The sequence below is a fragment of the Aquarana catesbeiana genome, linkage group LG09 (genome assembly GCF_042186555.1).
Source record: "Aquarana catesbeiana isolate 2022-GZ linkage group LG09, ASM4218655v1, whole genome shotgun sequence".
NCBI lineage: Eukaryota > Metazoa > Chordata > Amphibia > Anura > Ranidae > Aquarana > Aquarana catesbeiana.
This window is the reverse complement of record NC_133332.1, coordinates 248,759,939-248,876,965: the sequence shown is the minus strand read 5'-3', so window position 1 is coordinate 248,876,965 and position 117,027 is coordinate 248,759,939. Positions and strand designations below refer to the sequence as shown.

At 44.0% G+C, this 117,027-nt stretch overlaps 1 long non-coding RNA gene across 4 annotated transcripts; it reads left to right on the top strand.

The window, feature by feature from the left end:
- The first annotated feature begins 38,091 nt into the window (after window positions 1-38,091).
- LOC141108493 (uncharacterized) lies at window positions 38,092-105,726 on the top strand. 4 transcript variants are annotated; one of them, XR_012236079.1, is made up of 5 exons: window positions 38,092-38,242; window positions 61,176-61,322; window positions 85,001-85,060; window positions 89,043-89,102; window positions 102,532-105,726. It is a non-coding gene; the product is annotated as an uncharacterized lncRNA (long non-coding RNA). The 4 variants fall into 4 exon arrangements; XR_012236078.1 differs by having other exon boundaries at window positions 38,098-38,242; window positions 61,176-61,250; window positions 102,532-105,725; XR_012236077.1 differs by lacking the exon at window positions 38,092-38,242 and adding an exon at window positions 50,487-50,742.
- The last annotated feature ends 11,301 nt before the right edge of the window (window positions 105,727-117,027 follow it).

Sequence of the window (117,027 nt, the reverse complement as noted above, 5' to 3'; positions counted from 1 at the left end):
TTTTATAGTGTCAGGGCACCCGCCGTTTATTACCGAATAAAGGTTTAGCCCCCTGATCGCCCGGCGGTGATATGCGTCGCCCCAGGCAGCGTCAGATTAGCGCCAGTACCGCGAACACCCACGCACGCAGCATACGCCTCCCTTAGTGGTATAGTATCTGAACTGATCAATATCTGATCCGATCAGATCTATACTGGCGTCCCCAGCAGTTTAGGGTTCCCAAAAACGCTGTGTTAGCGGGATGAGCCCAGATACCCGCTAGCACCTGCGTTTTGCCCCTCCGCCCGGCCCAGCCCAGCCCACCCAAGTGCAGTATCGATCGATCACTGTCACTTACAAAACGCTAAACACATAACTGCAGCGTTCGCAGAGTCAGGCCTGATCCCTGCGATCGCTAACAGTTTTTTTGGTAGCGTTTTGGTGAACTGGCAAGCACCATCCCCAGGCAGCGTCAGGTTAGCGCCAGTCGCGCTAACACCCACACACGCACCGTACACCTTCCTTAGTGGTATAGTATCTGAACGCATCAATATCTGATCCGATCAGATCTATACTAGCGTCCCCAGCAGTTTAGGGTTCCCAAAAACGCAGTGTTAGCGGGATCAGCCCAGATACCTGCTAGCACCTGCGTTTTGCCCCTCCGCCCGGCCCAGCCCAGCCCACCCAAGTGCAGTATCGATCGATCACTGTCACTTACAAAACACTAAACACATAACTGCAGCGTTCGCAGAGTCAGGCCTGATCCCTGCGATCGCTAACAGTTTTTTTGGTAGCATTTTGGTGAACTGGCAAGCGCCAGCGGCCTAGTACATCCCGGTCATAGTCAAACCAGCACTGCAGTAACACTTGGTGACGTGGCGAGTCCCATAAGTGCAGTTCAAGCTGGTGAGGTGGCAAGCACAAGTAGTGTCCCGCTGCCACCAAAAAGACAAACACAGGCCCGTCGTGCCCATAGTGCCCTTCCTGCTGCATTCGCCAATCCTAATTGGGAACCCACCACTTCTGCAGCGCCCGTACTTCCCCCATTCACATCCCCAACCAAATGCAGTCGGCTGCATGAGAGGCATTTTCTTTATGTCCTCCCGAGTACCCCTACCCAACGAACCCCCCCAAAAAGATGTCGTGTCTGCAGCAAGCGCGGATATAGGCATGACACCCGCTATTATTGTCCCTCCTGTCCTGACAATCCTGGTCTTTGCATTGGTGAATGTTTTGAACGCTACCATTCACTAGTTGAGTATTAGCGTAGGGTACAGCATTGCACAGACTAGGCACACTTTCACAGGGTCTCCCAAGATGCCATCACATTTTGAGAGACCCGAACCTGGAACCGGTTACAGTTATAAAAGTTAGTTACAAAAAAAAGTGTAAAAAAAAAAAAAAAACAAAAAAAAAAAAACACATACAAAAATATAAAATAAAAAAAAATAGTTGTCGTTTTATTGTTCTCTCTCTCTCTATTCTCTCTCTATTGTTCTGCTCTTTTTTACTGTATTCTATTCTGCAATGTTTTATTGTTATTATGTTTTATCATGTTTGTTTTTCAGGTCTGCAATTTTTTATACTTTACCGTTTACTGTGCTTTATTGTTAACCATTTTTTTGTCTTCAGGTACGCCATTCACGACTTTGAGTGGTTATACCAGAATGATGCCTGCAGGTTTAGGTATCATCTTGGTATCATTCTTTTCAGCCAGCGGTCGGCTTTCATGTAAAAGCAATCCTAGCGGCTAATTAGCCTCTAGACTGCTTTTACAAGCAGTGGGAGGGAATGCCCCCCCCCCGTCTTCCGTGTTTTTCTCTGGCTCTCCTGTCTCAACAGGGAACCTGAAAATGCAGCCGGTGATTCAGCCAGCTGACCATAGAGCTGATCAGAGACCAGAGTGGCTCCAAACATCTCTATGGCCTAAGAAATCGGAAGCTACGAGCATTTTATGACTTAGATTTTGCCGGATGTAAACAGCGCCATTGGGAAATTGGGAAAGCATTTTATCACACCGATCTTGGTGTGGTCAGATGCTTTGAGGGCAGAGGAGAAATCTAGGGTCTAATAGACCCCAATTTTTTCAAAAAAGAGTACCTGTCACCACCTATTGCTATGATAGGGGATATTTACATTCCCTGAGATAACAATAAAAATGATTTAAAAAAAAAAATATGAAAGGAACAGTTTAAAAATAAGATAAAAAAGCAAAAAAATAATAAAGAAAAAAAAAAAAAAAAAAAGCACCCCTGTCCCCCCTGCTCTCGCGCTAAGGCGAACGCAAGCGTCGGTCTGGCGTCAAATGTAAACAGCAATTGCACCATGCATGTGAGGTATCACCGCGAAGGTCAGATCGAGGGCAGTAATTTTAGCAGTAGACCTCCTCTGTAAATCTAAAGTGGTAACCTGAAAGGCTTTTAAAGGCTTTTAAAAATGTATTTAGTTTGTCGCCACCGCACATTTGTGCGCAATTTTAAAGCATGTCATGTTTGGTATCCATGTACTCGGCCTAAGATCATCTTTTTTATTTCATCAAACATTTGGGCAATATAGTGTGTTTTAGTGCATTAAAATTTAAAAAAGTGTGTTTTTTCCCCAAAAAAATGCGTTTGAAAAATCGCTGCGCAAATACTGTGTGAAAAAAAAAAATGAAACACCCACCATTTTAATCTGTAGGGCATTTGCTTTAAAAAAATATATAATGTGTGGGGGTTCAAAGTAATTTTCTTGCAAAAAAAAATAATTTTTTCATGTAATCAAAAAGTGTCAGAAAGGGCTTTGTATTCAAGTGGTTATAAGAGTGGGTGATGTGTGACATAAGCTTCTAAATGTTGTGCATAAAATGCCAGGACAGTTCAAAACCCCCCCAAATGACCCCATTTTGGAAAGTAGACACCCCAAGCTATTTGCTGAGAGGCATGTCGAGTCCATGGAATATTTTATATTGTGACACAAGTTGCGGGAAAGAGACATTTTTTTTTTTTTGCACAAAGTTGTCACTAAATGATATATTGCTCAAATATGCCATGGGAATATGTGAAATTACACCCCAAAATACATTCTGCTGCTTCTCCTGAGTACGGGGATACCACATGTGTGGGACTTTTTGGGAGCCTAGCCGCGTACGGGACCTCGAAAACCAAGCACCGCCTTCAGGCTTTCTAAGGGCGTAAATTTTTGATTTCACTCTTCACTGCCTATCACAGTTTCGGAGGCCATGGAATGCCCAGGTGGCACAAAACCCCCCCAAATGACCCCATTTTGGAAAGTAGACATCCGAAGCTATTTTCTTAGAGGTATAGTGAGTATTTTGCAGACCTCACTTTTTGTCACAAAGTTTTGAAAATTGAAAAAAGAAAAAAAAAATTTTTTTTTCTTGCCTTTCTTTATTTTCAAAAACAAATGAGAGCTGCAAAATACTCACCATGCCTCTCAGCAAATAGCTTGGGATGTCTACTTTCCAAAATGGGGTCATTTGGGGGGGTTTTGTGCCACCTGGGCATTCCATGGCCTCCGAAACTGTGATAGGCAGTGAAGAGTGAAATCAAAAATGTACGCCCTTAGAAATCCTGAAGGCGGTGATTGGTTTTCGGGGCCCCGTACGCGGCTAGGCTCCTAAAAAGTCCCACACATGTGGTATCCCCATACTCAGGAGAAGCAGCTAAATGTATTTTGGGGTGCAATTCCACATATGCCCATGGCCTGTGTGAGCAATATATCATTTAGTGACAACTTTGTGCAAAAAAAAAAAAAAAAAAAAATTTGTCACTTTCCCGCAACTTGTGTCAAAATATAAAACATTCCATGGACTCAACATGCCTCAAAGCAAATAGCTTGGGGTGTCTACTTTCCAAAATGGGGTCATTTGGGGGGGGTTTATGCCATCTGGGCATTTTATGGCATTCAAAACTGTGATAGGTAGTGAGGAGTAAAATCAAAAATGTACGCCCTTAGAAATCCTGAAGGCAGTGATTGGTTTTCGGGGCCCCGTACGCGGCTAGGCTCCCAAAAAGTCCCACACATGTGGTATCCCCATACTCAGGAGAAGCAGCTAAATGTATTTTGGGGTGCAATTCCACATATGCCCATGGTCTGTGTGAGCAATATATCATTTAGTGACAACTTTTTGTAATTTTTTTTTTTTTTTTGTCATTATTCAATCACTTGGGACAAAAAAAATTAAAATTCAATGGGCTCAACATGCCTCTCAGCAATTTTCTTGGGGTGTCTACTTTCCAAAATGGGGTAATTTGTGGGGGTTTTGTACTGCCCTGCCATTTTAGCACCTCAAGAAACGACATAGGCAGTCATAAATTAAAGGCTGTGTAAATTCCAGAAAATGTACCCTAGTTTGTAGGCGCTATAACTTTTGCGCAAACCAATAAATATACACTTATTGACATTTTTTTTACCAAAGACATGTGGCCGAATACATTTTGGCCTAAATGTATGACTAAAATTGAGTTTATTGGATTTTTTTTAGAACAAAAAGTAGAAAATATCAATTTTTTTAAAAATTTTCGGTCTTTTTCCGTGTATAGCGCAAAAAATAAAAATGGCAGAGGTGATCAAATACCATCAAAAGAAAGCTCTATTTGTGGGAAGAAAAGGACGCAAATTTTGTTTGGGTACAGCATTGCATGACCGTGCAATTAGCAGTTAAAGCGACGCAGTGCCAAATTGTAAAAAGTGCTCTGGTCAGGAAGGGGGTAAATCCTTCCGGGGCTGAAGTGGTTAAAAACAGGGGTTTTTTTTGCTAGAAAATTACTTAGAAACCCCAAACATTATACATTTGTTTTTTTTCTAATACCCTAGAGAATAAAATGGCAGTCGCAATACTTTCTGTCACACCCGTATTTGCGCAGCGGCCTTACAAGCGCACTTTTTTTTTGAAAAAATACACTTTTTTGAATTAAAAAATAAGACAGTAAAGTTAGCCCATTTTTTTTTTTTATATTGTGAAAGATAATGTTACACCAAGTAAATTGATACCCAACATGTCACACTTCAAAATTGCGCCCGCTCGTGGAATGGCGACAAATTTTTACCCTTAAAAATCTCCATAGGCGACGTTTAAAAAAATTCTACAGGTTGCATGTTTTGAGTTACAGAGGAGATCTAGGGTTAGAATTATTGCTCTCGCTCTACCAATCACGGCGATACCTCACATGTGTGGTTTGAACACCGTTTTGATATGCGGGCGCTACTCACGTGTGCGTTCGCTTCTGCACGCGAGCTCATCGGGATGGGGCGCGTTTAAAAAAAAAATTTTTATTGTTATTTATTTTATCTTTTATTTTACACTGTTTAAAAAAAAATAAAAAATTGTGTCACTTTTATTCCTATTACAAGGAATGTAAACGTCAAAAAGACCTCAGATCTCATATCTACATCAAAATGCAATAAAAAAAATAAATAAATAAACATTTGTAATTTGAAAAAATTATTTAAAAAAATGGCCCTTTTAGAGCTGTGGGCGGAAGTGACATTTTGATGTCGCTTCCGCCCAGCAATTGTATGGAGACGAGTGAGGGCCATCTTCCCCTCACTCGTTTCCATACCCAGCTACCGACAGGACGCAATCACCTCCTCCGCTGCGGAGGGCACCGGATCGTGGCGGGAGGGGGGGGCCCTCTCCCGCCACCGTTAAAAGTGATCTTGCGGCGAATCCGCCGCAGAGAACACTTTTATCTTGTAGCGGACCGCCTGCTGAAGAAGTGGATACCGGGGTTATGGCAGCTAGCTGCTGCCATAACAATGATATCCTCCTTCAAACAGCCACTGTATAACGACGACGAGCGGTCCGTAAGTGGTTAATGTACATGGGCCTTTTTACAACCTCTATTAAACGATTTAACTTGACAGATAGTAACCCACGTTTTAAACGTCAGTTTTGCTGCGTTTACATGCCGTGCTTGCGTTTAGAAAACGTCGGAAACTTCGGCGTCTGAACTCATTTTTTTTGCCTTCAAAGAAAAGCCTTTAAACGCAACTGCCTAAAAACAACATTAAATGAACCTGTGTACATGTACACATAAAGATAACATTGGATGAGTTCAGGGGCAGCTGAAAAAAGAGAGCATCCAACTGCCCTCTGAACGTCCGTTTACCAGCAGAGGCCTTAACCGCTTGCCGGCCTATATACGACGGCAGAAGGACACGTACAGGCATATTAACGTACCTGTACGTTGCCCTTTAAGGAGCGGCTTGCGGGAGCGCCGACGCGAGCTCCGAGAGTGTGATCGCGGGTCCCGCAGACTCGACGTCCGCAGGGATACCCTCAATCATCTCACGGAGAGGAAGAACGGGGAAATGCTGATGTAAACAAGCATTTCCCCGTTCTGCCTAGTGACAGGGCACTGATCACCGCTCCCTGTAATCAGGAGCGGTGATCAGTGACGTGTCACACTTAGCCCCTCCCCCCCACAGTTAGAATCACTCCCTAGGACACACTTAACTCCTACAGCACCCCCTCCTGGTTAACCCCTTCACTGCCAGTCACATTTATACAGTAATCAATGCATTTTTAATCGCACTGATCGCTGTATAAATGTGAATGGTCCCAAAATAGCACCAAAAGTATCCGATGTGTCCGCCTTAATGTTGCAGTCACGATAAAAATCGCTGATCGCCGCCATTACTAGTAAAAAAAAAAAAAAAATTAATAAAAATGCTATAAAACTATCCCCAATTTTGTATAACTTTTGCACAAACCAATCAATAAACGCTTATTGCGATTTTTTTTTTACCAAAAATATGTAGAAGAATACGTATCGGCCTAAACTGAGGGAAAAAATGTTTTTTTATATGTTTTTGGGGGATATTTATTATAGCAAAAAGTAAAAAATAATGCGTTTTTTTTCAAGAATGTCGCTTTTTTTTGTTTATAGCGCAAAAAATAAAAAGTGCAGAGGTGATCAAATCCCACCAAAAGAAAGCTCTATTTGTGGGGAAAAAAGGACGTCAATTTTGTTTGGGAGCCACATCGCACCACCGCGCAATTGTCAGTTAAAGCGACGCAAAAAGTGCTCTGGTCTTTGGCTAGCCAAATGGTCCGGGGCTTAAGTGGTTAAAGTATTTGTAACCCTTTACAACCACTTTTTGCTACAGGCAAGCCTATAATTAGGCTTACCTGTAGCTACACTGGATATTTCCTAAACCTGCACAGTTTAGGAGATATCCCCTGGATTGCATGTGCCAACGTCATCGGCACTTGATGCAACGGTACATAGTTAGACTGCGCCGTTACCGGCGGCTTCCACGCGCATGCACGGGAGTGACGTCATCGCAGCTCCGGCCAATCACATCGCCAGAGCCCGCAATACCAGGAAGTAACTCCGGGAGCAATATCAGCCGCCAGAGCGGGGTACGAGGACTGCTATGGGGGCTTCGATCTCAGATAAGTAATTCATAATGAGCTAGTATGCTATGCATACTAGCTCATTTTGCCTTTGTCTTGCAGGGGTTTTTTTGGGGTTTTTTTAGGGTTTACAACCACTTGCTGACCACTGCATATACCGATATACGCCGGCACAATGGCAGCGGTGGGCAAATGGGCGTGCCTGTATGTCCCCTTTAAGACTTGGGGATAGCTGGCGCGCGCAAGCCGCTGGAGGCCGTGCCCGCGGGACCGGCGGACTCGATGTTCGCTGGTCTCCCGGCGATCGTGTCACAGAGCTGCAGAACGGGGAAGTGCCTATGTAAACAAGGCATTTCCCCGTTCTGGCTTGTCTCATGACAGAGATCACTGCTCCCTGTCATCGAGAGCAGTGATCGCTGACATGTGACTTGAAGTCCATCCCCCCCACAGTTAGAATCACTCCCTAGGACACACTTAACCCCTTGATCGCCCCCTAGTGGTTAACCCCTTCACTGCCAGTGTCATTTACACAGTAATTAATGCATTTTTATAGCACTGATCGCTGTATAAATGACAATAGTCCCAAAATAGTGTCAAAGTTGTCCGATGTATCCGCCATAATGTCGCAGTCCCGATAAAAATCTCAGATCGCCACCATTACTAATAAAAAATAAAAATGCCATAAAACCATCCCCTATTTTGTAGACGCTATAACTTTTCCACAAACCAAACAATATACGCTTATTGCGATTTTTTTTTACCAAAAATATGTAGAAGAATACATATCGGCCTAAACTGAGGGAAAAAAAAATGTAATATATTTTTGGGGGATATTTATTATAGTAAAAAGTAAAAAATAATGTGTTTTTTCAAAACTGACGCTCTTTTTTTATTTATAGTGCAAACAATAAAAACCGTGATCAGTGATCAAATACCACCAAAAGAAAGCTCTATTTATGGGAAAAAAAGAAAGTAAAATTTGTTTGAGTACAATGTCGCACGACCGCACAATTGTCAAAAAGTGCTCTGGTCAGGAAGGGGGTAAAATCTTCTGGGGCTGAAGTGGTTAATCACCTTTCGCTCCCTTACATTTTCTGTACACGTGGTTACAAAAATAAAAAAAATCATTTTAGGCTTTAAGATGACTTAAAACCCCCAAAATATTATATATTTTCTGAAAGCAGACACCCTAGAGAATAAAATAGTGGTAGGTAAAAATTTTATGTCACACGATATTACTGCAAAGGTTTAGGAAACACAGCATTTCAGTAAAAAATACGCTAGTGAATTTTTAGGGCAAACAAACGCAAGAAATTACCCAATTTTTGGTAAAATATAAAAGACGTGGTTGCACCAAGTAAATAGATACCCAATATGTTAAACCTTAAATTTGTGTGCGCCCGTGAAATGGTAACAAACTTCAGTACCCTATATTTTCTATAGGCTTCAAAAGCCCCCTATAAGTCATCAGTTGAGCGTTACGGAGGAGGTCTGGTGCTAGAATTATCGCTCTCACTCTGGCGTGCGCGGCGATATGTTACATGTGTATTGCAATAAAAAACATTTCTTTCTGTTATAAAACACATCAAATAAAAGAAAAACAAATGTCTTCATCAATTTAGGCCAATATGTAATCTGCTACATATTTGTGGTAGAAAAAAAATCCCAATAAGCGTATATTGATTGGTTTGTGCAAAAGTTATAGCGTCTACAAACTATGGGATATATACTGGAATTTTGTATTTATTTTATATTTTTTACTAGTAATGGCTGTATTCAGCGACTTATAGCGGGTCTGCGATATTGCGGCAGACAAATCTGACATTACCTGACACTTTCTGAGAACCAGTGACACCAATACAGTGATCAGTGCTAAAAATATACACTGTCACTGTACTAATGACGCTGGCAGGGAAAGGGTTAACATCAGGGGCGATCAAAGGGTTAACTGTGTGCCTAACGTTGTGGCGCTACCCCACTAAATAGACAATAACCAATAATCCAAAGGAAAGTGATAAATACATAAAGGAAAAATAATCAACAATACTAGCACAATGATGAACTGTAAACACTGACAGTGCTAACGTGCAACAAGGCAATGAAGTGAATCTAAAAGTGCAATGTGCATAGAAATGAATACCATATGAACATAGCAAGAAAAATAATAAAAATGTGTGAACTAATAAATAATGAAGTATCCAAAATAGTAGATAAAGTATAAAAAAGTCAAAAATACAATCCAAAAACGCATAAGATGCGACTAATTATCGACATCCAAAATCTTCTAAAGAAAGAAGTGCAAGTGCAATATAAAGCATGAATAACAGTGTGCAACAATAACACAGTAATGAGAAATATACACTAACAATGCTAGCGTGCAACAAAGCAGTGAGGTAAAACAGGTCCTAAAGTGCAATGTGCAAAAAAGTGATATCAAGCGATGTAGCTAAACTCTGTGAACTACTAAATAGTGAAATGACCAAAAAATATATAACAAATGAAAATCAAGAATGCAATCCCAAATCGCATAAGGTGCCACTAAATAGCGGCATCTAAAAACTACTATAATTGAAAGTGCAAGTGCAATGATAAGCATAGAAGGTGGTGTGCAGCAAAAGCTACATAAACTAAAAAAAGGAGTCCAAAATAGAAACAGTTCAAGATCGCATAATATGTTCATATGGTATTCATTTCTATGCACATTGCACTTTTAGATTCACTTCATTGCCTTGTTGCCAGTAAGCACTGTCAGTGTTTACAGTTCATCATTGTGCTAGTATTGTTGATTATTTTTCCTTTATTTATTTATCACTTTCCTTTGGATTATTGGTTATTGTCTATTTAGTGGGGTAGCACCACATATATTTTTATTTATCATCTTTTGAGTCATGTGGGTACACTTTTTTATGTAGGCGGCTTCCCCTTGTTATATTGGTGAGTTTGGTTTCTTGCGCATTAGTTATATTTTCTGTTTAAAAAAAAACATTGCTGCTGTCAGAAGAGATGTGTTTGTTTACACAAGGCTCTCTTCGTTAATGTCTGGAGCTGATGGTTGAGTGCCAACGACCAATCAGCGGCCGGCACCCGCTGATTGGTTGGTGCTACAGCCAATCACAGCACAGCCAGGGTGGCAGGCGTGCGGGTGCGCTCCCTACCCCGGCACGCAGATCACTGACCCACAACCCCACCAACTACCCCCAACCCCCCCCCCCAAACCGATCCCCCACCCCCATGGACAGAGCATCCCAACCCACCATATACCTAGGGTTGCCACCTTTTCTTCGAGTCAAACCTGAACACTTTAGTGGCGCACGCCAATTTCTTTTTATAGTATAAACTATAGATATAGTTTGCTATTAAAATAAATCTCTAATCATATGAAGTTAATGTTCCCCTTTTACATTGGAACTCGCAGAGTTCCCTTTTACTGTAAGGGGGCACTCTGCAGACTCTGATGTAAGGGAGAACTCTGGGGCCTCTAACATAAAGGATGCTCTGGAAACCCTGATTTAAGGGGGAACACTGAGAACTCTAATGTACGGAGAAGACTCTAAAGTAAAGGGAAACACTGTGGCCTCTGGTGTAAAGGGGAACTCTGATGTAAGGGGTGCTTTGAGAACCCTGATTTGCCTTGATGTACTTACTCAGAGGCAGGAGAGAAAAGGGGGAGACTTCAGTCACAGACAGGGATGGATGGTAAGCTTACCCCTTGGCTGTCAGTGCCTCATCAAGATGTATCTGAAGCTGCTGGACTTCAAATTTCCGGCTCCAACTTTCCTTTCCTGAGGCACAGCGCCAGGAATTGGAGTGTGGGCAGAGGTGCCGCTGCTGTTCCCTATCTCGGGTTTACATTAGCATCTGCCTACGGCTTGTTTACCGGCGGTCCTAGGACCGGCCATAGACCCATACGCTGTTTGAACTTGTTTTATCTACATTTTAATACATTGATGAATATAATTTTTACTACACTATGGGAACCAATCTCTTTCTTCCATGAGGAATATACCAATGGTCACGTCTTTCCCAATTGGAGTCAAAGGGTTACCTGTGGGATTTGTATAGCAGACATCTTGGTGAAACCGGTGAAACAGAGTACAACTACAGGCGCATTACCCCTGCAGGGGTGATAGGATTTGGTGAGTGGGGACCCTTGAGGGGGAGCACATAAGTCACCTGGAGATACTGCAAGCACTCAAGTCACCTGTGATGATCTATGTTACATCTATGTGCACTGGTCTGACATATATCTATATGTGAACTGTTATTTACTTCTACTCACACATATAGACGTTATACATCTTTTCTGATGTTTTTGATGTTGGAACTTTGCTACACCTTTATTTATTTTTTATGTAAATATATTTTTTTGGGACTGCAATATTTTTATATATATTTTTTCAATCCATTCTCTTGGATGTTTTCACAGTGTAATCTATATTATCATTTTCTTCTTTGTAGGCGGGATGCAACACTTATGTACATTTATTCATAGATTTGTTTAATTACAGTGGGGACGGAAAGTATTCAGACCCCCTTAAATGTTTTACTCTTTGTTATATTGCAGCCATTTGCTAAAATCATTTAAGTTATTTTTTTTCCTCATTAATGTACACACAGCATCCCATATTGACAGAAAAACACAGAATTGTTGACATTTTTGCAGATTTATTAAAAAAGAAAAACTGAAATATCACACGGTCCTAAGTATTTGACCCTTTGCTGTGACACTCATATATTTAACTCAGGTGCTGTCCATTTCTTCTGATCATCCTTGAGATGGTTATACACTTTAATTTGAGTCCAGCTGTGTTTGATTATATTGATTGGACTTGATTAGGAAAGCCACACACCTGTCTATATAAGACCTTACAGCTCACAGTGCATGTCAGAGCAAATGAGAATCATGAGGTCAAAGGAACTGCCTGAAGAACTCAGAGACAGAATTGTGGCAAGGCACAGATCTGGCCAAGGTTACAAAAACATTTCTGCTGCACTTAAGGTTCCTAAGAGCACAGTGGCCTCCATAATCCTTAAATGGAAGACGTTTGGACTGACCAGAACCCTTCCTAGAGCTGGCCGTCCGGCCAAACTGAGCTATCAGGAGAGAAGAACCTTGGTGAGAGAGGTAAAGAAGAACCCAAAGATCACTGTGGCTGAGCTTCAGAGATGCAGTCGGGAGATGGGAGAAAGTTGTAGAAAGTCAACCATCACTGCAGCCCTCCACCAGTCGGGGCTTTATGGCAGAGTGGCCCGACGGAAGCCTCTCCTCAGTGAAAGACACATGAAAGCCCGCATGGAGTTTGCTAAAAAAACACCTGAAGGACTCCAAGATGGTGAGAAATAAGATTCTCTGGTCTGATGAGTCCAAGATAGAACTTTTTGGCCTTAATTCTAAGTGGTATGTATGGAGAAAACCAGGCACTGCTCATCACTAGGGATGAGCTTCGAGTTCGAGTCAAACTCATGTTCGACTCGAACATTGGCTGTTCGCAAGTTCGCCGAACAGCGAACAATTTGGGGTGTTCGCGGCAAATTCGAATGCCGCGGAACACCCTTTAAAAGTCTATGGGAGAAATCAAAAGTGATCATTTTAAAGGCTTATATGCAAGTTATTGTCATAAAAAGTGTTTGGGGACCTGGGTCCTGCCCCAGGGAACATGGATCAATGCAAAAAAAAGTTTTAAAAATGGCCATTTTTTCAGGAGCAGTGATTTTAATAATGCTTAAAGTCAAACAATAAAAGTGTAATATCCCTTTAAATTTTGTAGCTGGGGGGTGTCTATAGTATGCCTGTAAAGGGGCGCATGTTTCCTGTGTTTAGAACAGTCTGACAGCAAAATGACATTTCGAAGGAAAAAACCCATTTAAAACTACTCGCGGCTATTGCATTGCCGCCCGACAATACACATAGAAGTTTATTGATAAAAACGGCATGGGAATTCCCCACAGGGGAACCCCGAACCAAAATTATAAAAAAAAAATGGCGTGGGGGTCCCCCTAAATTCCATACCAGGCCCTTCAGGTCTGGTATGGATTTTAAGGGGAACCCCGCGCCAAAAAAAAAAAAAAAACGGCGTGGGGTCCCCCCAAAAATCCATACCAGACCCTTATCCGAGCACGCAACCTGGCAGGCCGCAGGAAAAGAGGGGGGGCGAGAGTGCGGCCCCCCCCTCCTGAACCGTACCAGGCCACATGCCCTCAACATTGGGAGGGTGCTTTGGGGTAGCCCCCCAAAACACCTTGTCCCCATGTTGATGAGGACAAGGGCCTCATCCCCACAACCCTGGCCGGTGGTTGTGGGGGTCTGCGGGCGGGGGGCTTATCGGAATCTGGAAGCCCCCTTTAACAAGGGGACCCCCAGATCCCGGCCCCCCGTGTGAAATGGTAAGGGGGTACTTACCCCTACCATTTCACTAAAAAACTGTCAAAAATGTTAAAAATGTCAAGAGACAGTTTTTGACAATTCCTTTATTTAAATACTTCTTCTTTCTTCTTTCTTCCTTCATCTTCTTCTGGTTCTTCTGGTTCTTCCTCTGGCTTTCTCGTCCAGCATCTCCTCCGCGGCGTCTTCTATCTTCTTCTCCTCGGGCCGCTCCGCACCCATGGCATGGGGGGAGGCTCCCGCTCTTCTCTTCATCTTCTTCATCTTCTTCTCTTCTTCTCTTCTTCATTTTCTTCTCCGGGCCGCTCCGCATCCATGCTGGCATGGAGGGAGGCTCCCGCTGTGTGATGGCGTCTCCTCGTCTGGCGGTTCTTAAATAACGGGGGGTGGGGCCACCCGGTAAACCCTCTGACGCACGGGACATGACGGGACTTCCCTGTGGCATTCCCCGTGACGTCACAGGGAAGTCCCGTCAAGTCACCGTGCGTCAGAGGGGGACGGGGGTCACCGGGTGGCCCCGCCCCCCATTATTTAAGAACCGTCAGACGAGGAGACGCCGTCACACAGCGGGAGCCTCCCTCCATGCCAGCATGGATGCGGAGCGGCCCAGAGAAGAAAATGAAGAAGAGGAGAAGAGGAGAAGAAAAGAAGAAAAGAAGAAGAGAAGAAGATGAAGAAGAAGATGAAGAGAAGAACGGGAGCCTCCCCCCATGCCATGGGTGCGGAGCGGCCCGAGGAGAAGAAGATAGAAGACGCCGCGGAGGAGATGCTGGACGAGAACGCCGGAGGAAGAACCAGAAGAACCAGAAGAAGAAGAAGATGAAGGAAGATAGAAGAAAGAAGAAGCATTTAAATAAAGGAATTGTCAAAAACTGTCTCTTGTCATTTTTAACATTTTTGACAGTTTTTTAGTGAAATTGTAGGGGTAAGTTCCCCCTTACCATTTCACACAGGGGGGAGGGCCGGGATCTGGGGATCCCCTTGTTAAAGGGGGCTTCCAGATTCCGATAAGCCCCCCGCCCGCAGACCCCCACAACCACCGGCCAGGGTTGTGGGGATGAGGCCCTTGTCCTCATCAACATGGGGACAAGGTGTTTTGGGGGGCTACCCCAAAGCACCCTCCCAATGTTGAGGGCATGTGGCCTGGTACGGTTCAGGAGGGGGGGGGCCGCACTCTCGTCCCCCCACTTTTCCTGCGGCCTGCCAGGTTGCGTACTCGGATAAGGGTCTGGTATGGATATTTGGGGGGACCCCACGCGTTTTTTTTTTTTTTTTTGCGCGGGGTTTCCCTTAAAATCCATACCAGACCTGAAGGGTCTGGTATGGAATTTAGGGGGACCCCCACGTCATTTTTTTAAAATAATTTTGGCCGGGGTTCCCCTTAATATCCATACCAGACCTGAAGGGCCTGGTATGGAATTTAGGGGGATCCCCACGTCATTTTTTTTTTATAATTTTGGTTTGGGGTTCCCCTGTGGGGAATTCCCATGCCGTTTTTATCAATGAACTTCTATGTGTATTGTCGGGCGGCAATGCAATAGCCGCGAGTAGTTTTAATTGGGTTTTTTCCTTCGAAATGTCATTTTGCTGTCAGACTGTTCTAAACACAGGAAACATGCGCCCCTTTACAGGCATACTATAGACACCCCCCAGCTACGAAATTTAAAGGGATATTACACTTTTATTGTTTGACTTCAAGCATTAATAAAATCACTGCTCCTGAAAAAATGGCCGTTTTTAAAACTTTTTTTTGCATTGATCCATGTCCCCTGGGGCAGGACCCAGGTCCCCAAACACTTTTTATGACAATAACTTGCATATAAGCCTTTAAAATTAGCACTTTTGATTATTCATGTTCGTGTCCCATAGACTTTAACGGTGTTCACATGTTCGAGCGAACTTTTTTTCTGTTCGCATGTTCTGGTGCGAACCGAACAGGGGGGTGTTCGGCTCATCCCTACGCATCACCTGTCCAATACAGTCCCAGCAGTGAAGCATGGTGTAGGCAGTATCATGCTGTGGGGGTGTTTTTTAGCTGCAGGGACAGGACGACTGGTTGCAATCGAGGGAAAGATGACTGCGGCCAAGTGCAGGGATATCCTGGATGAAAACCTTCTCCAGAGTGCTCAGGACCTCAGACTGGGCCGAAGGTTTACCTTCCAACAAGACAATGACTCTAAGCACACAGCTAAAATAATGAAGGAGTGGCGTCACAACAACTCCGTGACTGTTCTTGAATGGCCCAGCCAGAGCCCTGACTTAAAACTAATTTAGTATCTCTGGAGAGACCTAAAAATGGCTGTCCAGGGGGGGCGTGTCCAAGATGGCGACCGGAGTGGACGTGCAGTTGATAGCTCCACTTTCCTCCCGGCCTAAAATCCTGTTTCCCTGCAGACGGTTGCCTCCGAACGCTCCCAAAAAGCTGCAATTCACAGCGGAGGAAGGTAGGACACAAGGGGTGAGGCTAATTTGCACCCCACGGACCCCACAGCGAACACCTGGGCCCCGCTGTAGCCGCGCCTGTTGGTAGGCCTGAAATCCTACTCCCGGCCTAAAGCCCTGTTTCCCTGCAGACCGCTGGCTCAGAAAGTTCCTAAAAAGCAGCAATCCACAGCGGAGGAAGGTAGGACATAGAGGGAGAGACTAATCTACACCCCACGAACCCCACAGCGGTCACCTGGGTCCCGCTGCAACTTCACCTCTCTGTAGGCCTAAAACCCTGCTACACTAAATCCCTATACGTGGCCCCCACAAGCTGAAAGCAGGAGAGAAGGAAGGTATGACCAGAGGGAAGGCAGCTATATCAGCCCGCAACTCCCAAAAAAGTGCCCCGAATACCCCCGCACGGACCCCACGCCCCGCCAAAGGCTCCAAGATGGCGACGCAGTCTGAGGACATGGAGCAGGCCCCTCTGGAAAGGGAACGGGAGCAATCTAACTTTGAGGCCCTTATGCAGGCTATTACCAACTGCCAGTCAACCCTCACAGGGAAAATTGAGCAAATGCAGCTAGATATTAGCCTCATACGGCGAGACATGGACACCTCAGAACCCGCCTTACTGAGGCTGAACGCCGCGTGGGAGATGCGGAAGATGTGTTGCAAGACCATACAGTCTCGCTCCGCACGCTGCAGACAAAAATTAAATCCCTTGAAACCCGTGCAGAAGATGCCGAAAATAGAAATAGGAGGAACAACCTCCGTATAGTGGGTCTCCCGGAGGGGGCTGAGGGTACTGATCCCACGTCATTCACGGAAAACCTCCTGCGTGAATTGCTGCCCCAAGCGGCATTTTCGGGTGTCTTTGTGGTGGAGAGGGCACATAGAATGCCTGCTGCCCGGGGGCCTCCGGGAGCTCCTCCACGCACATTCATCCTGAAATTATTGAACTTTAGAGATCGGGACCTTGTTCTCCGTGAATCAAGGAAGGTTGAGCAGCTGAGATATGAGGGGGCTAAGTTAATGATCTTCCCGGATTTTTCAGCTGATACTCAAAAGCAACGACGTTCATTTGATCAAGTCAAACTGAACCTACGCAACAAGAAAATAAAGTATAGTATGCTGTTCCCGGCGAGGCTCAGGGTCCAGGATGGAGAGAGGGTGCGTTTCTTTACTTCCCCTAAAGAAGCGTCGCAATGGCTGGAAACCATTCAGAGACACTGATGAGTTGCTTCAGGCACAAGATTAAAAAAGTGCGGATACAGAAGATATGAGATAGAACATCTCTAATGCTCGTTTTCAACAAGCAACCCCTCTGATTGTACCAATCTAGAGGTTTAAAGAAGAAAACAGGTTCAAGTTACGTGCCCCCGGAGGACTGTGTTTATTTCTCCGGGTGAAGTTAATTCTTTTATTCTGCAGGGAACGGTTATCCTTCATCAGCAAGGGGAGGCTTACTGTGTGTACTGTAACGCTCGGACCCCTTCTTGTTCATTTCCCCAATTGGCAATTGCCATGAAGGTTTCTGGGAATGAGGCACGCCGAAGTTTGGGGGGTGGTGCGGGGTGGGGGAGGGGGGGATGGATGGGGAGCACAAGTTTTTGCTCCGAGTTGGGACTTTTGATATTTTTTTCTTTTTTTTTCCTTTTTTGCTGCTACATATTCTTAACATGCTGTGTTACTGTATATAGTATTGTAGGACAGGGCTGTTTGAATCTCTGTCCACCAGGTGGCGTGAGTGGTCAAATATCTAATTTTCAGGGTAACAAATGTATGCTATTTTTGCTCTTATTTTTCCTCCTTAGATTTAAAGTGACCCCGACGGGGGTTGGCTACCAACCTGGCTTCCTATTTTTAACATTGAATCAATGCCACCACTGACAGTGCTGTCGTGGAATGTTAGAGGGCTGAATACCAAAATCAAGAGATCTCTGGTTTTTAATTTCTTGAAAAAATACAACTCGCATATATGTGTGTTACAGGAGACTCACCTAGTGGGGGGCAGGACGCTGGCACTACGGAAACCTTGGGTCGGTGCATATTATCACTCGACTTACTCCTCGTACTCCCGGGGTGTCAGTGTCCTGGTCCACAAGTCGGTGGGGTTTACACTACTAGATCTCCATCTGGATCCAGATGGAAGATATGTGGCTATACATGCAATGTGTGATAGAATAGAATTACTCATAATAGGTATATATATCCCCCCCCCAGCCACGGTGGAGATCCTTAAGAAAATTACCCCAATAATAGCTCAGTACCCTTCAGCTGGGGTACTTATGGCTGGAGATTTTAACATGACCCCAAGCCCAGACCTGGATAGGATGGGTGCGGGACCATCAGGGGTGACCCCCTTGACACAGTGGGCTGACAATTACGGATTTACAGATATCTGGAGGATGAGGCATCCGGGTGAGAGGCAGTACACATGCCACTCTGCGGCGCATGCATCATTCTCTAGAATTGATCTGATGTACTCCTCTGACTCTCTCCTCCCCAGAATACTTGAGGTGGATATCCTGCCGCGGGGTATTTCAGACCACGCTCCCCTCCTATTAAAATTACAGACAGACTCCCCTATGGGCAACGCCCTTTGGCGACTCTCGGGGCTCTGGATTACAGATGAGAGGGTGGTCCCCCTGGTGGAGGGCGAGTTGGGGGTTTATTGGACGATCAATGAGGGCACGGTCCCTCCCCCTACGATTTGGGATGCCTTTAAGGCCTATACTAGGGGCCAATATAAAACGGCAATTGGGAGGGTCAGGAAGGATACCCGGTTGGCATTAGAGGAAGCTGAGAGAAAGGTACTCCTTTTAGAAAATGAATATGTGCACATTAGAGACGTATTAATATATGATGCTATGCAGTCTTTGCATAGAGAAATATCTCTTTTGCGAATTGAGACCACTAAGAAACAGTTGCTGGCTCAGTCGCAAAGGATCTTCGAGCAGGGAGAGAAGACAGGTAGAATGCTAGCTTGGTTGGCCAAGGAACGTTCCTCTTCCCTACACATAGCCCATGTCAAGGATGACAAGGGCGTGATCCACTCGGACCCCAGGGATATAAATGGGCAATTTACACAATACTATCAACAGCTGTACACCTCTAGGGCCACCTCTACTGAGGAAGATATGTGTGAATTCTTAGATCAGATTGATTTCCCTCAACTAACTACAGAGGCCAGAAACACATTAGAGGAACCAATTACTCTTAAAGAGGTCCAAATAGCAGTGGCATCTCTGCAGTCAGCAAAAACTCCAGGCCCTGACGGCCTGCCTGCTGAATTCTATAAGGCAAACAAGGAACTCCTCATCCCTATATTCCACAGACTGCTCCTCACAATGCTAAAAGAAGGCTCCCTCCCTCAATGTCAGAGGCTGTGATTGTAGTTATACCTAAACCCAACAAAGACCCCACATCGTGCTCATCGTATCGTCCCATCTCACTTTTAAATGTGGATGCCAAAATAACTACCAAAATCCTAGCAAATAGACTCAACTCGGTTATTCTATCTATTATAAATGGCGACCAGACAGGCTTTATGCCAGGTAAAGGCACGGACATAAACTTACGTAGATTGTACACTAATATTTCACACGCAGAGAGGTCCCAGTCCTCGGGAGTGGTGGCCTCTCTAGATGCCGAGAAGGCCTTCGACTCGGTAGAATGGAGGTTCTTGTGGAAGGTGTTACAGCGATTCAATTTTGGCCCCCGGTTCATCTCATGGATAAAACTGCTTTATACGAACCCCACAGCAAGAGTCCGAACGAATGGATTACTCTCTCCCCCGTTCTCTTTGGAGAGAGGGACCAGACAGGGGTGCCCATTGTCCCCGGGTCTGTTTGCTCTAGCCATTGAACCTTTGGCTATTTTGCTTAGAATGTCCCCGGAGGTAGGGGGAATAAAAGTTGGTCCGCTGAATGAGAAGCTTTCATTATATGCTGATGATGCGTTGCTGTACCTTCCAGATGCATCGGCATCGCTGTCAGCAGCCCTTGAAATCATTAACCATTATGGATCCTTCTCAGGTATTCGGATTAACTGGACTAAATCCATCATATTCTCATTGTCTCCGACATTGCCGGATGTTGACCCTGCAAACCCTCTGGTTTTGGTCTCTAGGTTTAAATACTTGGGGATTGAGATTCAGAGAGAGCCACACATGTACTTAATAGACAATGTATACCCAATCTTACACCAACTTACTGCTCGCTGTCAGGCCTGGAGGTCCCTCCCCTTGTCACCAGTAGGTAGGGTTAATCTTTTAAAAATGACGTTCCTCCCCAAATTTTTATACGTATTCCGCAACACCCCAGTCCCTATCCCCAAATCCTTCTTTGATAAGCTGGACCAGGTTGTTAGCTCATTTGTATGGGGGGGATCTGCCCCTAGAGTAGCACGAACCACCCTTCAACTCACGTTAGCGCTGGGAGGCCTGGCGCTCCCTTGTTTTAGAAAATACTATTGGGCTGCAGTAGTAGTTACTGTTCGTTGGTGGTTCTCCCAACCGAAATCTAACCCCTCACTTAACCTTGAGGCAGCAATAATGGGGTCATACTCAGCTCTAAGCAATCTGGTCTTTAGAGGGGTCAAAACACATAAGGATATGACAACCCCGATGCGAATGACAGTCGCAGTATGGGAACAGATGTCAAAAAAGATTGCAGGACCTAATACTATCTCTCCATACACACCGCTGTGGGGCAACCCTAAATTAAAACATCTCCAGACAGTCCCAGATCCAGCCCTATGGGCGGGATATGGAATTAAAACAATGCAGCAAGTATGGTCTGGGGATGGAGTTATCCCGTATGACACTCTTAAAAATAACTTCCAGCTCCCCTCCAAAATGTTCTTTCGCTATCTACAACTGCGACATGCAGTGCGGGCCCAATATCCAGGCGGCGTTGCTTTGCGGTCGCATGGGGTGGAGAAGCTTCTCATTTCTAAACACTTAGATCGAACTTTATCCTCCTTATACAATCAAATTCTCACTGAGGAGCAGACTGGAGAAATGGGACTGTACGAAAAATGGAAGAGGGACGTTCCAGACCTGGCGCCAGATGATTGGGAGGAAGGTCTGCAGCAATATATTCCCCTTATGATCTCGGCAAGGGATAGATTCATCCAGCTCAAATTTATTCATAGAGTATATTACACGCCACAAAGAATGGCTAGAATATACCCGACACAAACGGACCGATGCCCGAAATGTACAAGGGAGATGGGTACGTTTATCCATGTAGTCTGGGAATGCCCGCTTATACAAAAATTCTGGACAGAGGTGGTTGAAGTGATTAACACAGTAGGTAATCTAAATATACAAAGAAGTCCGATTATTCTACTCCTCGGGGTTTGTGACAATGTTATACCTAGTGTGCACAAAAGACTGTTTATATTCTATGTCTCATTCTATGCCAGGAAAGCTATTCTCCTCAGGTGGAAACAACCCGACCCCCCCACGGTAACCCAATGGAAGGATATGATAAATTCCATTTTACCGCTTTATAAAATCACGTACATCAACCGTAAATGCCCCAAAAAGTTCTCCAAGATCTGGGGAGCCTGGACCAAACAGTAGCAAGGCTCAGTAGTGATCCGCCAAACATAGGCTGGTCGCCTTTTTGGTGCCCTCCCCCCCCCCCTCCCTCCTTTGGCCTTTTCCCCCCCCGCCCCCCCCCTCCCCCCTAACCCCTTCCTTTCCCGTTCCCCTTCCCTTTTTCTCCTCTCCCCGCCCTTCCTCCCCCCCCCCCTTATCGGAAGACCTATTAGTATTTAATGAGGGAATAATATGACAAGTAGCTAACATAAAGATTGCCTGCAGATGTTTAAACTATTGTAGAGGTAAATATGGATAAATCTGTATAATTGACGATACACAAATCCTTCCCTCCAGTTAGGAGGACGCACAAAGCAATAATAACAACGTAAGCTGTATAGTATGATTTCAGATTGTATGAGTAGGAAATATGCAATTATTTATATATGTATATTTGGAAATATGTAGCAACATTATGTTCTGTGTAAATATGTTTGTATGATGAATCATCTCCGGCTGGAGACAAATAAAAACTTTTCTGTTAAAAAAAAAAAAAAAAAAATGGCTGTCCACCAACGTTTACCATCCAGCCTGACAGAACTGGAGAGGATCTGCAAGGAGGAATAGCAGAGGATCCCCAAATCCAGGTGTGAAAAACTTGTTGCATCTTTCCCAAAAAGACTCATGGCTGTATTAGATCAAAAGGGGCTTCTACTAAATACTGAGCAAAGGGTCTGAATACTTAGGACCATGTGATATTTAACCACTTCAGCCCCGGAAGGATTTACCCCCTTCCTGACCAGAGCACTTTTTACAAATTGGCACTGCGTCGCTTTAACTGCTAATTGCGCGGTCATGCAATGCTGTAACCAAACGAAATTTGCGTCCTTTTCTTCCCACAAATAGAGCTTTCTTTTGATGGTATTTGATCACCTCTGCCGTTTTTATTTTTTGCGCTATACACGGAAAAAGACCGAAAATTTTGAAAAAAATGATATTTTCTACTTTTTGTTCTAAAAAAAATCCAATAAACTCAATTTTAGTCATACATTTAGGCCAAAATGTATTTGGCCACATGTCTTTGGTAAAAAAAATGTCAATAAGTGTATATTTATTGGTTTGCGCAAAAGTTATAGCGCCTACAATCTAGGGTACATTTTCTGGAATTTACACAGCCTTTAATTTATGACTGCCTATGTCGTTTCTTGAGGTGCTAAAATGGCAGGGCAGTACAAAACCCCCACAAATGACCCCATTTTGGAAAGTAGACACCCCAAGGAAATTGCTGATAGGCATGTTGAGCCCATTGAATATTCATTTTTTTTGTCCCAAGTGATTGAATAATGACAAAAAAAAAAAAAAAAAATTACAAAAAGTTGTCACTAAATGATATATTGCTCACACAGGCCATGGGCATATGTGGAATTGCACCCCAAAATACATTTAGCTGCTTCTCCTGAGTATGGGGATACCACATGTGTGGGACTTTTTGGGAGCCTAGCCGCATACGGGGCCCCGAAAACCAATCACCGCCTTCAGGATTTCTAAGGGCGTACATTTTTGATTTTACTCCTCACTACCTATCACAGTTTTGAAGGCCATAAAATGCCCAGATGGCACAAACCCCCCCCAAATGACCCCATTTTGGAAAGTAGACACCCCAAGCTATTTGCTGAGAGGCATGTTGAGTCCATGGAATATTTTATATTTTGACACAAGTTGCGGGAAAGTGACAATTTATTTATTTATTTTTTTTTTTTTGCACAAAGTTGTCACTAAATGATATATTGCTCACACAGGCCATGGGCATATGTGGAATTGCACCCCAAAATACATTTAGCTGCTTCTCCTGAGTATGGGGATACCACATGTGTGGGACTTTTTGGGAGCCTAGCCGCGTACGGGACCCCGAAAACCAATCACCGCCTTCAGGATTTCTAAGGGTGTACATTTTTGATTTCACTCTTCACTGCCTATCACAGTTTCGGAGGTCATGGAATGCCCAGGTGGCACAACCCCCCCCCCAAATGACCCCATTTTGGAAAGTAGACACCCCAAGCTATTTGCTGAGAGGCATGGTGAGTATTTTGCAGCTCTCATTTGTTTTTGAAAATGAAGAAAGGCAAAAAAAAAATTTTTTTTTTTCTTTTTTTAATTTTCAAAACTTTGTGACAAAAAGTGAGGTCTGCAAAATACTCACTATACCGCTCAGCAAATAGCTTTGGGTGTCTACTTTCCAAAATGGGGTCATTTGGGGGGGGTTTGTGCCACCTGGGCATTCCATGGCCTCCGAGACTGTGATAGGCAGTGAAGAGTGAAATCAAAAATTTACGCCCTTAGAAAGCCTGAAGGCGGTGCTTGGTTTTCGGGGTCCCATACGCGGCTAGGCTCCCAAAAAGTCTCACACATGTGGTATCCCCGTACTCAGGAGAAGCAACAGAATGTATTTTGGAGTGTAATTTCACATATTCCCATGGCATGTTTGAGCAATATATAATTTAGTGACAACTTTGTGCAAAAAAAAAAAAAATTTGTCTCTTTCCCGCAACTTGTGTCACAATATAAAATATTCCATGGACTCAACATGCCTCTCAGCAAATAGCTTGGGGTGTCTACTTTCCAAAATGGGGTCATTTGGGGGGGGTTTGAACTGTCCTGGCATTTTATGCACAACATTTAGAAGCTTATGTCACACATCACCCACTCTTCTAACCACTTGAAGACAATGCCCTTTCTGACACTTTTTGATTACATGAAAAAATTATTTTTTTTTGCAAGAAAATTACTTTGAACCCCCACACATTATATATTTTTTTAAAGCAAATGCCCTACAGATTAAAATGGTGGGTGTTTAATTTTTTTTTTTCACACAGTATTTGCGCAGCGATTTTTCAAACGCATTTTTTGGGGAAAAAACACACTTTTTTACATTTTAATGCACTAAAACACACTATATTGCCCAAATGTTTGATGAAATAAAAAAGATGATCTTAGGCCGAGTACATGGATACCAAACATGACATGCTTTACAATTGCGCACAAACGTGCAGTGGCAACAAAATAAATACATTTTTAAAAGCCTTTAAAAGCCTTTACAGGTTACCACTTTAGATTTACAGAGGAGGTCTACTGCTAAAATTACTGCCCTCGATCTAACCGTCGCGGTGATACCTCACATGCATGGTGCAATTGCTGTTTACATTTGACGCCAGACCGACGCTTGCGTTCGCCTTAGCGCGAGAGCAGGGGGGACAGGGGTGCTTTTTTTTTTTTTTTTCTTTTTTCTTTATTATTTTTTTGCTTTTTTATCTTATTTTAAAACTGTTCCTTTCATTTTTTTTTTTTTAATCATTTTTACTGTTATCTCAGGGAATGTAAATATCCCCTATGATAGCAATAGGTAGTGACAGGTACTCTTTTTTGAAAAAATTGGGGTCTATTAGACCCTAGATTTCTCCTCTGCCCTCAAAGCATCTGACCACACCAAGATCGGTGTGATAAAATGCTTCCCCAATTTCCCAATGGCGCTATTTACATCCGGCGAAATCTAAGTCATAAAATGCTCGTAGCTTCCGGTTTCTTAGGCCATAGAGATGTTTGGAGCCACTCTGGTCTCTGATCAGCTCTATGGTCAGCTGGCTGAATCACCGGCTGCATTCTCAGGTTCCCTGTTGAGACAGGAGAGCCAGAGAAAAACACGGAAGACGATGGGGGGGGGGGCATTCTCTCCCACTGCTTGTAAAAGCAGTCTAGAGGCTAATTAGCCGCTAGGATTGCTTTTACATGAAAGCCGACCGCTGGCTGAAAAGAATGATACCAAGATGATACCTAAACCTGCAAGCATCATTTTGGTATAACCACTCAAAGTCGTGAATGCTGTACCTGAAGACAAAAATATGGCTAACAATAAAGCACAGTAAATGGTAAAGTATAAAAAATTGCATACCTGAAAAGCAAACATGATAAAACATAATAACAATAAAACATTGCAGAATAGAATACAGTAAAAAAGAGCAGAACAATAGAGAGAATAGAGAGAGAGAGAATAGAGAGAGAACAATAAAACGACAACTATTATTTTTTATTTTATATTTTTGTTTGTGTTTTTTTTTTTTTTTTTACACTTTTTTTGTAACTGTAACTTTTATAACTGTAACCGGTTCCAGGTTCGGGTCTCTCAAAATGCGATGGCATCTTGGGAGACCCTGTGAAAGTGTGTCCTAGTCTGTGCAATGCTGTACCCTACGCTAATACTCAGCTAGTGAATGGTAGCATTCAAAACATTCACCAATGCAAAGACCAGGATTGTCAGGACAGGAGGGACAATAATAGCGGGTGTCACGCCTATATCCGCGCTTACTGCAGACACGACATCTTTTTTGGGGGAGTTCGTTGGGTAGGGGTACTAGGGGGAGGACATAAAGAAAATGCCTCTCATGCAGCCGACTGCATTTGGTTGGGGATGTGAATGGGGGAAGTACGGGCGCTGCAGAAGCGGTGGGTTCCCAATTAGGATTGGCGAATGCAGCAGGAAGGGCATTATGGGCACGACGGGCCTGTGTTTGTCTTCTTTGTGGCAGCGGGACACTACTTGTGCTTGCCACCTCACCAGCTTGAACTGCACTTATGGGACTCGCCACGTCACCAAGTGTTACTGCAGTGCTGGTTTGACTATGACCGGGATGTACTAGGCCGCTGGCGCTTGCCAGTTCACCAAAACGCTACCAAAAAAACTGTTAACGATCGCAGGGATCAGGCCTGACTCTGCGAACGCTGCAGTTATGCGTTTAGTGTTTTGTAAGTGACAGTGATCGATCGATACTGCACTTGGGTGGGCTGGGCCGGGCGGAGGGGCAAAACGCAGGTGCTAGCAGGTATCTGGGCTGATCCCACTAACACTGCGTTTTTGGGAACCCTAAACTGCTGGGGATGCCAGTATAGATCTGATCGGATCAGATCAGATATTGATCAGTTCAGATACTATACCACTAAGGGAGGTGTACGGTGCGTGTGTGGGTGTTAGCGCTACTGGCACTAACCTGACGCTGCCTGGGGCTGGTGCTTGCCAGTTCACCAAAACGCTACCAAAAAAACTGTTAGCGATCGCAGGGATCAGGCCTGACTCTGCGAACGCTGCAGTTATGCGTTTAGTGTTTTGTAAGTGACAGTGATCGATCGATACTGCACTTGGGTGGGCTGGGCTGGGCCGGGCGGAGGGGCAAAACGCAGGTGCTAGCAGGTATCTGGGCTGATCCCGCTAACACTGCGTTTTTGGGAATCCTAAACTGTTGGGGACGCTAGTATAGATCTGATCGGATCAGATATTGATGCGTTCAGATACTATACCACTAAGGGAGGTGTACGGTGCGTGCGTGGGTGTTAGCGCTACTGGCACTAACCTGACGCTGCCTGGGGCTGGTGCTTGCCATTTCACCAAAACGCTACCAAAAAAACTGTTAGCGATCGCAGGGATCAGGCCTGACTCTGCGAACGCTGCAGTTATGCGTTTAGTGTTTTGTAAGTGACCGTGATCGATCGATACTGCACTTGGGTGGGCTGGGCCGAGCCGGGCGGAGGGGCAAAACGCAGGTGCTAGCAGGTATCTGGGCTGATCCCGCTAACACTGTGTTTTTGGGAACCCTAAACTGCTGGGGACACTAGTATAGATCTGATCAGATCAGATATTGATCCGTACAGATACTATACCACTAAGGGAGGCGTATGCTGCGTGCGTGGGTGTTAGCGTTACTGGCGCTAATCTGACGCTGCCTGGGGCGACGCATATCACCGCCGGGCGATCAGGGGGCTAAATCTTTATTCGGCGGGTGCCCTGACACTATAAAAAATAAACAAACTAACCAGCGTCACCCGTAACGGTTATACAGTGATCAGTGGTGAAAGGGTTAACTAGGGGGCAATCAAGGGGTTAAAACATTTATTAGGTAGTATATGGAGGTCCCTGTCGCTATAAAACGCTGACGGCGAACCTAAATATTTACCTCACTAACTAGCGTCACCAGCGACACTAATACAGCGATCAGAAAAATGATCGCTTAGCGACACTGGTGACAGGGGGTGATCAAGGGGTTAAAACTTTATTAGGGGGGGTTAGGGGGGTATCCTAGACCTACAGGGGGGTAATACTAACTGTCCTAACACTGTAAATGTCACAAACTGACACCAATACAGTAATCAGAAAAAAAAAAAAAAAAAAAAAAAAAAAACCTGCTGGTGTCAGTTTGTGACAGGGGGGGGGGTGATTGGGGGGGGATCGGGGGGCGATCGGGGGGGGGATCGGGGTGTTTTGTGTGCCTGGCATGTTCTACTGTGTGTGTGTGTGTTGTGCACTCACATTACAGTCTTCTCTCCTCGGCCCGGAACGGAAAATACCGAGCCGAGGAGAGATGACATCATTTCCTCTGCCTCTGTGTACAATACAGAGGCAGGGAAATGATCCCATTGGCTGGGAGCGATCGCGAGGGGGGGGCCACGAATGGATGGCCTCCCCCTCACCTCCGATCGCCGGGGGAGATTTGCCGACCGCCGCTGGCACCGGGGGGGGGTCCGATCGGACCCCCCACCCGCGGGCAGGCAAGGACGTACATGTAAGTCCTTTTGCCTGCCCGTGCCATTCTGCCGACGTATATAGTCGTGCGGCGGTCGGCAAGTGGTTAAATTTTTCTTTTTTAATAAATCTGCAAAAATGTCAACAATTCTGTGTTTTTCTGTCAATATGGGGTGTTGTGTGTACACTAATGAGGAATAAAAAATGAACTTAAATGATTTTAGCAAATGGCTGCAATATAACAAAGAGTGAAAAATTTAAGAGAGTCTGAATACTTTCCGTCCCCACTGTATATACACACATTTATATGTACACCTGTATAGCTTACTACAGTTATTGTAGAATACACGAGTTACACATTTTTCTTTTTCTTCTATATGTTGGCATTTACGGTTCTATACACATATACACAGTATATACCTCTAGAATAGACCCTGTGGTTACCCTCTGTTAGGGAGTGTTCTCCATGGCAGTCCATCTATGCGGCTCTGTATACCTAGGGTACCGTTTATTGCACACCTAGGGTATAGCCTTTGACCCTTTCCATACTTTTTGTGCCACCTTTGCACCAGGTAGCGCCATTTACCCCACCTTTAGTTTACTTTGGCTTGTTAGTATATAGAGCTCCATCAGGGGAGCCCTAGTAGGGGAGGCAGCAACCTTTTATCCTGGGAGGTTTGTCCTAAGCGCGGCTTCTTTCTATTATTATTATCTAGAGTAGGGATGAGCCGATCACCCCCCGGTTCGGTTCGCATCAGATCATGCGAACAGGCAAAAAATTTGTTCAAACACGCGAACATCGTTAAAGTCTATGGGACACGAACATGAATAATCAAAAGTGCTCATTTTAAAGGCTTATATGCAAGTTATTATCATAAAAAGTTTTTGGGGACCCGGGTCCTGCCCCAGGGGACATGCATCAATGCAAAAAGAAGTTTTAAAAACGGCCGTTTTTTTGGGAGCAGTGATTTTAATAATGCTTAAAGTGAAACAATAAAAGTGTAATATTCCTTTAAATTTCGTACCTGGGGGGTGTCTATAGTATGCCTGTAAAGGGGCGTGTGTTTTCTGTCTTTAGAACAGTCTGACAGCAAAATGACAATTCAAAAGAAAAAAAAGTCATTTAAAACTACTCGCGGCTATAATGAATTGTCAGTCCGACAATACACATAAAAGTTCATTGATAAGAATGGCATGGGATTTCCCCACAGTGGAACCCCGAACCAAAAAAAAAAAAATGCGTGGGGGGGTCCCCCTAAATTCCATACCAGGCCCTTCAGGACCCTTTCATGACTAAGCCTATTTTTGAAATTTGGTATTTACAAGTTAAAATCCGTATTTTTTGCTAGAAAATTACTTAGAGCCCCCAAAAATTATATATTTTTTTTTAGCAGAGAATCTAGAGAATAAAATGGCGATTATTGCAATATTTTATGTCACACAGTATTTGTGCAGTGGTGTTTTAAACTCAACTTTTTGGGAAAAGGGACACTTTCATGAATTAAAAAAAAAACAAACAGTAAAGTTAGCCCAATTTTATTGTATAATGTGAAAGATGATGTTACTCCGAGTAAAGAGATACCAAACATGTCACGCTTTATAATTGCACGCACTCGTGGAATGGCGACAAACTACCGTAACTAAAAATCTCCATAGGCGACGCTCTTAATTTTTTTACGGTTACCAGGTTAGAGTTACAGAGGAGGTCTAGTGCTAGAATTATTGCTCTCGTTCTGATGATCGCGGCGATACCTCACATGTGTGATTTGAACACCGTTTACATATGCGGGTGCAACTTCCATATGCGTTTTCTTTGCTGCGCGAACTCGCGGGGACGGGGCGCTTTAAACATTTTTTTTTCCTTACTTATTTTTATATTTATTAATTGTGTTTTAAAAAAATAATTTTTTTGATCACTTTTATTGCTGTCACAAGGAATGTAAACATCCCTTGTGACAGTAATAGGTGGTGACAGGTACTCTTTATGGAGGGATCGGGGGTGTAAAAGACCCCTGATCCCTCCTTTGCACTTCAAAGTATTCAGGTCGCCGAAAACGGCGATTCTGAATATTGTGTATCTGCCATTGGCAGCCGAGTAAACGGGAAGTGACGTCATGACGTCCCTTCCGTGTTTACTATTAGGAGGCTGGAACAAAGCCAATCACTGCATCGTTCCAGTCCGTACCTAGCAGCCGGAGGTGGCCAATTGATCATCGGGCCTTCCGATGGAATGGGAGGCCCGGTAAGAGCGGCGGAAAGTGGCGGGAGGGGGGGATCTGGGGGTTCCCTTGTTAAAGAGGGCTTCCAGATTCTGATAAGCCCCCCGCCCGCAGATCCCCACAACCACTGGGCAAGGGTTGTGGGGATGAGGCCCTTCTCCCCATCAACATGGGGACAAGGTGCTTTGGGGGGCTACCTCAAAGCACCCTCCCAATGTTGAGGGCATGTGGCCTGGTACGATTCAGGAGGGGGGGCGCTCTCTCGTCCCCCCTCTTTTCCTGCGGCCTGCCAGGTTGCGTGCTCGGAAAAGGGTCTGGTATGGATTTTTGGGGGGACCCCACACCATTTTTTTAAAAATTTTGGCGCGGGGTTCCCCTTAAAATCCATACCAGACCTGAAGGGTCTGGTATGGATTTTTGGGGGACCCCCACGCATTTTTTTTTTATTTTGGTGCGGGGTTCCCCTGTGGGGATATCCCATGCCGTTTTTATCAATGAACTTTTATGTGTATTGTCGGACCGACAATTCATTATAGCCGCAAGTAGTTTTAAATTACTTTTTTCCTTTGAAATGTCATTTTGCTGTCAGACTGTTCTAAACACGGGAAACATGCGCCCCTTTACAGGCATACTATAGACACCTCCCAGGTACGAAATTTAAAGGAATATTACACTTTTATTGTTTCACTTTAAGCATTATTAAAATCACTGCTCCCGAAAAAACTGCAGTTTTTAAAACTTTTTTTTGCATTGATCCATGTCCCCTGGGGCAGGACCCAGGTCCCCAAACATTTTTATGACAATACCATGCATATAAGCCTTTAAAATTAGCACTTTTGATTTCTCCCATAGACTTTTAAAGGGTGTTCCGCAGCTTTCGAATTTGCCGCGAACACCCCAAATTGTTCGCTGTTCGGCGAAGTGGCGAACAGCCGATGTTTGAGTCGAACTCGAAGCTCATCCCTAATCTAGAGGTGCAGATTGAGCCCTCTTTCCTTCCTCTCCTGTCTTTGTGTGTGTTGGGGGGGTGGTTTGATAGTGCTGGCTTTGGGCAGTGTGAAAGAGTGTAACAGACACTCTCAGCTTAGACAACTGCAGCCAGCAACCCTGCTGGGAAGCCATAATCCAGTCTAAATAATGTGTCCGGGTTTCAGTCTGAAACCCGGACACATGATTACAAACCCAAACTGTCCAGGTGAATCCTGGACAGGTGGCAACCCTACATATACCACTCCCCCCCCCCACTGACAGACCCCCCCAAATACCACCCCTTTTCTCCACTGACAGACCCCTCCCCCCATTGAAAGACTCCCAACCCCCCCAAATATCACCCCTCCCCCACTGACAGACCCCCAACTCCCCCCCGATAACACCCTCTTCCTCTCCTCCACTGACAGACTCCCAAATACTACCCCCTCCCTCTACTGACAGACCCCCAACCCCCTGAAATACCACCCCATCCCCTACTGGCAGACCCCTACCCCCCCCCCAAAATACCACCCTCTCCCCCCACTGAAATTTGGGTAAACATTTGTGGTAATGTCGTGTGACATAAAAAATTGGAACTACTGCTATTTTATTCTCTAGGTATCTGCTTTTCAGAAAATATATATTATTATTTGGGGGGGTTTATGTAATCTTTAGGCCTAAAGTTATTTTTTTAATGTGTTAAAAAAAAACCTGCAAAACTGTCTCTGGCAGTGAAAGGGTTAAAGAAAAAGTTCACCTTCGGGAACATATTACATGTTCCACCCATTTGTTGGTTAAAAAAAAAAAAAAGCTGGCTCCTAACTTTTTTAGCTCTTGGAATTTGTCAAGCCCTGTGCTATGTGATGAGAAAAAAAAAAAGAAGTTAAGCAAAAAAAAAAAATAATTTACACCCAAGCTCATTAACCACTTGCCGCCTGCCATATAGCAAAATGATGGCGGCAAAGTGGTTTCGATATCCTGACCAGACGTCATATGCCCGGGGGCGCCCATCGCGGCGATAGTTATCGCAACACCGATCTAAGTAAAGAGTCTCTGACAGAGACTCTTTACCACGTGATCAGCTGTGTCCAATCACACCTGATCACAGTGTAAACAGGAAGAGTTAAGGCTTTTCCTCACTTGCGTCTGTCAGACGCGAGTAGAGGAGAGGCGATCGGCTGCTCCTCTGACAGGGGGGGGTCTGTGCTGATTAATTATCAGCGCAGCCATGCCACCCTAGACCACCAGGAATGCCATTCAGTGCCCACAATGGGCATCACTGATTGGCAGGCATTATTGTTTGGCACTGATTGGCATCCATCAGTACCATCTATTAGTTTACATCAGTGCCACCTATCAGTGCCCACCCATGCCACCTATCAGTGCCCATCTGTGCCGCCTATCAGTGCCCATCCGTGCCACCAATGTGTACCCATCAGTGCTGCATATCAATGCCACCTATCATTGCCCATCAGTACCACCTCATTGGTGCCACCTCATTGGTGCCGCCTTATCAGTGCCCGTCAGTGCAGCCCCATCAGTTCCCATCAGTGAAGGAGAAAACTTACTTATTTACAAAGTTTTGTAACAGAAACAAAAAAAACATTTTTTTTTCAAAGTTTTCGGTCTTTTTTTTTATTTGTTTAGCAGAAAATAAAAATGCCAGAGGTGATCAAATACCACCAAAAGAAAGCTCTATTTTTGGGAACAAAATGATAAAAATTTAGTTTGGGTACAGTGTAGCATAACCGCGCAATTGTCATTCAAAGTGCGACAGCGCTGAAAGCTGAAAATTGGTCTGGGCCGTCCAAAAAAATTTTTTTTTGAGGCACCCCCCCACATATACACATTTACAAAAGTAAACGCACACATAGGGGGCGTCATTTCACAGGCGCACCCAAATTTAAGGTTGGACACGTTGGGTATCTATTTACTTCTTTTATATTTTACCAAAAATGTAGTCATTTATTGCGGTTGTTTGCCCTAAAATTCACTTTAGTGTATTTTTTACTAAAATGTTGCGTTTCCTAGACCTTTGCAGTAATATCGTGTGACATAAAATGTTTTAACTACCACTATTTTATTCTCTAGAGGCTCTGTTCTCAGAAAATATGTAAAGTTTGGTGGTTTAATGTAATCTTCAGGCCTAAAATTATTTTTTAAACATGTGCAGAAAATGCAAAAACGACTCGGGCAGCGAAAGGGTTAAAGCTGATTAAAAGAAAAATCTGTGGAGGCCAGTCTGCAGCCAGATACCGACATCGGGAAATGCAGATGTGACAGGAAACATGTCACCTCCACTTCCATGTGTTGTTTCTAATGTCTAGTGAATGTTTGTTACATTAAAGTTCATCAAACAAAAAAAAAAGTGGAGTGGAGGCCACATGCTTCCTGTTAAATGTGGAGCTCCACTCTGCAGCCAGATCACCTTGTCGGGATGAGAGTTCTTCTTCCTGCTCTAATGCGCGCTCTCAGTTTCGTTTCTGGTTGTATTTCTTTCTAAGAGATTATGTCATAGGGGGTTATTTACAAAAGGCAAATCCACTTTGCACTACAAGTGCAAAGTGCACTTGAAATTGCACTGAAAGTGCACTTGGAAGTGCAGTCGCTGTAGATCTGAGGGGGACATGCAAGGAAGATAAAAAACTGCATTAGCTTGCACATGATCGGATGATAAAATCAGCAGAGCTTCCACTCATTTCAGATCTTCCCCTCAGATTTACAGCGACAGCACTTCACAGTGCACTTTCAGTGCAATTTAAAGTGCACTTTGTACTTGTAGTTTACACTTGTAATGCAAAGTGGATTAGCCTTTCGTAAATAACCCCCATTGCCCCACATTTCTAGATCCAATCCAACCTGTCATTAATTATGGTTATATGACTCTGGGAACTTTGCTACATCCAAATATTATTATTATAATTATTGTTATTATTATTAGCAGTAGTAATAATAATAGTAATATTAATAATAGTAGTAATAATAATAACAGTAGTAATAAACAATAATATTAGTAATACTAATACTGCTAGTGATAATGGTTGCAGTAGTAATAGTAGTACAGTATATAATAATAATAATAGTAGAAGTGATACTAATAATAATAGTGGTAGTAGATATAATAATACTAGTGATAATAGCAGTAATGATAATGAGTAGTAACGGGTATACTATTATTATTATTAGTATTACTGCCAGCAAATATGGGCTCCTCTCAAGGACAGGATGACATTTCACTCATAGAAACATTTCTAAAGGTGACAATATAAAAGCACAGTGTATCAGTGTGGGGATGTAATACACAACACAGTGTGCAGTGTGTATCAGTGTGAGGATGTAATATAAAGCACAGTGTACAGAGTGTGGCAGTGTGGGGATGTAATACATAGCACAGTGTGAGGATGTAATATAAAGCACAGTGTACAGAGTGTGGCGGTGTGGGGATGTAATACATAGCACAGTCTGAGGATGTAATATAAAGCACAGTGTACAGAGTGTGGCGGTGTGGGGATGTAATACATAGCACAGTCTGAGGATGTAATATAAAGCACAGTGTACAGAGTGTGGCAGTGTGGGGATGTAATACATAGCACAGTGTGGGGATGTAATACATAGCACAGTGTGGCAGTGTGTGGGGATGTAATACATAGCACAGTGTACGGAGTATGGGGATGTAATACATAGCACAGTGTACAGAGTGTGGGGATATAATACATAGCACAGTGTACAGAGTGTGAGGATGTAATGCCTAGCACAGTGTACAGAGTGTATCAGTGTGGGGATGTAATACATATCACAGTGTACAGAGTGTAGCAGTGTGGGGATGTAATACATAGCACAGTGTACAGAGTGTGGCAGTGTGGGGATGTAATGCCTAGCACAGTGTACAGAGTGTAGCAATGTGGGCATGTAATACATATCACAGTGTACGGTGTGTAGCAGTGTGGGGATGTAATACATAGCACAGTGGACAGAGTGTGGATATATAATACATAGCACAGTGTACATAGTGTAGCAGTGTGGGGATGTAATACATAGCACAGTGTACAGAGTGTAGCAGTGTGGAGATGTAATACATAGCATAGTGTAGCAGTGTGGGGATGTAATACATAGCACAGTGTACATAGTGTGGCAGTGTAGGGATGTAATGCCTAGCACATAGTACAGAGTGTAGCTAGGTGGGGATGTAATACATATCACAGTGTACAGAGTGTAGCAGTGTGGGGATGTAATACATAGCACAGTGGACAGAGTGTGGAGATATAATACATAGCACAGTGGACATAGTGTAGCAGTGTGGGGATGTAATGAATAGTACAGTGTACAGAGTGTGGCAGTGTGGGGATGTAATACATAGCACAGTGGACAGAATGTGGAGATATAATACATAGTACAGTGGACATAGTGTAGCAGTGTAGGGATGTAATGCATAGCACAGTGTACAGAGTGTGGCAGTGTGGGGATGTAATACATAGCACAGTGGACAGAGTGTGCAGATATAATACATAGCACAGTGGACATAGTGTAGCAGTGTGGGGATGTAATGCATAGTACAGTGTACAGTGTGTAGCAGTGTGGGGGATGTAATACATAGCACAGTGGACAGAGTGTGGAGATATAATACATAGCACAGTGGACATAGTGTAGCAGTGTGGGGATGTAATGCATAGCACAGTGTACAGAGTGTGGCAGTGTGGGGATGTAATGCATAGCACAGTGTACAGAGTGTGGGGATGTAATGCATAGTGTACAGAGTGGTCTATATCAGACTTTCTTAATCAGGGTTCCCCAGAGGTTTCTGGCACGTCCATGAGCAGTGGCAGTATGATCTCAGCTGTACATCTCTGTAAGGGGGGGGGGGGGGGGATATAAACTGACCCAATGTAAGACGGCACTCTTCCACTGGCCAGTAATGGCGAACTTTTTCCATGACCACCACTGCAATATGGCACTTCTTACTGACCACCACTGTAAAGAGGCCCTTCTTCCCTGACCAACAATGTAATAAGCACTCCTCCACTGACCACCAACATAAGGGGGCACTCTACTACTGACCCCTAATATAAAGGAGTACTTATTTATATTCTTATGTAACTATGCAACATAAGGGGGTACTCTTCAGCTGAATGCCAATATGCTGGGGCACTCCTTCACTGACCGCCAATGTACAGCAGCACTTCTTTCCTGACCACCAATGCAAGATGACACTTTTCCACTGACCACCAGAGTAAGAGGGCACTCCTTCACTGACCACCAATGTAAAGGAGAGGCATTTCTTTCTTTTTCTATATAACTTAAAGGGGTACTCTGACCGCCAATGTTAGATGACACCCTTCCACTATCCATTTATGTAAAGGAAGAGTACAGTTTACACCAGCCCTCAAAATTTCCACTCACCTGCTTGCATTTAGCAAGTGGAAAAAGCTTGAGGGTGAGTGTAGGGCTGCCTCGGAGGAAGGGGGAGGAAGGGGGAGGAAGGGGGAGGAAGGGGGAGGCCTGCGCTGCCCGCAGGCAGGGTTGAACGGGAGCTGTTCTTCCAGCAATCCACCAAGGGAAGAGAGAGGAGAGCCGGCCAGATCATCACACAGAGCGGGGATTGCCCGCTGTGAGAGCTTTGATTTGAATTGCCTAGAGGCCGCAGTCGGTCCTTCTGGACCGACTTCTGTGATAGACAGCACACTGGTCCAATGCCAGGACATGTGACGTCTATCATAGGAGCTGATCCAGGAGGCCAGACTTTGTGTAACTGTGGGCTGTCACAGTGGGCGATCCCCGCTCTGTGTGATGATCCGGCCGGCTCTCCTCTTCCTCTCCTCTCTCTGATCCCTGTGCACTGGTTAGGCTGCATTGATGGGCACCGATGAAGCTGCGCTAAAGGGCACTGGTTAGGCTGCATTTATGGGCATTGGTGAGGCTGTGCTGATAGGCACTGATCAGGCTGCATTGATGGGCACGGGTGAGGCTGTGCTGATGGGAACTGGTGAGGCTGCATTCATGGGCACGGGTGAGGCTGTGCTGATGGGAACTGGTGAGGCTGCATTCATGGGCACTGGTGATCCTGCATTGATGGGCACTGGTGATACTGCATTAATGGGCACTGATCAGGCTGCATTGATGGGCACTGGTGAGGCTGCATTGATGGGCACTGTTGAGGCTGCATTGATGGGTACTAATCAGGCTGCATTGATGGGCACTGGTGAGGCTGCATTGATGAGCACTGGGGAGGCTGCATTGATGGGCACTGATGAGGCTGCGTTGATAGGTACTGCTGAGGCTGCATTGATGGGCACTGGTGAGGCTGCATTGCTGAGCACTGGAGAGGCTGCATTGATGGGCACTGATGAGGCTGCATTTGTAGGCACTGGTGAGGCTGCATTGATGGGCACTGGTGAGGCTGCATTGATGGGCACTGATGAGCACTGATAGGCTGCACTGATGGGCACTGATAAAGCTGTTGTTTATATAAATTTTTGTTTCTTAACTAAAGGCAGCATGCTCATTATAATAAATATAACAAACGAGTTTATGATTTTCCTACCATTTAGATGCAATTGTGGTTTCACATCCCACTCATTCCTCCTGCTTGATAATGCTATTGATGGTGGGAGGAGTTCAGCAAAGCTAGCATGTCATTTCATTTCACTGAGCTATCTTCTGCGTGTCCCACAGGGAACTACATTTCCCATGAGTCCTTATGCCTCGTATCATGCCCATTTCACGACACATTCAGCGACCCATCACAGATTGCTACAAAAGTGACGTTCCGCGAAGAACTACGCACTGCACATGCGTAAGTACTCCATCTGCGTTTCAAAAGTTTTGCCACAATACCGACCAGTGAAACCGTCAGATAATGTCACGCAAGTGACGTTACACACAATACAAACACCACGGCGGGAGCGCGCACAGCTACAGCAATTTGAATGATAATTAATACGTTCACATTACACACAATACAAACACTGCAGTGGGAGCGCGCACACGGTGGGAGCACGCACAGCTACAGCATACAGCAGAATGAATGCTAATTTATACATTCACATAACACACTATACAAACACTGCAGAATCAATGCAATGTTATACGTTAACGTTACACACAATACAAACACTGCGGCGCCTACAGCAGAATGAATGCTAATTTATACGTTCATGTTGAGGGGGGTGCAATTTAATCCTGCTAAACACACACAATCTATTACAAATAAACATCTGACAGTGGCTGTCTCGCTGCGCAGTGGCTGTCTCGCTGCAGTGGCTGTCTCGCTGCAGTGGCTGTCTCGCTGCAGTGCCTGTCTCGCTGCAGTGGCTGTCTCGCTGCGCAGTGGCTGTCTCGCTGCATTGGCTGTCTCGCTGCAGTGCCTGTCTCGCTGCGCGGTGCCTGTCTCGCTGCAGTGGCTGTCTCGCTGCAGTGCCTGTCTCGCTGCGCAGTGCCTGTCTCGCTGCAGTGGCTGTCTCGGTGCAGTGCCTGTCTCGCTGCAGTGCCTGTCTCGCTGCGCCGTGCCTGTCTCGCTGCGCAGTGCCTGTCTTGCTGCACAGTGGCTGTCTCGCTGCATTGGCTGTCTCGCCGCAGTGCCTGTCTCACTGCAGCGGCTGTCTCGCTGCGCAGTGGAGAGCGCACGCACAGCTACAGCATACAGCAGAATGAATGCTAATTTATACATTCACATTACACACAATACAAACACTGCAGAATGAACGCTAATTTATACGTTAACATTACACACAATACAAACACTGCAGCTCCTACAGCAGAATGAATGCTAATTTATACGTTCATGTTGAGGGGGGGTGCAATTTAATCCTGCTAAACACACACAATCTATTACAAATAAACATCTGATTGATGTCTCAATGCGCAGTGACTGTCTTGCTGCGCAGTGGGCAGTGGCTGTCTCGCTGCAGTGGCTGTCTCGCTGCATTGGCTGTCTCACTGCAGTGCCTGTTTCTCTGCAGTGCCTGTCTCGCTGCGCAGTGGCTGTCTCGCTGCAGTGGCCATCTCGCTGCAGTGCCTGTCTTGCTGCAGTGCCTGTCTTACTGCTCAGTGGCTGTCTCGCTGCGCAGTGGCTGTCTCGCTGAGCAGTGGCTGTCTCGCTGCAGTGGCTGTCTCGCTGCAGTGCCTGTCTCGCTGCAGTGCCTGTTTCGCTGTGCAGTGGCTGTCTCACTGCATATATACTACAAACACCTAGTGTTAGCATTTCATTCATCACCTGAGCGTCTCACTTGCCACTGTCTCCTGCCACCAGATGCCATCAGGTGGTCCTTTTTATGTCAGGTGTTTACAGTCGATTTCCTCATTACATCAGGTGTTCGCCCCCACCCCTTCATCACCGGTAGCAACGCCACTGGTGATTTTGTCTCTGCACCATTTACAGAAGACCAGCTCATGGAGGCCGAAGTGAAGAACCAAGAGCCCGAGCGTGGGTTCCGCATCTTGTTTCTTCCTCACGATAGCTGGTTTTCTATAAGATAGTGGCGGGAGGAGACTGTTAACCAATGTTGGCTGTGCACCTCTAGCGGAGGTGGAGAAAAATAATTAAAACTCCAAATTCACAGACCCGGTTAGACCAAGAAAAAAATCTAAATACCAGTAATGTGGGACAGTTGGCAACTATGCTAGAGCTTTTTTTTTTTTTCACTTATGACTTACAGCTCTGGGATTCTTGGTGTGAATCATGATTAGCATGCTATCTGCATGCAGTTTGCATATTATCACTGAACTTGAATTGCTTTTCTCTGAGTACACCACTTTACAAAGACATGCTAGTAAGATAGTTGCAGTTTGCCCAATTCTACCCTGTGTTTGGGGGTCCACAAATGAAAATGACCATAGCATCCATATCCCTTTGTCTATCCCCTGTCTCTAGCATGTACATCCTATGATTGGGGGAGAGCTGTCAATGTGTTTGGAGTGCCATGCGCACGCACTTAGGTTGCTGTGTACGCATATTTGTGGCAGCTGCATGTTGTGTGGTTGAACATGCTAGAGACAGGGGATAGACAAAGGGATATGGATGCTATGGCCATTTTCATTTGTGGACCCCCAGACACAGGGTCAATTTGGGCAAACCCTGTGTCCTTTAAGCCACAGCCAGTATTCAGCACAATGAAAATCACACCCAACCTTTCCTGTGGTGCAGAGCGCCGCACTTTTTCTCAGCTGGGGGGGGGGGGGCCCAACTTATCATCCTGCACACAGGCCCACTACTTTCAGAAAATGCCCCTGAACTGAGCTCATCATTGCGCATCCATTCCATATGCTTGTATGTGACATCGCATACATCACATACATGAACGTGGGCTGGATGCGAGAGTTGGATCAGCAGGATGAGTGTGCCAGGACAGGTAGATGTGTCTCATCTCTGGTTCTTTTCACCACTCTGCATATCATAGATGAGAAGAGGGTACAGCAGTGGAGCAGATGAGCAGGAGGGTACAGCGGTGGAAAAATTAGTAGAATGGGTTCAGCGGTGGGGTAGATGTGCAGGGAGGGTTCAGTGTTGGGCCAGATGAGCAGAGAAGGTTCAGTGTTGGGCCAGATGAGAAGGGGGTTCAGTGGTGGGACAGAAAAGTGGGGGGGGAATAGAGCAGTGGGGCAGATATGAAAGGAAGTGTATTGGGGCAGATGAGCAGGGGGTTACAGTGGTGGGGCAGATGAGTGGGGGGGTTTAGTGTTGGGCCAGATGAGAAGGGGGTTACAGTGGTGGGAAAGATGAGCAGGGGGGTTCAGTGTTGGGGCAGAGGAGAAAGGAGGTACATTTATGGGACAGATGAGCAGGGGGTTACAGCGGTGGGGCAAAGGATCAGGGGGGTACAGAGGTGGGGCAGATGTGCAGAGGAGAAAGGAGGTGGAACACATGAGCAAGTGGTTTCAGTGGTGGGGCAGAAGAGCAGGGCGTACAGCGGTGGGAAAGATGTGCAGGAGGTACAGTAGTGGGGCAGATGAGTAAGGGGGTTACAGTGGTGGGGCAGATGAGCAGATAAGTTTAGTGTCAGGACAGATGAGAAGATGGTTCAGCGGTGAGACAGAAGAGCATGGGGGTACGGTGGTGGCGCCAATGTGCAGGGGGGTACAGTGGTGGGGCAGATGAGAAAGGGGGAACATTGTTGGGGCAGATGAGCAGAGGGTTACAGCGGTGGGACAGAAGAGCAGGGTGGTACAGTGGTGGTACAGTGGTGGGACAGAAGAGCAGGGGGGTACAGAGATGGGGCAGAGGTGCAGGGGGTTATAGTGGTGGGGCAGATGAGAAAGGGGGTAGATTAGTGGGGAAGATGAGAAAGGGGGTACATTGGTGGGGCAGATAAGAAAGGGGGAACATTAGTGGGGCAGATGAGCAGGGGGTTACATTGGTGGGACAGAAGAGCAGGGTGGTACAGTGGTGGGACAGAAGAGCAGGGTGGTACAGTGGTGGGACAGATGAGCAGGGGCGTACAGAGATCGGGCACATGTGCAGGGGGTTATAGTGGTGGGGCAGATGAGAAAGGGGTACATTGGTGGGGCAGATGAGAAAGGGGGTACATTGGTGGAGCAGATGAGAAAGGGGGTACATTGGTGGGGCAGATGATCAGGGTGGTACAGTGGTGGGGCAGATGTACGGGGGTTACAGTGGTGGGCAGATGAGCAGAGTGGTACAGTGGTGGGACAGATGAGCAGGGGGGTACAGTGGTGGGGCAGATGAGTAGGGGGGTACAGTGGTGGGGCAGATGAGCAGGGGGGTACAGTGGTGGGACAGATGAGCAGGGGGTATAGTGGTGGGGCAGATGAGCAGGGTGGTACAGTGGTGAGACAGATGAGCAGGGGGGTATAGTGGTGAGACAGATGAGCAGGGGGGTATAGTGGTGGGGCAGATGAGTAGGGGGGTACAGTGGTGAAACAGATTTGCAGGGGGGACAGTGATCTGAGGTGTGAAGGTGCAGGAATTGGGGCTGATCTGAGGCGGAGAGTGCAAGATGTTAATTTCTCACTACTACTAAAGTAGTTTACAGCATTTACTTTATAAAAAATCCTTTTCGTAATTGAGAGTTTGAAGTTGACATTTTTTTTATATAAAATTGTCACGCTCAATTTCTTTGAAAACATTTTTTGGCACACTGTGCTCAAAAGGTTGTCTGTCCCTGTTGTAGTCTATACAGAGCAGCATCACACATAAGGGGACAACAGAAGCATTCAGAGAAAGAGGAAGCGGAGTTGTCTCCTGATTACAGGAAATGAACATGAGAGTTTTTAGCTACAGGGTAAAAGGTAAATATGTGAACATCCTTACTGTTATTTGAAAAACAACCAGTGACATAGTTAACAAATTAAAGGATTACATCACATACTGATTTTTTCATTTTGACCATAGTTCTTCTTTAACCACTTCCCGCCCGCCTTATAGCAAAATGACGGCCGGGCGGTGGTTCAGTTATCCTGACTGGGCATCATATGACGCCCTGCAGGATAACAGCTGCCGCGCGCCCGTGGGGGCGTGCATCACGGCGATCGGTGGTGAGGTGTGTCAGTCTGACACACCGCTACACCGATCTCGGTAAAGAGCCTCCGCTGTTTATCAGTGCAGCCCCCACTCGGATGCCTACACTGGACCACCAGGGAAGCCGCCAGGACCACCAGGGAAGCCCCCAACATGTGGATGGTCAGGTACATCCCCCATGGCCATCCACATGTGCCCAATGTGCCCAATCTGTGCCAATCAGTGCCCACAAATAGGCACTGACTGGCACAATAGAGTAATAGATGAATTGAGTAATGCCCAGCAATGCCACCCATCAGTGCCACCCATCAGTGCCCATCCGTGCCCACCTATCAGTGCCAAACCGTGCCACCTATCAGTGCCACCCATAAGTACCCACCACTGCCACCCATAAGTGCCACCTATGAGTGCCCATCAGGGCCACCTATGAGTGCCCATCAGTGCCACATACCAGTGCCACCTATCAGCGCATATCAGTGCCCGTCATCAGTGCCACCTCATCAGTGCCACCTCATTGGTGCCACCTCATCGGTGCCCATCAGTGCCGCCTTATCAGTGCCCGTCAGTGCAGCCATACCAGTGCCCGTCATTGCAGAAGAAAACATACTTATTTACAAAAAAATGTAACAGAAACAAAGAAAAACTTTTTTCAAAATTTTCAGTCTTTTTTTATTTGTTGCGCAAAAAATAAAAATCACAGAGGTGATCAAATACCACCAAAAGAAAGCTCTATTTGTGGGAACAAAATGATAAAAAATTAGTTTGGGTACAGTGTAGCATGACCGCTCAATTGTCATTCAAATTGCGACAGCACTAAAAGCTAAAAATTGGCTTGGGCGGGAAGGTGTCTAAGTGCCTGGTATTAAAGTGGTTAATTCTGCATAAAATATTTAACAATGTAATTTCATGGGATAATTTATGAGGGCGTGTTTAGGGGCGGAATTAGGGGCATGACAGGGTAGGGGTTGGGTGGGGCAACTGGTGGCAAGTAACCCTTAAGGCCTGGCTAGTGTTGCACATATGCTGAAAGTATGGTCAGTAATTCCAATGTGCGAAGAGAGCGGGTCGGGTGAAACCAGAAGTGTTTTTATTGAAAAGTTTCTTGAATGACAAAAACATGTGACCTTCAGTCTGATAGGCCAGATAGCAACTGCTATTCTGTTCGTACATAATAATACACATCTATATCTATAATAATAACATTCTCATATACATGTAGTACCCTGGGGTTTAGTCAGGGAGCTCCTCACCAAATTCCTTGTCAGGAGTATCTACTGCAGTTAATCGATAGAGATCTATTGATTTCTCCCTAAGTTTGGCCTTGTTGCACTTTTCACTTCTACCACTAGGTGGCTGGGAACTTGGTGGTACTAGATATGAGAAGGGCAACCCAAGGTCAGGTTATGGGTGTATGGGGTATCTCAGCCAATGAGCAGGGGTTTTCTTGAATCCCTTGGCCTCCTGGAAGAACCTATATATTCGGGTGAGGTCAGGTGATCTATGTTTTGTGCCACCCGCTGTCTGGGTGGATGTGAGTCGTATGCCCCAGGCTGCTAGGCCATAGATTCTGGGGGGCATCTGGCTCCCAGGCTGTGTAAGGGCCTATCCAGAAGTAAGAGGGCAGTGCAGGGTTGGGACTGCGGCTTGCAGTCCAACCAAAAGTGACGGTTCTGCCAGTCGGAGAACCTGTCGAGGTTGGAGTTAGAAGGAAAGCTGTCGCCACTAAGGGACCAAACGCCTTTACCAGGGACCACAGTGAGTAACTGAAGCAAGTACCAGAGCAGTATTCTCACCGAACGGGCACGGGAGAGAATTGGGAAAGTTCAGGCAGTGATCACGTCAGGGACCCAACCAGCAGAGGTGATGCTTGCAGAGCAGCTTTTTGTGTCAAGCTAGGGACCGAGCTGGTCAGCAGGGTGAAGCTTGAGGAGTATCTGGAGTGCCAGACTAGGGACCCAGCAGGAAAGCGTGGGTGACGTTTGAGGGAGATACCACCACAAAAGCCTTGAGGAGCTCACAGTATTCAGAGTTTGTAAATCAGAGGGTCCAGTGAGAGACTAGGAGCTCAAGGGGCTGAAGAACAACAAGTAGAAGTTGTAGTGAAGCTGAGTGAACTGTTGAACTTTGTGTTAAGAACTGTTAAGTACTATTGCCATAGGGGACAGCACACAGCAATCCTGCACGTGCAGAAGTGGCGCTGTCAGGAAAGGGTCCGTCCGCTGGTAAGATCTATCATTTGGCGTGCAGTACTGAGGTCCACCAGCAGGTGTCTCCTGGCAGTTTGGAACTGTCAGGGGAGTCTTTCCCTGCTGGTGTTATGTCATCGTTGGGCCGCAGTACTGACGTCCACCAGAGGATGGATCCTGGCAGTATGTAGCAGACAACACTTCCTGCGCTCAGGTGTTACGTGAGGACAATTACTGACAGTCTCATAAATACCCGGCAAGCCCTCGTATGCTTGCCTTGGTATGTCTCTCCCTGCCTCTGACCTTGACCCGGCATCTGATCTGATCCCTATCACGAGCCCATCCTGAACCTGTCCCTCCTGTTACCTGATTACCTTGGATCCCTGCCCTGTAGCCTACCCATCCATCCTCTTCCTGTCCTGTTGGTTTCCCGTCCTTACTATCTGCTGACCTCCCTGTGTATGACCTCGGCCTGGCTTTTGTTACGATTCTGGTATCTCCCATTTATTTATATATACTATTTGTTGGTTGTGCACTGTTTATATTCACTTACTTGTCACCTATTTAAATAAACACCATTATCGTTCACTTACATGCGTTTCTGGTTTCCTCTGTGCAGACCACACAGTCTGGTCTACTAAATTCCCTGATAGGCACCTTGCTGGGGCCTTTCCCTGTTCGACTGTCCTCCTATTGAAGTCTCGGAGTCTGCTAATTTAAAGTGCAACTACTTAAGTGTGTCCTGGCCCTAACCCTCTTTCCCTTCAAAATATAAATGGACTGTTAAAAGAAATAAAACCTCTTTTGCATCCAAGAAGTGACTGGCTCCCAATGACTTTCACCATCTTTGCACCCACAATGCCTCACAACCCACTACATATGGAAGGATGTCAGCTGTCTTTGGCCTTGAAGGTCCTCATTAGGCTGAAAGAGGTTAAAGACTTTGCTACATACAGGAATAATGTCCTAATAGTAAATAATAAACAATTGCACATGTGCTGGTATGCTATTTATTCACACAGCAGCCTTTACTGATCACAGGGATGTAAATTAAATCAATTTTGCCCTGTTTATAGTCCTAAATATGCTCCCTCTTATCTGCAGTGACAAAAACACATGACCTTCAGCCTGATAGACCGGATAGCAACTGCTATTCCGTTCCCACCAGAAACAAAGGTCTGTCCTTTTGGTTCCCCCTGCTATTTTAGCAGTGGTTCCATTAGAATGTGCTCTCTGTCATTCAGGCTTTTAACTCTATGCTGCCATCTACTGGTGATTTAATAGAAATGCCATGAGTTTTACTTTCTCCATGACAGAACTATAATCCTTTTTTATGGGGTACCTGATTTTGACATCTCTTACACTAGTAGCTCAGGACTTGAAATTTTGAGCCCTGGTTTACACTGTCTGTGTTTCTTTTTGTCCTATAGAGAGGGGAAGAGAGTATTACATTCCCTCTCTATGTGTCATATATGCTGTGTACATCACATTCATTATCCTTTTATTTATCATATCAACAATTTACCTATCATCTTAATGTGTTGTGATATAATCATTTTGTAACAGGGGTTCCCTGAGACCTGAAATTATTTCAAGGGGTTCTTTTATTGTAAGAGGTTGAGAGAGTAAAAAAACAGCTGTTAATGCCTGGGAGCATGATGTCACCCATAAGCTGGCCATAGATGGATCAAAATTCAGCAGGTTCAGCAAGGAAATTTCAATCCAACACCTGTAGATCACTGCTGTAGGGGTATCTTGGGACTTTGGATTTCAACCAAAAACAGCAGTCACCAACAAATGGAACACTCTTCATACATGTTTTTCTCTTTTCTTTTTTTTAACTTTTACTAAACTTCAACTTCCAGGTAGGTTCAGACAATGTGTAATGACCTGTACACACGATCAGACATTCCGACAACAAAATCCATCTGATTTTTTCCGACGGATGTTGGCTCAAACTTGTCTTGAATACACATGGTCACACAAAGTTGGTCGGAAATTAAGAACATCAAGAACGCGGTGATGTATAACACGTATGACGAGCCAAGAAAAATGAAGTTCAATAGCCAGTGTGGCTCTTCTGCTTGATTCTGAGCATATGTGGCACTTTGTGTGTCGGAACTGTCTACATGCCATCGGAATTTACACGAACGGAGTTTGTTGTCGGAAAATTTTAGATCCAGCTCTCAAACTTTGTGTGTCAGAAATTCCGATGGAAAAAGTCTGATGGTGCCTACACACAGTCAGAATTTCCGACAACAAGCTCCGATCGCACATTTTCCATCGGAAAGTCTGATTGTGTGTACAGGGCATAAGGCTCAATTCACGCTTGTACGACTCCAAAGTTGCGCAGATTGGTACAGCTTGGATACCACTTTGGCTTTAACCAGTAACAATAGACATCTGTTGCATTGTATAACATTCAGGTACGACTTTAATGCAACGTTTGAGGGTTAACATTGAAGTGTATGGCCCTAAAATTGCATGAAAGTCGCACATACAGGTGCATCTCATAAAATTAGAATATCATCAAAGGTTAATTTATTTCAGTAATTCGATTCAAGAAGTGAAACTCATATATTTTATATAGATGTGTTACACACAGAGTGATATATTTCAAGCATTTCTTTATTTTAATTTTGATGATTATGGCTTACAGCTGGTGAAAACCCAAATTTCAGTATCTAAAAAAAATAGAATATTACAAAAGACCAATAAAAAAAGGATTTTTAATACAGGAATGTTGGCTTGCTGAAAAGTATGCCCATGTACAGTATAGAATGCACTATATTAATACTTGGTTAGGGCTCCTTTTGCATGAATTACTGCACCAATGCAGCGTGGCATGGAGGCGATCATGTTTAGTAGGAAGTGGATGGAAGGCGCGTGATCAGGCGCTTACATCAAGAAATGTATGGTTTATTTATGTAAAAGAATACAGACATATAGTCATATAACTATAAAATCATACAAATACTACATAATATTATAAAAAAAAGGAAAAACAGGTAACAAAATAAGTACTAGGAAGTTAAAATTGGGGTGTGCCCATATTGAGGCAGCTATTTAAGAAAGGGTGACGCGTTTCGAGGAAAACCTCTTCATCAGAGCCAGGAGAACTGGAGCACAGTCTGTATGGGCCGGTAGGCCGACATGTGTACATGGGGAGAGGTGGTGTGGCTAGTAGGAGGATGTGTCCTGTGATGGACAATTGATTATTCCAAGTTCCATTCCCAGGTGTTCTAGATGGGGTATAAATAAGAACAATATATACCGTACACTACAGACTGAAGACGTAAGATAAGTTTACATTGAAAAATGCATTCATAAAATGATAAAAAGTATATAATATAAATATATTAGAAATAAAAATTACCATATCAGTACAAAGAATTAATGATAGGTAGTGGGATTTTGAAGCACAGAACATGATTCTAGTCTAAATACATACAAATGAAAAAATCTACGCATACATAAGTGTACACACACATACTCGTGTACACATATATGCATATACATGCATACACATACACGTGCATAATACACACGCATGTAAATGCATTAAAAAAAAGCAAAAAAAAAACAAACATATATGCATATGAAAGGGGGGGGGGGATGATGGTGAAGTAAAAAGTGCACTGAGACACATTGAGAGATATTGTCTCTCCGCATGGTAAAACCGGTTGTGCTTCTGTCCAAAGGACATGCGCATGCGTGTAAAAACTCTGCCAGCACGTGAACCGCTGTGCTGGAACAGATATGTGGAGGTATGCCCCTGTTCACGGAAAGCACAAATGGGGGCACAAAGATGGCCATGTGGTTTGTGCAAAAACAGAAATGTGCTCATTCAAATGGAAATCCACACAAATATATACAAAAATGCATATATCAAATGTACATAAAAATCTAAAAACGCATATGCATATATATAAAGAAACAATAAGCACAAAATAAATATATGTATATATTCACATAAATCTGTACACACACATATATATATATATATATATATATATATATATATATATATATATATTATTTATTTATTTATTTCAGGTACTTATATAGCGCCGTCAATTTACGCAGCGCTTTACATATACATTGTACATTCACATCAGTCCCTACCCTCAAGGGGCTTACAATCTAAGGTCCCTAACTCACATTCATACATACTAGGGACAATTTAGACAGGATCCAATTAACCTACCAGCATGTCTTTGGAGTGTGGGAGGAAACCGGAGTACCCGGAGGAAACCCACGCAGGCACAGGGAGAACATGCAAACTCCAAGCAGGTAGTGTCGTGGTTGGGATTCGAACCAGTGACCCTTCTTACTGCTAGGCAAGAGTGCTACCACTACACCACTGTGTTATACACATATACACCCACACATGCACACATATATATATATACATACACATACACACATATACATGTCCACATGCATACACACACATGCCTATGTAGAACCAGTGTCATGGCGGTAGGGTGGGAATGTGTAGTTTGTGCAACGCAGGAGTATTTTTCACGATATCTTGTTCATACTTTTGCATGAAGGCGATCGGCCTGTGGCACTGCTGAGGTGTTATGGAAGCCCAGGTTGCTTTGATAGCGGCCTTCAGCTCATCTGCGTTGTTGGGACTGGTGTCTCTCATCTTCCACTTGACAATACACCACAGATTCTCTATGGGGTTGAGGTCAGGGGCATTTGCTGGCCAATCAAGCACAGTGATACCATGATCATTAAACCCGGTATTGGTACTTTTGGCAGTGTGGGCAGGTACCAAGTCCTGCTGCAAAATGAAATCAGCATCTCCATAAAGCTGGTCAGCAGATGGAAGTATGAAGTGCTCTAGAATTTCCTGGTAGAGGACTGCGCTGACTTTAGACTTGACAAAACACAGTGGACCAACACCAGCAGATGGCATTTCATTTGGAAATCAATGTCCCAGAGTCTGGAGGAAGAGTGGTGAGGCACATAATACAAGTTGCATGAGGTCCAGTGTGAAGTTTCCACAGTCTGTGATGATTTGGGAAGCCATGTCATCTGCTGATGATGGTCTACTGTGTTTTATCAAGTCCAAAGTGAGCGCAGCCCTCTACCAGGAAATTCTAGAGCACATAGAATATAATCACTAGCTATAGGCCATAAGCATTGAAATTAAAAGAAAGAAATGCTTAAAATATATCACTCTGTGTGTAATGAATATATATAATATACGAGTTTCACTTTTTGAATTTAATTACTGAAATAAACTAACTTTTTGATGATATTCTATGCATTTTCACAAGTGTGGCAGGTGGGTTGGAAATGGGGCAAAGGAGTTTCAGGTTTCCATTGTTTGTAAATGAGGAAATGACTGTTTTCTAAATAGTTTGCATAGTTAGCAGTCATTTCCTTATAGCTCATGTTGTTGCGAGGGAAATCTGAAGCTACAATTCAAATATCAATGGATCCTCTCCTCATCTTGGCTTTCTTGGTGTTTATTTGTCTTGTGATTAAGATTATCAGCTGCATCACTGCTATTACACATTGGTTTTGTCGATTTCTGTGGTGGCTTTATCTTGTTTTCTTCATTGCTGTGGTGATTACATTGTGGAACATCGGAACCTGGATCAGCCTCTTACCGCAAAGGTAACACTTAAGGGGTTTGTGGGAATATCTCTGGCTTGCTTGGAAATCAGTTCTATAAGGAGAACATACAGTGATTTATTTTTGTTGAACTTATATTGTATTTTTATCTTCAAAACATATTTTTTTAAAATTTCGAATAGCTTGGGGAAGGTTTAGAACCCCTGTCAGATTTTATTGCTGTCTATGACCTTCCACCAGGGAGATTAACCCTCGCAATCTGTGTTGGTCACCACTGTCTCCAGGATAGAAAGTGATTAGCAATCCTAAATCCTAAACTTAACCCTTAAATGTAACCAGGGACTAAGGATGGGCTCCGACGTGTTCGCACATTCCACGTGCAGAGCCCGCCAGGAAGTCGGCACGGTGCTGCGCTAATCACAGGCAGTGATTACATTGCAGTGAGACATTTTCCGATCTCTGCAGCCGCACACTTCTGACTTCCGACTTCCTGGCGGGCTCTGCACGTTGAGTGTGCGAACACGCCCGAGCCCATCCTTATCAGGGACTAGAGTTGCCACCTCATCCCTTTAAACCCGAACACATATGAATTACACAGGTTCTGAGGCTAATTTAATGCAGATGCGGCACCAAGTAAATTTAATTACCACCTTAATCAGCCACAGAACCTGTGTTATTAATAAGTGTTCAGTTTTAAAGGGATGAGGTGGTAACTCTACCAGGGACATTGCTAGGTCTACAAAAGATCTGGGGCTAGAGCCCATAGCAGCGAAGTAAAAAGAGCCATACGCTTGGGCGGGCATATATATGTCCCCAGAGAGCCCCTCCCTTACATCAGGGTCTCCAGAGCTCCCCTCATTACATCAGGGTCCCCAGAGAGGCTCCCCCTTACATCAGGGTCCCCAGAGAGCCTCCCCCTTACATCAGGGTCCTCAAAGAGCCCCCCCACTTACATTAGGGTCCCCAGAGCCCTCCTCATTACATCAGGGCCCCCAGAGAGCCCCCCTTACATCAGGGTCCCCAGAGAGACCCCCCTCATTACATCAGGATCCCCAGAGAGCCTTCCCCTTACATCGGGGTCCACAGAGAGCCTCACCTTTACATCAGAGTCCCCAGAGAGCTCCCCACTTACATCATGGTTCCCAAAACCTCCCCTCATTACATCAGGGTCACCAGAGAGCCCCCCTCTTACTTCAGGGTCCCCAGAGCCCCCTCATTACATCAGGGTCCCCAGAGAGCCTCCCCCTTACATTAGGGTCCAAAGAGGACCCCCCTTACATCAGAGTCCCTAGAGAGCTCCCCTTACATCAGGGTCCCCAGAGAGCATCCTCCTTACATTAGAGTCCCCAGAGAGCCCCCCTTACATCAGGTTCCCCAGAGCCCCCCTAATTACATCAGGGTCCCCAGTGAGCCTCCTCTTACATCAGGGTCCCACAGAGCTCCACCCTAGCCAGAGAGCCCCCCCTTACACCAGGGGTCCCAAAGAGCCTCCCTCTTACATCAGGGTCCCCAAAGAGCCCCCCTTACATCAGGGTCCCCAGAGAGCGCCCCCCACTTACATAAGGATCCCCAGAGAGCCTCCCCCTTACATCAGGGTCCCCAAAGAGCCCCCCTTACATCAGGGTCCCCAGAGGGCCCCCCATTACATCAGAGTCCCTAAAGAGCCTCCCCCTTACATCAGGGTCCCCAGAGAGCCTCCTCTTACATCAGGGTCCCCCTTGCATGAGGGTCCCCAGAGTCCCCCTCATTACATCAGGGTTCCCAGAGAGCCTCCCCTTACATCAGGGTCCCCAGAGAGCCCCCCTCCCCACTTACATCAAGGTCCCCAGAGACTCCCTCACTTACTCCCCATTACATCAGGGTCCCTAGAGAGCCCCCCTTACATCAGGGTCCCCAGAGCCCCCCTCATTACATCAGGGTTCCCAGAGAGCCTCTCCTTACATCAGGGTCACCAGAGAGCCCCCCCTTACATCAGGGTCCCTAGAGAGCCCCCCCTTACATCAGGATCCCCAGAGAGCCTCCCCTTACATCAGGGTCCCCAGAGAGCCCCCTCTTACATCAGGATTTACCCCCTTAATGACCAGGCCATTTTTTGCGATACGGCACTGCGTTGCTTTAACTGACAAACAAAATTGATGTCCTTTTTTTCCCACAAATAGAGCTTTCTTTTGGTGGTATTTGATCACCTCTGCGGTTTTTATTTCTTTGCGCTATAAACAAAAAAAGACTGACAATTTTGAAAAAAAAAACAATATTTTTTACTTTCTGCTATAATAAATATCCCCCAAAAAATATAAAAAAACTAATTAATTCATCAGTTTAGGCCAATATGTATTCTTCTACATGTTTTTAATAAATAAAAATCGCAATACGTGTATATTGATTGGGTTGCGCAAAAGTTATAGCGTCTATAAACTATGGGATAGATTTATAGACTTTAATTTTTTTTATTGTTTTTACTGGTAATGGCGGCGATCTGCGATTTTTAGCGGGACTGCAACATTGCGGTGGACAAATCTGACCCCAAGTGACACTTTTTGAGGACCAGTAACATTATTACAGTGATCAGTGCTAAAAAAATGCACTGATCAATGTATAAATGACACTGGGAGGGAAGGGGTTAACACTAGGAGGCGATTAAGGGGTTAACTGTGTTCCCTGAGTGTGTTCTAACTGTGTGGGGAATGGGCTTACTGGGACAACACAGAGATCGCTGTTCCTTATCACTAGGAACAGTAGATCTCAGTATTGTCCCCTGTCAGAACGTTGATCCGTCTTGTTTACATATGCAGATCCCTGTTCTGCCTCTCTTTACTGTGATCGTGGGTGGCCGGTGGACATCGAGTCCGCTGAGGTCGCGCACGTGCCCACACTACCACATGCGCAGACTGATGTACAGGTACGTCGGTTTGCGCAGCCGAGATGCCTTGCCACAGTATATGTGCGGAAGAAGGTGGGCAAGTGGTTAAAAAATACCCATTAGCATTTCTGGTTGAGGCCATCTTGAGTAAGGGCAGCTGATTAATGTAGCATTTACTTCCTGGAATCCATCTGCCCTTAGCTCAGGCAAGTAGGGGGGGAGTTTGCTTATCTGAGAAAATCCCTCTTCCCCTCCTGAAGACTCCTGGCATGTGTGACATCATGCCTAGGACTGGAAACCAAAAAGTAACTGAGGAAATGTTAAAAAAGTTTACAACAAGTAAATATGATATACTTTACTATCTATTTACTAATGCTAAAGGAGCAGTCCAGCCTGAACTTTTTAGGCTAGGCTTCTCCTAAGGGTCACAGAAGTGCAATTCGTTTTGCACTCCTGTGACCCATTTTCAGCGGAGAGCAGTCTGAAGTCCGCTCTCAGCTGACGTCACTGCAATCAGTCGACGCAGTGCGTCATCCCGACTTCCAAGTCTGGATCCGCCAGCTGCCTTGATTGATGGCAGTCTCAGCGAGCCACCGAGACGTTGAGACGGCCACTCCCTGACCCTCCACAGCTCAGCGCTCCAATGAGCGCTGAGAAGCAGAGAGGAGAGGCGCTGACTGACAGTCAGCAGCTATCCTCTCAGGGATCCATGAAAACCGAGCCGTCGGCAGTGTTCGGTGGCTCAGTTCTCAGTGTAGGGGCACTGGGGGACAGATGCAGCATCGGTCTAATGTTACATCCACATAGGTAAGCATGAATAGGAAATACAAAAAAATCCCATACTTCTCTTTTAAGGATTAAAAACAGTCATTGTTGATTGAGAGTGTAAAGTTCAGATTTAACACATCCTAGACGCTAGCTTTAACCTCGTGATCTTAAACTGAAACTTAAAGCGAACTCCACCCAAAAGGGGAAGTTCCGCTTGTTTGAACCTTCCCCCCCTCCACTGCCACATTGGGAACTTTTTGAGGTGGAAGGGGGATCGGATACCTGGTTTTGCCAGGTGATGAGAGCTGGAAGTAAGCCCCTTTCCTTCCCCCGTAGTCTTCTGGGACACATCACAGGTCCCAGAAAATGGCAGAACCATTCACAAGGCACAGTGCAGCTCGCTCATTAGGAGCCGCAAGGCTTCACTTCCTGTTCCCTTTACTTGCTATGCTGGCATCTGCACTCAAAGCCAATTGAAGTATCCGGTTGGGTGAGGACATCACTGGATCCCTGGACAGGTAATTGTCCTTATGTAAAAGTCAGCAGCTACAGTATTTGTAGCTGCTGGATTTTAATTTTTTTGGGGGGAGCCTGTAGCTCCCCTTTAGGGGAAGTAAAAAAAAATTGTGAGCAAAAAAAAGTTGTGAGCAGGCAGGCTATTTATTGAAGAAGAAACATGCTATGAGAAATTCAGTGGGCATTCTCCACAAACCTCGGTGCTAGACTGATTGGACTCCTGTGCACGTGCAAATGCGAGAGGGGGTACAATTTTTGGCGTGGCCATGAAACAAAGAATTGTGGCCACACCATGAGTGCAACCCCATACAGCTTAAGAGAGGTGGTAATAACGTGGCTTAACTGCCTATTTTTACCACCACCTGACCACAAGTGTAAACAAGACCTTAATTTTGTTCATGCTTGACAAAAGCCAGGATGGTCACATGGTAACGCATTACCTGCACTGATGCATTTTGGCAGAATAGCGGACTCTGTGGGGGTTATTTACTAAAACTGATGAGTGCAAAATCTGGTGCAGCTCTGTATAGAAACCAGTCAGCTTCCAGGTTTTTTTGTCAATGCTTTATTGAACAAGCTGAAGTTAGAAGCTGATTACTAGGATTGCACCGATACCGATACTATAATTGGTATCGGTGCTGATACTGAGCATTTGCACAAGTATCTGTACTCATGCAAATGTTCCGATGCTTGATCCGATACCTGTTATATCGGGCCAGGCATCCTCAGCATAGCAGGGGGGACCGGGCAGCCTCACAGGTGAACAGTGTGGCGGTGGGGGGTAAAAAGCACAAATCTTCCTTTGTAGCTTTCGATAAAGCAGCTGACAGCCGCTTCTCCTCCTCTCCCTCCTGCGGCTGTCAGCTGCTTTATTGAAAGCTACACAGGAAGATCGGTGCTTTTACCCCCCCCCCCCACTGCCACACCGATCGTCCCCTGCATTCTCCTCTGGCTCCCTGGGTCCTCCTCCGGTCCCATCCGGCTCCCCCTGTGTGCTCCTTGCTCTCCCCGGGTCCTCCTCCGGCCCCCCCCGGTCCCCGGGTCCTTCAGGATGGAGTTTACCGGCTCCTTCCTTTTCTGAATGCACCCCTGATATATCCAACAGATAAAATAAATAAAGAAAAATAAAGAACTGTAATAAATAAATAAATACAGTATTTAAAGGTTAAATTGTAAAAATAATAAAAAATAAAATTAACAAAAACATTGACCCTCCCAAAAAAAAGAAAGCATTGTAAAAAAAAAAAAAAAAAAAAATATATATATATATATATATATATATATATATATACACATATACACATATACACATATACACATATACAGATAGATAGATAGATAGATAGATAGATAGATAGATAGATAGATAGATAGATAGATAGATAGATATTGCTGGGGTAGCACATTGCAGGGGCTTCTATCGTTAAGGCTTCTATCTCTAAGTGATTCTTTCTACAAGTGATATGCACTTCATTCTCTGCACTGGGTTCTGCCTCACCTGATCATTCCTTCTGTCTCTTTACAGGTATGTGTCAGCTCATCCACATCTTCCACCGTTAACTGCAATTGGGATCTGCTTGCTGTCTCTGTGTGTGTGTGTCTCTCTGGTATGTGTCAGCTCATCCACATCTTCCACCGTTAACTGCAATTGGGATCTGCTTGCTGTCTCTGTGTGTGTGTGTCTCTCTGGTATGTGTCAGCTCATCCACATCTTCCACCGTTAACTGCAATTGGGATCTGCTTGCTGTCTCTGTGTGTGTGTGTCTCTCTGGTATGTGGCCTTCTCTATCTGTTGCCCTGTGCGAACAACCATGACATTATTTGTTTTTCTGGACTGTCTTACCTAAGTTTTATGTGTTGATCTTGTTTTGGCCTCTTGCTATTCTGACTTTTGAAGCAAAAAGTTCACTTTGATTGCTAGGCACTCTTATAGTCACTCATGATTAATTAACGAACTTCAACCCCACCCTTATAACAGTATATATTTGAGCATCCTTAAGGGGGTAGCACATTGCTGGGGCTTCTATCGTTAAGGCTTCTATCTCTAAGTGATTCTTTCTACAAGTGATACGCACTTCATTCTCTGCACTTCAGTGATTGCACGAAGCAAACAAATACAGCAATCTGCACTGGAAAGCAGCTAACAGACTGCAGGTGACCCTGTCTCTCTATTAAGCTCTCCTTCCACTCTGTAACATGCACTCTCTACCACTGCTTCTGACACTCCTGTCCTCTCTCCTCAAACTTTCTTACCTTCACCCCCCCTCTCCACCCGCCTGCTTATACATATCACCCTGCCTTCTGTCTTCCCCCTACTACTGCTCTTACCAACTCTCGCTCATTCTACATCCATACACTGATAAAACCTCCAGTACTCTGAGACATGCCCCTTCACATAAATCACAGTCCCACATTACCTCCCTCACCCTCCTGCTTCTCCTAATCTCTGGTGACATATCCCCAAACCCTGGGCCACCATCATCTGTCTTTGCCCAACGCTCCCATCCCCCTACACCCTCTGGCAGGAGCCGCAACCCACAGAACTTGGTCCATATTCCTCTTTCCAAAACCAGCCCCCCCTTTTCCTGTGCCCTGTGGAATGCACGTTCTGTCTGCAACAAACTCACCGCCCTCCACGACCTCTTCATCACAAATTCCTTTAACCTACTTGCCATTACTGAAACCTGGCTTCATGAATCGGATACTATTTCTCCTGCTTCCCTCTCCCATGGGGGCCTTCTTTGGACTCACTCCCCCAGACCAAGTGGACGGAAGGGAGGTGGAGTGGGAATCCTTCTAGCCCCATGCAGCACCTATCAGGTTCTTCACCCACCTCCCTCTCTGACACTCTCCTCTTTTGAGGCACATTGCATTCGTCTTTTCTCTCCCATTTCTCTAAGAATTGCTGTCATCTACCGGCCCCCTGGACCGGTATCAGCCTTTCTTGATGACTTCTCTGCCTGGCTACCCTACTTTCTCTCTTCTGAAATCCCCACAATTATTCTTGGGGACTTCAACATCCCTGTCAACACTAACACTACTATTACTTCTAAACTTCTCAGTCTAACCTCATCGCTTGACCTGAAGCAATGGATACAGGCTCCTACCCACTCCAACGGCAACACCCTTGACCTTGCCTTCTCCTATCTGTGCACTCCGTGCAACCTTTCCAACAATCCATTCCCACTCTCTGATCACCACCTCATTAGTTTTGCTCTCTCCTTGTCTTCCACCTCTTCTCCCTCCAACCGCCCAACAGTTACACGCAGAAACCTTCGCCACCTCAACCCTTCTCTTCTCTACTCTGCTACTGATCACCTCTATGACAAAATCTCCCCCCTGTCCTGCCCCAACCTAGCTACTTTCATTTACAACAGCTCACTGTCCTCCTCCCTAGACAAGCTGGCCCCCCTCACTACACGCAGAATTAGGCCCCGACTGCTACAACCCTGGCAAACAGATGACACCAGAAGTCTCAGAAAACGTAGCCGCGCTCTTGAGCGCCTGTGGCATAAGACTAAGACCCAGGAAGACTTCACACAATATAAATCTGCCCTCCTAAAATACTACTCCTGCCTTCACACTGCCAAACAGACCTACTTTATCACACTCATCAACACCTTCTCATCCAGTCCACGTCAACTCTTCTCTACCTTCAACACTCTACTCTGTCCTCCACTGCCTCCACCCACCAACTCAATCACCGCCCAGGAGATTGCCAATCACTTCAAAACTAAGATTGATACAATTCATGAGGAGATCGCCAATGCGCAAAAACCTCCCCCATGCAACACCCCATGTCCACAGATACAGTCATTACTTCCCTCATTCAACCCTGCTACTACTACTGAGGTTGCTAAACTTTTATCTAGCACTCATCTAACCACTTGCCCCCTGGATCCTGTTCCCTCGCAAATGCTACGCTCACCCTCTGACTCGATTCTACGCTCTCTAACTCACATTTTCAACCTCTCCCTCTCTTGTGGCATCTTCCCAAACTCTCTAAAACATGCACTAGTCACCCCCATACTAAAAAAGCCCTCACTGGATCCCACCAATCTCAACAACTTACGTCCCATCTCCTTACTCTCCTTCTCCTCCAAACTTCTTGAAAGACTGGTCTACAACCGATTAAGTGACCATCTGACCACGAATAAACTTCTTGATCCCCTTCAGTCCGGTTTTCGCCCTCAACACTCCACGGAAACTGCTCTCCTTAAACTCTCAAATGACCTACTAATGGCTAAAGCCAATGGACACTATTCTGTACTACTTCTCCTGGATCTCTCTGCTGCCTTTGACACAGTGGACCACCCACTCCTCCTCGAAAAACTCCACTCCTTTGGTCTCCGTGACTGCACTCTTCGCTGGTTCTCATCCTACCTATCCCACCGCTCCTTCAGTGTCACTTACAACTCTACTTCCTCCTCTCCCCTTCCTTTTTCCGTTGGGGTCCCCCAAGGTTCTGTTCTCGGACCTCTCCTTTTCTCAATCTACACCACCTCCTTGGGTCAGTTGATTGCCTCCCACGGCTTTAAATATCATCTCTACGCTGATGACACCCAAATCTATCTCTCCACCCCCCAGCTCTCTCCATCTGTCTCCTCACGCATTACCAACTTATTAGCAGACATATCAGCCTGGATGTCACATCACTTTCTCAAACTCAACCTATCCAAAACCGAGCTCATGATATTTCCTCCCTCAGGTGCCACTTCCCCTGATCTCCCTGTCAAGATCAACGGCTCAACTATCAACCCATCTCCCCACGCCAAGGTCCTAGGTGTAATCCTGGACTCTGAACTAACCTTTCGACCCCACATTCTATCACTATCCATAGCTTGCCGCCTCTGTCTTCGCAACATCTCCAAGATACGCCCCTTCCTAACCATTGACACCACAAAGCTTCTAATCCACTCCCTGGTCATCTCCCGCCTTGACTACTGCAACTCCCTCCTCATTGGTTTACCTCTAAATAGGCTATCCCCACTTCAGTCCATCATGAACGCTGCGGCCAGGCTCATCCACCACACAAACCGCTCAGCGTCTGCTACACCCCTCTGCCAATCCCTCCATTGGCTGCCACTCAGTCACCGAATTAAATTCAAGATACTAACTATAACTTACAAAGCCATCCACAACTTGGCCCCTAGCTACATCTCTAACCTAGTCACAAAATACCAACCTAATCGTTCTCTTCGCTCCTCCCAAGACCTCCTGCTCTCAAACTCCCTTGTCACCTCATCCCATGCTCGCCTTCAGGACTTCTCCAGAGCCTCCCCCATCCTCTGGAATGCTCTACCCCAATCCGTCCGTTTTTCTCCTACTTTATCCACTTTCAGACGATCCCTGAAAACTCATCTCTTCAGAGAAGCCTATCTGGCCCCCACCTAACAACTGTACATTTATCTTCTCAATCAGCACATCACCCACAGTTATTACCTCTTGTATCTCTTGACCTCCCCTCTTAGATTGTAAGCTCTAAGGAGCAGGGCCCTCTGATTCCTACTGTATCAAATTGTATTGTACTTGTACTGTCTACCCTCAAGTTGTAAAGCGCTACGTAAACTGTTGGCGCTATATAAATACTGTATAATAATAATAATAATAATAATAATAATAGATAGATAGATAGATAGATAGATAGTAAAAAAATTATAAGAAAATAAAATTGTAAAAAAAAAAATAAACTACTGACACAGTCCACGCATCATCAGTGCCCATCAGTGCTGCATATTAGTGTCTCCTCATCAGTGACCCCCCTTTAGTGCCGCCTTATCGGTAATCGGTACCTGCGAGTACTTGAAAAAAAGTATTGGTACTTGTACTCAATCTTAAAAAGTGGTATCGGTGCAAGCCTACTGATTACTGGTTACCATGCACAGCTTCATCAGATTTTGGACTCTCCAGTTTTAGTAAATCAACCCCTGTATGTCTCTCAACAGTGTCACTCTAAAAAACAAATGAATTGTGCTTATGTTCTACTTCTCGAATACTAAATGGTAAGAGCTTCCTGGTATAATCATGATTGGTGAAATTACCTGTATTGTAAAAGGAATAAAACTACTGAGAAAAATGATGAGCTAATCACATATCTGGAGGGGGATCCATATACAAGCAATGCACAGAACATCCGTACTATTGCTCTAGTTACAATAAATTCAGTTCAGAAAATCATCACCCTCTATAGATTCACATTAAAAGGTGCTTTTTATAAAAATTACAAAATGACTGTGCAGTAATTATAAATGTTACATTAATTATTTTTAAACAAAAGTTGCATATGTCTTCACTAATGGCTTACCATATTTTACATTTTAATGTCTTCTAGCTCAACAAGAAAACTCACCTAAAACATAGATGTGATCTGCCAAGCCTTAACTGGATTTGTGAACAATAGGAAATGGTAAGGCTCCACCATTACCCTTGCATGGCTGGTTGGCAGTTTTCAAGATACTTATCAGGAAAAAATGCAGAGGTAGGCAATTCTCATATGATACCCCACTGCTATGGGTATGTCACTCAGAAGTAATGAAAATAGATACAGACAGACATTTAGAAAATATTCCACATTTCAGTCATGACAGATGTTCTTTAACCACCTCAAGATTGGACACTTTACCCCCTTTCTGCCTAGGCCATTTTTCAGCTTTGGTGGTAATCATCGCTGGGTTTTTTATGTTTTGCTATATAAACAAAAAAAGACTGAACATTGTGGGGGAAAATTTTTTTTTCTTAGTTTGTGTTATCAAATTTTGCAAATAAATAATCTTTCTTCACAAATTCAGGCCAAAATGTATTCTGCTACATTTCTTTAGTAAATGTAACCCAAATTAGTGTATATTATTTAATCTGTGTGAAGGTTATATGAAGGAGTCAACAAACTATTGTATATGTATTTGAAATTGATCAGTCCTAATGTACTGACTACCTACCTCATTTCTTGAGGCCCTAAAAAACATATTTTATTTTCGTGCAAATGAAGAAATTAAATAAAACATGTTTTTTTTCATAAATTATACCACAAAGCACATTCTGCTATGCCTCCTGAGTATGGGGGTACCACATGTGTGAGACTTTTTTTTACAGCCCAGATGCATAGAGGGGTCCAAAATCCAAGGAGCACCTTTGGGCGTTCCAGAGGTATAAATGAGACATCTAATTTCCTGACTACCGATCACAATTTTGGAGGCCCTGGAGCACCAGGACAGTGGAAACACCCACAAAATGTCCATATTTTGGAAAGCAAGCACTCTAAGGTATTTTCTGAAAGGCATACTGAGTCTTTTGAAAATGTAATTTTTTTTGCCACAAGTTTTTGGAAAATGCAGGAAAAAAAATTAAAATATATCTGTTTATGCAAAGTTACCAACGAATAAGATATATATATATATATATAAAGTAACTTTATTAAGCACAGGAATAAAGTTACAACAGTAGGAGCGAACCTCACTCACATTATGTCCAAATACAGTGAAAATAAAAAGAGAAGAGAAAATGAAACTATAACAGAAAAGTGTCCATACAATTAACAGGCAAAAAGGATACATGTATAAAACACTGTTACAGCCAAAATCAGTACATGTAATAGCTTCAAAAACAATCTGTAAAAAAAAAGCAAACAGGCGATATCGGAAAAGCTGTGGGGTAGATTCCCATAAATCCTGAGAATAAGATATTTCTAACACGCAGCATAGGTATACTTAGAATTACACTCCTAAACACATTCTTCTACTCCTCCCAAGTATCGGTATACCACATGTCTGAGACTTTTTCACAGCCTAACCACATAGAGGGGCCCAAAATCCAAGGAGCATCTTTAGGCGTTCCATGGGCATAAATTACGCATCTAATTTCCTGACTACCTATCATATTTTTTGAAGCCCTGGAGAACTTAGACAATACCTTGGGGTGTTTACTCTCCAAAATGTAATTTTGTGGATGTTTCCACTGTCTAAGTGGTAGAATTGTCTCCGTCCCCGACTCCCTTGTCACTGGATTTGATTGACAGCAGTGGGAGCCAATGGCTCCTGCTGCTATCAATCTATCCAATGAGGACCCGAGACAGCAGCTGGAGCTGCTAGGCTTGTTCTTGTCGCTGGAGCGATCGGGTTCAGGTAAGGAAAAAGGGGGCTCTGGGGGCAGCTGCAGCACAGAAGGTTTCCCCCAGTTAAATTGTCTGTAATATAAAATGAATAGAATATCCAGCAGAAAGTATGGAAACCCATGATGATGGTCATAGCAAGTGTGCAAACCTGGAACCTCAGCCCAGAGATCTCATCAATAGAGTCCCCGAAAGAAGGAAAGAAACTTTCAGGTGATTTAACTTTCAGTCATCTGAAATAAATCAGTTTTGAGTGAACTGGCCCAACAGACTTAATGACATGGTCATTTATTGTAAAGTTTTGTTCCTAGGTACGTATATTCCCATGGGTGCAGACAAACAATTCTCCAAGTCAAGACAACATGGGGTAAAAGTCAACGAAGATATGGCATCAAAGCACACCAAAAAGACAATCTTTTGCATGAAAGAATTCCAAATTCCTTTCTGTGAGCATCTGAAAAACACGGATTTATAACGTGACAACAAACATAAACTGTACATAAACTGAAAATGAAACATGGAAATACACGCATTAAAGCAGAGTTCCAGGCAAAAATTAAACTCAGTCTCAAACAAAAAAACACCTACAGGGGGTCCCCGGGTTACGAACAGGATAGGGACTGTAGGTTTGTTCTTAAGTCGAATTTGTTTGTAAGTCGGAACAGTACCTTTTTTAAGTGCAAATCTAGTCTCAGAGACAGGATGTAAACCCAAATCAACAGAGAAAGGCAACCGGATGGCTGGGGTGGCATGGTTAGTTCAAATATGTTTTGTTTCTTTTATTTTTTTACTTTTTAATCACTTTTTTTTATTTGTATTTATTTGTAGCTTGTCGTTTACTTTTTTTTATTTTTGTATAATTTTCTTATTTTTAATATTATTTTTCTTATTCTTTACATTTTTTAATTTTTTTTTTTATTTTATTAATTTAATTATTACTGTATTTCTTATTTTTATTTTTTTTATCAATTTTTTTTTCACTTAACTTTATTGCTATCACACAGGAGGAAACAATTCCCTGTGTGATAGCAATTGGAGGTGACAGGTTCTCTTTATTGACCCTGTCACTTCCAAAACAGGAGTCCAGGATCGCAGCTGAGCACAGCTCTCCCCTCTCACTATTTTCATGGCAGCAGCAACAGGAGACTGCAGAGAGGTACACTGTATGGCACAGCAGGGAGATGGATGGTGAAAGCAGCCATCAGAGGCCAGGCAGGCCGGCCGGCCGCGGTGCACCATCGCGGGGCAGCGGCGTAGGAAAGACCGGGGATCGTGGAGGCTTCGTAGGCCGCACAAGGCCTCGGCCACGCAAGCCACCGGACCATACCAGGCCTGTGGATGGGCAGGCAGGAGGACGAAGGGGACCCGCAGCCAAGACAGGAACGGAGGAAAGGCTCAGGAGAGGAAGATTCGGCCAGCAGTGACGTCATTCGGGCCCCGTTCGTAAGTAGGGGTCGTTCGTAAGTCGGATGTTCGTAAGTCGGGGACCCCCTGTATTACCCTTTTGCCATGTTTTCTTTGGGACTTCCATCCCATGTTGCCGCAATGAGGTACATCACTTCTGCGGTTTATTCGTACCCTCCTCCTTCCCCCCGTTGCCTTTTGGGACCTGTGTGTGTCCCAGAAGACAACGGGACCATTCAGAAAGTGCCGCGTGACTCACGCGTGCGCAGTAAGAAACTGGCCGTGAAGCCTTAAGGTTTCACTGCCAGTTTCCCTTACTTGCATTGCTGGCGTCTGCACCCAAAGCCGATGGATGGATCGGCTTGGGGTGCCAACATTGCGGGCTCCCTGGACAGGTAAATGTCCTTATATTAAAAGTCATCAGCTACAGTATTTGTAGCTGCTGACTTCTAATTTTTTTCCCCAGGCTTGAACGCTTGAAAGTGATTGTAAAGTCTTGTTTTTTTTCCTATAAAAATAACAAACATGTTGATTTGCACAGAGCAGCCTGGATCCTCCTCTTTTCGGGTCCTTCTTCTGTGATCCTGGTCCTTCCCTCCTGTTGAGTGCCTCCACAGCAAGCAGCTTGGTATGGGGGCACCTGAGCCAAGCCACAGCTGCCTGTGTCCATTCAGACACGGAGCCCCGATTCAACCCCGCCCCCTCTCTCCTGATTGGCTGACACACAGCAGCTGTCAATCAGCTAGCCAATCAGGGCGGAGAATCTCCGACGGCTGAGACACTCCTGCAATATCGCTGGACAGAGAGGGACCTCAGGTAAGTATTAGGGGAGCTGCTGCACACAGAAGGCTTTTTATCTTAATGCATAAAATGCATTAAGATAAAAAACCTTCTGCCTTTACAATCACTTTAATCAGGATTCAATGCAGATCATACCAATACAATCACATGGACACTTATCAGCTGACTTGTGCTTCACATTTTAGGGGTCTATTTGTTAAAAATTGAGAATGTTTGCTTTCCCAGATTTAAACCTATTCATACCCACTTGTGCTAACAACACTCCTAGTAATCTTAACCTGAAAGCCAGCAACTGGTGATCTTAGCAAATGTGCAGCCCTTAAAAGGTTTTTCAATGGGTTTGGAGTGATTATCTCGTGACCGTTGGAAATGTAAGGTTTATCAGGTCAGATTTTAAAAAATGCTCATCATCAAATATTTTGGAAGAGGTTTGGTATATAAATGGCTACCACAAAGCAGCAGATAAACAGTGACACCCCATTTACACTTGTACTACTTGTCATATGACTTTGGACATCAAAGTCACATCACAAGTCGTACCACGTTTTCCTATTCATACAGTATATGTGTGACTTAAATTTGCAGCAACTTCAAAGTAGTTCATGTACTACTTTGGTCCGACTTTCATGCAACTTGAGGGCCATAGACTTCAACATTAAATCAAAGCTCCACCCATAAAGGGAAGTTCTGCTTGTTTGCACTCTCCCCTCCTCCACTGCCACATATGGGGGGGGGAGCGGGTACCATGCGTTTGACAGTTTGGCCCTTTCTCCTTCCCCTACAGTCTTCTGGGACACATCACTGGTCCCAGAAGACTATGGGACCATTAACAAGGCGCAGTGCGGCTCACGCATGCGCAGTAGAAAACCGGCTGTCAAGCCGAAAGGCTTAAATTCCTGTATCCCGTATTTGTAGCTGCTGACTTTAACAAATTTTTGTAGGGGGGGGGGGAACCTGGAGCTCCCCTTTAAAGTGTAAGCTCATATTTACAGAAAAATCTGTAAGGTGAACTTACACAGTTCCCCCTCCTCGCCCCCCCCCCCGGTCCCACTGACCTGGACAGCGGAAATCTCCGGTTCTAAGCCCCAGCATGTCCAGCATGTCTGAGCCCCAGCATGGCCCTTTCTCCTTCCCCTACAGTCTTCTGGGACACATCACTGGTCCCAGAAGACTATGGGACCATTAACAAGGCGCAGTGCGGCTCACGCATGCGCAGTAGAAAACCGGCTGTCAAGCCGAAAGGCTTAAATTCCTGTATCCCGTATTTGTAGCTGCTGACTTTAAAAAAATTTTGTAGCGGGGGGGGGACCTGGAGCTCCCCTTTAAAGTGTAAGTTCATATTTACAGAAAAATCTGTAAGGTGAACTTACACAGTTCCCCCTCCTCACCCCCCCCGGTCCCGCTGACCTGGACAGCGGAACTCTCCGGTTCTAAGCCCCAGCATGTCCACGCCAGGAATCCGGGGCTTAGAAATCATCTCTGCATCCACGAGGAATCTTCATAGCTGACAGAATGGGCTACAGGGCTGTTAATCGGTTGGCGCCGCCCATGTGGCGCCGCTGACCAATTAGTATGCTCCAAAAACATCCCTCCTGACGACGGATGTTTTGGACATTCAGCTGAGGGGATTTCTAAGCCCCGCACTCCTGGCGCAGATATACTGGGGCTTAGAACCAGAGATTGCTGCGGTCCAGGTCAGCGGGAAAAAGGGGGCGGGCGGTTGGGGGGGTGAGGAGGGGGACCTGTGTAAGTTCACCTTACACATACAGATTTTTCTGTAAAGGTGAACTTACCCTTTAACCCTCAAAAGTTGCATGAAAGTTGTACCTGAATGTTTTACATGCAACAGTGGGTCCAGCTTTGCACAGGGACAACAATTCACATCCAAGTTGCACCCATTGCACCCAGTTGCATCAAAGTTGCACTCCAGAGTTGCCCAACTTGTGAATGGAGCGGGCTGGAATGTATTTTAAGCAAAAAGCTTTCATTTTATTTTTTAGTTTTGAATAGTGTGGGAAAGGCTTAGAACTACTGTCAGTTTTTTTTTACTGCTATGCAATGTTCTGTTATGCCGCGTACACACGGTCGGACTTTTCGTCTACAAAAGTCCAACGGACGCTGACGGACTAAAGCTGGCTGGTAATCCGATCGTGTGTGGGCTTCTCCGGACTTTCAACGGACTTTTTTAGCCTCAAATCCGACGGACTTTAGATTTGAAGCATGCTTCAAATCTTTACGTCGTAACTACGACGGACCCCGAAGTCCGCTCGTCTGTATGCTAGTCCGACGGACAAAAAAACGACGCATGCTCATAAGCAAAAACTAAACGGAAGCACTCGGTCTAGTAAAACTAGTGTTCGTATTGTAGGTAGCACATTCATCACGCTGCAAAATCTGTGATCGTTGAATGCAGCGCATTTTATTTCTTCTTTACGAATGCTCTAAAGAACGAAGGTGTTTTGCTGTTCATAATCAGAGTTCTCCCAAACTGATTTCTGGATTCTTTTTCTCTTTGATCTCATGAATGATATAGTATGCTTTTTAAAAACAATGTTTCCATACTAATAATACTTTTTACTTTATTGTTTTTTTTTTTTTTTTTTTTTAGGTTTGTAAAGTTACCACAAAGAACCCATTATTCTAGTTTTGTTTTTCTAGTGATTTTTTTTTAGTTTTTAGATAAAGTTAACCCAAAGCACCGTTTTTGGTTATGTAGATTTTTTTATTTTCAAGACTTACCACTTGAACATTATTAACATTAGTAATGTATTTTTGGTGTGTTTTTTCAAACTCAATGAGATTGTTGTCCCTTGTTAATTTAACATTGTGTGTAAAATCAATGATTTAAAAGAAAACACATAAAGTCTTTTGCTAAACTCAAAAAAGATCCATTTATTCATGGTCAAAATAAAATAAAGAGGAAGTCAACACTGGAAAAAGTCGGTGTACAAGAAAATTGGGATCTTGAGGAGTCCATATAAGAGGTAGCACAATCTGGTCCAAGAATCCCAGAGATCAACAGCACCAGCAGATGATCTAGATGTCCCCAGACTGTGGTCCTACAACAGCCTGCGTCTTCTGTCAGACCAGACTGAACCCAGGTCATCACTTTCTTCTCTTCCCTGCAGCCTTCCCTGTAGCCTTCTTTGGAGGCTGTGGCTGTGGTGTTTCAGTTGTGGCAGGAGGAGGAGGAGGAGGAGGAGGAGGAGGGGGGGGGGCTGCCTCATGTAATTGTGTGTTTCGGGTTAGCGTGCCCTGCAGCCCCTTCTGGATAGTTTCCCCAAATAGGCGCTCGCAAATGAGACGCTGCTCCCAATCCATTTGAAGAAGCCTGCTGGCTAAGTAGCAGCCATAGGACTCTTCTGCTTCGGGGGGGCTTCTCAAAAAACGGCTGGCCTCTTGCATGAGGCGCAGGGATGCCTCCTGTGTGACCGTCCCCTTCCTGGCCCTTTTTTTGGGAAGGTGGAATGGAAGCACTTGTGATTGGGTCATGCTCCTACTGGGCCCAGCCACCTCACTTGGCCCAGCCACCTCACTTGGCCCAGCCACCTCACTGGGACCAGCCACCTCACTGGGACCAGCCACCTCCTGCCTGACACTGGGCCCAGCCTCCTCCAGGATGATGGAGAATCCAGCCTCCTCCAGGCTGTCCATGGGCCCGGTCTCCTCCTGCCTGCCACTTTCCACACATTCCTCCTGGATGGACTCATCCTGTGTATAAAAAAAGGACATAGTTTTATTTCTTTATTTGGGGTTCATCAATGACACACAATTTGCTTCTCATGACTAGCAAATTCAATGTGAATACATCTCTTTAATAAAAGAGTCTAATTTTTTATAGCAGGTGCCAAACATATTTAGCCACTCCTGTCAATTGATATGTATACACAATTTTGAGGGCAAAATTATTTTAGACAATTATAACATCCAGTTAACATCATTAATATTAGTACAGTCAATATTTGTTAATATAATTTACCTGACTCCAGATGGTCATATCCGGTTCATCCAGGATGGAAGACCCAGCTTGCTCCTCATCAGCCTCTGCTGGGGTGGAGGGAAGGGTGGAGGGAAGGGTGGAGGGAAGGGTTGAAAGTGATGCCCTGGCTTCATTCTGGTCATCAAGAAAACGGAGTTGATTGTAGTACCACAGCCTGGGTACATAAACATCATCTGCTGATGCTCCTGATCTCCTTGATTCCTGGATCTTCTTATGCTCCCTCTTATACATGTTCCTCAAGACCCCAATTTTCTTGAGCAATGTCTCCATTGTTGCTTCCGGGATGGTCGCCTGGACAAAGGCCAGAAGTCTCTCCAGCGTTGACTTCCTCACATGCTTTGCATAATACTGAGGGTGTTTCACCTCCCACAAATTCCTCATCTCTCGATATTTCGAAATAAAAGCTGTAAGGAACTCTGGATCCTTAAATAGGGGATTCATTATATCTGGAAAAGATAAAGTCACAAGACAAAAAACACTTATTATAGGTTCCTGCTAACCCCTCATCATCTTCTCCCTATGTAGGCCTCATCAATCTATCAAGGCATATAGGCCGCTTGCTACAAAGTCATGACCATAAAACCAAACAAAAGAAAAAAAAAATTATTTTAAATGACCTTCGTATTTGTAACGTCCTGGTCCACTACTCACCTACACACAGAACGTACGTACGACAACGTGCGCAAGGCCCCTCTTTATACACTACGCATGTGTGAAACTCCGCCTGCGTCGCCCGCGCCCTGACGTTCGAAATTAACTCATGTTCTCCACCCCCTAATTCGACGCACAGAACGTACGTACGACACGGTGCGCAAGGCCCCTCTTTATACACTACGCATGTGTGAAACTCCGCCTGCGTCGCCCGCCCCCTGACGTTCGAAATTAACTCATGTTCTCCGCCCCCTAATTCGACGCACAGAACGTACGTACGACACGTGCACAAGGGCCCCTCTTTATACACTACGCATGTGTGAAACTCCGCCTGCGTCGCCGCCCCTGACGTTCGATTTTTAACTCATGTTCTCCGCCATTTTTAGTTACGGCGCGTAGTGGGGTAAATAATGGCGGAGACACCTGACATGTTGACTACCTCAGGTAGCGAAAAAAAGCCCGGAGGCTGGAACGTCACACCAGATCTGTGAGGCCTAGATTTAAGGCCTCAAATATGAGTTTTAAAGAGATGTGGAGATGGTGGCCATTCTTCAAAAAAACGACTATGATGGGAAGTATGGGCCGTACGCACGGCCAAGTTTGCGCAAGGCCAAAATAATGGCGAAGGTGGTGGACACTTTGCAGGCTTCTTTTGGGGTACAGCGCTCCAGGGATCAACTTAGAAAAAGATGGTCTGACATGAAACTCAGGGAGCCGGATCAATACAGACGGATCCGGAAAGTGCTGAAAAAAAGTAAGTACTTGTCGTGTTTTTCTCTTGTGTTTATTACCTTGTATACTGCTCCATGTGCTTTTCCTTCCTATACGATTTTTTTCTCATCGTTTCAAACGATCTTTTAAAAAACCTCGTTACATATCTAGAGATAGCTCTATCTATCTATATATCTATATATCTATATCGATATATATATCTCTATATCTATATCTATATCGATATATATATCTATCTATATCTATATAGATAGATAGATATATATAGATAGATATATATAGATAGATAGATAGATAGATAGATAGATAGATAGATAGATAGATAGATAGATAGATAGATAGATAGATAGATAGATAGATAGATAGATAGATAGATAGATAGATAGATAGATAGAGATATATATATATATATATAGATATCTATATAGATAGATATCTATATATATATCTATCTATCTATATATAGATATAGATATATATCTCTATATATATATCTCTATATATATATATATATATATATAGATAGATAGATAGATAGATATATAGATATATATAGATATATATAGATATATATAGAGAGAGAGAGAGAGAGAGAGAGAAATGTAAAACATTCTTTTGGAATATTTTAAGTTATTTTTTTTTTTTTGTCTTTACATTTAGTTAGATATTTAGATTTTGTTACAGATATAGAGAGAGAGAGATCAAAAGATTATTAACTATATTTTGAGATATTGATATCTATCTATCTGATATGTCTTTAGAATTTTAAAGATTGAGGTAAAATAGGAACTCTACACAAACCACTTCACTACAAATGTTGGCAAATTACTATGTCCTAAAATATCTGTGTGCTAAGTAGATTAAAATAATTTTTTGTTTCACATAGGGGAAAAATCACTCAGCCAACAAGAAGACAGTCCACCCCAAGCCAAACATGATTGGGAAATCAGCCCAAGTCCCACTGAGGATGTGGAGGAAGGAGAGGTGGACGACATGGGCACCCCACCAGGTGAGTGTCTGACACACCAGCTTACGGTAATCTATGCATGGCTGCCTTTTGTTTAATGTAATTTTTCTACTCTATTTTAGGGGATCTGGTTGTGCTTGATTCAAGCAACAGCACCACCCCCGAGGATGTGGAGGAATTAGGCTACATGGGCACCCCACCAGGTCAGTGTCTGAGACAACAGCTTTATTATGGTAAGGTAAACTATGTATGTGTGCATATTTCTAAATACATTTTTTGGTTTCATTCCACTTTAGGTACAAGAAGTGACTATTTCACCTCAGAAAGTGCCCAACGGCTAACTGGTCAAATAATGGCCTGGAACAGGGACATCGATGAAATGCGTAATCGGCTGGATCGTATGCAGCAGGAAATGAAGGACATGATTGATGTTTTGGGTCGAATCTAAATGGCCTTTTTGAAACCCCAAAACATCGATCATGTCCTTCATTTCCTGTTTTGCTGACCCCATTCTGGGCCTTCTCTTTATTTTTTTGGCTGTTTAACATAATTTAAAAAAGGAGGGCTGTTTCTATAAAATACATAAAAAATCCACAAAAAAATAAAACTTGCTTTTCCAAAAAAACCCAAAAAAATAAAACTTGATTTAAAAAAAAAAAACAAAAAAATAAAAAAATTTGATTTTCCAAAAAACGAAAAAAAAAATAAAACTTGATTAAAAAAAAACAAAAAAAAATACAAAACTTGATTTTAAAAAAAACAAAAAAAATAAAAAACTTGATTTTAAAAAAAACAAAAAAAATAAAAAACTTGATTTAAAAAAAAACAAAAAAAATAAAAAACTTGATTTAAAAAAAAAACAAAAAAAAAAAAACTTGATTTTAAAAAAAACAAAAAAAATAAAAAACTTGATTTAAAAAAAAAAACAAAAAAAATATAAAAATTGATTTTCCAAAAAACGAAAAAAAAAAAAAAACTTGATTTGAAAAAAAAAAAATAAATAAAAAACTTGATTTAAAAAAAAAACAAAAAAAATAAAAAACTTGATTTAAAAAAAAACAAAAAAAATAAAAAACTTGATTTTAAAAAAAAAACAAAAAAAATATAAAAATTAATTTTCCAAAAAACGAAAAAAAAACAAAAACTTGATGTTAAAAAAAACAAAAAAAACAACAAAACAAAAAGGCTGTTTGCGAAAAGCCAAAAATATTTTTTTGTGGATTATGTATAAATATTTAAATATAATTATATTTTTCAAAATTATTAAGATATCATTATATTTTTGTCTATGAACATTTTATACTAAATGCATAACTGAATGCATAACAACGATTAATAAAAACATCTCCTTATAGGAATTAAATAAATGTGTGGTTTGTTATTTCAATGCTCAGTATCAGTTTGGTTATAATTGTCAAAAAGTTGTTTACAGTGGCAATGGAGCTTATTTAGACATTGAAAATGAAAATACAGTTGGCACTACAACTGCTCGACCATAACCTAGGAGAAAGCCCAAAAGAAAGGCAAGCAATAAATATAATTCAAGATTTCATCAATATTTTTTTTATTGTAAAAAATTAAATATCCTGGCCCATTGCAATGGCCCCCCTACCCATAAAATAATTAACATATTGCTGTCTAACTTGACGGGCACTTTGGGGGGCCAAGCCAGTACGGACAGTATCCAGGCCCGTAAGGTTGTCATCTATAAGTCCGGCCTCAGGCCCAACTGTTCCTATATAATTCAGAGAATGTTTGTTTAAAAAGTTGTGCAGAATGCAGCACGATAAAATGATAAAATTAAGTTTGTATTCCGCCAAATTAATGGCTGTTTGGAATTCTGGCCAGCCGGTTCCGCCTGTTTCAAACGCATTCTCAACCACTCTTCTAGCTCTGGCCAGCCGGAAATTAAAAACCCTCCTCTCTGGGGTGAGGGTTCTTTGGGGGAATGGCCTCATGAGGTGCTTGCTGAGAGCGAAGGCTTCATCGGCAATGAAGACAAAGGGGAGTCCTTCCACATTATCCGCATCAGGTGGCAATCCCAGGCCACCACTCTGGAGACGCTGGCAGAACTCCGTCTGGGCAAATACTCCTCCATCCGACATCCGGCCATTCTTCCCCACGTCCACATATAAAAATTCATAGTGTGCCGACACCACTGCCATTAAAACAATACTGTGGAACCCTTTATAATTAAAATAGTATGACCCCGAATGGGGTGGTGGCACGATGTGGACATGTTTCCCATCTATAGCCCCTCCACAATTGGGAAAGTCCCAACGGCTGGCAAAATGGGATGCCACAGTCTGCCATTCCTGTGGCGTTGAAGGAAACTGGGGAATCAAACAAGAAAACCAAAATCAATTAATTTGGAAGCTAACATTGCAAGAAAATTATACAATTAAAAACATTATTCCCCAGCATCAGTATAACATTAAATAATGTAATTCTTCTGGAATAACTAATATGGAAAGGCACACTTATCAGATTGCTCACCCCCTCTGATGGAACATTGATTACATTTTAGGGGGGTGGGAAATCCCTAAAAAAGATTACTTTTAGGACACGCAGGAATTTAGGGACTAAAAAGGCTACAAGACTGCAGTTGTCGCACTCTGCAGGTGCAGTTGCTAACCAGATTACAGTAAATGAGGTAATGTAAAAAGGCATTCATGTTGCAAGGAGTACACAATCACATGCAAGGGCAATTAATGAAAACACTTTGAGGCTTGCATATGATTTGATGATGGAAATCAGCAGAGCTTTTGCTCATTTACTAAAGCACTGGAACAAATGCACTTGTAGAGTGCACATGCATTTTGCAAAGTGCAACATAGATTTGCTTTAGACAAATCAACACCACAGAACATTCAAGCAAATTTTTACGAGGGTGGGGGGGGTTTGGGAAATCTAGCTAATTGCTAATTATCAGCACACTAAATACACTCAAACAAAATACATTCAAAATGAGTAGACTAGGTGGATATGTTCCCATCATTGCATGCTGGGGAGGTTATTGAAAGAAAATATACATGCATGACAAAAAAAAACAGGAAAAAAATCAAGCATGTGTGAGGATAAAAAGGGGACATTCACACTATATTGCAATGATGGTAAGTAGTGTTTGAAGCAAGAAATACATTACATTATCAAAGATTACATAAAAGAACATGTGATGCTAATAAAAGAAAAATATCTTACCTTAATATAGTCCTTCTGCAGGACCTGGATGATGGCAGAACAGGTCTCTGGGATAATGATCCCCAGAGCCTGGGGGGAGATGCCTGTCGAGAACTTAAGGTCCTGCAGGCTTCTCCCTGTGGCCAAATACCGCAAGGTAGCGACCAGCCTCTGCTCCGGAGTGATGGCTTGCCTCATGCAGGTATCCTGCCTGCTGATATAGGGGGTCAGCAAAGCCAACAAACGGTCAAAAACGGGGTCCGTCATCCGGAGAAAGTTCCTGAAATCCTCAGGATTATTCTCACGGATCTCACGGAGCAAAGGCATGTGACAGAACTGGTCACGCTGGAGCAACCAATTCTTGGTCCATGAACTCCTCCTCGCCCTGTTCATGGACTGGTCTTGGTCTGAAGAATAAACTACAGCACCAAACACATACAATGCACGAGCTCGACGACGAGTACGTACAGGTAACATGGTTTCAAAACGGTCGGCTGGTCAGAACGCACTAAACAGAACGCACTGAAGAACAGCAAGGCCTGTGAAGAGCGACCTGAAAATCAGGAACGAGCGGACAATAAAACAAAGATTTCTCAATGCCAACTGACCAAACGCACTGAAAAGCAGATACAAACCTCACAAGCACAGACTGAACAACAGTTAAAACGAACTGAAAAATACGAGTCTCACAAGCGCGAATCGTCTCTCACCAAACTTCTACTAACACGAGATAAACACGAGATTAGCAGAAGGAGCCCAAAGGGTGTCGTACGGGCTATTGAACTTCCGTTTTATAGTCTCGTCGGACTTGGTGTACGTCACCGCGTACTAGGCTGTCGTACTTTTGTGTGGTCGTGTGTAGGCAAGTCCGTTCGTTAGAAAGTCTGCCGCAAGTCCGCCGAAGGTACGCCGGAAGTATGTCGGACAGGCTGTCGGACTTTTGTGGCTGAAAAGTCCGACCGTGTGTACGCGGCATTAGAGAGATTTCCCTGACTACCTTCCACTGTTGGTGGCATCCACAAGGAGTGTAAATAAATTAAGAAACTTTTAGATGTGTATCTTATGACAGTGCACATGGATATGGTAATTAGTAGTGACATAAACACACACATACAGGTAGAACTTGATGGACCGGTGTCTTTACTCAACCTTACAAACTATGTAACATGCTGCTTTCATTTCTCATCCCCCAAAGCTGACAACCTTACAGGGCTTGGGGTTGTAGTAGTCAGTGGTATATCAAAATTAACAAACTTAACAAACTTAAAGCACATTATGAAATACCTTAGAACAAAGCCCCCACAGCGGCACCTGATCACCACTGAGGGGGCTGACATGTTGCCCTGGCGTTTCTTCCGGGTTTGCGGGCTGTGAGTGGCCGGAGCCACGATGACTTCACTCCCGCGCATACACGAGAGAGCCCTCAGTTCCGGCAAGAAGCTCTGAAGTTCCGGCATGATATGCCGGACCTTCAGAGCGCATGCGCCGCTGACATCAGCGGCTGCACGCAGGGTGAATATTTCTTGAACACGTTTAGGAGATATTCATTTTACCTACAGGTAAGCCTTATTATAGGCTTAATTATAGATAAAAATAACAAAGCAGGGTACACAACCGCTTTAACAACCCCACATGCAGCCGATTACTAATGCGTAGAATTTTACCCTGTGGTGAAAGTGCATTGATATCTGCAGGCTATATTGGAGGCCTCGCTTAGTGAATGTGGTGCAGCGTTGCTTTGTAAAGAATACTCAATCATGTGCAAGGAAAATGTTAAAAAAAAAGCATTTTTGTTTGCACATGATTGGATGATGGAAATTAGCAGAGCTTCTCCACTCTCCGCATTCACAAAGCTCACAGGGAAAATGAGGGCAATTGCACTGTCTATTTGCCTTTAGTACATCAACCCTATAATTCAATTTTTTTATGTAGCTAATTGAATATGAATTAAAGTACATCTGTAAAGAGAGATGTATGGACACCACCATTCTTGACATCCAAACAAAGCCAACAATAGCATTTTTAGAATGATAGTTGTACATTATGCACAGATAAAAATCTTGTATATACAGGCATAAGAGATGCAATCTCAAGGAGCGAAAGATTGATTAGACATATCTGTTAACCTTATCCGATCAGTATTCTCAAAGCTACATATAAGTAAATGGAGTGGCGGGGGGTGCTCAATACTTTGGGTGGGGTGGCAAACTAACACACACCCCCACCCTTGCAGGAGATGGACAGCGGCAATGGGGGGGGGGATACACACATCATGCACCGTGCTCAGTAGGGATGAACCAAACACACACACACACACACCCCCCCCCCCCCCCGGTTCGATTCACAGCAGCAGAACATGCGAACATGCAAAAAGTTCATGCGAAAACCGTTAAAGTCTATGGGACACAAATGTGAAAAATCAAAAGTGCTAATTTTAAAGGCTTATATGCAAGTTATTGCCATAAATAGTGTTTGGGGACCCGGGTCCTGCCCCAGGGCATATGTATATTTTTTCGGGAGCAGTGATTTTAAGAATGCTTAAAGTGAAACAATAAAAATGAAATATTCCTTTAAATATCGTTCCTGGGGGGGTGTCTATAGTATGCCTGTAAAGTGCCGCAGTTTTCCCGTGTTTAGAACAATACCACAGCAAAATGACATTTCAAAAGGAATATACTGTAAGTAATTTAACACTGCTTGCGGCTGTAATGTATTGTTGGATCCCACCAATATAGATGAAAATCATTGAGAAAAATGGCATGGGTTCTCCCCTCTCCAGCCCATTACCAGGCTCTTTGGGTCTGGTATGGATATTAAGGGGAACGCCGCACCCCCCACGCCATTTTTTTTTTAGCCCTCACAGTTACTCTTGGTGGAGTAACTTGGTGGCGCAGGAACGGGCCTTGCTGTGAAATATTAGATCAAGAATTGTAATTACATGCCCCTGTTAAACAGGGACAGAAAAATTGGACCTCTGGTGGTGGTGGTGGTGGTGCCACAACACTGTAAGCCCACACAGTTACTCTTGGTGGACGCAGGAACGGGCCCTGCTGTGAAATATTAGATCAAAAATTGTAATTACAATACAGTGCAGCCGTAGTGCAGTTGCTACTACACTTCTGGTGGTATACACAGTACACAATACAGTGTAGTGTGGTGTTGCAAAACACTAAAATATACATCATGTCCGGAAGGCCACCAAGGAGAAGCAGATGCACACAGGCCACTAAAAGAGGGCAAGCAGCCTCTGTGTCTACAGTCAACAGTGCTGGTCGTGGACATGGTGCATCCTCTGCAGGTGGCCGTGGGGCACACTTTTCCTTTTTTTCTGCTGCTGGCCGTGTTATTGAGCCAGAACATGCAGAAGAGTTGGTGGAGTGGATAACAAAGCCGTCCTCATCCTCCTCATCCTCTGCCACCCAGGCTCAGAGTAGTTTGCCTTCCAATGTAGCTGCCAAAGCGGCCTATTGCACCGGCTCCTTGTCCACAGTCGCTTCTTCCATAGCCCCACCATCATGCATAGAGGAGTCCCCCAAACTATTCGACCACAGTGTCGGGTACATGCTGCTGGAGGATGCATGGTGATTTGAAGGCTCCGATGTTGGTTCCCAGGTTGAGGAAGGGAGTAACATGAGCCTAGAGAGAGGGGGTGCCCAAGAAGGACAACAAACTGGCAGTCATGTTCCCCCAGCTGCAGCATACTGCCAAGTTTGCTCCAGTGACGAGGAGGGAGGGGATGATGAGGTCACTGACTCTACTTGGGTGCCTGATAGAATAGAGGAGGAGGAGGCAGCACAGCTCAACGCTGATCTTGAAAAGTTCCTTGGTGTGGGCCTTTTTTGACATGTGTGCAGCATATCGCACTGTTGCTGTTTGCAACCTATGTCTGAAACGGATCAAGCGTGGCCAGAACAGCAGCCGCTTGGGCACCACATGCTTGACCAGGCATATGAAGATCTCCCATGCAGTCCGTTGGCAACAGCACTTGAAAGACCCACATTAAAGAAAAAGGCAGACTTCTCCTTGCTCCTCATCTGAGATCTCCAACCCCACTATACCTCCAGTCCTCTCAAAAACCTGCACTGAAAGGAATGAAGGTATAGCAATAGGTGTCGCAAGTAGTTGAAGCCAATCTGCTATCAGTACACCACCATCTGATTTTGCAGGCAAATTTCCCTACCCCAGTTGCTAAACTGTAAAAAGAAATTTGGTCCCAGCCATCCACATGCTCAGCGTCTGAATGCTAGCTTGGCCAAATTTCTAGCACTGCAACTGCTGCCTTTGCAGCTGGTAGACTCTGCCCCCTTTCGTGAATTTCTAGAATGTGCTGTACATCAGTGGCAGGTTCTAAAACGCCATTTCTTTTCACGGAAGGCCATTCCGGCTCTCTACCGGCATGTGGAAGGCAATGTTTTGGCCCCGTTGGACAGGGCGGTCAGCAGTAAGGTGCATATTACCGCTGACTCATGGTCTAGCAGGCTTGGGCAGGGACGTTACCCTTCCTTCACGGCGCACTGAGTAACTCTGCTGGCAGCTGGGAAGGATGCAGGACAGGGTTCAGTATTGTTGGAGCTTGTTCCGCCACCACGCCTCCAAAATGCTAGTGGTGATTCTGCCACAGCTCTCTCCTCCCCCGCCTCCTCTTTTTCCTCTATGGCCTCTTCTGCAGATTTGTCCTCTGAACCAGCGGTGCTCCATAAGTGTTCAAGGGGCTACACAAGCAAAAAGATGCCATGCGGTGCTTGAGTTGGTCTGCTTAGGGGACAGGAGCCACACTGGGGCAGAGATTCTGTCAGCTCTGCAGGGGCAGGCTCAGAGGTGGTTGACGCCATGCCAGCTTCAGCCAGGAATGGTTGTATGCGACAATGGCACCAACCTTCTCTCTATCCTCCGACAGGGACACTTGAACCATGTTCCATGTTTGCCACACGTCCTGAATTTGGTGGTGCAGCGGCTTTTGAGCAGGTACCCAGGCTTACAGGATCTCCTGAGGCAGGCCAGAAAAGTCTGTAGTCATTTCCGCTGGTCATACAATGCCAGTGCTCGGCTGGCTGACATTCAAAGAGAATGCAACCTGCCCACCAACCGCCTCATTTGTGACATGCCCACCAGGTAGCAATGCTGCAGCGGCTGCACACGCAGCAGAGGGCCATCAATGAGTAACTGTGTTAGTATGGCACCAGGACAGGGGGGCGCTTGGCTTCTTTACGCCACGCCAGTGGCTACTGATCAAGGATGCATGCACTGTCCTGTCACCATTTGAGAAGGCCACAAGGATGGTGAGCAGTGACAATGCATGCATCAGTGATACTATCCCTCTAGTCTTCCTGTTGGAGCACACGATTCGAATGGACAGGGCACTTGAGGCAGAACAGCAGTAGGAAGAGGAGGACTTCCGTACCTCTCAAGGCCCCCTTTATTCAGATAGTATTCCTGCGGGTCCGCCAAACACACAGAAAGAAGAGGAGGAAGAGGATTGTGTCAGCATGGACGTGGAGGATAACACTCAGCAGCAGTCTTCAAGGGATGGTTTTCAGTCCCCAGAAACCCAAGGAGTTGTATGTGGCCTTAGAGGAGGTTGTTACGGATCATGTGATCCTTAGTGACCCAGAGGACTCAGAATCGAATGCCTCTGCAAACTTATGCTGCATGGCCTCCCTGATTCTGCAAAGCCTGCAAAAGGACCCTAGGATTCATGGTATCAAGGAGAGGGATCATTACTGGCTGGCAACCTTTCTTGATCCACGTTACAAGGGTAAGGTTGCAGAACTCATCCTGCTTTCGCAGAGGGAACAAAGGATGAATCATCTTCAGGAGGCCTTGAAGAAACGTTTGTGCAATGCATTTCCAGACCCTGGAAGGATACAATTTCCTGGTGCTGGACAATGTGTTGCTGAGGCTTCGTTCAGTCAGAGAAAGAGCGGCGGAGAAGGTGGCTGGCTGACCAATGCCTTTAGACAATTTTTTAGTCCTCAGCGCCAAGGTCTGATCGGTTCAAGCAACCATCGCCAGCATCTGCATTACATGGTGCAGGAATATCTAGGGGCAAGAGCAGACTTGGAGACCTTTCCAACAGAGCATCCACTGGGTTACTGGGTCTTGAGGATGGACCTCTGGCCAGAACTTGCTCAATATGCAATTGAGCTACTGGCCTGTCCTGCATCCAGCGTTCTTTCTGAACGCACATTCAGTGCTGCTGGAGGGTTTGTAATGGATCATAGAGTGCGCCTGTCCACAGACTCCATTGATAGGCTCACATTAATAAAAATGAATCAGTCTTGGATCAGCAGCTATCAAGCACCTGATGCTGATGTAAGTGATTGATTTTTCTATGGATGTGGGATCCCTTGAAGACTGCCTATGCTGAATGACTATCCTATTCCTCCTCAATCTCGATGATGCTAGCTTCCAACAATATTTTTGATTTAGGGCATCACCACCACTGCCTAGAGATGTAAAATTTCCAGAAATTCTGAAGCTCGGAAAAAAAAAACTTTTTTTTCCGTTTTTTCTGGGGAAAAAAAGAGAAATTTTCGGAAAAATTGAAAAAAATGCTACATTAGCACTTTTTTGTCTTTTTAATATTGAAAGTCATTCTGTTACTTTAGGAACATAAAATATGACTATGGACAATTTGACTTTATTTTTTTATAATATTTATTTGTAGCAAAGGGAGCAACAATCTCCTGAACTGCTTACTAGTTTATGTGGAACAGCCAAAAAGCCTCCACAAAACAATTTTCAAAACCAAAAGTAACAATTTTTCATATTTCCTCTCCACAGTGTTAAATAAAAATAAAAACCTCATTCTCATAAAAAGAATTGAAGATGGGGGAAGTGTTAAGAAGAGAGTGGGACTAAGTTTCAATGGACATTTAATCAGAATCATTTTCTGAGCTGAAATTGTCAGTAACCGTCTCTGCTTCTGCAGCTACTCTTCTTTGTCCGTCATCACAATTAGAACTTCTAAAAACTTAAGGTGAACACCCTGTCGTAAAATATTTTATTCATCACGTTAAAATAAAATATTCCACATTTTTTTTTCTTTTTTCAATTTACCAATTTTTTGGAAAAAAAAAAAGCCTTCGGGAAAAAAACAGAAAAAAAATGTTTTTTTTTCCCAAATGTTTCCTTTTTTTTTCCGGGCATTCACATCTCTACCACTGCCTAAGGCCCAATTTTTCTGTCCCTGTTTAACATTACAATTTTTGATCTAATATTTCACAGCAAAGCCTGTTCCTGTGCCCAACAAGAGTATCTGTGAGGAGTTACAGTGTTGTGGCACCACCACCCACCACCAAAGGCCCGATTTTTCTGCCCCTGCACCAGCAGCAGAAAAAAAGGACAAGCGTGCCCCACAGCCACCTAGAGAGGATGCATCATGTCCACGACCAGCACCGTTGACTGTAGACACAGAGGCTGCTTGCCCTCCTTTAGTGGCCTGTGAGCGTCTGCCTCTCCTTGGTGCCTTCCAGACATGATGTATATTTTGTTTTGCAACAGCACACTACACTGTATTGTAGTATATACACCACCAGAAAAGTAGTAGCAACTGCACTACGGCTGCACTGTATTGTGTGCTGTGTACACCACCAGAAAAGTAGTAGCAACTGCACTATGGCTGCACTGTATTGGGTACTGTGTACACCACCAGAAGTGCAGTAGAAACAGTACACCACGGAATGCACTGTATATATATATATACATATATATATATATATATATATATTAGACTGTTTATATTTATATGTATATATATTAACCACTTGCCGACCGCTGCACGCCTATATACGTCGGCACAATGGCAGCGGTGGGCAAATGGGCATGCCTGTACGTCCCCTTTAATTGGCGGGGCTAGCAGGCGCGCGCGTGCAGCATACAGCGTGACCATGCCCGCAGGACCCGTGGACTCGATGTCTGCCGGTGTCCCGGCGATTGTGTCACGGAGCCGCAGAACGGGGAGATGCCTATGTAAACAAGGCATTTCCCTGTTCTGCCTTGTGACATGGCAGAGATCACTGCTCCCTGTCATCGGGAGCAGTGATCGCTGTCATGTGAGTGGAAGCCCACCCCCCCACAGTTAGAATCACTCCCTAGGACACACTTAACCCCTTGATCACCCCCTAAAGTTTAACCCCTTCCCTGCCAGTGTCATTTACAGTATTTTATAGCACTGATCATTGTATAAATGACAATGGTAAAAATCGCAGATCGCCGCCATTACTAATAAAAAAAGAATAATAATAAAAATGCCATAAAACTATCTCCTATTTTGTAGATGCTATAACTTTTGCGCAAACCAATCAATATATTTTTTTACCAAAAATATGTAGAAGAATACACATCGGCCTAAACTGAGGAAAAAAATAGGTTTTTTTAATATATTTTTGGGGGATATTTATTATACCAAAAAGTAAAAAATATTGCTTTTTTTCAAAATTTCGCTCTTTTTTTGTTTATAGCGCAAAAAATAAAAATCACAGAGGTGATCAAATACCACAAAAAGAAAGCTCTATTTGTGGGAAAAAAAGGACGTCCAATTTTGTTTGGGTGCAACGTCGCACAACCGCGCAATTGTCAGTAAAAGCGAAGCAGTGCCGAATCGCAAAAAGTTCTCTGGACAGGAAGGGGGTAAAATCTTCCGGGGCTGAAGCGGTAAATACACCGCCTGAAGTATATTAGAAATAGTACACCACGGAATGAACAGTAGATATAGGCTACACTGGATGCAGAGTATATATATATATATATATATATATATATATATATATACTAGACTGACTGTATATATATATATATATATATATATATATATATATATATATATATATATATATCACTGCCACTGCCTGCTTAATCTAAATCACGCTATCTCTCCGTTTACGCCAACAACACTACACAGGGCCGCCGTGCAGGCAGCCTTATATAGTGTGGGTTGTCAGTCCCACTGAGCCCTGCCTTTGGCCAATCATGGCTCTCCTAGCAGAGGGCGCTGGGATTGGCCAAAGCATGCAGGTCAGGTGCATGCTTTGACCAATCATCATACAGCAATGCACTGTGATCTCACAGCGTATTATGGGGCGTTCCGCGGCACTCTAATTTGCCTCGAATGCCACATAATGTTCGGTCTTCGTCGAAAGAGCGAACATCGAGCTCATCCCTACTGAGAATGTGATAGCGACAGTTTCTCAAATGTTTTAAAGCCTACCCACCGTAAGGGTTAGATGCTTGATTGGGTCTCGGGTACTGGAGAAAGCACTTTTACTTACCCAATCCCCCCTCCTCTAGCAGCGGTGGACTGTCCCCTTGGTGTCCTCACCCCCAATGCAGGGCTATGGACACTGCATTGTACTTGATGATGTCATAGGACTTGTGGCTATAGGAGTGTGGGAGGAAAGGGGGGGGGCGCATGGAGATTTTTAACAAGAATTTAACCTTCACAGTACGAGGGCAACCACACTGCATAGGAGGAATTTTTGTTGCCCCAAAAACAGCTTAAAGTCAGTGTTTGTTATTGAAAATCAGTAGAGTACAGCACCAGGTAAAAACATAAAAATTACAGTATAGCAATGGTAAGAAAACATTAAAAATTTGCATTTATATTGTCTCAGGGTATAGATTTACACCGATGATCAACTTTTGACACATAAACACAATCATAATGAATAATTAAATTCAAAAAAATACATTGTAAGTTTTATAAGAATAATGCTATTTAAATAAACTACATAAAATACAGGTTTATTTAGTAAAGGCACATAGGCTGTTCATGTTGCAAGGGAACTTTCACTTAGCTTAGTGAATGAAGTGAAGCTCTGCTGACTTCCATCATCCATCTATGTGCAAACAAAAATACTGTTTTGAATTTTATATGCACATGATTAGGTATCATTCCCTTGCAAAGTGAACAGCCTCATTTCATTTAGTAAATAAATGACACCACCAGTATATTCCGATTGCCTCCTGGGGGGATCAGGAAGGAATATATTTTTCCCCTGCTGGACTTTTTTTCAACGTGACCAACTATGTCACCCAGAGTGTAATGGGTAATTTCCAGGAGTTTTTTTGCCAGCCCTGCAGACAGATCTTCACTTTCAGTTTCTGGAAGGAGATTATATAAGCCTTTAAATCACAACATTTCTGTGATAGAGACCTATGACTTCAGAGTTAGACACAGCTAAACTTAAGATGTATATGGATCTGAGGGAATCTGTTTGGGTTGTTTATTTGTTTTACCTTTTGATATACATGACAAGTATGAATATGGATGAAAATGGTTACGATGCGCTTATTTTTTGGATCTTCATGTATTTTCAGTCTTTATATCTCTGAAATGAGGTGTATACAAAGATCTGAATGAGGAACAAAATGGCAAAGGTAAGACCATCTTGGTAAAGGGCAAGTTCCAGGCTGCCTGGGGTGGGGTGGGGGGGACGGTCATCTTTCTAAAAGGCGCTAATGCTGGAATTATTATTGCGGAAAGTTCCACCACACATGCCCATAGAAGCAGCTTTTGCCATTAATGACCTTAATAACAAGCAGTATGTATTGCAATGATGAGATAACTTTAACCACTTAAGGACCGGAAGAATTTACCCCTTAATGACCAGGTCATTTTTGTGATACGGCACTGCGTCCCTTTAGCTGACAATTGTGCGGTCGTGCAGCGCTGCACCCAAACAAAAGTAAATAGATGTGGCACTTACTCAATATCCTAAAGTGCTAATGCAATATCCTCAGGTGATAATAATATTCACATATGCAAAAAAATATAATGATAAAATCAAATCAATAAAGTACAAAGTGCAAAAAATATTTAGTGCCAAAAATAATCATAAGTAGTGTAACAAATCACAGTGCAAAACAATATAATATAACATCTCTATTGATAGTACAATAGTATTCAAATAAATTCAAAAATACAGTGTTAATAAAGTTCAATATGAAAGTGCAATGATAACTTATAATTAGAGACCAATAAAGTACTTAAAGCAGAGTTGCACCCAAAAATGGAACTTCCACTTTAAGTGTTGGTGACCCCCTGACATGCCACATTTGGCATGTCATTTGTTTGGGGGAGGAGCGGGTATCCTGTTTTTAGAGGCACCCAGCTCCCACTTCCTCCCCTGGTGTTGTGGCGCCAGAACAAAGATCACCTCTTCCCCCTCCCTCCCTGCAATCTTCTGGGACACGTCACAGATCCCAGAAGATTGCCGCCCAGTTGTGAATCCACATCCGGGTGCTGCATTACTGGACCGTGGGACAGGTAAGTGTCTAAAAGTCAGCAGCTGCACTTTTTGTAGCTGCTGACTTTTAAATGGGTGGAACTCCACTTTAATGCAAAAAAATCTTCAGTGCAAAAATAGTTCATAGATAGTGTCAGTGATCACAGTGCAAAACAAACTATCCGATTCCTAAGTAGTGCTTCCACCACCACCATCCACCATAGGATGCATTAAGGTGAAAAAACACAAAGGTTTATATCCCCGTTAAGAATCGGATACTTTGTTTTGCACTGTGATCGGTGACACTATCTATGAACTATTTTTGCACTGAAGATTTTTTTGCATTATAGCGGAGTTCCACCAAATTTTTTTTTTTTAAGTCAGCAGCTACAAATACTGCAGCTGCTGACTTTTAAAATATGGACACTTACTAGTCCAGGGTGCCCCCGATGTCCTCACCCGAAGCCAATCCGTCCCGCGGTTCTCGGGTGGAGGCGCCGCCATCTTCGGTAAGGGGATCAGGAAGTGAAGCCTTGGTCCCTGTTGTCTTTTGGGACCTGTGTGTCTACCAGAAGACAGCGGGGGAGGGGGCGGAGGAGGGGCCAGACATGGCGTAGATCACCGCGGAGCCTGCGGTGATCTATGCCCGGAAGTGGGAGCAAATACCTGGATTAATCCGGCTAAATGCTCCCCCTCCCCCCTGAAAGGTGCCAAATGTGACACCAGGGGGGGGATTCCGATCAGCAGAAGTTCCATTTTTGGGTGGAACTACGCTTTAAGCACTTTATTGGACTCTAAGTAAAAGTTATCATTGCACTTTCATATTGAACTTTATTAACACCGAATTATTCTTGAATTTATTTGAATACCATTGTACTATCAATAGAGATTTTATATTATATTGTTTTGCATTGTGATTGGTGACACTACTTATGATTATTTTTGGCACTGAAAATGTTTTGCACTTAGCACTTTATTGATTTGGTTTTAGATGATTTTATCATTATATTTTTTGCATATGTGGATATTATTATCACCTGATGATATTGCATTAGCACTTTAGGATATTGAGCAAACGCCACATCTATTTACTTTTAATTATCATTGTGTGGGAACATATTTCATGTTGGCAGGTACTCACCAGTGTTGGTTATTCTGGTTTTCGCATTAGTACATTCATATTACCCAAACAAAATTGACGTCCTTTTTTCCCCACAAATAGAGCTTTCTTTTGGTGGTGTTTGATCATCTCTGCGGTTTTTATTTTTTGCGCTATAAACAAAAAAAGAGCGACAATTTTGAAAAAAAAAAACAATATTTTACACTTTTTGCTATAATAAATATCCCCCAAAAGTTTGAAAAAAAATAAATTTCTTCATCACTTTAGGCCGATATGTATTCTTCTACATATTTTTGGTAAAAAAAATCACAATAAGCGTATATTGATTGGTTTGCGCAAAAGTTATAGCGTCTACAAAATAGGGAATAGATTTATGGCATTTTTATTATTTTTTTTACTAGTAATGGCGGCGATCTGCGATTTTTAGCAGGACTGCGACATTGCGGCAGGCAGATCGGGTGCTTTTTAACCGTTTTTGGGACCATTGACATTTATACAGAGATCAGTGCTATAAAAATGCACTGATTGCTGTGTAAATGTCACTGGTAGGAAAGGGGTTAACACTAGGGGGCGATCAAGGGGTTAAATGTGTTCCCTCAGTGTGTTTCTTACTGTGGGGGGGATGGGACTGACTAGAGGAGGAGACATATCGCTGTTCGTAATTACTAGGAACAGACAATCTGTCTCTCCTCTCCTGACAGAATGGGGAATGTTTACACACACACATCCCCGTTCTGGCTCTCGTACCCGCAATCGCGCGTGACATTGCAGTCGCTGGCCTCACGCATCGGGTCCTCCGCCATGCAGCGGGCGGGAGCGCGCCTGCTAGAGCTGTTTAAAAGGCCTGCTCTCCCCAATGCTTTGGCGGTGGACTGTCCCCTTGGTGTCCTCGCTTCCACTGCAGGGCTATGGACACTGCATTGTACTTGATGATGTCAGAGGACTTGTGGCTATAGGAGAGTGGAGGGAAAAAGGCGCATGGAGATTTTAACAAGAATTTAACCTTCGCAGTATGAGGGCAACCACACTGCATAGGAGGAATTTTTGTTGCGCCAAAAACAGCCTAAAGTCAGTGTTTGTTATTGAAAATCAGTAGAGTACAGCACCAGGTAAAAACATAAAAATTACAGTATAGCAAGAAAACATTAATTAAAAATTTACATTTATATTGTCTCAGGGTATAGATTTACACTGATGTTCCCCTTTTGACAAATAAACACAATAATAATGAATAATTAAATAAAAAAACAATACAATACATTGTACGTTTTATAAGAATAATGCTAATTAAATAAACTATATAAAATACAGGTTTATTTAGTATAGGCACATAGGCTGTTCATGTTGCAAGGGAACTTTCACTTAGCTTAGAGAATGAAGTGAAGCTCTGCTGACTTCCATCATCCAATCTATGTGCAAACAGAAATACTGTTTTGAATTTTCCATGCACGTGATTAGGTATCATTTGCAAAGTGAATCTTCACCGCATTCACTAAGCTAAGGGAAATTTCCCTTGCAAAGTGAACAGCCTCATTCCCTTTAGTAAATCAATGACACCACCAGTATATTCCGATTGCCTCCTGGGGGGATCAGGAAGGAATATATTTTTCCCCTGCTGGAGCAAATTGGACCATACTTTATTTAGGGTTGTTTGCCTTCCTCTAGATCAGCTGGTTGGTTGAACTAGATGGACTTGTGACTTTTTTCAATGTGACCAACTATGTCACCCAGAGTGTAATGGGTAATTTCCAGGAGGTTTTTTTTGCCAGCCCTGCAGACAGATCTTCACTTGCAGTTTCTGGAAGGAGATTATATAAGCCTTTAAGGCACAACATTTCTGTGATAGAGACCTATGACTACAGAGTTAGACACAGCTAAACTTAAGATGTATATGGATCTGAGGGAGTCTGTTTGGGTTGTTTATTTGTTTTACCTTTCGATATACATGACAAATATGAATATGGATGGAAATGGTGACGATGCGCTTATTTTTTGGATCTTCGTGTATTTTCAGATGTTATATCTCTGGAATGAGGTCTATACAAAGATCTGAATCAGGAAAAAAATGGCAAAGGTAAGACCATCTTGGTAAAGGGCAAGTTCCAGGCTGCCTGGGGTGGGGGGGACGGTCATCTTTCTAAAGGGCGCTAATGCTGGAATTATTTTTGCTGAAAGTTCCACCACACATGCCCATAGAAGCAGCTTTTGCCATTAATGACCTTAATAACAAGCAGTATGTATTGCAATGATGAGATAACTTTAACCACTTAAGGACCGGAAGAATTTCCCCCTTAATGATCAGGTGATTTTTTGCAAGACGGCACTGCGTCGCTTTAACTGACAATTGCACGGTCATGCGACACTGTACCCAAACAAAAGTAAATAGATGAAAAAACGGGGGTTATTCCTGCGCTACCAGTTGGGAAAATCGGTCTACTAATCAATTATTTGAGACTGTATACAACTTCTCTTTTTGGAAAGCTGCATGCACCGAAAAACAAGGGCTCAAACACCAGCCCAAAACACAATGGTACAAGAGAGAGGGGGGTGGTGCTGCGCTAACCAGAGGTGTCTCTGCTTGTAGGAATAGATATTATATCCTGATATCCATAGATCACAAAAATTTAAGTAGTGAAAAACGTCAGAAAATCGCATGAGTTGAAATAAAGAATATGCATAGATGTGGTGATTCAAAATTAAATATGTAGATCCAATCAATATTTCTAGATATAAGAATAAATACTGGTGTATAAGTTAATTAAAAAAGTAATAACAACCAATTATACATATATTGAAGATGGGTAGAAATTCAATATAGCCAATAGTGCTCGTGCTCTTGTGCCTAAAAACTCAAACTTAAATTCATACATATGTTAAAGTGCAACAATGGGATAATGGATAAAGATGAACAGTCATAAATCAAGTGAAAAAATAAAAACCAAGTGAGGTAAACAAAGAAAACGGAATGGTCGCTTGATCCTTGTATTGCGACCCTGTGCAACAGTGCAACTATATTGTGAATGATCATGTATGTGAATAAAACCACTCTGATCATAAGTGTCCAGAATAAAATTAATACTTCAAGTGTCCAAAGAAAAAATGTGTTCAAAAGGCCAGTGTTTTAAACGCAATCACTCCAATGGCAGTGGGGTGTTATTTGTAGATCAGACACTCTCTATCTTCTTCATGCAGCATGCACTAGTGTAGGCAATGGCCCCTTACCTAGCGGTGCTAGGTCAACCGCATATAAGTTGTTAAATCTCGTGGTCCTGGGTCTCTCCTGTGTCCCTGTGTCCAGACTTGCTGACTCTACAGGATCCTATATGGGGCTGGGATATGTCTAGCTGGGGTCCTGGGACAGTGCCGCTCCTAGCTCCTCCTCCACATCATATCTCCATTATATGCAAGATATAGGATAAAGTACCCAGATAGTGAAGTATGTTTTTATAGGTCACTTTTATTCACACAAATCATATACAAGGTACTCACATTAGCAGTTGTTCTTACAAAGCATAGTATCCTACGAGCAGCGAACTCGTAATGCATTCAGCAAGGAAGGTAAAACGAAAAAAGCCTATTCCGGCCATTCATAGCGCGCAGCGCGGCTTGTGCATGCTCAGTGCGCCCCCAGTTGTGAATCCACATCCGGGCGCCCAGTTAGAATGCCGGCACCGTGGAGAGGAGGGGGAGAGGAGCGAGGCTTCATTCGCCCGCATCACTGGACCGTGGGACAGGTAAGTGTCTAAAAGTCAGCAGCTGACTTTTAAATGGGTGGAACTCCACTTTAAAGTGGATGTAAACCAGATTTTTTTTTTTTATATATATATCATACTGTAGAGTATAAGAATTCCTATCATTTGAGCCCAGTCTTGCCACACAGAGTTAATCCATCTCTGAGCAATCCTCTTTTATTGTCCAGTGAGATAAATCTTGACAAACTGAGAAAAACTTTGTCAAATGCTCCCCCTTGCTGTGAGTGACAGGTGATTTACATATCTCGTGCACTAGCCTAAGACATGCATTATTTTTTAATTCCCTCCCCCACTCCTTTCTACAGCAGCTTTGCAAGGATTGGCTGTTCCACACCTCAGCATGATTTGGCATGCTGAAGTCATGTGGTTACTTTCCTGTCTTTTCACTGGAAGTTAGAGATCATAGCAGAAGTTCAGTGTTAGAAATACACAGGAGAAAATGCATATTGACAAGGAGTGTAGAGGTGGGCGGGGAGTCTACTGACATCATGACTCCACCCACCGAGCTCCAGACAACAGACCCACCCACAGAATCTGCAGTTTTTCAGGTCTAATAACAGACAGAGGGGGGAAATTTGAAAGGTAAAGATACATGCAGGAGGCATATATATCCTTATAGATAACACCTATGGCAGTAGTTTAGAAAGGATGACATTGGGTTTACATCCACTTTAATGCAAAAAAATCTTCAGTGCAAAAATAGTTCATAGATAGTGTCACTGATCACAGTGCAAAACAAAGTATCCGATTCCTAAGTAGTGCTTCCACCACCACCATCCACCATAGGATGCATTAATGTGAAAAAACACAAAGGTTTACAAGCACGGTAAGAATCGGATACTTTGTTTTGCACTGTGATCGGTGACACTATCTATGAACTATTTTTGCACTGAAGATTTTTTTGCATTATAGCGGAGTTCCACCAAATTTTTTTTTTTTTAAGTCAGCAGCTACAAATACTGCAGCTGCTGACTTTTAAAATATGGACACTTACTAGTCCAGGGTGCCCGCGATGTCCTCACCCGAAGCCGATCTGTCCCTCAGTTCTTGGGTGGAGGCGCCGCCATCTTCGGTAAGGGAATCAGGAAGTAAAGCCTTGCGGCTTCCCAGCCTGGTTCCCTACTGCGCATGCGCGAGTTGCGCTGTGCGTCCTCACTGGTCCCTGCTGTCTTCTGGGATCTGTGTGTCTCCCAGAAGACAGTGGGGAGGGGGGGCGGAGGAGGGGCCAGACATGGCGTAGATCACCGCAGAGCCTGTGGTGATCTATGCCCGGAAGTGGGAGCAAATTCCTGGATTATACAGGTATATGCTTCCCCCTCCCCCCTGAAAGGTGCCAAATGACACCGGAGGGGGGGGGGATTACGATCAGCAGATCAGCAGAAGTTCCATTGGCACTGAAAATGTTTTGCACTTAGCACTTTATTGATTTGGTTTTAGATAATTTTATCATTATATTTTTTTGCATATGTGGATATTATTATCACCTGAGGATATTGCGTTAGCACTTTAGGATATTGAGCAAGCGTCACATCTATTTACTTTTAATTATCATTGTGTGGGAACATATTTCATGTTGGCAGGTACTCACCAGTGTTGGTTATCCTGGTTTGCGCATTAGTACATTCATATTACCCAAACAAAATTGATGTCCTTTTTTCCCCACAAATAGAGCTTTCTTTTGGTGGTATTTGATCACCTCTGCGGTTTTTATTTTTTGCGCTATAAACAAATAAAAAGCGACAATTTTGAAAAAAAAAAAAACAATATTTTATACTTTTTGCTATAATAAATATCCCCCAAAAAATGTAAAAAAATAAATTTCTTCATCAGTTTAGGCTGATATATATTCTTCTGCATATTTTTGGTAAAAAAAAAAATCACAATAAGCGTATATTGATTGGTTTGCACCAACGTTATAGCGTCTACAAAATAGGGAATAGATTTATGGCATTTTTATTATTATTTTTTTTTACTAGTAATGGTGGCGATCTGCGATTTTTAGCGGGACTGCGACATTGCGGCAGGCAGATTGGACGCTTTTGAACCATTTTTGGGACCATCGACATTTATACAGCGATCAGTGCTATAAAAATGCACTGATTGCTGTGTAAATGTCACTGGTAGGGAAGGGGTTAACACTAGGGGGTGATCAAGGGGTTAAATGTGTTCCCTCAGTGTGTTTCTTACTGTGGGGGGATGGGACCGACTAGAGGAGGAGACATATTGCTGTTCCTAATTACTAGGAACAGATGATCTGTCTCTCCTCTACTGACAGAATGGGGAATGTTTACAAACACACATCCCCATTCTGGCTCTTGTGCCGGCGATCGCGCGTGGCCGTCGGACATTGCGGCCGCTGGCCTCACGCATCGGGTCCCCCGCCATGCAGCGTGTGCGTTCCTGCTAGAGCTGTTTAAAGGGCCGACATACAGCTACAGTGATTTGCGGGAACGAGCCGACCTGCTGCAGTATAATGACAGCGGCTGGTCGACAAGTGGTTAAATAAAAAATTAGGACATTTTAGAGTACAGATATACACTGATAATCCTCTTGTGACAAATAAGTACAATAATAATGAAATATTAGATACTGTATAACAAATAATACATATAAGGGGATATTTACTAATACTGGCGCACACAGAATCTGTGCATAATAACCAACCAGCTTCTAACTTCAGCTTGTTCAATTAATCTTTGACAATAAAACCTGGAAGATGATTGGTTTCTATGAGGAACTGTACTAGTTTTAGTAAAATCCCCCCATAATGTCCTTCATGTGATTGGTTATCCTTTGCAAAGTGAATTTTCACCTCATTTGCTAAGCTAAACGAAAAATCCCTTTAGTAAATTAACAACATAACCTGGAATATCAGATTGGCTTCTGGGGGATCAGGAAAGAATTTACTTTTTTGCCTGCTGGAGCAAATTGGACCATGGTTTACCTAGGGTTTTTTTTTTTGCCTTCCTCTGGATCAACTGTGGGTATAGGGTTCTGTATATGGAGGTTTTCTATTTATTTATTTTGTTTATTTTTTATTTTTTGGGATTGGTTGAATTAGATGGTTTCTTTTTTCAGCCAGACTAGCTTTGAAACTAGCACAAAGTGCAATGCTTGTGACAAAAAATACTTGGTTCGCACCTATGCAGTTTGCTTTTGATCCGCTTCTGCAGTGCTTTTTGCTGTGTGTTTTACGTTTTCTGTTTTTTTTTTTTTTTTTGCCCAGTTTGTTGTTGGGCAGATTAAAAACAACAAAACACGTCAAAAACGCTTTTCTGCAGCATCTCCACTGAAGTCTGCTGAACCAAAATAGCCCTGTTTTACGTTTAAAAAAGTCCCTGACCCTTTCCAAAAATGCAGCAGCTGAAAAAGGCATAGATGTGAATGTGTCCCATAGGAAACCATGTTAAAAGGACTGTAGTGCATTTCTGCAAAAAGCACCAAGAAACACATAGGTGTGAACCAGGTATTTCCCAGGAGTTTTTGCCAACCCTGCAGACCTTCACTTTCAGTTTCTAGAAGGAGATATAAGGCAGTTCACATACTATATAAGGCTGGGTTCACCCTTATGCGAATTGGATGTGGATTTCCCTGCATCCAATTCGCATGACTGGAGACTGTGACTGGCTCTCAGTGGGGATTTTCCCGATGGGAAATGTTGGATGTAAGCTTGTTGGCGGTAAGTCAGACCGTGTGTATGCTCCATCGGACAATTGTTATTGGACTTTCCGACAACAAATGTTTGTTGTCAGACATTCCGAGCGTGTGTACAAAAGTCCAAAGTACAAACACGCATGCTTGGAGGCAGAGGCGGTCGGTCTTGTAAACTAGCATTCATAATGGAGAATTAACATTCGTGACGTGGCAAATTATGAAATCTCCAAATGCAGCGCATAATTCTCTTCTTCTTTAATGGGATAATAATGAAGCTGCTTTGTTGGTGATACTGATGGAGTTATTGCAAACTAATTTTCAAAGGCTTTTTTTCTCTAGTGATATCAAGAATAATATTATTATGTTTTTTCTTTTTTTATTTGGGCAAGTTACCACAACACCATTATCCAGTAGTTTTTAAGAACAAAGATACAACTATGTTGGTGTCCCTTGTCAATTTTACATTGTATTTTTTTTTTATGTAACTGCCTACTCCCAAACTGTCATTTGAAGTAAAACACACAGCCAAGTATTATTCTACACAATTGTTTTATTGTGCATTAAAAAAAATAAAATTAGACATGCTATCTGCAATAGAACTTAACCAAAAAGTGCATTCTATACATCCAAAAATATAGAAAATATACCAAATCAAAATCATTATTCAACCCAAAAAATTATGTTAAAGCAATAACTCCAAGGCCAATAATAAATAACACGTTATCTCCTCTGATTCCACAACATGTCCGGTTGATGAACTGCCGTTCAGAAACAAACTGAAAAGCATGAAATGAAAAGCGCTAAATGAAAAACGTGAAAAGAAAAGCGCGAATCAACACTCACCAAACTTCTACTAACACTAAATTAGCAGAAGGAGCCCAAAGGGTGGCGCTAAAGAGCTGAAAAAATCACGTAGTATGTCACTACATTCGTAATTGTTGGTCAACATTTGTGTGACCGTGTGTATGCAAGACAAGTTTGAGCAACACCCTTCGGACAAAAATCCACGGTTTTGTTGGCGGAAAGTCCAATCGTGTGTACCAGGCATAAGTCTTCAATATGAGATATTTCTGTGAGGGATACCTTTGGCTAAAGTGTTATGGACCATACACACGATAGGATTTTCCGACAACAAATGTTCAATATGAGCCTGTTGTCGGAAATTCCAACCGTGTTTAGGCTCCATCGGACAATTTCCGACAACTGTTTGAAAGCAGGTTCTTAAACTTTCCAACAAGAAGACTTGTTGTCGGAAATTCCGATCATGTGTACACAATTCTGACGCACAAAAGTCCACGCATGCTCGGAATCAAGCAGAAGAGCCGCACTGGCTATTGAACTTAATTTTTCTCGGCTTGTCGTACGTGTTGTATATGTCACCGCGTTCTTGACGTTTCTGAATTTCCGACAACATTTGTGTGACCGTGTGTATGCAAGACAAGTTTGAGCCAACATCGAAGGAAAAAAATCCACGATTTTGTTGTCGGAAAATCCTATCGTGTGTACATAGCATTAGACACAGCTAAACCAAAGATGTATATGGATATGAGGGAGTCTATTTGGGTTGTTTATTTGTTTTTCCTTTCAATATACATGATGAATATGAATGGCAATAAACAATGCATTTTTTGAGGTCTTTGTGTATTTTTAGTTGTTATATCTCTAAAATGAGGTCTATATAAAGCTTCCAGGCTTCTTTCATCCTTCTAAAAGGTATTAATTTGTTACTAAACCCAGTAATATGAAAATAGTTAATCTCCCCCCTCCCCACAGTGCCCACAGCTTATAAATCTTTTTACATTAAAATACTGCCACTATATACCTTTTTGGCTGATCTGTATACCACAGTCACATGATAAACTGCAGGGTCTGCCTGAGTGCTGAGTGTTCAGGTAGGAGGAGATTACCACTACAGCCTGTGTCCCCATGCTGTTGTTGGTGGCGGATCATCCATCAAACAAGATGTGACATCTCACTCTCTTTTTTTTTTTTTAGTTACTGGGCATGGAGGAGGAGGGGGGGGGGGGGGGGGGATGGGCTGTCATTTAGGATCTGTACACATGCCCCACTGTGTGATGTCAATATCATGTGACCTGGCTAGCTCTGATCCACAAGGAAATGTTCTCTCCAGCAATAGAGACCAAACTGAGCATGTGCAGCTTTACTACTCTGACTGTGTATTATCTGGCCTTGCCAAGAGAGACCCTGCAGGAGGGGGAGGATCTGTGCATATAGGATCAAAAAGCCTTTTTACAAAATGCAGAGGATTAACCCCTTAAATTCCACAGTTAGTATAACAAGCATGCTATTCTGCATATACAGACTGATTTTACTATTGTGGGTTTAGTAACACTTTAATGCAGGAAAAATTATTGCTAAAAGTTCCACCACATACCCATGGATACTTGATGAGACAGAGCAGTAGTCTCTAAACTGCGGCCTTTTGTTAGGCTTTATCTGACCCCTGCAGCATTATTCCACCAACTGCACCAATGATGGGGCACCATTCCCCCTACTGACATCATTAATGGGGCACTATTTCTCCCATTAAAACCAATGATGGGGCACTGATACATTTTCTACACCCACTAGCCACAGTCCGGCCCCCCTAAAGTTTGAAGGACAGTAAATTGGCTCTTTATTTAGAAAGTTTGGAGACCCCAGAGACAGAGAGTCATAACTGAATGTTGCAGTGCCTCATGATGAAGCTACTCAGCAGCTTTATTAACTTAGGCACCTGAACCATTGTTGGCTAGCAGTATGTATTGCACCCTTATCTTTATATGTGTTCCATGCTACCCCCTCCCCCGCACATGTTTACCCCTTTCACATACATGATCAGTGAGCATTCCCCTATAGTGGCAGTAAAAAAGCCCTATTTTACAAGATGGCCAGGTTTCTAGAAGCCCCCTATACACTGGTGCTCAGGTAGTTGAAAAATAACTATTAAAGTGGTTCTAAAGTCTAATTTTTTCTTTACCTTAATCCATTCCCTGCATTAAGGTAAAAAACATCCGGTCCCCCCCCCCCCCCCCAATCCCTAAAAGCTTACCTGACTCCTGTCACCAATCCAGCGCTGTCCTGTCTGCAGCACCACTCCTCCACTTCCTGGTCTAATTGAAGACGCAGACAGCAGCGGGAGCCATAGGGAAGAATAACTTATTTTTCTCTGTTCAAAAGTAGTTTTCAAGGTTTACATACAAATGAAGAATGAATGAATGAAGAATGGGACACACTTTCGGAAAGTATTGACTGGATTCAAAAGACTAAGGCCTCTAAATCTAGGATAAATGAGCATACAAAGCAGCTATAAACCTGTAGGTCATGAACTGATGAATACTGCTAGGATAGCATACGCAGAAAACAAAGTGTCCCTTGCAAAATGATAGGAAAACTGTATGAAAAAGAAGAGAGAAGCAAGTAGGTGGGGAAGAAGAGCAGAGGGCGGCTTCCTGGGGGGTGGGGGGCTGGGCTATGTCATCCTGGAAAGACCAACACCCAGATAGCAAGCAACTGAGCTGCAAGTTTGAAAATGACTTGCTAAGCTATTGCAAGACTTGCCAGGCTTCACAAGTTTGTTGCACTATTGCAGCAAGTCCACATTGCAGGACTCCAGATCAACTTGCTTTGAAAACATTCTGCAAGTCTGCTGCAAGTTCTGGTTCAGTTATGTTGTGCAATAGTCCTTCCACCACAGGGGTCACTATGGATGAATTTTCATGCTGTAGACTTGCAAAGCTCTTGCTGTAGACTCAGCACGACAACTTTGCTCTTGCTAGAGACTTGCCACAAATTGGACAAGTGTCAACAAGAACTTGTGCTTCAAGTGTTCTGCAAGTGTACTTGACAGTGAAAATGTGCAAACTTACAATTCAACACTGCCACAAATTTGTGGCAAGTTACCCTTGCTATCTGGGCAGTAGCAACATGACATTATGACTCAAGCAGCATAGGACTGAAATTAGTGGGTAGGAACTTGTCTATCCATGGTTGCCAAATTTAAGTAAATTTGAGGATGCGATCATGTAGGGTGATGTCAATATTGACATGGATCATAGTGCGTGTAACTCAGTTTTTAACTTAACAAGTTCTAGTTGACACTTTTCCAATTTGTAGCAAATTTGCATGGCAAGTCTCTAGCAAGAGCAAAGTTGCAGTAGTGAGTCTACAGCAGGAGCACTGCAAGCCACAGTGCCCCGTGTGCTGGGATGACTATTGCACAACATACCTGAACCAGAACCTGCAGCAGACTTGCAGAATGTTTGCAAAGAAAGTTGATCTGGAGTCATGCAATGCGGACTTGCTGCAATTGGGCAACAAACTTGTGAAGCCTGGCAAGTTTTGCAATAGCTTAGCAAGTCATTTTGTAACTTGCAGCTTAATTGCTTGCTATCTGGGTTGTTAATGGATCCCACTCTGCCGCTTCCAAACTCACCCATAGAGGGATTTCCCTAGTTGCATGCAGTTTGGTCAGTTGGGCAACCTGAGTAATGTGGTAATACTTTAAAAGATGGGGGAGCACAAGGCCACCCCATATTCTGTGTAGGAAAATGGTGGGCCTAGGTAGTCCTAGGTAAACCCTTCCCCCAAATAAGCTGAAAAAAAAAATGTTGTTACAGTATACGTAGATATGGTAAGGGTACATTAATCACACAAATAAGGTACAGGATTTTGGGAAGCAGGGTCATTTTAACCGCAGTGATTTTGCCCATCCATGAGATATGTATAAACGGCCATTGAGTCATCAGGGAGGTAAGTTTAGTGAGCATAGGAAGGTTTTTGGCCCAAAATTGTGAGTCCCATGTGGCTGTCAAGCAGATGCCCAGGCGTGGAATGGAATCCATGGACTTTAGAAGGGGAATGAGGCTTGTAGAAAAGCAAAATCCTGTGGGGAGAGAGTCAGACTAAGGGCCTTTGATTTGTCTTAATTGACCTCTAAATGGATACAGTAGCAAACTGTTCAAGAACAGATTAGTTGGGCCAGGGGCTCTCTTCATTTGTGGTGGACGCCGGCCTAGTGCACCTGCATTATCTGGCTGTGGTGGGGATCTGATTTTTTTTTGCCTTCCACTGGTTCAGCGGTGGGTATAGGATTGTGTATATTGATGCTTTCTATTTATTTACCCTATCTAAGGAGGATCCATAAACCTTCTTGCAAATCCTTCAGAGGTCAGATTCTGATTGTACAATCTGCACTGATTACCACATATCCAGCCATAAAAGGGTTCCTGTTACCTTGCTGAAAATGGAAAATCACATTACCCCCTTATTTTGTTTGACTGCAATAACAAGTGAGGGATGTAAAACTTTCAAAATTCCTTTTTTTTTCTTCCTTCAGTCTCTGTCTCTGAACATGTTAAGGCATGAAGCCAAATATAAAATATAGTCCTTTCTCTGGGTTTGTATTTGACAAGGTGGACAAACACCATTCTGATTTTTATGTATGGGATTTGATTATTCCTGTAGGGTTATCGCTCAATATTCCAAAAAAATGATCTTCATTTTTCTCAGGTAAAGCTGGCCTTAGATGATTCTTTTTTTTTCTCATTCAGCCCGTTAGCCAAACAACAAGAATACCAATGGATTCCTTCATCCACACAAGTAAGGTGGATGTAGGAATCCCCCTCCACCGAGACATGTTATTCTGACAGTGGAGAGTCCCGCTGATTGACGGCACCTGCTGAATCAAAAAAAGTTTTCCAAAATGATTGTTCGACGGAAGTTGATGTAAAGATCGACTTCTGTTGAAAAGAGACGGCCACCCATGGATTGAAATTCGGCTGGTCCCTGCTGAACCGGCTACATTTTGATCCATCTATGGCAAGTTAACCACTTGCCAACCAGCCACCACAGTTGTACTGCGGCAGAATGGCAAGGCTGGGCGAAACGACGTTACCTTACGTCGCTTCACCCTGTGGCCACTAGGGGCGGGCGCCCGCTGCTGAGCCAATGCGAGTGCCCCGCGGCGCGATGACCGGCGGTCTCCCGCTATCGCTCGTGACACGGCGAGAACTGGGATCTCTGTGTGTAAACACAGAGATCCCGGTTCTCTGAGGGGAAAAGAGACCGATCGTGTGTTCATACAAAGTATGAACACCGATCTATCTCTTCCGCTAGCAAGTCCCGTCCCCTCTTCAGTTAGAACACAGTTGACCCCTTGATCGCCCCCCCAGTGTTAACCCCTTCACTGCCAGTGACATTTTTACAGTAATCAATGCATTTTTATAGCACTGATCGCTGATCGCCAGTGGTCCAAAAATGTGTCAAATGTGTCAAAATTGTCGGATGTGTCCGCCATAATGTCGCAGTCCCGATAAAAATCGCAGATTGCCGCCATTACTAGTAAAAAAATAAAATGAATAATAAAAAAGCCATAAAACTATCCTCTATTTTGTAGACACTATAACTTTTGCGCAAACCAATCAATATACGCTTATTGCAATTTTTTTTACCAAAAGAATGTAGAAGAATACATATCAGCCTAAACTGAGGAAAAAAAATAGTTTTTTTATATATTTTTGGGGGGGATATTTATTACAGCAAAAAGTAAAAAATATTGTTTTTTTTTTTCAAAATTGTCGCTCTTTTTTTGTTTATAGCGCAAAAAATAAAAACTGCAGAGGCAGTTTTTTTTTCCCCACCAAAAGAAAGCTCTATTTGTGGGGAAAAAAGGATGTCAATTTTGTTTGGGTGCAACGTCGCACGACCGCGCCATTGTCAGTTAAAGCGACGCAGTGCCGAATCGCAAAAAGTGCTCTGGTCAGGAAGGGGGTAAAATCTTCCGGGGCTGAAGTGGTTAAAAGTGTAGGTTCACCTTTAAAATAAATCTGTAAAGTGAACTTACACTGGACCCCCTCCCCCCGGTTCCGCTGTACCAGTGTCCCACGATCCCCCGCTGTCATGCACTGGGACGCCGCTTCACCGATCTGGGCATTTGAAATCCCTGTGGCTTAAATCTCCTATCTGTACCTTTCGGTGCGTATAGACAAGAAGCATTCTAATTGTTTAGCACTGTCACATGGACGGCGCTGGCCAATCAGAATCCATCTAGATCTAGATAGAGGGGCCATTCATGACATTAAAAGCTAATGCTTATAACAGCGATCATCACTGTTATATGAAATGATAATGTAGAGAAAAAATCCCTGCTGATCAGCCCCCCCAGTGTCCTTGGACTGTCTAATTTCCTAAAAGGGGTCATTTGGGGCATATTTGTACTGACCTGGCATTTTAGGGCCTCACGAAATGAGTCACTCAGTACATCAGGATTGCTCAATTTTCTAATATATATACAATAGTATGTAGACTCTCTCTCTTTACTGATAACTTTCACCCAGACTAAATAATATACACTGATTTTGGTTATTTTCACCAAAGACATTTATGCCTAAATGTATGAAGATTATTTGTTTCCAAATTTTAGTTTTTTGTTTTGTTTTTTATTTTCAATATTTTTTCGTTTATATAGCACAAAATAAAAACCCTAGTAGCGATTAAATACCACCAAATGAAAGATGTATTGGTGTGAAAAAAAATTACATAAATTTCATTTGGGTACAGTGTTGCATGACCAAGCAGTTTCCAGTTAAAGTAGCACAGTGCCGAATAGTAAACACTGCTCTGGTCATGAAGGGGGTAAAACCTTCGGGAGGTCAAGTGGTTAATACAGTACTGTACTGTACATGTCAATCTTATTTGCTTGAAAATAATGCCCTTCATCTGACCCACCTCTGAGCAAATCAGTAATTAAAGTTCAGACCTATACAATTGTAACAGACCTGGGACACCTTTGGGCACAAAGAGAAAAGTAATGTTGCCCACATAGTGTCCCCTCGCCCTCCCCTCAGGCCCTGTTCTGAGCCACATTCCTGTCTGAATAATGTGTCTGGGTTGCAGTTGGACTGAAACCAGGACACATGATTGAAAACCCCGGATGTCGGACAGGTGGCAACCCTACTCCAAACTACTGTGTATACGTGGGGCCATGGAGATGAATGGAATAGTCATCTCTCTATGGTAATTCTTAAGACTTGCTTAGTAGATATCAATTGAGGAAATACCAGCCATAGTAATCTATTGAAACAATTTTGCCCCCAGGTATGCATTTTCTCCATAAATTGATTGCTAAGAATCTGGAAGACTTTTGTATCCCCTTCGCCTGCTGGATTATGGACACATTACAGCGGAATTAAGACAACATATGCTCAAAGACAATGAATATCTGGCATCATGGTTTTAAAAATGTGGAGACCAAGCCTGGACCTTCACCTCGAGACAGGAGGCTGTTAGAAAATTTTATGCACAGGAAATGGGAAACACATTTTTTTTTTAACAGTTGCTGACAAACACAACAAAAAATGGAATAGCCTGAAATGATGACAGTGGCCCCTTTCACAGGGACAGGAAGATTTTCAGGTGGACTCAATCAAAACCTCCATTCTTCTCTATGGAGCGGCAGGTGTAAACAGACATGTGTCCATTTACACCCGCCTACATCCAATCCGATCCGCCATAAAGAGACAAATGGGGATCTGTTCCCCTTCCGGCCAGCGGATTGGATGACAGTCGAGTGTAAATGGACAGGGGGTCTGTTTACTTCTGCCTGCTCATAGAGGAAAGCAGTCTGTGTCTGCGGCCGTGTCTGCTCTGCATAAGCGGAGTGGACATGGACCTGTCATCCACCTGCTCAGCATTGACCAGCGGACAGATCCCCTGCTGAGCAAGCGGATCGCAGCCACAGTCTGCCCCGTGTGAAAGGGGTCTTATGCATCCATTCTGATCATCAAAAATGTGCCTTTTGAGTGTATAAATGTTTTTACTGATTTCAAAGGCCATTATGTTATTTTGCACCTCACAATAAATAAATCTTTATCGTAGCAATCTACCACCCCTACACCTAGATAGGTTGCTATTCACAGATGTCCTATGGTGGGTGCAGAGAGGAATTAAATATGTTCACCATTCATGTTCAGAGTACATTTGTACGTATTTAAAAAATGTATTAAACTGCATAACCATCACATTTACAGGTACCTCATATTTCGACACGCTGTTGAGGCCCAACTGGGAACACAAACCCTAAAGATACTGACCTCTCCTCTTCAAAGTACCCTAATTGCAATGGCTATCCCTAAACTAGCGATGCATCTGTAGCATTCTCTCCAACAACAGACCCTACTCCCTTTGACAAAGCCTGGTCAAAATGTATTGGAGTCTTTCCACCAAATAGGACGTTAAAGCGGAACTGCACTCTCTCAATCAGCATTGGTTATTTTATCTATATGCTGCTAGCATTAGTAAATAGGCAGGAAAGTACATCATATTTACTTGTTTTAAACTTTTTTTTTTATGTTTCTGAAGTTGCTTTCTGGTTTCCAAGTCTAGCCAAATGATGTCATACATCCCAGGAGTCTTCAAGAGGGGAGGAGGGATTTTCTCAGCTAAGCACACCTTTCTGCATGCATGCATGAGCGAAGGGCAGATGGATTCCAGGAAGTAAATGCTACATGAATCACCTGCCCTTACTCAAGATGGCTACAGCCAGAAATGCTAGGCAGTATTTTACAAAGTGCTTTCTTGGCAAAATAAGGCATGGAGACACGGATGGATGGGTTTGCTTGCTTTGAATATTAAAAATGTCTTTTGGTCTTGTGTTTAAATATCACCTTACTGGCAACAAGTACACCCGCTATTGATACAGACTTTGGGCTTTAATCTGCCTTACCTCCCATAATTACACCTCCCTGTTATATTACTATGTCATATAATGGGTAAATCATAGCTCCCAACTGCCCCTGCTTTCGAGGGACTGTCCCTGGTTTGAAGCAATGTCTCTCTGTCCCTCATTCCTCCTCATTTGTCCCTCATTTTGGTCTGATCTATATAGTTGTATATAAAAATGCACTTTTCATCTATCAAAAAGTGTTTTCCAGTGCTAAACCTTTTATCTTATTTCTAAATTGCTGCATTTGTAAATTCCAAAAGCCAATATAAAGGAATAGTAGTGGTATAAAAAGCACTTGTGGGTTTAACCAATCTTGTTTTTTGTACAATTCTCCTTTAAGGGGGCGTGGCAAGGGGTGTGTCCTATGCCTGCATACTTTTGCTGATAGGTGTCCATCATTCCCATCTCAAAAAGTTGGGAGGTATGGGTAAACGCCTCAAAAAAGAGAATATGTCTACTACTCTTTTATGCCAGAAAGGCAATGTTACTAAAATGGAAGCATCCAACAACTCAGGACATAAAAAGCTTTCAATAATTTCTTTACAAATATTTTACCTAAATACAAATGACTTTCTATTAGCTGGTCATGCATTTTTCAAAAATTTGGAAGCCATGTTTAACAACAGGTCCCATCCCAGTATAAGATTTCAACCAACCAACCAACCAACCTTGTACTAGAAGTGCAAATGTATTTATAATACATCGTTTTTCTATTTTGGGGGGGAGCAGGCAGAGACCACTGTGTGAATGTGAGGGCATGTGAAATAAACAGGTCCACACGGAAGTCTGTTGGGTCAACTTTCTACCAGGCCTGGTTTGTTTTGTACTGAAAATATTCATAAATTTAAACACCTTAAAGAAATGAAATTCTGTCCCCTTCTACAAGGCCACATATTCCAAAAGGGGTGCATTTCGTAAATATGGCAACATTTTGGAGGATGGGTGTTCTCCACTTCCATTATTTTGGATTGAGTATAACTATTTATAGTGGTTCCTAGAGGAAGCATTGCTAGATTCTTCTATCTAGTTTCATGATCCTGTATACTGGGATGCTTAGCTATCGGTGGGACTAATCTGACTTATTTTATTATAAGCCCACCTTTTATGCATGTGCTATCTTTCCTATGCAATAAACAACTTTTTCACTGATGGGATGGTGAGGGTGGGGTTCGCAACAATGTTTTTATTCTTGTTGCACTGTTCTAAGTGAAGAGTACATTTTACTGATCACGGGTTTCTTTATTATTGTGCTGGATTTCCCTGCCATACGGCGGGTATTGTTTTGCTTTTCAAGTTTCTGTCCTCAATTTGTATTTTGTTAGTCTGTATTGTTACTTTTCATGTAATGATGAAAACCTTCAATAAAAAAGAAAGTAACAAAAAAAAAATAATAATGTAATAGCACAAATTCACATAACACGAATAATATTGTAATAGCATGATTAATAATAATGTGCACAAAATCATGAGAAAATTATAGGTGCTGCCATTGCTTATCTCCCAAAAAATGCTAGTTGCCTGGCTGCTTCACTAACTCTTTAGCTTCTAAACTTTCTGGTACTGATCTGGAACAAATATGTAGATCAGGAAAGTCCGAGTGAAGTCAAGATTCCTTATCTGTAAATTATTTTGGGTTAATGACTCAAAATATTGAAGGAAGAGGATCAGCATGACATGCAGACAACTGGCTTTTTAGAAAAAGATGCCAGCAGTGGCATCTTTATTGTTTTTCTCATGATAGATCAGCTGATCTGCAGTTCATTTTTAGGAGACCTTGCCCCAGGTTATCTTAAAAGACCACCTCCGCCAGCAGGGGCGGACTGATAACTCATGGGGCCCCCGGCCAATAGGAGATTAGGCAATCAGAGATTATGGGGCCACACAGTATACACATACACAGTATACAATCACACAGTATACACATACATGTACACACAGTATACACAGACAGATGTAAAAAAACACAGATTTATACATACTGTCCCTGGTTTTACTGAGGCTGGCAACCCCGATGGGGCCCCCTAGTGACCCAGGGCCCTCGGGCAGTGCCCGAGTGGCTCAATGGTCAGTCCGCCTCTGTCCGCCAGTATTCAGTGGTGCCTACTTTTGCTGTCTAGTCTGGTGGAAGGGGTCACCTTGGGTCTGGGAGCCCTCCATGAGGGATCCTGTCCAGTGGCATGCGAGCAGGTGTGAGGACAGCAGGAGCCAGAAAGCACGTCCGGGAGATCTCCAAGAAGAAGACAGCCAGGTGGGCTGGTGAGTTTCAGTCTGGGAGGGCTGTGGAGGCTTAGTCAATAGGGCTAGAGAAAGGGGCAGCTGCAGCCAGGTGGGCTGGTAGTGCCTGAAGAGGTGATGCTGGGATCAGTAGTCACAGAAGGACAATTGGGCACTAAGACTTTGCTACACTACCAAGGGGGTCAGCGGTCCCTGCCTGTAAAGGTCATTTGCCACTAATCCAACTGAGCCCTATTGTCAGATCACCCAGCAGTGTGCCAGCCGGTCCTGGGAGTTGTAGTGCTTCAAGCAAGTGTTGTGCTGGAGGAAGCTGAGGAGTGTGTAAACAGTCTGTACAAAAGAAGTTGTCCCTGGAAAGGTCTGCCAAATTCAAGTGGGCATCCCATAATACCCCTATCCCCACCCAAGTGCAACACCCTTAATAAAAACAGAAAAACAAAGCTGCAATGACTGTTTTCTGATTCCAGAGTGCTGTGGAAAGTTCTGTGTGCCTGGCTGTGCAGGGTGGGGGATCCCTTATTTACCATTGGTTCCTGCGGGGCCAGCGCTACACTAATACTCCCAGCATGCAGTGCTCAAGCCTAAGTGGTTAATAGCTAGGTGTAAACCCTGGTATATAATGTAGGGGAGGGATTTATTAACCCAGTGTAAGCTCATATAGTGACAGACACAAAGCTTACACAGGGTTAAGACCCACGGCTCCAACAGAAATGGAGTAACGGGACAGTGTGACATAGACAAATATCCATGATTGCAGAGAAGGTTATAAAGAGAACCTGTCACTATGCCCTGTGCCCTGAAAAGTGATAGATTGCCTTTAAAGCACATGTGTCAAATATATTGTGATGTGGCCCTTGCACCCAGTTTTGCAGCATGAACATGGCAAAACTCCATTCCGCCACCTCTGGCTCTCACCCTTCGCTCCTGCTCCCCACTGTCACTTGTAAACATAGAAACCTTCTGCGTTTACAAGGGACATCTTTGCTCTCAGCAGCTCCTGGAAACTAATGCCGCGTACACACGAGCAGACTTTACGGCAGACTTTGCCCTGTGGACTTTTCGACTGACTTTCCGAATGAACGGACTTGCTTACACACGATCAACCAAAGTCCGACGGATTCGTACGTGATGACGTACGACCGGACTAAAACAAGGAAGTTCAGCCAGTAGCCAATAGCTGTCCTAGCGTCGGTTTTTGTCCGTCGGACTAGCATACAGACGAGCGCACTTTTTGACCAGAATCGAGTCTGTCGAAAAGATTTGAAACATGTTTCATTTCTAGGTCCGTCAAACTTTTGGGGAAAAAAAGTCAGCTGGAGCCCACAAACGATCGAATTGTCCGACGGACTCCGGTCCACCGAACCAAGTATGCCGTAAAGTCCGGTCGTGTGTACGCGGCATAACAGATCCCAGCACGAGGTCGCAGCAGGGCTCGGTAGGGACAGATCTCCAGTATCTAAGCGAGGGAACAATCTGGCAGAACCACCTACACAGGGAGGTACTACCACCATGCCAGGCAGGAGAGAAAGATGCAAGAAAGCTTTGGGGAAGGAAGGGTTAGGTTGCACACTGTGCATAGCCCACCCCTAAACCAACCCTGCACTTCGTACACTACACACCCCTGAACTCTACATTCTGTATGTAACATACTCCTGAACTCTACATTTTGTATGTAGTACACCCCTAAACCCTGCACTCCGTACACTACACACCCCAGAACTCTACATTCTGTACGTAACAAACTCCTGAACCCTATATTTTGTACGTAGCACACCCCTAAACCCTGCAATCTGTACATAGTGCACCCCTGCACATTGTACATAATAATAAAACCCACAGTTGCAGTCACTATAGGGGAGAGTACTGTATGGTGCTACCACTTTATGTTAGGATTGTGATAAATGGTAAATTCACTCAAAATGAAAATATTAGTGAATCAACTACAAATGTCTAAATATTTAAAAAAAAAAATAGACCAATGTCACTACTTCTGCTCACACTACTTGTGTTCCCACAAGTGTACTTTATACATAAATGACAGCACTGTTTGAGATCTATTTATAGACTCTATACGTAATGCAATCCCAAACCCTGCATTCGGTGCATAAGGTACCCCTAGAACTGAACTCTGTGCATAGCGCACCCCTGAGCCCTACACTTTGTACGTAATACACTCCTAAACCCTGCACTTTGTATATGGCACACCCCAGATACAACTGTGACATGTTTTCAGCAGAGAGCAGGCTGAAATCCGTTCTCTGCTGACGTCACAGAAATCAGTCCAGGCAACGCATCATCCCGACAATGAAAGTCGGGATCTGCCAGGTAGCTGGACCAACACCTGTCTCAGCCTCTCTGTGATCCGCTGAGAGCCTTAGCCAGCTGCCCCCACCCACCCATAGCCCAGCACTCCAGTGAGCAAGGAGGGGGCAGAGCAGAGAGCAGTGACTTACAGTCTACAGCTCTCTGTTTGAGGAGCTGTCAGAACCGAGCAATCAGTGATATTCAATCGCTCAGTTCTCAGTGCAGAGGCACCGGGGGACAGATGCATCATTGGTCTGATGCTGCATTCACCTAGGTAAGTATGAATCTGTAAAAAAAGCCCAAACCCATACATCTCTTTTAATGCGGAACTCCAAGAAAAAAAGTGCTTGCAATTTGTGTGTACAAACAGGTTACTTATAAATGATGCATAATCCAAGGTCTGGATCACTGCTGTGTTCAGTAAAAGTCATAGTTTCATTCATGCCAGAAAGTACAGCTAACACTATTCTTCTGGCACAGCGGGTATAAGAGATACTGCTCTTATACAGGGAAACCACCCTGTTGTTTACCCTCCCTTTACTAAGCCCATAGGCATGTGCACAGGGTGTGCCAGGTGTGCCTGGGCACACCCTAATCACCTTGTGCGGTGCCGATTTCCCCTACTTCCTAGCGCCCCCTGTCTCCTCCCTGCAGTGCTGCCAGCTTCTCTCCTCCCCTCTCCTGCCGGCTGCTGTGGGGGATGTTTCAGGATGGAGAGTAAACACAGTGAGTGATCTGTACTGATTGCTCCTGTGTTCATTCTTAAAGAGGAACTGCAGTCTACTGACATAATTTGTAATAAAAACATCTTTGTCATTCTGAAGCTTCTCTCCAACCACTTTGCATATTATTTTATATATACTATGATTCTGTACTGCCAAATATGCTGCAGAAATCTCCCTCCACTGAGTCTGGCTGCATCCATTTTAACTATGGGCAGCTGAAGCTGCTGCCTGTTCACTTCCTAGATTTACACAGACACACAGAGGCACACCTCCAGCTTTGCAGCTCTCATTGGCCCTCTTATGACTCGTCCCCCCTGCCTTCCTGGCAAACTCTCATAAGAGTTAGAGAGAGGGCTGTGCATGATGTCATACGCCAAGGCTAATGACCAGACAAGAAACAGGAAGTGGGCTATATAAGGTATTTACTGGCAGAAAAAAAAAATGTTTTACTATCCAAAATTAAAACAACAAAGGCAGAAGATTTCATAGATGGAAAAAGTTGAAAAAATGACTGAAGTTCTGCTTTAACTGAAACATAGTAAACTGGAAGCCAGTCAGCTTAACACTTCCTATTCGTTCCCTGTCCAGTGCAGCTGAGGCTGCAGAGAAGGGACTGGGAAATCTTTGTCCACAATCCCTTTCTCTGTCTCTAAAGTGAGACATCAGGGGTATGTTTAGACTCTTGCTATTTTACCAAAGCCCCCAATAGGGCTGCTTAAAAACAAATAAATACAAAATAAAAAAGAATATTATAAAAAATAATAAAAATAAAAAATCTACTGACACCATCCACTACCATACTGACACCAATCTCTGCTCTACTGACACCATCCACTGCTCTGCTCATATACATGGCACATGTGTGTGTGTGCTCTGGGGTTCACACCCTAATGCAATAGCGTGTGGACATCAATAACTCTCCCCTTGTCCATTCACAGAATTGTGTTTACAGAATGCAAGGGTTTCTGTGAAAAAACAAGGGTAAAGGAAAGGGTGAGTAATCAACACTATCATTTCCCTCTATAAGAGCTGCAGCCTACAGAGCTCCAAGCACAGCACTAGCTTTAGTTTCCTGCATGAACGAATCTATGATTTCATAAATAGAAATGATTTGTTTGTAGATACTACAAGTCACAAATACTTAGAATTCTGCTTTAAATTTCACAAAAGTTACATAAATGACATTTATAACTTTTTGGCTAATTTTTCTGTTATGTTTTTTGAACACTGGAGGGCAGCAAAGACTTTAATTTGCAAAGAAATACTATCCGGTAGAATTCACAGGTCTAGCGGTTGTCTTTAAAAACCAGGAGTGCTATAAATCTGGCACATTTTATAAACCCGGCACATTTTATAAACCCGCCACATTTTATAAAGACAGGATTGCAGAATAAGTTTTGCTAAATGGGGTGACTTTAAATGTCTGTGACATTACAGGGACTCTTTTCCTTTTGTTTCATTCTTTTTGCTTCATTTTAGGTGTCCCTGTCAAAGGCTGTTCCAAAGATCCCAGTAAAATGTACTGAACACATACAGTCAGGTCCATAAATATTGGGACATCGACACAATTCTAATCTTTTTGGCTCTATACACCACCACAATGGATTTGGAATGAAACAAACAAGATGTGCTTTAACTGCAGACTTTCAGCTTTAATTTGAGGGTATTTAAATCCAAATCATCTGAATGGTGTAGGAATTACAACAGTTTGTATATATGCCTCCCACTTTTTAAGGGACCAAAAGTAATGGGACAATTGGCTGCTCAGCTGTTCCATGGCCAGGTGTGTGTTATTCCCTCATTATCCCATTTACAAGGAGCAGATAAAAGGTCCAGAGTTCTTTTCAAGTGTGCTATTTGCATTTGGAATCTGTTGCTGTCAACTCTCAATATGAGATCCAAAGAGCTGTCACTATCAGTGAAGCAAGCCATCATTAGGCTGAAAAAACAAAACAAACCCATCAGAGAGATAGCAAAAACATTAGGTGTGGCCAAATCAACTGTTTGGAACATCCTTAAAAAGAAAGAATGCACCGGTGAGCTCAGCAACACCAAAAGACCCAGAAGACCACAGAAAACAACTGTGGTGGATGACCGAAGAATTCTTTCCCTGGTGAAGGAAACACCCTTCATAACAGTTGGCCAAATCAAGAACACTCTCCAGGAGGTAGGTGTATGTGTATCAAAGTCAACAATCAAGAGAAGACTTTACCAGAGTGAATACAGAGGGTTCACCACAAGATGTAAACCATTGGTGAGCCTCAAAAACAGGAAGGCCAGATTAGAGTTTGCCAAACAACATCTAAAAAAGCCTTCACAGTTCTGGAACAACATCCTATGGACAGATGAGACCAAGATCAACTTGTACCAGAGTGATGGGAAGAGAAGAGTATGGAGAAGGAAAGGAACTGCTCATGATCCAAAGCATACCACTTCATCAGTGAAGCATGGTGGTGGTAGTGTCATGGTGTGGGCATGTATGGCTGCCAATGGAACTGGTTCTCTTGTATTTATTGATGATGTGACTGCTGACAAAAGCAGCAGGGTGAATTCTGAAGTGTTTCGGGCAATATTATCTGCTCATATTAAGCAAAATGCATTCAGAATTCATTGGACGGCACTTCACAGTGCAGATGGACAATGACCCGAAGCATACTGCGAAAGCAACCAAAGAGTTTTTTAAGGGAAAGAAGTGGAATGTTATGCAATGGCCAAGTCAATCACCTGACCTAAATCCGATCGAGCATGTATTTCACTTGCTGAAGACAAAACTAAAGGGAAAATGCCCCAAGAACAATCAGGAACTGAAGACAGTTGTAGTAGAGGCCTGGCAGAGCATCACCAGGGATGAAACCTAGCGTCTGGTGATGTCTATGTGTTCCAGACTTCAGGCTGTAATTGACTGCAAAGGATTTGCAACCAAATATTAAAAAGTAAAAGTTTGATGGATGATTGTTAATCTGTCCCATTACTTTTGGTCCCTTAAAAAGTGGGAGGCACATATACAAACTGTTGTAACTCCTACACCATTCATCTGATTTGGATGTAAATACCCTCAAATTAAAGCTGAAAGTCTGCAGTTAAAGCACATCTTGTTTGTTTCATTTGAAATCCATTGTGGTGGTGTATAGAGCCAAAAAGATTAGAATTGTGTTGATGTCCCAATATTTATGGACCTGACGGTATACTAAAAGGGCACAATACCTTATGGGACCTGATAAAGAAATTATCTTCCTGTTTTTCATTCGAAATGATTCAAAAATTGCACAACATTCCATCAACTATGAGACACGTGGCTATTGCCTTTAGGGAATAGAGTAGTGAGCAGTGAGTAGGAATAGAGTTGTGAGCAGTGTGATGCAAGACCCTATCCTGGAGCCAATGCTGTTTAATTTGTTTAATAAACAGTACAGAGGTTGGAATAAATAATTCTCAGTGTTCACTAAGGTAAGCAGGGAAATAACTTTGCATAAGAATATAGCAGGTTTAATATTGAAAAAATGGATGCCCTTGAACTGAAGAGAGTCCAGAAAAGGACAATGAAGGTAATAAGGGGGCTGGAGGACCTCAGTTATGAGAAACAACTAAAAACATTATTCTACCTGGAGAAGGGATGCTTAAAGCTGGACTAAAGGTCCACTGTCACAAACTGTGAGCAAGGAGGCTATTTATTGCAGAAGTCATATTCAATGTCTCTTCTGTAATAAAATAAAATACACCTACCTGCAGGGGCAGACTGACCGGCCAGTCAGTTCGGCCGTGGTCCGAGGGCCCGGCCACTGCAGGGGGCCCGCCAGCGCCACCTGCTAAAACTCTCTGGGCCCCCAGCAAATATCTGTTCAGGCCCACCCAGGCCCCAGTGCTGCCTTGGAGGGTAAGGGGGAGGGCGAGCGCCACTGAATCACAAAGAGCGAGGATAACCAGCAAGCGCTCGGTCATGCGATATCCTGCCTCCTGGCTCCTTTGACAGACATCACACTGGTCCACTGGTCCACACTCGGGACGTGTGATGTCTATCAGTCGGGACATCAGATGACAACGGCGCTAGGTGAAACAGTGGGAGATCTGCGTGATCCGGCGGCTTCCCTCTCTAACCCCCATGTACTGATCAGGCTACGTTGAGGGCCACAGGTAGTGAGGCTGCATTATGGGCACTGGTGGTAAGGCTGCATTATGAGTATTGGTGGTGAGGCTGCATTATGAGCACTGGTGGTGAGGCTGCATTGAGGGTCACTGGTGGTAAGCAGTGGCGGCTGGTGCTCAAAATTTTTGGGGAGAGCGCAAACAAACTGAAAAATTCTGAAAAAACCCCATCAATTGCAGCCTCACTGTGCCCATCAAATGCAGCCACTGTGGCCCATCATATGCCATCACTACGCCCATAAAATTCAGCCACTGTGCCCATCAATTGCAGTCACTGTGGCCATCAAATGCAGCCACAGTGCCCAACATATGCAGCCACTGTGCCAATTATATGCAGCCACTGCACCCATCAAATGCAGCCACTGTGCCCATTCTATGCAGCCACTGTGCCCCATCAAATGCAGCCACTGTGCCCATCAAATGCAGCCACTGTGTCCATCAAATGCAGCCACTGTGCCCCATCAAATGCAGCCAATGTGCCCATCAAATGCAGCCACTGTGCCCATCATATGCAGCCACTGTGCCCATCAAATGCAGCCTCGCTGTGACCCCCCCGCCCGCCTGCTCGCTGTGTGACCGACACTTACCCCATCTTGGTGGCGGGTCAGGCAGCGGGTGACAGCGGCGAGCTGTGGGATGAGCAGCGGGTCAGGCGAGGGCTCCTGTGTCCTCCATGCTTCCCGTGCATCTCTTCTTCCCTTCTGCTAAGCGTCCAATAGGATCGCCTGTGCCTTCAGCCAATCAGCTGACGGGTATTAGACCCGTGCTTCCTGATTGGTGGAGAGGCGGTTCAGTATTAGAAAAGCAAATATTCATTTGCTTTTCTAGCACACCTGGATGGGCCCGTAGTGCAATGCTTTGCGCCACAAGTCCACCCTATTTTGAAGCCTATTAGAGCTTATGGCTCTAATCAGGTGCTTCAAAAAAACACCCCTGCCCCTGTAATTCAGGCATCTGGCATCCGAAAAGGGGCCAGACGCCTGAATAGGGGGTCATGGATAGATTCATACTATGCATGAATATATCCATTATACATATAGGAGGGTGGCATGATAGAGGGGTTGGCACCCGTGTGCCCTTAATGGACGGGCCGCCCCGGTGGTAATGCTGCATTATGGGCACTGATGGTAAGGCTGCATTATGGGCACTGGTGGTGCGACTGCATTATGGGCATAGGTGGTGAGGCTGCACTATGGGCACTGGTGGTAAGGCTGCATTATGGGTACTGGTGGTGGGGCTGCATTGTGAGGCACTGGTGGTAAGTCTGCATTATGGGCACTGGTGGTGAGACAGCGTTATGGGCACTGGTGGTAAGGCTGCATTGAGGGGTACTGGTGATCAGACTGCATTATGGGTACTGGTGGTGAGGCTGCATTGAGGGGCACTGGTGGTAAGGCTGCATTATGGGCACTGGTGGTAAGGCTGCATTATGGGGACTGGTGGTGAGACTGCATTATGGGCACAGGTGGTAAAGCTGCATTATGGGCACTGTTGGTGAGGCAGCATTCATGGGCACTGGTGGTAAAGCTGCATTATGGGCACTGGTGAGGCTGCATTGAGGGGCACTGGTGGTAAGGCTGCATTATGGGCACTGGTGGTAAGGCTGCATTATGGGGACTGGTGGTGAGACTGCATTATGGGCACAGGTGGTAAAGCTGCATTATGGGCACTGTTGGTGAGGCAGCATTCATGGGCACTGGTGGTAAAGCTGCATTATGGGCACTGGTGAGGCTGCATTGAGGGGCACTGGTGAGGCTACATTGATGGACAGTGGTGAGGCTGCATTGATAGGCACTAGTAAAGCTGCATTGATGGGCACTGATGGGGGCTTTTTCCAACATAGACTCTCAAATGGACACAGGAAGGACCTGCACACACGCATGCGACGTCATTATGTGTTGCGCCACACGTCTCCATGCACTGGACCTGCTGCAAACCTTCTAGTTCTACCGTCCAGTATAGGGCAAAGGCCACGACCTGCCTCCGAGTTCCTCCCTCACCTCGGCAAACAGTGCCCGGAATGGCGGAAGAGGAGAGGGCACACCAGCCAGCCACAGCAAGGCCAGGGTGTGGGCCAGGCAGCTTCCCACTCTGGTGACCCACCCACAGCATGGCCAGGGTGCCAGCCAACTACCCACGGTGACCCACCCACAGCAGGGCCAACCAGCCACTGATGGTGACCCACCCATACCAGGGAGCCAGCCAGCCACCCACAGGAGCAAGTCACAGAGGACACGGGAGCCAGCCAGCCACAGAGGATGCGGGAACCAGCCACAGCTACAGTAGCAATAGTTAAGGTAAGAGGAGCGCTACACAGTGGCAATTTTATTTCTACTTTGTGAGAGGTTGTGGCAGATGTGAGAGTCATGGCACAAGGAGGGGTTCCCGTGAGGACCAGAGTGAATGAAGGTGTTTACTGTACACTCTGTTAGAAGGAGACCTCCCTCCAGGTCAAATTATACCCCTTTGTATTCTCTAATGGCACCTGTGGGGGATTCTTTCTAACAGACTCTATAATAGACACTGAAAGGGCCTTTTTTAGAGAGATCCCCCTCCAGGTCCCATTAGACTCCTCTGTAGTCTCTAATGGGTCCTGGAGAGAATCTCTAATGGACACTGTTAGAGAGAGACCCCCCCAGGTCCCATTAGACTCTGTTGTAGACTGTAATCGGGCCTGGAGGTGACGCTTTCAAACAGACTGTCTAATGGACACTGCTAGAGAGAGACCCCCCTCCAGGTCCCAATAAAAAAAAGGCAGAAGTTGTACTTTGAGTCAGGGACGGGCCATATGCGGGTCGAGGGTGGGTCATGGGCGGGGCCTGACAGGGGGCATTTGCTTTATTTGGACCAGGGGCCCTGAGTGTTGTCAGTCTGCCCCTGCCTACCTGCCTGCTCGCTGTCTTTTCCAACATGAACAGTAAGCTCCACATGCACAGCACAGCTTACATCACCAGCATGGTCCCTGGGTGCCAGGATGACTGACTCTTGTGCATGCGCAGGAGAGACGTCATCCTGCGCTGATTAATGATGATGGCCAAAGAACAACACTCAGGGTAGGGACCGTTGAAGGAAAAGTAAGTTTAGCTCCACTTCAGAGAGGATATAAACGCATTATACAAATCTTTAAATGGTGACTCTAGCATTAGGAGGAGATTATTCAGCCTAAGGTCTCTTAAGAAGACACGTGGTTACACAATGAGGTTGAACGAGAGGTGGTTCAATTTTAAACTGCATAAGGGGTCCTTTACTTTAAAGCCTCGTACACACGATCGGATTGTTAGCCAACAAAACCGTGGACTCTTGTCCGAAGGGCGTTGGCCCAAACTTGTCTTGCATACAAACGGCAAGGAATTGTCAGCCAACAAATACGAACGTAGTGACGTACTTCATTATTTTTCAGCTCTTTAGCGCCACCCTTTGGACTCCTGCTAATTTGGTGTTTTTTCACTTTTCATTTTGTGC